Below are 144,179 nucleotides of genomic sequence, written 5' to 3'. Positions count from 1 at the left end.
CGTGCACTGTAAAATTACATAACGTAAAAGTTGTAGCCACGCGTTAAAACATTTACAGCTCCAACGCATGGTTACAACGAAACCCTTTTAGTGGATTTTGTTAACCCAACTTTTTATTCAATAGACGCAGTTTATATGATAATAAATTACGTAACGGACTCCCCGTGTGATATGTGCTTCTTATTTCATTAGGTAAAGTAACCGAGTTCTTTTTCTGTTTGTTAAATTGTTTTTAAACTTCTTTATGAAGGTCTTCCCATCGTTCTTATTAACAGCCTTAAACGATGTAAAAGTATGTAGTTTAAAATAAATTGATTTAATATTATACTAGATGTTGCTGACTAGAAATATATTTCATCGATACGATAAAATAAAATGAAAGTAATTTTAGAAAGGAGCCACTTCTTTTTCCGGTTCTAAATTTTTTTTAACGATAGACTATGACAGACTTTATTCCTAACAATCGATTTTCATTTGTTGCATATTTTGACAACTGCAACCAAGCAGTAAAGTTTGGAATAATTTATAAATTATTTTCGTCTTGTTTTTTATTAATTTTTTTTTTAGATATTTTGAAGCTCTCTTTGCAAATGAAAGATTTATTTTTGCCTTCATATACCTTCATATACTTCTTACCTATTAAGAAGTACCTATTTAGGGTCTTAATGCGGATCCTCTGTGGGTTGTAAAGGTTTCAAATGTAAAAAACCCAATACGATTTTTGAACCCAATCCTATCACTCACCCTTTAATAGTACCTTTGCACAAAATATAATCATAATGTCAAAATATTCTTTACTTTCTTTAGTGATTCAGGCATGCTGCGTTAGGAGTTCACATTTCCTCAAAATTACATTGACGTTATTTAATAACTGTTAGTACTTATATATTTAAAACTTATTTTATTGGACATGTTTCACAGTATAATATAAGACGTTTAGTTTAAACAGATCTGTAAATCAAATGTTTAGTTTTCTGCAGCAAAGTTCAGGATAAAGAAGTCAGCAACCATTAATTCTGAGACTCCGAGGGAGTTATTGATCCTTAGGGGAGGTTCCAGGATCTTTACATTATGCTCCTTAATACTTCCCATCACTTTGACAAACGTGTTTTGTTGAAAATAAATTACTTGAATCTTTATCTCTGAGATTTTAGTTCTGATAATTTTAGTCCATTGTTTTAAAAATTAACTTACATGTAGATGATAGGCTTCAAAAAATATAACTGTAATGTATTGAAGACGTGATAACTTGATTTTCACGTCTTAATCAAAAATTAATTTTTATCTATATAAGAGAAGATGAATAGAGGTTTATTTGTTAGTCCTAGCTCAATTAGTCGCATTGAAAAGCAATATATTTTAAACTGTCGTTTATAAACTAGTACTGATTACTCCGCTCAAAATGTGACAGACATAACAACAATAAAATAAATTTTACTAAAGAAAGGACGCCATTTGCAACAGTCCAATACAATCCCACACAGAGAAGATGTTAAAGCAACATTTACATGCGGTGGAGATTCCGTCAAATGGCACACGACTGGGTTGATGTTATGTGTGCTTGTTTTACATAACAATCTCCACAATATTACATTATACAAACAGCTGTATTATACCTAATGTTACTGAGAACTCTAAATGTGTAGAGTATTAAATTCATAATACGCGTTCTAAGCTTTAGTTTTAATATTAAGCTAATTTTGTTTCATTCCAAAAATAAAAGTTTTTTGTGGCAATCTAAAAGTTTTTGTAAAAAGCGTTTCACTAACTAAGTCGACTACTGTAGATTGTTATTTGTTAGAACTTTTCACAATTTCGCAAGATTCCTCTTTCACAAAATTTTATAAGCCATTTCTTCAGTTCCCTACATATCCCCATTCCATTTAGATTGATTCATTAAAAATAATAATGCAATCAATAAGCATTAGTGCAATCAATGATGCATCAATAATGCAATCAATAATACAGCATTAGTGTATAAGCATCTATTTAAATAAATAAGTGATAATAATTTATACACTCAAGTTTAAATTTATTAAGATATACACTCAAAGTAACATGGCCAGATCCAAAATAATTAAACTTTTCACTGATTCACTGGGATGCTGACACTAAATCCACTAAAATAAGCATACAACTACCATCACACTAACAATTTCATCGTTTTCGTTTGGTTTCAAACAATGTGGTTTTCTAGTAATGAATCAGTTAAATCACTCCAACGTCACTTAAAAGTTCTCTGTAAACTTTTAATAGATGTGTAACTAAAAGAGAAGTTATATAATTAGAGAAGTCTGGTTTACAGAGATACGCTTTCTACACAAGAAAGTTAACAGCCGCAAATTTGATTGTTTTACTCAATCAGATTGACAATTCATACAACTGTCGATTGGGAACTAATTAAAATAATTTAAAATTTTTTTTGTATAAAACAGTATTGTCTAACCTTAGGTATACTATTCAAAATGGCTCAAATTACAAGTTACATAGTTTCTACGAATAAGAAAATATCTTCGATTCTTAGTAAAACCTTAAAAAAAGATATCATTTACAGAAATACAAGTCATTTAGTAGCTATTATTTAAGTTTTATCATTTAGCTTTTTGCAAGCATTAATAAAAACTTTGATATTGAAATTACCTGTTAAAACACACGTTTAAAAATCTTTTACGGCTTCGAATTTTATTTAACAACACATAATGTAACAAGCTCAAAAAAGTTTTTTTCATTTGATAAGTGGTTCTAAAAATAACATAAATCGTGGCTTTTTTATTTGATATTTTCCTCTTTTGCTTTTTACCAGACTTCTTTAAGTGTATAAACATTAGTTTCTGTTTAAAAAAGAACAGTACATTTTCGATATTTCAAGTAACTGAACAGTTTAATTCCCATGATCATTGGAAAATGTTTGATTGTGTAATACAATACAAAATTATGCAAGTGCAGAAGGGCATGTTGACGATATGAGCCGTGTCCATATTTTAGCAAATTGATAGTCGTTTACAGCATCTGCATTAGATTTTTATTAATTTTTATGTAGAAATGTGTGAATGATTTAGAAAGATCAAGCTAGAAAATTGGATTTTACTGCAGACTTTTTAGAGAGGTTACTTCGATGTAATCATTCAGCTTAGTGGAAACATAATATGGATATACAAGCGCATATACAAATAATAATTAGTCTTATTTTACTTGCATAATAGTGTTTTTTTTATCGTAAATGTTGGTAATTGTTATTTAAATTAAAGATAATCCTTTATTTTGTTGTCTTTACAATTATTCTAAAAAAATTAACTTAAAGTTTTATTTACAAGCCTTTGTAAGGTACTGGTTCAAATTTAGTTATGTTTAAACTGTTGCTATTAGCTGGAAAAATCCGCCGATATGTAGCATGTAAAAAAACACTATAACTAATAAATTTCGTACATCGTATGTTTTGCAGATAGGCGAGTTGGCACGGGGAACATAGCATAAACTTGATTTGTGGAACAGCCTAGATTATATTGTTGGGTTTTTATCCTAGTCTATGAATTGTGTAAGACATATTGTCTTAATTTTTTTCTGAATGGGTAAATTCAGTACATTTTAATTTCTTTTGAATCTATATTTAAAATATGAACATGTGACATTGATTTTTTACAAATTATAAAAACAGCATAGGCTGGTTTCATATTTTAGAATCACATGAGAGTCGAGTCTATTTGTATGAAAGCTGCATGGATAGCTGAGTGGTTATATTGCTCGCACTGTAATCAGTAGCTCACCGGTTCGATCCTGAGAAAAATCAAAATATTTTTAATGATTTAAAACTAATTGTCCTTAATCATTGGGTTGTTAATAGTAATGCTGATAGTGACATAGTGTTGACATATACAGGGTGTCCATAAAAAACGTTTCAGGACTTTGGGAATTGAATCCTCATGCTAAAAGGAAGAAAGAGGTTTTTGTGAAGGCATGTCCAAAAATGCAAACTAATCCAGATATCCGCCATTTTGTTTTTTTATACAAAAATATTTGTATCTGTGAAGTTTTTCATTTGATAATTATGAATCTTAGCAAGCATACACAAGACCTACTATAGAAAGAATAATAAAGTTGGTCTGAATGTAAATATCAAAATGGTGGCCGTTTGAATTTTTATAACTTAAATAATGCAAAAACGGCTAATTGTATAAAAAACAGTAATTAATATTTATTTAAAAAAATTAATTCCATATAAAAAAACACCAATATCAAAAATATCAGACGACAAATAACTAAAATAAAAATTTATTTAGTTGTGAGATCAGGCAAAATTAAGTGTTCCCCAAACTAACTTTGCCTTATTTTTACACAAAAAAACGTTCTATTTCAGTCATGTGTCGTCCGATCTGTTTGAACTTGGTATTGTGTGTTAGGGAATTATAAATGCTAACAAAAAATATTCTTGAAACATTCTTGACATTTAATCATCGAAATAACCGTTTTCGAGTTATTTAAGTTATAAAGATTCAAATGGCCACCATTTTGAAATTTACAATCGGACAAAATTAATTATTTTTATATAGTATGTCTTGTGTATGTTAACATGCTTGCTAAATTTCATGATCATTGAATGGAAAACTTCACAGATACAAATATTTTTGTATAAAAAACAAAATGGCATATATCTGGGTAAATATGCATTTTTAGACATACATTTACATACACTTTTTTCTTCCTTTTATTATGATGATTTCCCATAGTCTTGAAAAGTTTTTTATGGACACCCTGTATACCAAATTGTACCAATTACCCAAAAATAAAAATATGTCATTGACAAATTCAGTTGTATCCACTGTTTCATATGGCGTGTACAACATGTAAAATATTACAATGAACATCCATATACACCTTTACCCAGACACTTCATGTGTTTGTACTCGATCTTTAGATTTCCTTTGGGAGCTATTCCCCTCCCATTCTAACGTACTTCACATTTCGATTATTTATTGGCATTTAGTGTTGCTAGAATTAAACATGACTTTTAAAAATAATAAAACTCGGTAAGGAGGTTCGTAGTGGTAAAACGTAACGTTATTAAGTATTGTGATCAAATCTTTAGTTATTTATAAATTATATTTCCTCAATGTAAAGTCAGTTAATAGTTTGATAAAACACTACCATTTGTTTTTTAAATGGCTAATACCACTTAAAGGATATGTACACTTTTTACCTGTTCAAAATCATATTCCAAAGTTTAATATGGGTTTAACATTTTGATAATGTTTAAATACCTTACAGTCATCCTTCATTATAATGGATAAAGTACAGATGTAAAGAAAATATATTTTGTAAGTAACTATATTTAGGATAATTGTTTATTATGATAAACATTTAATTGAATTCCAAAATCAATGTTCAAATCAATTTAATAAACCTTAGGTTATCAAAGAGTACAATTTTCTTCATAAAAAAAAAATGATTGAGAATCAAAAAAGTATAAGTAGTTCGCATAAATATATTGAGTACTAAACCGCTTAGATTATACATATAAAGTAACAAACTTCACTATTCATAATTTATACCATCAAATTTTTGTTAAACAAAATGTTATAACCAAAACCATTGTAGCTAACTACAGTAAGGATGAAAATGGCTGAGAGCTGCATTTGTATTCAGAACATGTTCTTATCATATGGAACACCGCCAAAAACCTTGCAAGTCCTGAAATATTTATTTATAACACCACAAATTGCAAAATAGCACATAAGAGAGTATCTGCCAATGTATATACACCGAAGATATTTTTAAGTAAGTATTTATTGCATGACCAAGCAGAATTGGAAATAAAATGTGAATATCCTATATATTAAAAAATAGTGGTCATTTAGTTCACGCAGATTGCGAGACAACCGCTTGACGGATTTTGATGATTTTTTTATTTGAAGGTCATTTTTTTAGAAGGTCATAACGGATTTTGATTTAGACCTCAGGGCTCTGACCAAGGGACTTCCAAGTTCCCATGTTATTCATATGAAGGTGATTTTTATTTTTTATTTGTGGTTTATCAATACCATATACAATATCTTAGAACATTTTTATTTAAAACATCTGTCTCAAAATGTTTCCTTTTGTTTATTATTTATTTACAATAATTTTCTAAAGGGTTGTGTGTGTGCTTGGCTACAATGGTTTTTACTACTTCTATTTGACACTACACAGCTTATTTGTGTGTGTAATTTTCTACTTTCTTTCTTTTACAAACATGTATCTCGGATTTTTACTTGATGAACAAAGTACATACACCTTTTTGGTGGCGTTTGGACGTCTCTTCATATGAACAAAGGTTCATGCCTTCTTTATGCAATCGGATATTTGATCTATGGAAGGTATATCAATGATTGTATCAAGTACGCCAGTCAACAGATTAAACAAAGTTTTTACAGATGTATCTCTAAATTATTTTTAGGCTAAAAATATTTCCCGAGCGATGAGCAGGCCAAACAGCTAATAATTATCAAAATTTAGCATAAATATTTTTGCGATGGATTTTATTTTAATTAATCACTCTATTGGAATTAGAACTTTTACACTACCTACTCTTACCAGGGGAGTAGTTGGTGTAGGGACAGGGCGAGGAACTTCGTTGCCCGAGGTCCCGGGTTCAAATCGCGCCAACCACCAATGGATTTTATATGTCCTAATATTGCAACCCTCTAGGACTAGCTTGAAACAAGATCTAAAACAGTTTTTGACTGGTTATAACGTCCTAGGATGTGAAGGTGAGACTTTAAAAACCACTGTGATCACCTCTGTCTTACAAGACTTAGAACACAATGTAACAACACAATGAAGATGTAGAACACAATGTATAACAATAAAAAATGAAAAATAACATTGTTTAATTTTACTACATTTAGCTTATAATTAACTACGAATGGCATGTTAAATAAGTTAGTTTATTCAGATTTATTATAGTTTGGCGTCGCAAACAATGTATGTATGTTTACAGTAAATACAATGTTTGGTTTGTAATTTTATAACATTAAACGTCCATAAGTAAAAAATGACAATTATAAAAATAAAAATGATTACATGGATATGTAAGACATTAAAGGCCATGTTTTATAAACGTCTACATATAAAACACAGACCTCTGCAATGCGGTGGGTAAAACGGCCGACAGTGTAATCGCTTTCATAATTTCACAGCCTCAACACTTTTGTGGATGCTAATATTTACCATTAATCTTTTTCATATGCTTCCTTGATGGTCGTAGCTTTAATAATTCATCTCTTAAAACATAAAAGAAATAGAGTGCTTTGAAAGTAAATATATAAACTATGATGTCTTATAAAAATGCCATTTTGTGCTTATCCAGATTAGGATAACTATGTCCTTGATAATTAAAAATAACATAAATATGGAAGCAGATTGATTCATTGGGTTCTTATATGCTTTAAACCTTATATTTACGTATATTTGAGTCTTCATACTATGTAACATTATACACGTTTTCAAGAACAACTACGGAATCAATTTATATAAAACATTGTATATTGTATTTAAATGGAGCCATACGTCAAATTGAAATATATTAATAATTAAATTAAATTGTAGATAACACTTAGATCAGTATGTATGTATGTTATATTTTTATCTTAAAGAAGGGAGACTAATTATCTGTCATAATATTTATGTTTGATGGCATGTAGTTGTTTATTTAATTCGGTTGATACTGTTTCAAATTAAGTTCAATAATCATATTGTTTCAACTGTGTATTGTGGAATAAAGTGGCATTTACATTTCATTATAGTATGCAAGAAATTAAATTATTATTTTGGTTCTCAGGAAAGTTCACTGAAATTAATAATTAACTAATCTGGCTTAAACGACGTGATGGGTGAAATTAAACCTTGGTCAGCCTCTCTATGAGTCTTAGCATTTATTTCATATTAATTTCTCTGCAGCAATTTCACTACACGCTAGGTGTTCTAACAAAAATCTATGTAGCGTAACGTTTTACAGGCTGCAATTCATACCTTAACTTCCAAACACCTCTAAACAGAACTGTAGATTTGTGTACTACTTAGCTTAAAAAACTTATAAAGTTCATACAAACTTAATTCTTCTGTTAATTATTGAGTTATACTTCATTTCCAACAAAAATAATTTATTTTGCATTTCATATTTTTTGTACAGTATGCTTTGTACCAGCACGTACAATAATTTTCTCCCCATTTAGTGTAACTGCAATAAAGATATTGCGCTTAAGCATTCGTATTGCGTGTTCTCCCCCTGCAATTCTTCATTGAAGACTATTCAGAATATAAAGGGTTGTGGAAGAGCGGGAAACGCGTAGATAAATTTCCACACCCATTAGCACATACAGAATAACATAGGACGTGTAACAAAACGTTTCACATTGGAGGATCTTCTCTATTGTAAGTTGGTTAGGCTATATTGGTTATATATGTAAGTTGGCTGGACACAAAAGAAAAAATTGCCTCAATATTTTTTCTTCTTACACAATTTGTTAAGTTTGTATGGGTGAAAGAATTGTACAGGTTTCAAGATTGATGTTTACACTGCATAAGTGTTCAACTAAAGTGCAATTACATTATTACTGTGGGCTACTTGTAATTTTATATGGTCGCTAATACTAAGCAAAGCATCTCGTGATTGCAACTTTTAACACGTGCGTGACTACCACGTGTAGCCTTGTAGTATAACTCATAATGTTACAACTACCTTGTTTGCTCAACCTTCTCAAGATTTCACATAGTTTTAAACATAGTGCAAGTTCTGTTTTAAGTATGTTTAAAATAGCCTCGGTGAAATATGTTTTGGTTGCAAGAACGAAGTAAGTTTGGTTAGTAAGAACAAGATTTTGTGTTACTGTAATTAATTTCGTGGACATGATTGACAATAAAAAGAAAAAGTGATGAATATATAGCTTAATGAAAAATGTGTTTTTTAAAGGTGGATGGTAGTTATTTCTAGTGACCTACAAGTGTAAGAAAACAATCACCTTCAAAAGTTATTTATGGTATAACTACTCATTTAGTACCAAATGTATAAGTGTCATCAACTTATAGTATTTATTATTACATAATTTTTGTATGTTTCAAATTTCAACAATTTACAAATTTTACAACAGGTTGAATGATGTAAAAATTATGTTTGATAATTACAAATTCATAGGATACTACTGTAGATATGACTTTAACTAAAAAAAGTTATTTCATAATTTTTTATTGACTACAACTAACTGTTTACGTTAATAAACTATATAACTTTTTAAAACAAGTTTTTAAGCTTGTTGATCCTTAAAATTATTTTTAATAAACCTTTACCAAAAAAGGTCTGTAAGGTAACACAAATTTACGTTTGAACCTCATTGGTCTTTTTATGAGCTTCGCAAAGGAACGGGCCAAACCCTATTTTTGTTTAAACTAATATTATTGACTATACACCTTTATTCCTAATGTTTTTATGTCTTTAAATAATATTTCAATAATCCTGGATGTAGTTAAAATTCAATTCAAATAACATGACCTTACACATAATATATTCTGAACAATATACAAAATTTTTACGAGCCTGGGTAAATAAAAAAAACTACAAACAGAGCGAATCTCGTAAGGTATCAAGTATACAAACAATTTTGGTCCTACAATGGTGAAATAACATTGTTTCTCACTAAACCAAACCTAAGGATCAATATATAAATGTGTGTAATGGATTTTTTTAATAGGATGTTCGAAAAATTAAGGTTTGGTAGTTTGAATAAAGTGTCTCATAGACGTTGTGTTATATTTTAATTAATTTTAAATCTTTATTAAAGAAAACAATTTGGTGAAATAGGAATTTGTTGGAAAAAAACAGTTATCTAAATGTTAATAAAAGTTCATAATCCTAACAAAATATTTCACAATAGTAAAAAAAATTACTTTTTAAAGTTACAAAGTCGTTTGAATTAAAATTTATAAGTTAATAAATTGAAATTATAACAAAAGCATAATATATAATAATTCCATATTATGATTCCAAAGGGGAGTCGCTACTCAAATTAGTGAAAAACCATCATAAATTCAAAAATGTTTTTTTGTTCCTAAATTATTATATATATCTTTTTACACCATAAAAACCACCCAAAATCATTTTTACATACATGTACTTATGGGAAAAAAATAAAACAAACTGTTTTACGGTGCGACAAAGACAAGTAGGCTAATGTAACCAAAGGCTTATAAAAAGGTATGTGCATATGTTATTCACAACTTAGCCCTAAATAAATTGTAGTTTATAGCTTTTTACATTCTTATTTGTTTGTTACCATGGCATTGTAAAAAAAAACATTACCAAAAATGGTTTTTTATTAACAAATGCTAATTATTTTGTATAGTAAAACACATCTGCCGGAAAACTTCTGTTTCCCGAAAGTTGTGTTTTTTCATGTTTCAGCCTAAAAACTTTTATATTCCAAAAAAACTACTTGAGCTACAGTTCTGAAATTTTGTACACACCTTTTGTAAATAAAAACCTAAAAGAACACGTATTTTGAATCAATTTGGTAAAATAGTTTTTTATATATAAATTAACAAAAAAATTTAAAAAATTTAAAAATAATCTTAAAATTTGCTGTTATTTAAAAAAAGTAAATGTTTCTGTAATACAATAAAAATACGTGATATTAAAGTAAATTTAATGCTGAAAAAAAGTATACAATTTCCATTTGTGTAAGGTTTATGGTTTTCTTTAAATATCAATTTTAAAAATGTTCCGAAAAAACAATAAAACCCACTTTTAGGGCACACAAAAAAAATTCTTTATTAATTTTTTTTAGTTTTTTGTTTTAGGTCTTTCTTAAGTATAAAAGCCTGATACAAAGTAAAAATTAGTTAAAATAACAATTTTAGCGATTTCAGTAGCGACTCCCCTTTGGAATATTCAAGTGACCAAGCCAACGTTCAATTACATAAACGTCTTGGATTTCAACATTCAAACCATTGACTAATATCCAAAATAAAACCCACTAGGGTTCGAACTTACAGCTTCCAAATTAGAATAACAAATTATGAACCCTCGGCTGCCCATATTAAAGTGTTTTAGGGTCAATAACCTCGTTAAGAGTGATTCTCTGTACACTAAACTTGACTAATAGGCCAACTTGTCTCTTAGTTAAAGCCATTATAAGTTTCAGCGAAGGCGAAACACTCAGATTTAACAACAGCTGTGGATTATACTGTATACACAGTTTACCCAGTACTACACAGTTTTTGTTGTAGATTTTCCTAGTGGATATACTGATTACGATTGTAAAAAATTTAACTATGTTTGTGTTTATAACGAGCAGTCTGGTACAAATTTTAAGTTTAAAGGTAAATAATGATAATGATACAAACAGTGAAAACTTCAGTATATTACATCAGTGCAAGTGTAAAAAGTATTAGTTTATTTCAGTTATGTATTTTTGAAAGCTTAGATTTGTCCAACTAAACTTGAGTTTAAACCAATTTTTTTGTAATCATTGGTGGATGGCTTTGGTGTACAACCAAGGTCAATGGTGGAGGAAGTAGTTACTTGTGCTAATACATAACACTCTGTTCTAATTCTTTTATAAGACGATAAGTGTTTGCAAATTAAACGATAAAATAGATAAAATATCAGTTAATAAAGGCATGGTAAGCTACCATAATTATTTTGGTTACAATATTCAAAAGATTATCATACACCATCATTGATGATGTCCTATTTATCAATTTACGTTGACTATTTGTAAACTTAAAATATTGTTGAAAGAACAGTTTATATCATAACACATGGTAATTTATGTTCATTTTTGTTGATTGTTTAAAATGGTAAATCAAGTTAGTTGAGTTTGAGTTATGGCATAGATTAAGTTTCAATGCAGGTTTTAATTTCAAGTCCTTGAACATTCAGATTTTAAGACATTTTCTAAAGTGTATGGCTTTAAGCATATAACAAGTAGCTTAACATCTCCCTAAAGAAACTGAGGCTGAGGTGGTACTAAAAATTTCCGAAATGATTCTAAAGAAAAAATTGGAAGATTCTTATTTAGCACTTCTAGCCTATCGAACGACACCTCTCAGCTTCACATGAGCAGACGATTACGGAGCACATTGCCTCAGACCGGACATTTACCTTTGAGGAAAACAAGATCTAAAGGATCTTAAAGAGAGAGAAAAACACAATTAACTTTTGTTTGTGTATATTTCTCTTTGGACGTTTTTATGGTTCTGTTCCCCATTTTCCTGGGGGCCATTTTGGGATGGATCGATTTCCCCTCAGATTTATTTTGTCGGTGTCAACAATATATGAACGGAGGATTTCCAGGATTTTTACAATTTTCCATTTCTTCAAAGGTTCACAGTCCAAACTGGGTCTCCCAACTGAAGAGGATGGAGAGTTTGCACTTTTTACGATATAAGAAAAAGTGCAAACTCTCCATCCTCTTCAGTTGGGAGACCCAGTTTGGACTGTGAACCTTTGAAGAAATGGAAAATTGTAAAAATCCTGGAAATCCTCCGTTCATATATTGTTGACACCGACAAAATAAATCTGAGGGGAAATCGATCCATCCCAAAATGGCCCCCAGGAAAATGGGGAACAGAACCATAAAAACGTCCAAAGAGAAATATACACAAACAAAAGTGGTTGAAGAACTAACTATCTTAAAAGGGAGGATGTTGTAAGAACAGCTTATGTCATAACACATGTTAATTTCTGTTAATTTATAATCATAGTTGTTGTTTGCTTAAAAATGAAAATAAAGTTAGTTGAGTTTGAGATATGACGTAAAACAGTTTATTCATTTAATTCCTTAGTAAAATTTTACAAATATTACATATAAAACGTTAATATAAATAGTTTGTTGTATACATATGGATCAGTGTTATTCCGTTCTATAAATTACTCATAAATAAATTAGAGTAAAAAGTATACATTAAATATAAATATACATTAATAATGTATTATTTAAATATATTATTATTAAGCACATAGTTTTACCACTAAACATATTTTACTTTAATACTTTAATAATGATTGCAAAATATAAATTATTAATAATGTTGCTAGTATATAAAAATGCAAATTCAGTACAAAAAAATACTAAATGTTTTATCATTTGGTTTTACTTTAATACTTAGTGATGATATTCACTTTTGAAACGTTTTTTGTTAACAAACAATAACCATTAAGCTTTTAAGGTCAATGTCAAAGCTTGTTAGCAACTAACATAAAACTTTAAAAGTTCTATCAAGAAGTAGTCTTGTTTGAAGCAGAGTATGTTCATGAATACAATTTGGTCGCTTGCCAAAAGCTGTGCTTAGGTTTGTTTTCATGTTTATTTAGGCGATTCAATGAAGTTTTCAATTACTGTATATTAAAAGTTTAGTATTATATTGGATAGGTGCCAGTCAATCATCAGTTTTCTCTATCAGCATATATTTAAAATAGTATTAAACTAAATTAGCTCATTAGGACAAAAAAGTACGAAAATATGCAATTTTCCCTCTTGTAGCTTAATTTTCACAAAACCTATATACTAAACGTACCAAGGATACAAATTCAACTACTAATAAGCCGATGGTGTTTTGAAACTTTTACTAAACTACTAAGACTTTAAAGAATACAGATATGTACTAGATACGCAAGCTATCTAAGATGACAGCAGTTAATACGCGCATAAAATTCAGCTTCGTCACAACATAAATTTAATGTACGATGATTCGTAAATATTAACCCTGACGAAAAAAAGGCAAAAACTCAAACCTTCGACTGATAAAATTGGCAACTTAACAGTGTATTAACAACAGTAATGTAATATACATGTAGAAAGCTTTCAAAAAATACTAAGGATTGCCGACTCATCTAGTTAAACCATGGACACATAGTGGAAACCATGACAGATTTTACGTGTTCATATAGACACAAGATAAAAGTGTAGTTTAAACTGTTGTAATATGTAGACAACTGCAGTGATAAACAAGGAAGCCTGTCGTGCTGTCTCCATGGAAACACAGTGGAACCAAGACAACTCCCGTTTGTATTTAGTTACACAAGGTTAAAATGTTGTAATATGTAAACAACTGCAGTGATAAACACCAAAGACTATCGTACGTAACAATGGGAACACAGTGGAACAAAGACAACTCCGCTTGTATTGAGATACACGAGGTTAAAATATTGTAATATGTAGACAACTGCAGTGATAAACAAGGAAGCCTGTCGTGCTGTGTCCATGGAAACACAGTGGAACCAAGACAACTTCCACTTGTATTGAGATACAACGAGATTAAACTGTTGTAATATGTAGACAACTGCAGTGATAAACAACAAAGACTATCGTACGTAACCATGGGAACACAGTGGAACAAAGACAACTTCCACTTGTATTGAGATACAACGAGATTTAACTGTTGTATGTAAACAACTGCAGTGATAAAGAAGACTATTGTTATATTTTCTAGGAATCCTTACTTTTCTAAAGCTTTAGGTTCTTTGTAGTATCAGCATAAGATATATGTTATGGTTATTTTTGTTGTTGTCACTAAGGCCACACACACCTCATATCGATCTATTAAAAAAAAATTATTGGCAAGTATTAATTAACTGCAACTTTTTCAACAAATATAAGAGGAACCCCTTATATTTGTATTATTCAAGCCAACGCTTGAATATCATAATAGGAAATGTTATAAGAAGTTTTATAGTAAACGTTGTATGTTTATTTATATTTTTATTAGTTCCAATGTAAATTTCCTTATTGATATCTCCTTCAAGTTTCCGTTTTCTGTATATTTCATCGCCATTAATCCTTTACAATATTTTATTTGCACCAATGGTGTTACTACTAATATTGCAAATGTGTTGACTGTATTTACCCACAAAACGTTTGAAGTAACTTTGGCAACATAACACAGTAGGACTTAGTCCAATGTGGTGTAACAGTTGGGCCAAACTGTTCCAAACCACATAAATCACAGTTACGGGATTAGTTCAGCAAATAATTTCAGTCACAACGGTTTTGCCAACAATTGAATTACCTTTATTTAACTAAGTGTGACTTCAATAAAGCAAAACGTATATTCAAACATTATTACCCATCTAGATATTATAATTTTTCGGTATATCTTTGACTTTGTTTTTGTAAAAGTGAATTATATTTTAAAGGGATAACCAGAGGAAATGTTTCTTCTATGATGGAAATGATTTGTTGAAATTTAATTAATTATTTGATTATTAGTATTTTTTTATTGTTAACATTATACAAATTTTTTGAACCATAATCCAAGTAAACTATGTCAAAAGTTTCATATATCAATCGCTTACAACACTTAAATCTTATTGTAACGATAAATAAACATTACTAATTCTAAAATTGCATTACATAGGTGTCTAATATCTTCCAAAACAATTAATTACCTTGTAAATAGAAACTTTATACAATCACAAATATAAAAGATAAAAATTTGGAGAATGACCACACTAAATAAATATATTTATAATACAAATATGAAACACAGTTTAATGTTTACGAATAACGGTATGTTAGGAATGAGACCATATAAATTAACCTAGAATAATTATCATTATCTACAAGCAGATAAGAACATAGATGGTTCTGAGATGAAAATGACCTTGTTTAGTGGTGCTAGTTCACAAATGTAATCAGTTGTTGTTAGTTTGGGGAATAAACGATTTTTAAAATGAACCACGCCTTTAGACAGCGAAGAGGGCTAGCCACTGTTCCCAAGGATGGATACATGGGACCTCCCCCGGGCATGCCATATGAGGAGCCCCAAGTTTATTTACAAGCAGGTAATAAACAATTTAACAACTTCCTAAACAGAGTAGATTTAATTTTACACTATAGGTTATTTAATGTTTAGTGAGTGTGTTTAAAGTGTTTATCTTAATTTGTTTCTCGCAAGTTTAATGAGCTTTTTTGAAAGGTTTCAATTACGATTCAATAAAGATACAATTATTTTAACTTGAATCTAGCTGAGTAAATTGACGTTGGTTAAACATAGTTATGAGGACTAGCATACGAAACACTATCAGTGAGAATTTTTTTATATAGCCGTTGACTTTGGATAGTAATAGACATTTTTAATGTTAATTGTGTTGCCGTTTTTATGGTAAAAATGAGAAAACTTTAATTTAATCACTGACGATATTAAAAACATATAATTATGCGTTGCTGTAGTATAAGTTAAGCCAAACTATTGACTAAAAACAACTGAAAAGACAGCTTAATGTAAACGATATCTTCTTTAATATTATATTTTCAATTATAGTCTTAGGACCTAAGAGTAACCATATTCATGATGCAGCCCTACTTTTAGGCGTCTGAATAATTTTTTACAATTAGAATTAAAAAAATGGGCTATATGTAGTCATAATAGAAGTTTTTTTCTAGTGTCTAATAGCCAATAGTGGAAGTAGTTTGACTTGATGGTTCCACGATTCTAGTTTTATAACTACCCGATTTTGTAGAACACCATAATTTTTTTACTGTAACTACCATGAAGAATTTGTAGAAACATACTTTTCATACAATTTCTATCATATTTTATAAAACATATTTTAGACTGTTGCAATAAAGGCTTTGAAAATTCCTATACTTTTTAACCCGTCACTGCCGTTCGACTTTTAAAAGACACCACAATTTTCAGGCTAATAACATAACGATTTCGCAACACACTAAACCTTTCAAACATATTACCTTAATCATTTTGTAACACAAACTTTTCAGACAATTACTACCATCAACCGATGGCCCAGAAGCCAGGAATCGACTTGGAGTCGACAATACCTAGGGAGGAGCTCTATCTACAGAAGGAGTGCCCCATCCCGTTCACCACTAGGGAACAGTGGGGGGCGAGACCACCACTGAGTGTGGAGAAGCACAAACTACCCTTGGTTCATCTCCGGTTCACAGACACTGATACCGAGCAGTGTGAAGGCCCTGAGGCGTGCCACAAACTACTTTGGGACCTCCAGAAACAACACATGGACGAGGGCTTTCCAGACATTAAATACAAGTAGGTAGAAATTAAGTCTGGTATTGACGCCAAAGACTAGTGAGGTTAGCTTTGTATAGCTGAAAAGTTGCATTAGAGATAACAACACTTAGAAGTGGTTAAAAAACTAGAATACCTTCCAGACATTTATTATGTAAAGGTAGGTCACTAATGAGGTAAGGTTAATAAGTCATAGTTCTGAAGACAAGCTTAATTTAAATTTGATATAATATAATTCAACATTGCGTTGCTTAAAAATACATCATAAGAATATGAGAGTAAAATTATGGGCTTTCAAGTGCAAGAACGTTTTACGAATTAGGTCGAAAGGCTTTTAATCAAAAAGAAAACATGTTGTGCGGACTAAGTCCAACTTTACCGAGTGCATAATTATATAAAAAACGATAATGTATATTTAGTATTAGAATAACTCAAATTTTCTTATCAGGTACATTAGTAAGTATCCCTAATGAGGTTATGTTTTGACTGAATTATACTATGGAATTAATACTATGGAAATCTGAATTAATACTACTGATTAATACTAGAGAATGAAGTGTAGACAAACACAACTTAACATTATCAAAAATTAGATAAAGAAGGTCCTAAGGAAATTGAAGTAGGCTAAGTATAGTTTAAATAACCTTGAATTAATCTTTACACGTATCTCTTATCCTGTTTTCATAAAACACAGTTGTGAAAAATCAGTGGAATAGTTTGAATAATATCGGTTTACCACCTTTACTTTAAGTTGAAAGTTAACAAGTTGAATAATTGAGAGTTGTACTAAGAGGGAGTTGCAATGCACTATAGAGTTGTCAGAGAAAATTAGGTAATCTTTTTCCTCTTCAAGTACAATGCTACAACTTTTTGGTGTTAGCCAAAACTTACAAAAAAAGAAAAACACCGCAGCCTGAAGACATTGCAGAAGCAACATATTGTAATTATAATAATTTACCTTGGAACAAGTATCGGAACACTATTTACCAAAAACTCCCTTGAAATATAAATATATTAGTTGGGCCTATCTGAAATCCACCCAGGCTCTGAGTATCAGAATTGCAGGTATTTTAAAATGTCAAATGAACAGGAAAGGAATAAAAGATTAAACTTATGTAATGTAAACATATTTTAGTGACTGTTAAAGATCTGTCCTTGTCGGTGAATGGCGGGGAAAGGATTTCCACAACTATTTTTACTTGAATAGCATACATTATTTTATATTGTTATATAACTCTCTTAAATCTTTCTTAAGTTTCCTGATAGGCTTGGATGGCATGATATACGAAGGACGAGGTTGGGAAGTGGAGGCTGACCGTCCTGATGAAGAATATGGATGGGACCTGAAACGTCTGAAGGGAGTCAGCGTGGACATTGCCTACATAGGCACATACGACAGAACCTGCAGTCAGTATAATCATTTTAAGCTATAGATATAATAATAACCAGCATGATAAAGAAATATGGTAAATTTTGTTTTTAATCATGTTTAAGTTATTTAACTCGGTCTACACGGGAGAATAGGAATGTTTAACAAACTATTAAAGGTGTGAATGACTTAAGCTTGTATGTTTATTTTAAGTTTGCATAAAATTAATAATACATTATTATCATTCCCTTTGAAACAGAGATTTGGCAACAAACTGGGTTTGGAACGTACAAAACACTTATAGGATACACAAAATCTATAAAGTAACTAGCTGACCCGGCGAACTTCGTATCGCCTAAGTTATAGGTTTCCCCTAAGACAGACCGATGGAAAGAAAGTACCGTTACGTTTAATTTCCAAGATGATCTCGTTCGCATCGCTCAATCACGTCCTGGTTGAAGTTCGTTCGCTACGCTCACTCACCTTTGGGTTGCAGCTCGTTCGCTACGCTCACTCACCTTTAGGTTGGAGCTCGTTCGCTGCGCTCACTTGCCTTCAGGTTAGCTCGTTCGCTACTTCGCATCGCTCAATCACGTCCTGGTTGAAGTTCGTTCGCTACGCTCACTCACCTTTGGGTTGGGGCTCGTTCACTACGCTCACTCACCTTTAGGTTGGAGCTCGTTCGCTGCGCTCACTTGCCTTCAGGTTAGCTCGTTCGCTACTTCGCATCGCTCAATCACGTCCTGGTTGAAGTTCGTTCGCTACGCTCACCCACCTTTGGGTTGGAGCTCGTTCGCTACGCTCACTCACCTTTAGGTTGGAGCTCGTTCGCTGCGCTCACTCACCTTTTGGTTGCAAATTAGCTGTTGTCATAAATGTAAAAGAAATAATAGTGCTGCACCCTGTTGGTAATCCTTGTAACTTTAATGCTATTGAACATCATAGAACAGATCCAACTTGTTTAATTGAAACAGCTGTTAAGATTCATTAATTCCATTACTCATAAGGTTAACATGGGAAACTCCAGAGCCACTGGGGCGGAGCCCTTTTAAGAATTTCGAAACGGGAAATAGTTTACGTCCGATTCGCATACCTACAGAATTTACACACCAAATTTCATAACGATCGATGAAGTCGTTCCGGAGGAGTTTGCAGACAAACACTGTGACACGAGAATTTTATATATTAGATGGTGTTATTTTCGTTTGGTCTCATTATGTGAATATTAAGGTAATTTTAAAAACATTGCTCTTCTCTTTTAAAATTGTATTGAGTTTTTAAAGCATTCACTTTTAATTAAGGAAAAGAAGATTTAAATTCTGTCTTGTTTAGAGAATAATTTTGTTTATTATGTTATTAAGATTGGGAACATTTATTTTGCTTGTTTCAATACCAATGGTTTTATTTTAACAGCTGTAGAATTGCCTTGGAAACAGATGTCAGCTGCATTCCACTTCACACACTGGGCGAGCAAGTGGAACCTCCTCGACGACATGTTTACAATCACCCAACTTAGGCCTCCCCCATCAGGGGACTGGTGAAGTTTTAAAATATTCTGGAGTGTTAAAATATAATTATTGTTTAAAAACTCTCAGAGCTGAAGGGAACATACGTTAATCACATGATTAAAGGCTTCTCTTGAAATAAGTCTTCCAGTTTATCAGAAGGGTATACAATAATGGAAAATATAAAATATTCACGTTTCGTTTTAGAAGTTAGGACCGACACAATAAAGTATTTTGAATCATGGCTTTATAGATGTTTATTAATTTTATAAATACTTTCCTTTTGTGTGAGTACACGAAAACACTTGTTGATATGTATATCTTGACCAGTCAGTAGATCAGTCAAAAGCATGATGTAGGCCTACTGTGAAACAAAGGCAGAGGTCGTAAGTTCAATCCCTGGTGCCCCAATTTAAAATTTAACAGTATAGTTTCTTGGACTGTAGTGGCTCATTTTTTGCTTAACTTAATACGTTTTAAGCACTACCTCTAATTTATATCTGGACGGTTAAATCTATGGTCAAAATACGCAACCAATCTCTAAAAAAGTTTGATTTGAGAAAAGATTAACAATCTTAAATGAAAGACAACAAAGTTTCATCTTTAGGAACTAGCTCTCTAGAAATACGCAGGACCACATTTAATGAATCAGACACATTTCAGCTTAAAAAATTCCTTATTCTTCTAACACTTCTAGTCCTGCATCTAGAAGTCAAAGTCAACAATAATTTTTAACAATTCAATTTTTTTATTCAAACATGTATGTATTTTTCTAGCTACAGTATGTAGAATGTCACCCAGCATATGTTTAAATATTACCAGCACAGAATATGTTAATCATTGATTAAGTGCTATACAAAGGAAATCATGAACACCCTCAGGAAATATAAATCAAAGAAGTTATAGATACAATGATAAGGTTGTTTTGCAATATCTTGGATTTCCAATACTGTAGTTTATAAATCGAGCTGGAAATTACAATGGCTCGGGGAAGGGGGTTGCCCTAGAAGTCTACATCTAAACTAGGTCATCACCGAAACAACGGTTTACTTGTCTTCTTCGGCTATATTACTTTTCAATAGTTAGTTTAATTATTATTTGTAAGATATTATTTAGGATATTTTTCATCAGTTTTCACGGACAGTGAACTTATTACAAAGACCAATATTTTTGTGTTTTCATGTATACTAATTTCATATCCGCTTTACTCGGATAATAATTTAAATGGAAAGATAAACATATTTACCTGAAAGACAGTGGAAACAGGAACGAAAAATATCAAAGTTAGAGCCTAGTATTTTTCAGAATGAAAATAGCGTAATACATCATCACTAGGGTCTCAGATTCAACGGCCGATGTCGGAAAATTAACTAGGGCCGTAAAGACACTTCTAGCCCTAGTGATAAACATTTTTCGTCATACAAGCAGAAATAAAAAATCCGTTGTTTGCTACCTAAATCACAACATGGTAATTTCTTACATTGCCTAAATTTGTAAGTTACCTCATAACAATTAATTTACATCTTGTTTTCCTATTGTACACCGTCAGCTGTTACAGATTTTGAAGCAAGACATATTACTCTGCCAAAACAACGACGAATACAAATTCGTCCAATTTGTATTATTGTCTATAAAGGGAAATTTTCAATGTTGTAGTGAAGTATACAAGTTACACTTTCCCGAACACAAAAAAATTATAACATTATAATTATACTTTTATCTATTGGGACAATCCTTAAAACAGCCAACCAATTTATAAGTAAGGAAATGTACAGCTGATTCATTTGAATCTAAATTTTTCTTTATAAACCTAGGTAAAAAACTGCTACTTTAAACACGTAACGCATTAACAACAGCCGTTTTCGCCACAGTACTGTATAATTAAAACTAAAGCTACACGTGAATAGTTCATCTAAGAATATTCAGCCTAAACTGAACCCTAACCAAAACAAAAAAATTCAGGGTCTATTACCTTTCGTGAACGGTTTGAATTATTGCTCACAACAAAATATTAATAAAAATCAATCAAATAACTCCAGACCTTATTCACTTAGGCTAGGTTGAAAAGCATAGGTTGTGTTTTTTACAATAAACCAAAGAAAATTCTTATGCATTTCTTTTGTACCTCTGTTACTAGAACTGTATAACTGGAAAGCTTTGAAGCTGATAGTCTCTCTCTATGTATTAGGGTTGTCGAGAGAGAAGAGGGAATCGTGGGGGGGGGGAGGGGGGAAGGGCAATATCCGATTCATCTCTGTAAAGCTTTCTCAAATCTTTATTTTGCCATGAAATGGAATCAGAGGTTTTATGTCGCATTGAAAGCCAGTTCATTCGTGTTATTTATGAAGTACTCAGTTTTTGATACTTTCAATACTATTACCTTAAATAGTACTGTAGAAAAAATATAAATATGGTTTTTACTGTATACATTGCTGTAGTTTGTGTTATAGGAAAAGTATTACCTAAAACCTATTATGAAAGAAGTAGAGTATAAATCTTAACTATAATTAAATATTAAGTGTAAAATACAATAAATATACAATAAAGTACAACCACGGACAATCTTGCATTTTGTAGGAAATTTACAGCACTAAATCTTTACGTGTTTTGTGGTTAGGGAATCATTTGAAATGTGTTAGGTCCAATGAATATCACTTATAAGTCTAGAATAATTTATTTACTCTGAAAAAATACTATTATTTAATACGAGAAACAAACCACCAGATTATATGGTGGGTGGTTAACATTTAATTTAATTTCAATAATATTGTGTTTAGTTCTTGTTTAAATATATTAGTTAATAAAGTATTATTAACAAAAGTTTGTTACTTATGGTGTATAAAAATTAATGTATCAATTAAAAAATATGTGTTTCTATAAATTTTGTTTATGTTTAATGTTTCCAAATTAAACATAAAATACCCCCGCCGCAGCAAACCTGCCGACTAAGCGAATTTCCATTTGTCTGAATTGGTTTTCAGTTAAATATATTTTAATAACATTAGGTTTAACGAGCACCTAGGTTTGCTGCTACAAGGAAACTAATAAAGTGTGTTTTTGAGTAAAATATTGATAGCTTAGTAAAAAATAAATAAATTTGCCAAGTTTCATCAAAATATAGCCATAGACAAGCAAACTAGAACATTTGACAATATTCTCCATAAGAATAACATGGGAATTTTAAATTTACAATTTTTTTAAATTTTCTCTGTTACTAATAATCGAACAAAAATACTTTTATATACTAAATTATTTGTTTTTTTAAGCTCTTTAAAAAAGTCTAAAGAGAAATCGGAAAATTTTGTGTTTTGAGGGTCAAAAGTGAGAAAAAACAATTTTTACCCCATAAAACCCCCCGTAAAGCCCCGTTCCCATGGTCCGATCGTGCTGGTTTGCGAACTCATTCAAGTTTATCCCGCTTTACACCTTCAATCCAAATTTCATCAAAATCGGACAAAAATTACTCAAGTTATCGCGTTCACGGACGTATATATATATATATATATAAGTCTATATATATATATATATATAAGTCTATATATATATATATATATATATACACATATATAAAATTTTGAACGAATGGTGTTTTTGGCCTCTGGGGACATCAAAATGAAAAAGTAAATCGGTCCCGGGTCTAGGTCTTACCGTGCCACCTACGGTAATAGCTACTTCCCCTATAGGGAAATTCGCTAAAATAAAACCCGATAACTTTACGGTTCTTGCAGGCTACAAGTATACTTTAAATATAAAAACAATCATTCATGTGAAACTACATTTATACGTTAAATTAATACACAGAAGTGTTTAGTTCCCCTGAACAATTTAGAACATGCTCGTTGTTAAACTAATCCATAACATAACTAAATGCATAACACTGTAACATTGTACGAACATAACATTGCAACTAATAGCAAAATAAACTTTGGATATTGTTTAATTATCAATATAAAACATATTAGTGTTCAACACATTAATTATCCATGTACAAATTATAGAATATTACCTACATTTATAATGTATGAAATTAATTTTTAGGACTGTAATTCCTTTGACACCGTAGGCCTAATCAGAAGACAATTATAATTTGCGACCAGCGACATAAAGAGTTTTGATTTAGAATTATTACAACACTTAAACTATTTTGAATTGTACTCTTTTCCACAAACAACATTCATTAGATAGTATTATTTCGCCCGTAGTACAGAAAAAAATATTCTTTGGCTTCATAAATAGTCAAAAACATTATAAAATAGCGATAAGTCTCAAAACCATTCTCATATGTTTCCAGCCTAAAAAACACATGTATACAATTGAATGTGACAAATAATACTATGTATTCAGGGACTGGTATGACGTAAAAGTGGCGGAAATGTTTGCAAGAAAAGTCACTGACATTCTGTTGTGGGCCTAAAGGGGGTGATCGGGGGAGGGGGGGAGTTACCATGACAACTGCTTTACTGTCACAGCTAAAGCCTTTGTAATTGGTGGTAGTGCTTTGTACAAGTAAATTACCTGTGGCCTCATAATAATCCATTAGCTTATCAATGTAACTAATTTATTCAAAATGCATGCTATACATATAATGGTTTAATTTATTATTTGAGTGTTCACCGTAATATCTACTCACTAATTACGTATTGATATAACAAATGATAATTACCTTTGAACATTTTAATTACGTTTTATAAAAAAAAATTGATAGTTTGGATGTTTTGATATTATTATTTGCGTATCAATGTATAAAACCGCATTATTAAATTAAATAAATATTTCAATGTTATATTACTAGCACACCATTCTCATTTATGTTATTTTGTTCATATTGAAGCTGACAAAAACTTAATGAATAATACATCTAAATCATGTAATTCCTTGTACATGGCAAGAATACGAGGTTTTTCCAATATCCTATTAAATAATTTATTTAGTCATTAAGTATTTGGTATTGAAGATGTTTATTATTTATTTTGCGTTAAAAAGGCAGACGACTACTTATTTTACTTTTTGAAGTTGGAACGTTTCCTTTAAGTAAGAATAGCATTAAAAGGTTAACTGTTGGAATTGACTATTTTGATGTGGTAATCGAATACCTTGAATCTAATAAATAAAAAAAAATGACTGATCTCCGTTACTATTCAGTCATATGTTTTTCTATATTTAAAAATAATACACCCAATCTTACAAGGACTACTCATTGTTGACTAAATAAGTAATTGATTGTATGCTTTCTAGTAAGTAGATCAACAACAAATTATAAGACTAACTTATTCTCCATAAACTATTAATAATTGCATATGATAGGAAAACTATCAATACACTTAACTATGCTAACCCATTCTAGATTATCAAGCCAGACGTAACGAATTGATTTCTTGTAAATAAATTAACAGTTACATCTTATGGAACAAATCAAAACAAGAAACATTTCGAAAAATGTTAAATCAATGCATGATCTGGAATTAAATCCATCGACCCAGCTTAAAATTACAATTCATTCAAAATTCCAAAAGTAATCATAAGGCATTCATATTTGGTAAATACATTCAATAATAACACTACCAACACATTAAATTGCAACAGAAATTGAACATCCCCAACTACATGAAATAAATTTACAATCTTAAAGTAAATCCTTAAACCCCCAAAATGGCCTCAATCCTAATAGTCAACGCATGAAATTGCCTTTTTTAGTCAAACAAATAAAACATTACATACAAAATTAAACAAAGGTATTTCAAGGTTTAATTTCGACTCCGCTTGGCAGTTCACATTAACATGCAGAGCAGGTCGGCACAGGATATTACACCTTCGTGTTTGAACCTAGCAGTGGCATTCCATTACATTGGAGCAATAAGTGCTACGTACATTTTCACTTATGTGTAACCATGGTTTATTAAATTGCAACAATTAATTGCATATGTTTATATTTTGGCTTAAAATGAATTAGTTTTCGTTTTTAGATAAGATGTTGCAGTTTATATGTGTTTATATATGTTTATTTAGTTTATATACTTGATGTTTTTCCCGCTCTTCGATAGGTTACACTTTTGAAAAGTAAATACATTTATCACGTTAAATACATAAGTAAAGGATGATTATCCTTAAACCGGATGATACAAAAGTTAAACTATAACAATTGAATGGAATATTTGTCCTACCAATCTAAAAACAGGCATAAGGCCACTTTAAAAAAATTACTGCTGTATAGCCTTGATTGGCTTAAACAAATTCACTCGAGAGTGGTTGATGACGTAGATGCTTTGTAGGGATTCGAGCCGCTTATCAAGGCGGTTAAGGCACTTCCCTGCTGTCACAACACAACCCTTTTGCTTCTTCATTATATTTTAAGGTATTCCATTGGTCACAAAAAAAAATTGGTTATGGACACTTTGAACCAACAGCCAAATAATGCAGAGGCTGCAATTATTTAGAATTTTGACCCTTATGTTGTCGGCGTGGACGTTTCTTACTACGAATTGTAGAGAAGTTATATCCTGTATCACTGAGAGTGTATGATATCAGTCTTTCAATAATGGTCAAAACTCTTTGTCTACTTCCTACAATTTTTGAGCTACCTTTCTTATCAAAATATAAAATAGCAAGAAAATAACTAACCTTTTCGATATGAGGCGGTGATAAATTGCCAACAAAAATATGGTGGTGCTTTCGTCATCAATTATTAATTTAGTATCCATTCATAAAAAGAAGATAAGTGTATAACCTACAAAGCTGTAGAAAAATATACGTAACACATATAATGTGTTAAGTCAACACACAATAAAATACAATATTATGTACAAAATATGCTATATATATATATTATGGATACTATATACAAAATATGTTAGCCTAAAGTAATGTGTAAAACATCTAATTTTTTTATTTATTCCAACGGGAAACCCTTTACATTGATACAATACAAAAAAATTACAATAAATAATCAAGGCAAGATGTGATACTACAAATATTCAACAACAACAGCAAAAGAGTATTATATAAGCTCATGCCTCTCCAACTCTTAACTAGCTCCTAAACTAGCGTCATAGGATGTGAAGGTAGGTGGGAAGTGTCAAATAGAAGCGATAAAAAACATAGTAGGCAAGCACAAAACCTGCAAAACAGGTTGACATAGAATATCTTAATCTTCATGTAAATAACCCAAAACAAACATTTTAAAACTAATTGTGCGTGTACAAATTTTCAAACAGACGGTATATGATAGACAAATACGCAAAAAATATAAATTACAATTTAAAATAAAAATTGTTTAACAGATAATATATGTCCACAAGGTTAACGTTGTAACATAATGGGGGTTTAGAACACACCTATACTAAATTTTCAAGTTTATTTTAATCAGTTATTTAAATATATAACGTAAATCCTAATTTATTTCTGAAATGAAGTTTATAAGCTAAAATTCAACTGATTATACATTCGTATTACACGTACAAAGCGTTAACAAAATGATGATTCCATTCGAGAAACAAAGTAGAGCTTGCTGGAATGTTATATTCAAGGGTCGAGGGGAGGGGGGTTACTGAGAAGCAAGTTCTCCATTACATCTGACATTTTGCTATTCGCTAAAGTGAGACAAACTACCCTTCTTTGAATGTGCAAATTTCTTTCATATTTTCATATCTAAAGTGTTTGCGAAATTTGAGTAAATTTACTGCATTTAGTTAATGTCTGTATTCATCACTACGTAGAGAAACTAATGTTATTAGAACACAAAATTATTCGTTTTACAACATTAATATATAACGATTCAATATGTCAGCGTGTGAAAAATTGAAACTAATAATGACTGCTATGTCCGATATTTTTTATGACGAAAAAATTATTTTAATTGCATAAATTTAGGGGGTTCTTCAATACATAGAAAAACCTCATCATTAGTGATAGCTTTTCTGTTTCTTTATTAGATCAACCCAAAGGCTCAAGATTGACTCTGATCCCATAATCACATGGTTAAAAGTTGTTTTGGTGATAGGTTGGAATTGAACCCAATATTCCTGTACAGAAATCTATGGACCAGCTACACATCACTAAAAGATAATGACATGCGTTGCATTCATATAAGAAATACTTGGCATGAAAATGTATAATATTTTTTGTTTTAGTTTCAACTTTGGGTTACCTAGAACTTATATCGTTGGCAATCTCTATGAAAATAAATCATTAGCCATTTAAAATTTGTCTTTTCATGGTACAAAATATCTTAAGAATACTCTTAAAATGTGTCTTTTCATGGTGCAAAAATACTCTTAACATATAACTTATACAAAAAACTTATTACAGTTATGCTTCCTAACTTACACTAACTAACATAAAACATTTCAAACTTAAACTAACTAGTTATAGTGAAAAATTGAATATCATAATTATATTCCAAGCAATAATTTATTTTATTTTACCAACCCATAGCATAAAAAACAAGCAGAGGTAATATAAATTGATCAAGCATATTATAAACTAATAATCACATGTGTAGGAATTTGAGCTCTAAAGGAGGGGTGGATTCCACCCCCCCCCCCCCAGGGATGACAACCCTGCTTCACTAATAACTGTAATTACCTCGATTACACAGTATCCATACCATTAAGCGTGTGTTGCAACAATATTGTAATAATTAATAATTACCTTTTAACCAAAAAGGTTATTTAGAATGTTAGAGTGAATGTTGTACAGTATTCTAGAAGAGAGAGGGACTTCTATTTTTTTATTTGGGGTTCAATTCTGCCAGTAATAAATTAATTTTGGTTATGTGTTAAAACTGTGAATCTGTGGTTTGGAGAATATCGAATGTACTAACCTAAGAAAATATAATACTGTAGGTCTCTAAGGCGGGAGAAGTTTTTCTGAACCCCATGTATATATAGTCCTCAGTGGTCCAGAAGCCATAAGTATTATCTATTGTTCTACCGATATAGAAAATAAACTATGGATCCCTCAATCAAAATTTAATATTCGACCACCATCCTTTTTTGGAACATAAAAAAACTAATACACCGGGTATCTTAAACGGCGTTTATAAAAAAACTGCTGTATAAAACCTGACGTTCAGGACCATAGACAAATTATTACCATGTTGTACATTTTTATGGCTTTTTTGTCGTAGGACGCTAGGCACGAGCCTGGGATTGTTTTTCAGTTGAACCTGGGACCATTTGGACCGAAGTCCCGCGCTCTAACCACAAAACCAGCTCGCTCCCCCCGTTTACATATTTATGGTAACCACTTGTAACCTTGAATAGCAGCATGTCGGCTTATTAGTTATTTTAATCATAAAATTAGTTATTAAATTTATGGTTAAATTAAACTTGTGAACTGTGCATATAACGAACTACTTTCAAGAGAATCATAGCTTGAGTCAGTACGGTCCAAGACCGGTCTGTACTGATGCAGTGGTGGCATCGAGAATCGGGACTCTAAACTACGTCATTGCTACCTAGATTCTTTCGTTCCATAGTGCTACCAACTGAGCCACCGACTCATACAAATATTTCAGAATGTTATTAAGGATATCACTTGCAACGTGCCAAGCCAACCATTAATGATCAGATTTATTGCTAAATTTTGTTTATGTTAACAAATAAGTAAGTGAAAAAAGAGTTTACTAGCTATTTTGACAAGTATTATCTAGATTTCAATTAACAGCGTTAAGTTATGCATAAACAAAACTGTAAGGTATTATGTTGCATAAACAATAAAACACGGATCCAGAGATTGTTCAATCACTCTTGCTAGAATCCCTCTGGACTGCTACAATCGTTTGTCACAATTTCCTTCTTTTGCCTCTTTCTTCTATTGATTTATTGAGAAAGTGTGTTTTCTTAGAATATCAATCATGCCTAACTAAAAGAGCTTTTGGGTACATTTTTTATGGATATTATGACGGCATTGGATGGGTTATTTGTGTTTGTATTATTACTTGTGGTTTTCAGCTAAGTTCATTATTTAGACAGAGATTTATTATTTAGAGAATTTTGCCTTATTTTGACCTCCCTAATTTTGACCCCTCTTGGGACAGTTGCAAAACTCAAACCCTCTCCAAACATGTTATTATCACATTAATTATTGATTCTGAAGCAAATGTATGTTCTAAAGTTTATTACTCTAATAGTGCTGTAATCGTAGATATACTTCTCTCAGCATTTTAAATTATATATTTAAGTTTTTTAAATGATGTAAACCTTGCTAAATTTCATAAGTGATCCCTTTCAGTTTGACTTGACAGAAGGCTGGTGAAGGAGTAAAGTAGTAGTTTTTTACAGTGCATTTCGCTAGTGGCTTAATTGAATCAATTGCTTAAATTTTACTATTTGCTACAACCTTTATATATAAATGAATTTTCTACTTTAACTTATAGTGTCTTTAATCACACTATATACACAATGAGAACTCTTTTGAAAAAGTTTGGGGACTATTACTAAGCTAAGCAGTTTTTGGGAATTTATACGGCCTAAAAAACATAACTGTAGAAAAATTATTTAACATATAATGAACCCATGTATTTTTAATCAATCAAATGTTTTCATTTCTAATAGGCCATTTCTTTTATTACCCCAAAGGTAATTGGACAAATCACATAAATCCAATTTCACTCACCAATGATAGTATTACTTCCATTTAACTTCATTTAACAGTTTTTACAAAGAAGATTAAATACAAACAATTTTATTTCTTGATTACTCGCCATAAAGAAATTAATGTTATACCAAAATAATTAAGATGTTTTGTCATAATCGAAGAACGATTTAATATACCATTGAGTTATAAAATCAATACATTAATTATTTGGCACGTATAATTTCTTATCCACAGAATACAGATTTTGTGATGATAATAGTCCAACAACATTGTCAGTAATATTAAAATACAGTACAAACATGGTGGATAAATACAAGATATTTTCACCAATGAGCAGTTTTTTATTAATCTTTTACAGGTTTTAAAAACTCGAATAACATTTAAAATCATCCCATCATATCACTTTTCCCTTTGCTAGTTTTTCCTAATAAAATAAGCTTTGCTGCCAAACTGTAGACAAAACAAATATAAATATTAATAGTTAGAGATAATACCGCAATCATACCCGAATTTAATTGTAAACCTTTCTATTGTTTCTTATAAAAGGTTTATCCCTGAAGACGCCATGACACTCTTACTTGTTTAGTATTCAATACCTTAATATCCTGGCTATGTCCCTTTTGAGACCTTTCTCTCCCTTCTCGGGAATGAGATTTATGACAAGGGTAAGTTTCCACATTGTAGGGTGAGAAGCGATAAATTTTGTTTCAGCTCTCTTCTTTTTCAGTTTTCAGTAATTCAGAAAATGACTGACATTGTTTAACCTAAATTATCTACAAAAAATTTATCAATGGTACTTAGGTTAATATTTTTAGACCATTTTGTATGGAGTTTTGATTTTAATGCATCAATATTTTAGAGATTTATAGTTTGTGATAGAAGTATCAATATTAGTTCTTAATTATGGGATTTGTTAGAATAATTTAATAATGTGGGTAAGATTTGAATAAATGAAATTTAAATGAAAAATATAAGATTTGGAAAAATTTAAATAATAAAGGATAAATATGTACTTAAAATTATTGTTAAAATAAAAGATTATACTGTACATTTACCAAAAAGATTTGCCAAAATAATTTAGGAAGAAAGATTTTTTAAATCAAATCGAAAGGATTTTAATTTTATTATTACCAAAATCCAAACATTAAATGTAAAAAACCTGAAAATACCAGTTAACTTATTTGACTTGTTATAAAAAAACCTTGTTCTAGAAATTTTTTTGGAAACGAGGAATTCTATATTGGAAATTGCATTTGTTCTTAGAATCCTTGTAGACAGTTTTGAAATAATCCGGACTTATTTATTGAGTATTTTATGTTTTTTAGTATAAAAATGATAAAAATTGAATTAAGAGGGAAAAATAGTTTTTTTTTTTTTAATTAATGAATAATTAGATATTGTTAACTTTCTAAACTTTTTGCTCCAGAACTCTCAGGTACTTACCTACTACCTCTTATCTATTTATTTGGTACACATATGTGTTTTAGTGAATGTTTGTAAAGATACAAACATGTTGTTATTCAAGACACGAGTCCACAGCCAGCACGTAGAGATCTTGTAATATTCACAATATTGGAGGTCTCTTGTAGAAGCCCCAAGAGATGTCAGATAATGTTTATCTAACTCAAAAACACGTTTTCTGTGTTTATAAATATGTATTTAGCTGAGTATTTTCTCAAGGTAATACCACATTTGGCAAGTATTGTAAGTTTGATTAATGTTAGTTTGTGATAAGTTTTAGTTTTACGTTTATTTTCATTTAGAGGAATTAAAAGTATGACTAGATACAACTATTTGTTGGGTTTTCATACAATAATAATGTTTCTGTTTAATCTTATGTGTAATAAGATTTTTAATATCTTTTTAAAAGTAACAGGTTCATGTAGCCCTCATCTAGTGCTTGTAGATTGTATTTTTATTTATTTGGATTTCTGATTGATTTTATTAATTTGCAAATAAAACCATCCTTTCCGATAACTGGTTCGTGACTGATACCTACTTTTGCTTCTCTTCCCCAATTGAGGTGTTTTGAAAGTAAATTTTTATATGGATGTACCCTATTTGACATTTATTTTTCAGTAGACAAAACACGCTTATGGTACTAAGTCTCATTGTGAACTCTGGAGCAATTACGTTACCACCAACGCTAAAAAAGAATTATCCATAAATGAATGTATCTACAAGGCACGATTAATATGAAGGCAAGGGATTAGCTTATTTATTCATCAATATTATAAACGAATTTTTTATAGTATAATAGGACCAAGATTTGAATTCGAATAGTTTAATGTGTTGGGGTAATAGGTTCTCCGTTAAAGCAGACTTGTTCACATACCGGACAGATTAAAGCTGAAAAAATCGGCATGAAAGTAAATGTAAAATTTATTAAGGTCAAAAATATGTGATTATTGGCAACATAAAAACATGATAATGGCAAAAACAGTGTTGCCATTTTTTATTAAATTCATTTTTGATGAAAAATGTACAGATGGTAAGTAGAATAATAGTATAATTAAACGATAATGATAAATAATTATACGATTGATGACTGTATCAGGAACTTTTAAGCCTTCTGGTTAAAAATTAGTTTAACAAACGGTTTTACTGGAACTGAAATGAAAATAAAGATTGTAGGCTCTCATCGCTGTAAACGATTTTCCTGACGAGGGTCATTTTGTTAAAAGCTTCTCGATGTGTAACACGATATTTCTTCCTGGATTATTGATTATAGGAAGTTTAAAACTGGGAAACTGATATGATAGTATTTCATTCAACAGAATCGAGGTTAGGCAATCTTTTAAACACCGTATTATATACAAAAGTTTTTTTTAGGATTATTTACGGATGTATAAATATCGTTTTAGGTAGAAACAAAAAAATATTCTTGTTTGGTTCGATACTATCTAAAATATTCAATATTCAAATACAGACAAAGACAAACAAACTAAAATAAAACACTAACAAATAATAAAATGTTTTTCAATTAATACTATAAAAGTATGTGCCCTCTGTTGTGGTATGTTCAGTAGAATTCAATGCAGTTTTTAAACCAAAGATTAGATTAATTATTATTTTGGATCGAATAAGAATTTCATAAATATAGGAGTTAAATTATCATCCATAGAATTAGTAAATCATGTATACATTTGAAAACAAAATTCGAGAAAAAAATATAAAAAAACACACAAAATACATTTTGCAATTAAGTGGATCAAAACTAATTAACAATTTTTTAATATGAAACATTATTTAACATTTGAATACAAAACCAACACTAAATATATTATCAAATCTTTAAAGCTTCAATATTTATAAACGCCATAGTGTACAATGTAATTATGTAATCAAGGGACACTATTACAGTGTAAAGGATCTTGGTGTAATAGGGTCAATTACAGTAGTTAGTGTTAGAACCGTGGTCTCCATGGAAACAACCCCCTCCCCATCTGAAACTCCCTTAAGCTGTGACTGCACCTTTAGTGTATCAGTGATTGTTTTTTGATAATCTCCTTTCAAAACAAGATTTGAACCAACAAAATCTGGCGGTTTATCACACTTCAACTTCAGCCAGGTTCGGTATAATGTGGATGATTTGCTATGGTGTATTAGTGGTTATGGTAAGGATTTTGAGTTATAATAAAAAATCCTTGTATATATAATTTTTATAGAAAGGAAAACTACTTCTTATTCCTTCAAAAGTATCATTTGTTTACATTTCTTGTTTCATCGATTGATTAACACATATGTTCCAATTAGTTCTTGCGTACTAATATTAACTTTAAATTCTAGAGTTTGGTACATTTTATTACTATAGTTGACCACTTGCTTGGTTAAGCTGTTCAATTTTTTTTATAACAAAGAAAAATCCATGATTCTGCCATCTTCAACTAAAATATATCATATAAATTAATAACCAGAATATACTTTTACGATATATTTATATTAATAGATACCACGGAATTAGGTACATACGAATTATTATAAGAGATATAATTGTTCATCTATTACATTATCTTTAGAGTTTCACCTAAAACTAACTTTAAAAAGGCAAGTGATAAAATAAATAACACTGTAAAATATTTGCATCTACAATGAGAATCTGGGCTATTCCTACAAACCAGATTATTTTGGTTTCAAGCTGTTCTAATGGTAGAAAGCATATTTTGGTCTCCATGTCCTGGGTTCAAATCCCACCCGTCACCAAAATATTTCATCAGAGTGATATTACCATGACCTCTCTAGGAAAGGCTGAAGTACTGTAATAAGTAAATCAGCTCCAGGGTTGAGTCTATCGTCCTAGTATGTGAAGGTGGGTTATACAAAATACCCATATAGTTTGTAGGCCTAATATTTTAATTTGAAATTAAACCTCACTATAAATAACAAATAGTTAATTAAAGCATTTAATATTGTTATTCAGACGGTGAGACTTCACAAGCCTTGCACAAGATTCACTTCTATCTTGGTTAGTTGTTTAACAGTAATCGTAGCCTTTGTTTCAGAAGCAGAAAGTTTGTGAAACGCAACACTAAGTTTCCACATTAAGGCAAGATCCTTAACCTGGTTTGAGTTTATAACAACTTCAACAAAATATTTACCCTCCCGGAGCTTTAAAGTAGCTTAACCATCCGCGTTTAAATATAAGATTACTTAATTTAATTTGCAAACTATGTTTTATTGTGTATTGACTTTACTTATTCACATATTTAAGGAGTTTTTTTTTTCAATGATTGTATGTAGCTTTCATACAAGGCATTGCCAATCGTTTGTGGTGTACAAGGGAATAGGTAGTAGGCATTTGAAGTTATTTTTAAATTAATTAATGTACTAATCTATATAATTAATACGCTACATGAAACTTTGTCGGTTGAACTCCTCCGCCATTTCTTAACCGATTTTATCCATTGACGTCTCATTGGAAAGAGCGTGTCGTGTAGATTTGCAAACTGACCTTACATTTTTGAAAAAAGTACCTTGAGCTCTGCCCCAGTCATCTCTGCTGTTAAAGTTCCCATGTTATCCTTATGAAGAACATAATTGTTTACGTATTGATCAGCTGTTTAATTGCTGTTATTTATTTTTCCTACAGTTACCTAACAATGTACATGTTCTCTAACTGATTTGATAAAGCAAAGTGGCCAATTCGCTCATCAGTGAGACAATGTTAACATTGTCTCACTCTAATTACTTTGTCTCACTCCAGATTTGCAACGTGAAGGCACGAAATAGTGAGCGCGTAACATGCAGACAACGTCGTCTGCGTGCGAAATACGTTGGCAGCACTGGCTGTAAATCAGCTGGTCAGCTGTTGTACTGTTGTATTTGTCACTTGTCACTTCACATTAAATGTTATATTAAAAGTTCACTTCTGTGTAAAAATAGGTTATGTTTCTTCACCAATTTATTTGTTTTATGGTAACTGTAGGAAAAGTATAATGTGCAACTCGAGTTCAAAGTACAATTGCCTCACTCGAGAAACCATTCCTCACTCGCCTACGGCTCGTGAGTAAGGATTTCTCTCGAGTGAGTCAATTGCTCACTTTTCTCACTAGTTGCACAAATAACTATTTTCAATTCGATGAAACACATTGGGTACAGTTACTGATTTTGTTGAAATTAAATATTTACTTTTTTAATTTAGATTCGTACATATTACAATGTAAGAAATCGAGAAAGCCTGGACAATTTGATATATTTTACCAAATAAGAAAAAAGAATGACATAGTACTGTATTTCTTGAGAAATTATTGAAAAAACCGATTTGTTAACCATGGAAACCATAGCAAAGTCATAGTACGCCACCCAGTAGAAGAAATAGAGATTTCAAAATAATTTACTATCGTTATCAACCTATATAATGAAGAACACCTACAGCTACAATATGAAGATTCCCACAAACAATGATCAAGGATGTTAGCCGAAGTGCTACTCGCAAACTGCAAACGATAAAAGTTAAAAAAAGTTGAGTTAAGTAACAAGAAAAATGAACCGTAGGCCTACTAGGCCTAATAGAGATCGCTTTCGATCCATACTTCTTGCATGGATACATTCCTTTCAAGAAGGGAAACAAACAAAAGCAACAACATTGTGGAACCCTAGCTTCCTTAAAAATACCATCACAGCAATATATAAATGCTGTAAGAAGCCAGACCCCTCCTATCAAACTCGTGACGTTTTAGCTGGGAATTTTATTAGTGAGTTCTTCCCCGAGATAATCAATGAGGGTAAATTCCATGTGAAAAATGGAGATGATAACCTTATTAATCTGAGGTGTAGGAAACATGGACTTAACTTTATGATGATTGGCAAAGGAAACCCCTCTAAGTATGAGTTAAACTGGTACGGCAAGGACAATAATCATTAAATATGTGTTTTCATAAAAGTCAAGTGATTTTAAAAGAATGTGACTACATCCAAGAAACCTTAATAATACTTTCATTGAAGGATTCGCATTATTCCCATTTAAGGGAAACAAAAAACCATCTAAACGACATTAGGCCTTTCAATTCTTCATTTTTTCAGGTAAATAAAATTTACGATATAACAAAGGCTGCATACAGACTGATCCGCGGTCAGAGGGTAGTTTTGGATCATTCAAACTGATCCGGGGGTCTGGTAGGTAGATAATAGGGTCGCTTGAAACATGGGATCTAACCCACGAGTCGTTGAGGGAGGACGGGAAATTCTCCAGGCTTCTACAAGATAAGTAAGTTGAGCAACAGACTAAGTATTTCCATATACAACCACTAATATAATTTAGCCTAATAGCTTATTTTAGCAATTTAGTTGATTTGGCTTAAATATTGCTATTGTATTTTAAAATCTTTCACTTAGTAATATCTAATTGTTATTTAGTACAAACCAACAGAAATACACCAATGATCTTATATTGTCATAGGGTTATATTGAATGGTTATAACTCACCCTATTTTTTTAACGAATTTTGAAGGTTTTTGTAATTTTAATAATTGTATGTTGTTTTAGCTGAGCTCAGTGTGTGGTGAGTGCTTCGCCCCAGGGTCAGGGCTATCAAAGTCAGGGGGGTCTATGTTAATCCTATAGAATGCTAACATTTACGTGAGATTTCACGTGTATTACTCTTTTTGTCACAGTGTTCTTTATACTATCCTAAAAATAATACATCGTTTAACACTTCCTAAACAAAAACATTCCAAATACTCCGCTATAATTTACTTGCCAACATTTTCCAAGATATTGGTTTTCATATCCTGTAAATTTGTATTAATTCAATCTGAATTTGAAGCAATCAACGCTTTGTTGGATTTTAGTTTGATAATGTTTACTATATAAAATAATTGTCGCGATTTATAATTTTAACTTTTTCCAGTGTTAGAAAATTGAAGAATATTTTATTTGTTGCTATAAAGTAAATTTTGCCTTAGCTAAGGATTATTTTTGTATAACGATATACGGAATTGCTCTATTCCGTTTATGGTAGCTTGTATTTGCTATTAACACCATATTTATAAAATTTCAATAGATGGAAATCAGCAATAAGTTTGTTTACAACACATTATTTGGTTAACAAGAAAATACGTTTTAATTTGTCGTATATTGTATAAATTAATATCATAGGATTTATTAGTTGTCAATACAAATAAAATAAATACTGCAGTATTGTATCGATTACAAATACAGTATTAAATAAAATAGCATCTCGTTATTTCTCTACAGATGTTTGACCAAAATAGACTTGATCAAAACCAGCAAACAAAACAAAAGCAGCCATTTAAATAGATAAAATACTAAACAAAATAAAAATAAAACACAAAATGGTATTGTATCGATTTAAGTTTATTACATTAAATTAAATAACATCCCTGTATTTTTATACGCAAAAGTTACCGAAAAAAACTATCAAAACAAGCAAACAAAACAAAAACACCCGTTTAAGTAGATAAAACAGTAAACAAATTTAATGCTCCATTTGCTGAATACATGTTAAACAAACATTCAAATATCCCCGTGGAGAGCTGGCTTTGCGAGGGGGTGTACGGAGGGGGGGGGGTTTCCATGACAACCTGTGTATTCAAAACACTCAAATGATTGACTCTTACACGTTTGTTATTGAAAGTGTACTCAATCTTTTTGCGATGCTTGTCTTTGATCTTACAAGGTTATGTCCTCAGCAAATTAATTAATAGGTCAGTTCTTTTTTTGAGAATGTTATATGTAAGAGAATGTGTTATGTAAGATGATGCGCTGTACTAGCGGTGAGAGCGCTAGACACCCATATTTTGGAGGCTCGGATTCGCGTACTATCATTCACTATGTATTTTAAAGTGGTAAAGCTACGACCTGGGTGTTCGAATCCATCAAGTGTTGTTGGTCCACTTACAAAAAAAGTAGCATAGGATTTTCAAGCGAAGAGAGCTTTCTTGTTGCTAGAGGTCTCTCTCCACCATTCGATCTAATTTGAAAGATAAGTCTTTAAATTGAAATGTTTATAATTTTCAGAACCAGTAAGTTTTGGTTTTGTTGAACATTGAAGTGTAAATTTAATTATCTCAAAAATTGTGATCAAGCAAATATTATAAAATATAAAATTATAGTATACTATTATAAGTGTAATTTGGTAACATAGACAGCGCATTTAACTAATTAATTTTATTTAACTCTCTTTGTTTTATGTACAACTTCAATGACATCTACTAAGTAGTATCAACTTTAAATATATAACTTAATTACAATTTTCAACAATACCAATATGTGCAATAATTTGTAAATTTACTTTTTGTACTAGCTTAAACACAGTCTTACAATGGAATCCTAATTTCCGAAAGCATATGTGAATAAAACAAATTATTATGTATTGGCCTTGTTGAACATTTAAATTTAGTTATACATTTCATTATTAATTGCCAATATCTTCAATATAAGTTATAGTATTAACTTTGTCAAATGCAAATCTAATATAAAAAAAATTATTATAAGAATGGTAAAACATTATTAATACCTTTAGCCCAGCAATTATCAGGTTGACTTTTACGTTTTTAAATATTAGTATCATAAAGTTTTGACATAATTTATTAATGCAATGTTTTTGGACAAATCAATAAGCTTTTCAATCTTTTCCCATCTACATGCACACAGGATTTTGTGGAGAACAACATACTAACAATTCTAGGTATAGAAGCACTTGGGATGAGCTTATTATACAAGGGTGTAAATTAGAGACACCCTTGCAAAAACACACGACAGGCCTGCCTTGGTTTTACAATAATTGCTTCAATCAGTTTGGCTACCGACATACGATTAAAAACAATTCATACTGTTGTCTACTCTGTTTTCTATTGGTAATGAAACACGCTTCAAAAACATGTTAAGATATATTACTGTAGAAACGCTCAAAATATACATTTGAAACTAACAATGCGAAAAAAAATTTTTGTACAAGTTTAACTTTGGATTTCACTTGGTTTTAAATTTACATTTTTATGTATTTTCACGAATTTTCACATCAGAGAGTATTTAATCACGTATTTAAATATAAAAAAATCAAAAATATTTTTAGATATGACATGTGGGTATGTTAATGTGTGGGTATGTCTTACCTTTATTGGTCTAACATTTTTACTCGTTTGAGATTATTTATATTTTTTTATTCCTTAAAACTTTTGCAAAAAGTAGTTTGACAAATTTATCGAAAAATTAGGTATATACGCTTATAATAAAACTAATTATAATGAATACTTTCTTTACTTTTCCTACAAAACCAAAGGAAATTGAAAACCTTGTGAACTGATTTAATGAATGACCCTCCGGATCAGAAACAGTATTTAGGTATCGCAAAGATAAATGTAATTTAGAGTTTTTTTTGTTGGCAGCCCTGGCAGAGTGATGGATTACGCTGAGGATGAAGCGTTTACGTTGGTAACACTGACAGCCTTCTGCAGGGAATAATTCATTTGTTATCAACCAAACCATTTAGCCATCATTAGTCTCTTTCCTTCTGGTTGATATAACATTAAAGCGTCCATAGAAGTGTAACACATTTGGTGGGTCATTGTAAGTTTTGTTTCGGAAAGAGTCTGGTTGTGTTAAGTTTAAAAGATTAACACAACATGGTTACGCTTTATCTTAAAGTTTTTATTTCAATGGTTATAAAATGTTTAAACGAAAGGAACTTGTTTCCAAAAAAATGCCTCCCCTGAACATTAACAAAAACAGCACCTGAACCTTTGCCTTTGGTTTTTGCTGAACCTTTCAGTTTTTGTTATACTAGTTTTAGATTTTACCTAAATATTAAATATAATTGTTTTATTGTTAGGGCAATCACGTGATGGTATTTGTTTTCTGCGTTGTTATGCCATTAGCATTTTTTTAAATTCTGTCCACGTCTTAATTTTGTCACCATCTAACGTCAGCCGGAAAGTAATTAACAATGGAATATCGATCCGGAAATGTCTTAAGGAATTGCACTAGTGACCTTTAGATTTAAAGGTGATAACTGTAACGACATAGCTACTCAATTAGAATAATTGAGATCCAGGGACCTCTTTAGTAGACAGCACTCCAGTACAAACTATGCGCAAAACTCCACTATGGTCCGCATCCAAAGACTAGGGAATGTAGTTGCACCACAAGTTGACATCTTCAATTCTAGTCATAAGTCTTTCAAAGTCACTGTAAATGAGCTGTTGTGGAAATCCTAGTCACTGGAGACATGTATTTAGTAAATGTCAGTCGCTTTATCAATGTTTTTCTCTTTTGTTTTGTTCAACATTATTGCATGTATCACTATGGCTGTGTTATTAGGTAATGTCATTGTTGTCAATTCTCGATTATTTTGTCTGTCTTGTTATATGTATTTTGCAATCATCAATTTGTTAAATTTTCTAATTGTAGCCATTAAGCAAATATATATCTTTTGTGTAGTTAAGCATGTACTACAATACTACATACATACTATTATCTATTGTAAAAATATGTGTTAGCCATCAAATTTTTCATATTTATTGTTTGGTTAGAATTTTTAGCACATTAGCATATTATTGTAAATGGTTGTTACCGTCAAATAAATAAATAAATGTAGCACAAACTCCCGAATAAAAAAAAGAACAACTCTACTCAAGACAAAAATATACACAGTATTTTAATATAAGCATTTTAATATAAGCAATTTTAAATAAGCACCTCGACAAAAATCATTTTAACAACCCAAACACCAATAACGCTCCTGCAGCTAACACCTCTCAAAATCATTCAGTAAATCCCTATTAGGACATCATTTACACATCATGTCCCTCCAGCTTGTAGTGTCTGTTAACATTGACCAACGAGAGTTGGAGTTTATCCTTAGTCCTGCAATCAGGATGCTTTTCTTCCGTCACAGTGGTGCGATGGCACAAGGACATTTCTACAGGACAAAACTTCCTCAGACAAAGAATACAGTGTAGTACTACCAGCACAACCCCCGTCAAAGCTAATACTAGCAGCGCGTACATAAGCAAAGGTAACATACAGTACCATACCGTATCTGCACTCTTTTCTTCTTTGTCCACTTCATAGTCTGAATCGTGAGAATCTTCCTTAGAATAACTTTCACCATCACTTGGAGGTTCCACTGTTGACTGTAATTCTGACGTTTTGTTGTATGCGAGTTGGTTTTCGATTTTGATTGCCTCGTAGTCGTAGACTTTGTGCTTTTTGTGAGGCATGCCACTGGTTGAAACAATGTAGAATAAGATACAAAACACCACGGAACAATTCATTTTGGTATTTAAACTTTTTCTGTTCAATTTAATGTTTTAAATATGGTGAGTTTTGGTTGCCATGGTTAGCATATTTCGAGTAGGGAATTTATCCCATCTTCACGATTTGTACAAAAGCAAGCTACCTTATCCCCCCTCCATCTCTTATAGTTTTGGTCTACTACAATTCTTATACAATAGCAAAACTGTTTACTAATAAAAATATAAGTTTTAACTCTCATCATACAAAAATATTATAAAATCAGCAGTTTTTCAGCTTATAACTTTATTACAACCTTAAAACCTATTTTGTTTAGTTCCATCGGTATACTTGTTAGAGAGGTTACTAAATGCTTTTAGGGGTCAAACACCAAAAATATTTGGGGATCGATAGAGGTTGAACCAACCCCACCGAAGTTTAGGATGCTATGCACTAAACGACTAGCAAATCCAGGTGGTGTAACGTAGAAATAATTAAAGATTATTACTAAGTAAAAAACACTTTTTAAAATAGTCTCACATTGTAACCATAAAAAGAATATAGATTTGAAAAGATCAGTTTTCAGACATACAAAGACTAATATGACGTGAATTGTCTACAATGACATATACAAATAAATTTATCCATATCAGTATAGATATTATACATACTATTTACAATGTATTGTATATTATAAATTAGTAATGAATGATATATTTATATATTATATATATATATAATAATATTATATATATATATAATATATAAATATATCATTCATTACTAATTATTTAATAACTGTTACACTTCACACAAAACACCGAGGTTGAAATATCACACTTTGTTACAGATAGATGAATAACATTGCAAATGAAAACCAATATAAAAATACCTCCAAGATGAGCAGATCAAGATGGGAGTGGCGCAGACATCGTGACAGACATCATCCCCTTGATTCCTCCTACTTTGACTCAATGAACATTTCAATGATACGCCGAAATGAACATCATTGTTACTTCTCTACTGTAATCTTGTCTGTTATATTGTTTCTCGAGATTCTTAGAAGTTTATCCGTTGCTTTGTTGGATCATTGTGTACACAATACGCTGTTTTGGGTGGAATTTCAACTCTAAAAGTTTATTTATATTGTAAAAAGTATTATGGGATGATATAAAACCCACTTTGATAAATTAAATTTACACGTTTATGGGCTATTATTGTAGAAAAGCTTTAAACTACTTCATGATGTTTTTGTCCAGTATATAAAGTGCGTTTTGATAATATTAACTAATTTCTTAAATTGTTATCGTTTTTTTATTTTATATTTTCTTATTTAATCTTTGGATCTATTTCATAATATATAATATGCTCTATAAATGATATTTTCCCTTGTTTTACTATAGAGTAAAACGTTACTGCAAAAATTACCCGAATTTTGTTATAACATTTTTATTCTACATACGCGCTCTCAACGTAAATGTACGTGATCGCGAATTCATAATGATTAAAATTTTACAAAACCGTTCAAATTTTACAATAAGATAAAATATCTAAGTACTGCGTAGTAGCCAAAGTATACGATACAATTTATGAATATTTCAAACTTAAATATTTATGACTCGTTATCATAATATTAAGACAATAATTAATTTATAAAGAAATATTAACTTTATAGACTTCATTCAATTTTTGATGATCAAAATGTTTTTACAATTGTATATTTTAATATATAAGATTTTAAAAATATCCTGAACACGATTATTGGAACAGAATCAATGTTTTACAACAGTATTTACGTATTTACATACTATTAAAGTATTTTTACATAATGTAATATGTAGGGTCAAGATTTAATTTAACACTAGTGACATGAAGAAAGAGATTTATTTAAGGATGCCAAATGGGACGCTGCGCTACTGGGGTCTCCTGAGATTTGTTCGGGAACTGTTTTGGCATCTAGAAAACAATCGAGTCAGTTGTTTCTTACTCAAATTTGCCCTGTGAAATACAAACTCTTTGTCTAAACAAAACCTTGATACATCAGAATATTGTAAAAATTACCTAAAAATTACTTCCGACTTATTTCAATGTTTTCCACACTTCTAGTGGAAAATTTGAAAGATGGTAATTAAAAATGTTATTTCGGTGATAAATTTCGATTATTCAATCAAATCATTATTGGACCCAATAGGAGACTGTCTAGTCCAGCATTGTTGTAATATGTGAACAAAAAAATGCTATATTCAGTAAGCTATTAACATGGTATTTTAGTTGCAAATTGTTGGGGGATGAAATGTTTTCTATTTTAATTTACATTCGTACATATTACAATGTAACAACTCGAGAAAGCCTGGACAATCTGATATGTTTAGCAAATAAGAAAAATAAATTGACGTATTACTGTATTTCTTGATCAATCATTAAAGAACCGATTTGTTATCCAAGGAAACATAGGTAAGTAATAGAACGCCACCAAGTAGAAGAAATCGAATTGTATTTAATTACCATCGTTATCATCCTATATACACCTACAGTATGAAGATTCCCACAAACAATGAACAAGGATGTTAGCCGAAGTGCCACTATTTTGTAGGAAACATGGACTTATCTTCTATGATGATTGGCAAAGGAAAACACTTTAAGGCTGAATTAAACAAACTGGTACGGCAAGGACATTAATATGTTTTCATAAAAGTCAAGTAATTTTAAAAGAATATGACTACATCCAAGAAAGCTTATTAAAACTTTCATTGAAGGATTCGCATTATTCACATTTATTTTACCTACACTATTAGTTATTTTAAGGAAAACAAAAATCATCTGAACTTCATTAGGCCTTTCAATTATGCATTGTATCAGGTTAATATAATTTACGTTATAGCAATACCTCCAGAACCTAGCCAAATCAATGTAAATTGAAGCAAATAAAATTAAAAAATAATAAATAAATTAAAATAAAATAAAGAAATGACAGAGAGGTTATGCAGAACATCAGGTAGTTCTTGTAATGCAAACAAAATTTTATCGCTACAAAAATGTTACAAAAACTAAATGTTATGTAGACGCACTGGCGACAATGGGGGGGGGGTCCCATGCAGACATTGACGAAGATCAACATGGACAACGTAATGCGGCTATGTGGGAAACATTTGCTTAATACACTAAAAAGCCCAGATCAGTTTTTGATTAATGGTAAAATTTTTAACAAGATATGTTGATTATATGGAACTGTTAGGTACGTAATCAATGAGTTAAGTCTTTTAAACTTATCTGAAACTATGACTATTATTCGTTTTTTAATAAGTTATTTGTTTTTAAATAACTACCTACTCGACTTCTTTTCAATTGCTCGATTTCGAGCAACGTGTACACTAGTATTTATTATTGTATGAGACAACGGGGTTGCTTAGATTTTACACGATAAGATAAGACACGTTTATTACTCGAAGAAAGAAATAAAACCTAATCTTTATTTCAAAGTCTTAGTCATAGCAAGACAATTTTATCACATGTTTAAAACTCAGATCCAACATAATATTGTAAAATCGTACATCATCATTCGGCGTGAAACCAATAAAAATAATAATAATAATTAATATAGGTATCAGAGTATAAAATAAGTACAATATTTAATAGTGTTACAATTACTAAAAAAATTCTTTTTTCTTTTTTGAAAACCGTGAATCGATTTTGCATTAAAATAATTTATATTTCTTGTCTTTAAATAAAGAGTTACCCCATAGTCAACAATACAAATCAAATGAATGCCAAGAGTCAAAATAATATTTCACTCGCGGGGAAAAAGAACGTGATTATTGTTAAGAGTTCTACTGCTTACTGAGACCCATTTCCTTCTTTTTCATCCCTCTCATTTTAATTGGTTGTTTTCCCCTTCAACAACTATTCTCTAGCTTTATACGATATATTTCTCTCTTTATTCTTGCCGAAGATTTCCTGTGCGGATCTATTTAATTGCCACGAATTTAACAAGCGCTTGTGAATATGTTTGACCTTATTACCAGACATTATTTTATTAGATTAACTGAACAGATTGTGTCAATTCTTTCCCATACTTTTCATTGCTAACGCACAAGAACATGATAGAATATTTATAAACGATTTGAAACTATAATACGGCCAGTAAAGACAATGCATGGATGTTATCAGCTCACGATTGGGACATAGATAAGCTATTTAGGATTTTATAACTGTATAATTCCTGTCATAAAGTTGAAAGATTGTTTAAGTGTGTTTTCATGATCAGTTTAGCCTAAATGTTTTGATGTCGTCTAAATGAGTTTCAGGAAAAATGACAGTGTTATTAAACATCAGAGAACAAGCTGTATTATGAAAACTATATATATATATTCATTTTAAATAATGATAGCTTGAATTACCTACAAATACGTTGCGGAAAAATGCGTTACTTATATTAACAATGACATGCAATTTTCTTTAGGTACTGCAATTGTCTAGTATTAAAATACTACATTTGTCTATGTCAACGGAATGTGTTCTCTTCAGTTGGTAAACAAGTATAATTAAAATAACAAAAATTGAGCCATACTGAGTGAATGTATTGTTATGTTTAGTCCTGATGGTTTCACTTTTTAGTAAAATAATATATGAATTTAGAAAGGGCCTAAACAAATTAAGCCACAATCGTGAACAATCACCTAAAATTAATTGTCTTCAGCTGATCCTTGGAGATGATAAATGAACGACGGAGCCCGTTAAATCTATGACATTACGTATTATGAATTATTGAATTTGACATTGAATGTTTTTTACGTATGGTTTTAAGTATCAATTACTTAGGTAATAGTTCCTTACCCCATGCATTGCTGTCACGTTATTTTTTACGCAATCTTTCAAAATGTAACATGATTTTTTTCTGCCATGTAAAAATATTTGTAATCTTTATCTACCCAAAATTGACTATTAAAACTTACTAGTGTCGACCTAAATTATTGTTATAGTAAATTCTTTGATAATCATTGGTCATACTTAAGTTACTGAAATGATCTTTATACGAATATTTATTTACGCAATCCACTTGTTTGGTATAATAAATGTCCCTACAGTATAACAGTAAATAATCGGTTAAAATGTATATTATCTTTCAGCTTTTTGATTTTTAAATATGGAAGTATTTGTTCATAAAAGTCAAAACAAAAGTTAATAACAATTCCTAGAGGTATGAAAAACCAAACTTTACTTTTAAAACCTTTCAAGAACAACTAAGAACAATCTTCAAACAGAATTTTGTTGATCACTTGGGTAATAACTTCCTACTTTTTAAAGAAAACCTCAGACCATAAAAGGTGCAATATCATCTTACTTATTAATAACCTAACTTTGTTGATTTACGAAAGGTTAGCTTAAATTGTGATAAATACCCCCACGGCAGCTAACCTGCAGGCTAAGCAAAATTCCAATCCCAATTGCCTTTTGAAGTAAATTAATAAATTAATTTAATTAAATTAATTTTGATAGTTAATTGTGTTTTAACTATGTTTTAAGTCCTTAAAATGTTGAATTTCTCCTATGGTAAATAACTGTAGGTTTGGCGAATACTTATGTTTGCTGCTACAGGATAGGTAATAAAGTCTGCTTATGGTAAAATGTTTCATTCTGCAAAATTGGTCACATAATATTAAAAACGTTTGTGTTGTCTGATAAAAGTTCCTATATATATTTTTATATAGTTATTGAAGAAGAATGGGTTGACTATTGGTTGAACTGCAAGACTTCTGTTTTGGGGTCTCAGGTTCAAATCCTACCATTCATCGAAAGATCTTAGCAAAGCTTTTGATCAGCAACCATTATAAAGTAACTCGACCATTCTTCCCAGAAAATGATACCAGGCGAGAAAAACTTTATCTATATCAAAGAACGCACCCGATCTAAAAAATAACACATATATTTACTTATCATAAACGACGTTCTTGCGACATCCAAAACAACTGTTAAAATAATAACTCAAATCAATTATTATTGACCTAAAATGGTTTTCATTCCACTAAACCATTCTAAAAATTATATCTTTGACAGTTTCCTAATGCATTTTTTACTTACTTTTAAATATAAAGTTTTCCATAACATTATTAGATGCATTTGCTGAAATACTAATAATGACGTACTCAAAATGACTAGCTTTAACTATTTAAGAGTTTAACGAATTTTAAGTCAACTTTTTTAATTAAAGATGTAGAGATTTCTCCAGCTGGGAAACTTAATATTCATCCCTCTAAAATATAAATAAACCTCCACCTTAACAGGAAGTTATAAATAACCATAAAACTAAATAAACTATATTCGAAAAAAAAAACATTTTTATGTGTACACTAACTTTATATTTTTATCCAAACAGTTAATAAACGAAACCCAATAGGAATACTAAAGCAATTAACCCACTAAAAATCACAAACAATTCTACAAAAATTTTGGCAAATAAATCTACAGAGAGTAATAATATTTCCGGTAACAAATACGATAAAGTGCCTTCGGCCTATTTCCGATCAGCTGGTAAATCAGGTTTATAATACTGTCAGTGACAGTGATGGTGAGGGGGGGGGGAAGTTTGGGGGAGGATCTCCATGACAACGAGAAACAGCACGTTGATGGATTGTTATGGACCTATTATTTGTAACATTTTGCGACCGCACTTTCAATAACATTTGTAGTGAATTCCCTCTCAAACTGATATATGACAGATCGTCTTTACATTAAATTGTTTGAATAGTAAGCTATTTATTATGCATAAATTGAATCAATGTTTAGTGTACTGTTAAGTGTTTCTATTATTCAGATGGATAAGTTAAGTAATTTTATGTTGGGTGTGTGCTAGCCTAGTGGTTAGCATCTTGGACTTCGGTGCGGGAGGGATCGGGTTCAATTCCTGTGCACATCCACAACATTTAATGTGGTTTTAGACCGCTTTCCCTTAAAAACATTTGATCTCACGTCGACTTCTAGTAAAATACCACTGGTGTAGGTAAAACAATAAATAAATAATATTTATTTTTGATTGATTATTATTTTATAAAAATAAAGAAACATGTCCTGAGATTTAGGACTAGACCGCAGTAATAGTGAAATATCTTAGATATTCATAGTTATTGAAGTATCAGATGATTTTGTAATTTTGTTTCCGTCTAGTGTAAAAACGATATATTTTTTTTTAATTTTCTTACTATTGGGTTTAGTTTTTGATTTTGCTTAGTAAGTCGTCATTAGATTTCATGTTGAAAAAGTTATTCAAATAAACGGTTTTAAGTGATTAATCTTACAACATGGAATAAATACTGAAAATATTAAGTAATAGAACAATTACAACATCAAATATGCATGAAAAATATATCTTTGTTTAGTATAACGACGGTAATGTGTGGGAAAAGCTTGTACAGGCTTAGTATGTTTGAACCACAATAAAAAAATTACAGACAGTTCAAAACGCAGGATAATTTTCTGTACAATAATTGGTAAGGGAACTGTATAAACAAGTGAAAACTCAAATTAATACAATTTATAAGAATCTGATGGTTTCTTTATCAATAATTAATCTCATCATCTTCTTTTTTAAGCCTGCTTTTTCCTCCAAAATGAAAAAAAGCTGAAACCAACGAATCATAAATCACGGTGCAAAACTATAATCCTATATTTAGTATATAGACATAATTCTAGGTTTACCAGTACATTTACCAGCATTAGTGTGTAGTACAGAATTATAAGGGTCAATTTCCTGTTGCATATTTTGTAAAAGAATATCAAGTTTAAAATGAAAATGCACAAATATTCCCTAGGGAAATCTTGCCGAGAAGTAATAATATCGCACATAATACTCACGCTGACAAATTAGTTTTCTCAAACCTTCTAGTGAATGTTAAACTCAAACACCGTCTTGAGGGAATTAAATAAATCTGTCCTATTAGTTTGAAAAAGTTGTTTTATTGAACAGAACTAATGGTTTAACCTTATATTTACATTTTGAATATGATATTTAGACACTGTGATTTATGGTTAGGAAATAATTTTAAGGTTGATTCAACAAGCCTAGAATATGCGTATAATAAAACAAACACGAAAAGCAGTTGAATGAAGTATGGTTGTTAAGTATATTTTAGTTATAACTAATTAAAATCAGCGGTTTTTTAAATCCAAAACCATTACTAAATGGAAAGTGATAAAGGGCATCGTTTATTACTTTGTTTTGTGTCTGATCATCAACATCTCTAAACTTGTCCGAGTATTGGAACGGAATATTCTAAGTGTTCTAATACGACCCTTAGAGAACAAAACAATCATTCCTGAAAACGAATTTGGATCATAATGTTCTTATTTTCCTTACTTCGAATTATTTTTCTAAAAATCAAATAAACAAATGAATTAGGTTAATTGTATGATTTGGAATCTTTGTTATGTTTTTCTTTTTGCTTGAAAAACATTATAGATTACTTTGAATTAAGGATAATTTACTTATAACTCAAGGTCGACGTACAGTTTACAACAATATAATAAGTATTAAATGCTCTAAAATGTTTTACTTTCACTCATTATCTGCATATAAGCTAGCATGTGACTATTAATTTTATTTAAGTCATATGTTTATGTTTTTATATTTTACTATCACCTTTGTGTTTTTCCTTGATTCAATTAAACACTAATTTTCTATTCTGTCTAAATTCAATTTGATATTCATGAAATTGTAGGGTCAATTCCACATTTAATATGCTCTCCCCTTTATAAAACACTACTTTTAGAATAGATTTTAGACCTTTTTTAGATTAACTTAAGCTGTAAAGTCATTTTATTTCTTATACAATACATCAGTTTAAAAATTAACTAACTACACTACCAAAGTACTTTCATTTCTTACAGAGATGCAAAAACTTATTAAGACATATACAATTTAAGAAAACAAGTCAAAGAGTTTGTAATAAATTAGATGGAAAGATATTTGGTCGTTTTCCAACTCAACGAGCAAAACACTTAAATTTTCTATCTTGAAAAGTCTTTGTAAAGACTGCTCTTTTGCCAAGATCCAACCATTAATACAACTCAAGTCACTCCATTCTCATGTATCTTTAACTTCTTTATCTTGGTTTCGTAAACAAAAGTCTCCAAGTAATAGTGTGCATATTTTATATCCATTTAGAAGTATTTCAAAACAACACTTACACAGAAGATCGAATAGTAATTATTTCCGTTAATATATAAAAACAGACTAAACTTATAATATATTGCTTACGTATATTCCTAATATATATGCTTAATATATTGCAGTGTTGGAAAAGAAAAAAAGGTGTAAATTTACATGAATGCAATGAATTAAATAAAAATAAAACATCAAACATTCTGATCAAACACACTAGACCAAATTGAATATTGTTGTAGGGTTCTTTAATATTTCCTGTATAACTTCAATTATTAATTTACACAATTTATGAAACAGTTTTCTATTATAACATACTTAACTCATATAGTAAGACTACGTCTGTATTTTATGTATAATTCTTTTAACAATATGATGCTAAAAATAACTGATATTTATTGGATTAAAACTGATCCCCACACGTTCTCATGTTATAAGAATATATCAAGCTTATCTTTTTTATTAGCGAATTTCCCCTATAGGGAGTAAGCTATTTTTGGGTTACAAACGTTTTATAATCAAGCGAATCTGTCTGGGGGTCCAAGTGGTTTTTAGTACTCGCCCGCAAACTGAAAGCGGCAGGTTCTATTCCAAGATAATTTCTAGACCCAGATGCCAATTATTATTTAGCTACTAAATTATGCTTTCTAACAAAAACTTAGTTAGGAACATAACTAGAGCTTTGGCTGTTCGTTTTTAAATCGTTAACAAAATGCGATTGGCGTAAAACATAAATTAGAATCATACCAATCAATTACTTTATACAATATAAACATTTTATAAAATTACAGCACAAATATGTTTAATAACATTCTAAATAATAGAAAAAATTTCATTTATGTACATAAAAAAGAGTTTACAATAACTTAATTACCTTTTGCAATTTTTGAAATGTTAAACAACCTTAACTAAGAACAATTACAAATTACCAAGCAAATCGAGTGATACATTCAATTGTCCTCATATCAACTCTCAGGGTTGAAATGGTTCTGTAGTCCAGTTTTAACACGGATTCCAATAATATCTGTGTTAGCTTTAATTTGATGAACGCATGAATAATATTTCACCCTTGAGTTTTTAAACCTCTTTAAACGTTTTCCTTTACAGTAACTATTCGCGTAATTGAAATAACACAAGTATTGTTCGAACACGATTAATAATTATGGTAAACATGGTGAATAAAATAATTTCTACTCTTGATTCTGACAGAGATATTACATTAAAACACCAGCGAATGATTTATAGTTCAGTTAATATTTTGTATTTTATTTTAAAGGAAATGGTTTTTTCCCATATTCTATTCATGAACCATACAGTACATTGCATAACCAATGCAACGTAATTTTGTAATCCCAGTAACAGGTTAACTTATAAATAGTTACATACTTAAAGGCTTAACAGTATTGTTGCAAAACAATTATTTAACGTTTTATATCCAAATAGGATTGGACATAATTTACTTGAATACATATAACATACATAATTCCTCACACAAGAGGAGCGAATGAACAATGTTGCCAACTTTAAACACCGCATTTTCTAGTGATTCATCATCCTGTCACCTGCAACACAATTCTGCCAACTTGGCAAACGAAAATTTATTTATTATTCGGTAATATATCTGTTTTGTAGTAATTTTTTTTTTTTTTATCTGAACCACAGTAATATTTTGAAAGGATTTTTATAGGAATAAGAAGTGTTCAAAATGCAAACTCTATTTACAGCACCTAATAACATTTTAACGTACTAAATGTTAACAGGTGAACAAATCTGATATACATATCCTTTCAATTTAAAAATATTTGTATGGTTTTGAAAATTTTGCAATTTAATTTCTAAAAACATATTTAAGGTAAGAATTCAAAATACATGTTAATTTATTTACCTTTAAGCCCTCATTTTTTTATTATGTTACACCAATTACTCTAATGAAGGTTACTTAAAGCGTTTAAGGTCAAAATCTTGAAAAAAATATATCTCCATGTTTAAAATGTTAATTAAGTAAACGAAGCTATTCTGCGGGGTTTTGATTCAAACTAAATTCAAGAGATTTAGTTACATGGCTAACAATTAATTGCAAATCAATATCGTTATATGTTTAAAGCTCTTATTTATTTACTTCGCGAAATATTTGCTTTAGTAAATACACATTTCTTCTTGAATCGGCACACTCATTTCTGATGGTCAATTATTTTGTAAGTGGTGATTATGACATAACTAATGAAAGCAGCAATAGAAATAGTGTTGGGGCAGTTATCGAGATAAATGCGTTGTCAGGCAGTAGCCTTTTTACTAATATTTTCAAGCCAAACAAATGTGCAAATTAGTAGCCTGTTGTTTAGAGCTTTGCGATACATTCGTCCGAAAAACAATTTTAAATGTTACGGAAGGAGTTACTTTAAACTTTTTGATTTTTTACACTGAAAAGCTTATACGAAGCCGGAATTTTTCTCGTCGGTTGTTTGCCGCTCTCAAAGAGCCTATACAGTTAGTTAATGCGTAGACAGAGATGAACTTGAAGGTTAAAGTGGACTCGAGCCTCATGGGTAAAAGTAGTAGTTATTCACCAAACTTGAACCCAGGTCTTAGCTGCCAAAATCCCGCACCTGTACCAAACCAGTACCACCATAAGAGCAAAAGAAGTAAGTAGTGTTAATTCAGAGACAGAAAAAGTTGCTAAATAAATATTAATCACAAAAATGTTTAGTGGTGATAGGTATGGAAATGATTAGCTATTAAAAATAGTAAAAGCTTAATGAATATATTGATAAATAATAACAGTCTATTCAAGCTGTGACAGCATGGATTGGATAACTGCATACTTTAGCATATGCTGTCTGCTGTGATTATAATGCAACATATGCTATTATTATCAGCTAACTAGGGATAATGTGATGACGGTTAGCACCGTGTGTTGGCAACAATCACCCTAATACTCCATCTACGCTTAACGTTATTTTTTCATATGGTAACAACTAAGTAGCCAATATTTTGAACATATCAACATGAACGCAAATTTATTAAACATGACATTTACATAGTTATTTAAACGGAATTATGTTTTTACTTTTTTGCATTTGAAATAGGCCTACACTTTACAATAATTAGATTCATTTGACTCAATTTCAAACTGGAAAACACAATGCAAAGCTAGTTTTTGTAACAAAATATTGATCAAACCTGTTCTAAAAAAATAAAAATATAACATACAATAACAAAATAGAACGCTCAATACAACGAAGGTAAATAACAGATTAAGAGTCCTTTGAGGCTGGCGTCCATTTTGGATCAATTTCAAACAAATGATGAAAGATTTTTTCAACCCAAAATATTTGTTGGTATTCCAAAGTGATTGTAATTTAAATATCTAGGGTGCTATGAAACCAAAAATTGTCTTTGTGGTTTTATAATCGTTTTCCAAGGGAGTCCTTGGAAGCTGACAGCCATCTTGGATTTTCCCGCCATAAGAGCAATGTTAATTTCAAACAGTTCCTAAAGGGCTATTTACCATCCTAAACTAATTTATGTCATAGAGATTGTAATTTAAATATCTAGGGCACTGTGAAATAAAATAATTGGTTTGTTTTGTTTTTGTTTTATGAGCTGAAACGGGTGGGATCCAAGGACTCTTAAAAACTAAACCATTAAAAATTTATTTAAGATACGTTAAACGATAAAGTTCCAATTTATAATATTATTGTAATTTGTACATAGTTCATGTATTTAATTAGTCAAATACCATGGAAATGTCTAAACTTTAAAATAAAATACACGATTCTCAGGTGGAGAATGTATCAATAGAGTTTAGAAATTGCTCAGTCTTGCTGGAATACATTAGCATATAAATTACTGCAGATAGGGCTTACGCGGTTGTTTATTGGAACATTCAGTCTCAACATTATCCACGAATATTCCTTTACTAGTAAAAAAAAAACAATTATTCAATTACATTTTGCAAAATAATGTTATAAATTATATTAGAAAAATTGCTTTGTGAGTGCAAATCATTGTTTTTTGTTTATTTGTAGTTTGGTAAGTTTTATGTTTTAACACAATCCAGTGTACTAGTCTGTGTCTAAAGACTTGCTTGAGTATAACCATGTTTTTTTTTCACAATGACGCATGAATTACACTATGGAATGTGACAACAATTAAAGATTATACATGATTTTAAAGCTATTTGAAAATAAAGTTTTTTAATGGTATTTTACACTTTCATTGGAACTCTGCAACATAGATATAATGATTTTTATATTTATTAAGTTTTTTGTCTTTGTTAAAAATGTTTACCTTTACGATGAAACTTAAGTAGAATCGCATTCAATGCACCAATGTTTATGTGTTATTCTCATTGTAAGTTTTGTGAGGATTTTGAAAGCTAAATTTATTTTAACAATACATGTATTTCTTACATAGTAATATCGGGTTTTTTCATAAATACTAAATAAATAAAATAAAATAAATAAGTAATAAAATAAAGTAATTTTTCATTGGTATTTAAATAATTAATTCCACTCAAAGTCTTCAATTAATTGTATTCGTTTATCCAAATATTTAATTTATTTAACAGCAGCAAGAATATAGGTTTAAGATAATCCAACTACCAAAACGGCAACAGGCACTTTTTAAATGTACTTTTTACTGTGTTCAAAGGTGGTTAAACAATAAAGTTTACCGCATCAATAAGCTGGCTATAGAAAGAGAAATGTGAAAGTAACTTTTCCCATTACAAACAGTTCCAGCCCGGTTGGCAGGTAGAGTCGATAGGTTGTGTTGATTTAATGCTCTCCTTCCTCCAAACTCCTTAGGGCAATGCTGTGTCTTTATAAAATAATTTAAAGTTAATTTTTGTTTCCAACACAATAAGGAATTAACTTTAACAAGAAAATGTCTATTTATTTATTCCTCGGTAGTATAAGGCCTATGCAGTTCGTAAATAAAATGACAAAATGTTGTAGCTGTGTAATAAACATAATATGACGCTCATATAGTACACAAAGTTAAAAAAATATAGTTTGATGAATTATTAATTCAATAGAATTATTTTGCACTTTGATAGGCATTTTGTATTTTAAATTTCAAACGAGTTACAAGTAACGTATTTAATTATTGGTACTGTGCTCACACAAGAAAAGGTTAGGTTAATATAAGCAATAGTGGAAGTTGTATACAACTAAATAAGTTAAATGTAAACTTGCAAATGTATATGAATGGGGGTTTACCTACAATTTACAATTATTACAGCACGATCTATTTCTATAAAAAAGTAGTTTTTACTAGCGTTACTTTTAAAATTTATTGGATTTTAAAATCGAAACAGCTTTAAGTTAATTGGTTAACAGTGAAACCTCAAAAAACAAGTCAACCTTAATAACAAGTCCTATTTAATAATCCCCATAAGAGTTTTTTTTTTTTTTTTATTGAAGTTCTTATGTATTAACTTTGACCATTAGAAATACAAATTTCGTAACAGGTACTTTTTAAACACCTGTAAGATAGTTTAATCAACTAAAATGCAACTTTTGCTACAGTTTGTTCCTTCGTTACGTGTCAATAAATCTACATTATAAAACAATCGATAACTAAACGTCAAAAATATAAATATGTGATAGCTTTGTACCATGAGAAAAACTAACTTAAGTTCTGTTTTTATTCACTTTTTCCAAATGATGCGAATCTTAAAACTATTTTATACTAGCATAGTGTACGGAGTTGTCGTATAAGTATAAAATGCTGATTTAGTATCTTGGTCATAAGGCAGTGTAAGCAGTGAACTTTGTCCTAAAGGCTTGGGTTTTATTTCCGCCAATCTCTATAATTCACATTTTACCCGATTAATATTAATCTTTTCAGGAAAATTGACCCATTCAAACTGTCATTCCGTCCATCATTGAGGAAAAGATATTTTTTTGACCTAAGGACGCTAGGAACGAGCCTGGAATTGTTTTTCACATTACTTCAGGCTAGACCTAGGGGTTGCGGCATTATCACTTAGATAAAATCCATTGGTGACTTGGCGGGGATCGAACCCGGAACCTCAGGGACTGAAGTCCCGCGCTCTAAACACTACGCCAGCTCGCTCCCCTAGGAAAAGATATTAAGGTTCATAGCGGAGTATAATTTATTTACCTTCCGTTCAAAGAGTTTTGGTATAGAAATGTGATTTGAAACAATACTAATTTTATAATACTTTTTATATTTGTTTACATTTAAAAAAATATGTTTAAAAAAAATAATGTCCTAGCTACAAATATGTTTGTAGAAATATTAAACCGTTCAGTTGAGACAAACATGAATAAACACGTTAAGGATATTGTATCGAATAATACATTTTTGAACAGAATCCAAACATGAATTGTTTAAGTTTTGCCGGATTCGCATTTTCAAACAACGCTTTTCATGACATGAGACGTGCGATAAAGAAAATTCGTTTGGAAAATATTGTTTGCTGCAAACTTTCTGTCCAGGTGCTCTGTATTGGGTTTATCTCATAAGCCGGTGACCTACATTCTGTTTGTATTGGGATTGAACGAGATTCTTGGAGTTATGTTTGTAATACGGGTGTTTTCAAATAGTAAACATAATAAGATTATACAATTTCATTGTACTGAATGTAATGCATTGTTAGTGTTACTTTACATTTTTCCCAGTGATCATTAGTATTAAAATATTTTTTTACTGAGTATGCACGTGTTTTATATAACTAGAAAATAAAATTTTTACTTCTTGATTAGTGACTATCAATTAAAGATGCTATCTATCATAGATTTGACAATATGTTGTAATAATAGCAGCGGTCCGACAGTTTCCTCACAAGAAAACATTAGAGATGTAAAAGGCGTAGATGTTATATGAAATAAAAATGAATTACGTCATGTTGTTTTGTGGTGTATTAGGATAAAAGTAGAAAATGAAATAAGTGCTCTACGAGGCAACTTGCCCGATCCGTAATTGACTTTGGATGCTCTATACTGTTATTCCTCAAATGTAAAGCCTATTGTAATGAGAGCTTCATGTACGTCTACGTTTTTTGAGCTGTTGTAAAACAAATGTTTTACTACTACTAGACTACTACATTTTGCTGTTGGGCGGTGTTTGGGTGTATCCGACCTTGTCTGAGTTGGTGGCTGTACTCGCAGTGAAATAAAATCCTCCACCTAGTAACCACGATTTCCATACTTTTCTGTCGAGCGGGGCGTTGCCGACCTTAACTGAGTTGGTGTCTGTACTCACTGTGCCCGAGAAATATAATCCTCAGCTTTGAAACTGCAATTGCTGTGTCCAGGGTCTCCTTTGCTAATGTAAATGAATTTGGAGACTTGTACATAGTGTACTGTCGGTCGGATCGTCAGATCCCAGCGCTGTCAAGATGGTCTCGTCTGGGTCTTTGGTGGTTTGAAGTTAGCGATACCAACCAACACTGCCTTTGGTATACCTTAAGAGACTTGGTTGGGTGTAAGTTTGACGCTTTAAGTGAGAATAGTATCAAGCGATTCAGAATCCCATCGCATGTGTAATCAAGGGACTATAGTAAAAAGGTTGCAAAATATGTTTTAAACATTGTGTTTATGAATGGAAACGTACCTATAGTTATTTTGATACGTAAGATAAAAACAGTGTGTTTTTTTTAGGAAGTTTGTAGAAGTAGTAAAAATGTCAACATTTTAATTTTTCGCATACAGTTTTAAAAGATGATCACTGTGTTTGCCTGTACCATGTTAGCAGAGGTGGGCAGCAAACTGGTGTAGTGTATGATAAACATTTGAGTCTCCTACAGTAATGTTTCTTGTATTACCAGCACGAGATGCTAATAATGAGCTTATGATTATGATTTCATCTTAACCTATTCTGTATTTAAATAGTGTTAAAACTATAGAGTTTATAACCGTTCAACGTTTTTTACAGCGGTAGATGGTGTCATGGTGTAAGCAGTTAGTGTGATTTCAAAACTACAACAGAGTTATCTTAGCTATAGGTACAATATAGCTTAGTGATTGATCCAAACTGCTTTAAAACAGTATATTAACTTAAAACCAGTGTTGAAAGAATTTTTGTACTATCAGTTCTGATGTACCCTGCCTAGGTGTGTATGAATAATATATAGTAGATGATAATATTATGTAAAATTTTTATTGTGTAACTTTGTAAAATATGCAGTAGCCGTGTCCGTTTTACATCTGAGTCCAGAACCAAAAGTAGATTTTCATAGCTTTGAGGTGGGAATATTTGTCATGCAGTTGTCAAATGACTTCAAAATAGACTTCTAGTGTCTGTCATAGTTTGATAAAACACACGTATTTCAACGTGTTAGCAATCTATTCTATCACAAGTAGCTTCATACTGATTGCTCAAAACAGATAATCACTAAGTGTTATGAAAGACACAAGTAGGTTACAGTGTTACCATAAAGTAGTAAAATGTTTTAACTTTAATTTTAGAGTACTCGAAAATAAGCAGGATTTGAAAATTGAATTATATAAAAGTAAATTAAAGGAATTGATAAAAAACAACTCAATCAAACAAACAAAGTGAAATAATGAATTATCGAATGTAGCCTATACCGTTAAACGATTTGTAAATATAAAATAGTATGTAAGAGTGAATAGCCAGTGAAGGGATGAACCGTAAGTGTTACAGAGAAAAATCAAATTAGATATTAGGTATCAGTGACAGTGAATTTAAAGTTAAACAGAAAAAAGACAGTTAAAATAAAATGAACCTACTTAAGACAGTGTTTATAGAATATAAGTATAGTTTTAAGTTTTTCAACCGCGCGTGTTTTACAACACATGGTTGAATATTTGTATAAAAAAATGTTTTTTATGTGAATAAAGATTTTTGAACTGAACTGAAGTGAACTAATAAGGAACAACTGAAATTATATTGGAATATGTAAATAAAGTTTAGATAAATAAACCATGTTGTGTTCAAGTTTGTGAGTTGGTTTTGTTAACGGAGGTAGTATTTTTGATTCTAAAGGCTCCCATGGTGTTTCAATGTCCGTTTATAGCAACGAGAAATAAAATGCATTATACGAAATGAGTTTTAAAATTTGAATTTAATAATTTTTGCTGTTGTAGCTGAACATCTTCAGTTTCTAGTAAATTGTTTTTATTGATAGTGATATTTTAGTATTGTATATTTATAAGCTGGTTCACATTTTGTCTGGTTTGCTCGTATCAAGCTAGTAGAGGTGGGCAGCGAACTGGTTCAGTGAGCGGGAAACACTGATACTCATATTATTATCACAACGCTAATTGTCTAAAAAAATAATCAAGCTTTCATCTTTTTTTCTATGTGTGATATAATCTCCTATTTTATACAACTTATTTACATCAGTTTATAACACTATTCCTATAGCGTGTAACCAAATTATTAACTATTTAATGGTTTAAGGGTGGAGATTTGGGTTCTGCTGCAACATACCCTAGTGATAAGTACATTAGACTTACACACGTATATAGCATGACTTGGTTTAGATATTGTGTGCAACCAATTTTATGCTAAACAGTCTTCAACTGTTGTGTTTAAAGAGCCATTTGTACAGTTTTGATACGCCGCCTCGGTAGGTATTTAAACCAAAATTTGAAGTGTAGAGTTATATTGCATAACTTAGACCTGTGTACCCAGTTCAGAATCAAACGTAGAACCATTTAGGTATACATGTATATCAAGTAATTTAAAATAGTCTGTTTGTTCCTGTTTGATTAAATACATTTATTTTCACATTTAATCTGTGGTTTCAGTTATTTTGTCAACGAATGTAGTATTTGTCATACTAAAGCTAATGTTCCAGTCCACGGCCTTGGTGTTTAAATGTAAGTTTATAGATATCCGAGGTCAAATCAAAAATCAAAAATAAAATCAAATCGTTTATTGCCAAAACAAAATACATTGCATAGCAACGTCAAAATGTACAAAATATCTACGGTATACGTTTAAAATTATTTTAATGAAATTAAATGATCTAAATATTCATCAACATTTATACAGCTAAACTACTCAATACTGATACTATGGTGTTCATGAAAGACTTAGTTTTCAGCCATTTTATATTACTTGGCAATAAGTTAAAAGATTTCTTTTTCAAACTCACAAAAACTCATGATTGTTGCCTTAAAATTACACTGATTTATTCAGAGAAAAGAGTGCTTCCTGGTATTGTAGTAATGTACAGATTCGTTTGGTAGGGCAATCATCCAAGTTATTTCTGATATACATTAAACAATCTAATATATACATAGACACAACAGTTAATATTTTATGTTTCTTAAACAAAAGCTGGTAGTGAGTTCTAGAATAAACATTAAACATTACTCTAACTGTTGTTTTCTGCAAGATTAGGAGTTTTTGTAAAGACTAGAGTGACCCCAAACAATAATACAATACTTAGGATGACTCTGAATACGACCAAAATATACAGCCTTTAATACTTCTACATTAACAAAAGATTTAAGTCTTCTTAACATAAAAAAACACCCCTTGCCGTTTTAATACAATGTGGGAGTTCCATTTGATGTTTGATTGAACACTTAATCCTAAAGGTTTTACTACATTATAATTAATACATTTATAACTAAATTCCAGATTCTGAGTCTTATGCAAACTGAGTTTTTAATACTTTATTTTGGTATTTGCTGTTGTAGTTGAACATCTCAAGTGTTTGGTAAATTGGTAAATTGTTTCAGAGATCTTCATAATAGGAATATTCGCAGGCATTGCGTCTAGTTTTCCTGTATCAGGTGAGCAGCAAACTGGTTCAGCAAAACACCAATGTTTGAGTGTTATCATTTCCCTTGCACTACCATTATCAATGCTAACCTTGAGCTAATAATCAAATAATAATCAAACTTTAAAAAAATTATAATAATCAAACGTTCATATCAACCTATTATTCCTATGTGTTTAAATAGCTTTAAAACAATACTGTAGAGCCTTTAACTACTGTTCACCGCTTTTACGGCGGTAGATGGTGTAACGGTGCAGCCTCAATAGTTAGTGCTATTTCAAAACTAAAGCAGTTACCATAGCTATAGGCAAAATATGGTTTAGTGTGGACAATGTTACCATAGTTTTATCATTATTAGAGACAAACAGTTTATTTATCGTCTTTGAGGTAGAGATTCTGATGGAGTTGTCAGTAAATATACTGCTTGTACCTGTTAGATAAAACACAAGTATTTGAACATGTTTCGGCTTATCATAAGGAATTATACACTGTTTAACTAGAACCGATGGGGCTCAGCTGATGTTATATTGAAAAGGGTTCCAGGGTTTAATACTTTACTTTGATACTTTACAATGAAATGGTGACCATACAAAGTAGTTCGAGTTACATGGTCAACGTATGTAGCGTTTCCAATAGGCAATGCTTATAAAAGTCCTTGATGTTTCAAGTTTAAGCGTTTATAGTAACAAGAAAATCGATTTTTCGATCAAACCCGAGGTTTAAACTATATTACAGGGGCTCTTTTTGATAAGGCTTAAGATTTGCATCCAGTTTTATCAAAACTCTGAGTTTTATGCTAACTCTAAATATTTAATTTAATTAAATCATGTGTGAAATTATTGAGAGTACATTTATGAGCTCTCAAAAAATCAACATTGTATTGTAAGCTTTAAAGTAAATAAATATATTATCTAATAGAATTTACATTATACTTCCAAAAGTGTTATTGTTGAAAAATCAATACGTTCTTTTTTACTGCTGAATACAGTTTAAGCCTGCTTTCCCTCGAGAGCTCGTGATCACATAGAGATAGTGGTATTTTCAAGCTATGATGCTAATTGTAAAAAAGAAACATTGTTAAGGTAAAAATTTGAAACCTTGTTTTTTCCTTAAACACTATTTGCATTGTTCAGTCCAAGTTGCCCTATGTGTTCCAAAGTAATTATCAAAAAACATGTGACATAAAGATGTGTTGTCCAAGTCTCGTCTAAAGAGATCAGAAGGAGGGTCATTGGGTAATAATCCCTGGGCGTTGATTGCCATTGTCGAGCGACTAGTCGAACAGAAGGTTACTGACTGTGCTTCTGTCTTTAGTGTATTTTTGAGACTTATTTGTTGACGTCTCTATTGAGGAAATAGAGACATTCTGGACGGGTGATTCTTAAATCCGTGAGCTCAAGAGCGTTTGGACTATGTTCTTGTAGTCGGTCTTTCACTACTTTCCGTTCTATTTTGTATTACACCCTTTTCGCTCACCATACTTAATGTTTTACTGATCTAAAGGTTTTGCATTTTCCATAAATGTACTGTCTCAAACTATCCTAGGTTAATAACTTGGATTAGCATAGTTTTTCTACAAAATCCAATTTCTTAACTAAAATTTTCAGAGTAAGTACTCTAGTTACTCATCTTTTCAGAGGGAAGGCTCTGTTGATTGTGGTAAGCTATATGGAAGGTATCCTAGAAATATCCATAAACATCTAAATTTGCTGTTTCATTTAGTTGATTAAAATAGATAGAAGGTATGTCAATGGAAGAAGCTTTACACGCCCAATTAAAATCAATACTGCATCATTTACTTAGTTTTTAGTTCTAACGTTTTGATCGAACACAAGAGGCCGTTCATGACTGTTGAGGTGAAATATCTTTAAAAAAAAACGGTTTAGTGGTCTAATGTGCAGGTCAAACTTGAAGCAGTCAAACAAAAACAAGATTAATCGTTGAACCTGGAGTTCAGCTATAATAACAAATATTCAATCGCGTTAGGTTTATAAGTATTGTATGTTACATTTTTTCTTCATGCTAGTCGTGTAAGTGTTTTATTTGTTTTTAACACTGAATGTTTTTTGTATAACACTCTCAATAAGTAAAATCAAATAAATTATATCTAACGATAGAAACAGGACATTAATGTGGGTACTTTACACTATGTGTGGAATATGTAATGACTCGGTTGATTATATTGCCATCAACTGGTATCCAACTTAGAAAAAAAATACATCTACATAAATATGATGCAATTTGCATAGATATCGTCATGTACGAAGTTTTCTATTTATTTCCTATACAAGATTGGCTAACTTATATCTCCATACTTCTAAGGAGACCATCGTCATTAACCGACATTGAAACATCAAAGGTCATATACTATTTTTTTGCAATGACGCAGTAAGCTAAAACGTCTTTGATAATTATGACGTTTTCCTAATTTTGTTTACTTATTATTTACAACTGATTAGTGTAAAATGTCTTGTGGTAGGCTGGATTAGATCTGAAACCCCTTAAACCTTGTTACAGTTAACCTCAACGTAAACATCTGGGAGCCAAAGGATGCATTATGTAGTGTTATATAGTTGTCAAATTATAATGAGTTGTCATTATATGGTTGTATGTTAGTTGACAACCTTTCAAACAAACATTTCTGTTGTTGAGACCAATAGTTTAACACATTTTAACATTGGCTTAAAGTAATTAACTATTTTCATGTTCTGGGATCTTAATATATCTCTTATACAGGCATCAGCTGTTGTGGTTAATTCAGACACCAACGATGTTAGAATGATACTAAAGATTTCGTTCAATTCAGGCTGCAACTGAGTATCCTAAAGTATAGAGTTACACTATCTCTGTATTTATTGACAAGACACTATGCTGAATATTAAAAACACCTAAAAGTATTATTACAAGTTTAGAGATAGCTGATCGTTCTAGTATTGAGAACGATGTGGTGCAAAGAAGATGAAATCTAAACCCAGTTACCAGTTTACTTCCTGCCTCTACTAGCCTAATAACGGAAATCTGGACGCAATGCTTGGGAATATCCCTATCGCGAAGCTCTATAAATAAAATTAAAAAAATCAACTTAGTAAAAAACTGAAGATGATCAGCTACAACAGTGTGACGGGTAGTCACCAAAACGCCCCCGGTCACAATTTCAATCGTGGCAACAGCGAATAGCAAATTCAGATTTTTTTTATTTAGTTTGCAGAAAACATCAGATTTTCATAAACGGTCATTGAAACCCTAAGCACTGTAAGGGGCCTTTAGCATTGGAAATACTACATACGTTGACAAAGTAGCTCAACAAACTAGAATACAACTTGATGTTGTTTGAGACATTTTTTTAAATATAACACAATTTATTCCATCTCAGTTGTTCTAAGTGTCTTAACATAAGTGTAATGCAGATTAAACCTATGTGTTTATTTAAGGGAAAGAAATCTGAGGAATAATATGATAAATACAGGCAAAAGCGGCCAAGAAGGCAGACACCAACCCGTACAATGGATATAGATATTATATCATTCAATACGAAATAATATTAAGATGTACTGTGGCATTAAGAGTTTCCAATGATTTCGTAATGGAACGTTATATTGCGAACCATGATTTGATGCAGAAGAAAATCAACGTTAAAATCAGAAAAGAACAGTTGCAAACACTTATTTTTGACTGATTCAGTAACTCCCTATGAACGTGTGTTGTTTAAAACACAATTCAAATATTAAACACTGTTTCATTAAAAAGTATTGAAAAAATTGTCCACATAGGCCATAATGTAAACAAATCTGAGAATGGAACTTTAAAGGTCACTGGTGCAGAGCCCCAAACGAATTTGTTTAGTTTTTCTTTTGATGGCTCATCTACAGACAAAGACCTTCAAACTTCTAAACCCAGCCGTTCTCTCAAATTAGTGGAGACAAAGTTTCCAAACAAATATTTAGATTCCCACATGTTAAAATTATGGGAGAAACCCCAAGTTTTATGTAAGATCCAACCCAAACTAAGAAAGATTTGAAAAATAAACAACAGTTTGCAAAACTACAAATTAGGGCCATTTATTTGACACTTTAATAATAAAAATCGGTCCAAAAATGAGGGAGGAGTTTTGTTCACAAAAATCAGCTAAGCGTATTATATAACTATAGAAGATTGTAACAGAAACGCTAAAAAACATGTTCAAACTGTTGAATATTCCGAGAATCTACAAATTATCACTAACTAGGAAACTATAAAAAGCTATTTTAACTAAACCTGAATGATGTTAGTTATTCAAATTCAACTTTAAGACTAACAAATCATCTGTTAATAAACAATAAATTAATATTAAACACAGACTGTTAGAAACATGATTAGAGATATTACTAAATCTCAACACTTTCCCTCATGTTTATAACTGCTTCAATAAAGTTTATTTCACAGGTATTAGTAATTTTTAATAATTATTTTAGAAATACAGTAATTCAAAAATTAATTACACATTATTTAGACCTATTTAACATTAAACGGCTATAGCCTACTTCGTTCACTGATGTTAAAGGTGATTTTAAGCCGATTGAGTTTGACACTGTCATAACGACAACAATAAGCCGCGAACACAGCCGTTTCCATTCCAGACAGCTGAGGAGCTGACAGCAGTAACGTTTGGACGGCGGCGCGGTGGTGGGGGAAGGTGCGGTGGCGGGTGGTGTTCCGAGCGAGACGGCTTCGTTGATTCAACCACTTACCGTGATCTTGTGCTGTAACTGTAGTGATTAAGTTAAATATATAGGTAGGTGTATGACTCTGGGGAGTGGGATTTTTTAAACGTTATTTATCCCTATTCAGGGAAATTTTTTCAAACTTTTATCCCTTTCAGGGATTTTCTCCAGTTTTGTATCTACAGCAGTATAAACCATGTAGCCCTACTATTTTTGGGGGCGAAGAATTCGATAGGACCATCGCCGTCCCCCTACGAGCCCCCCTTTCTAATTACAAGGCGTAGATAGATATTCTTTGAATAAAATTTAATTTTTTCCATTTGTATTTATTTATTATATTATCCTCCATACAAATAAACCCTTTTTGACACTTATACTGCCCCCTTGTCCTGTATGGGGAAAACCCTCCCCCCCTTTGACTAAATATATATAACTTTGGAGAATATGTAGGTAAAGCAGTACAAAAATAATGAATATCCCCTATTTTTGGGGTGAGGAATCCAATGGAACCATCGCCGACGCCCTAACCCCCCCTTCCCACTTACAAGGGGGGGAATTCCCCCCCCCCCAGCCAAAATAATTTGTTCCTCATTAGATTGATTTGTTATGTTTTCGTAAATACAAATATGCCCTTTTTAACACTTATATTGCCCTCCTTGACCTGTAAGGGGGCGATACCCCCCTTTTGCTAAATGTATATAGCTTTGGAGATTTTGTCAGTAAAAAAGTACAAAACCATGAATATCCCGTATTTTGGTGGTGAGAAATTCAATGGTGCAAACCCCGTCTCTCTGTCTGTCTTAGTTTTCGTTTTAGGGTGGGGGTATATGGATCTGGGCAGTGGGTACAAAATAGGTGTAGTTGGGGGTATGAGGGGTTGTGATATATGTTTTAACCCTATTTTCGGGGTGAGAAATTCAATGGTGCAAACCCCTGTCCCTCTGTCTGTCTTAGTTTTCGTTTTAGGGTGGGGGTATATAGATCTGGGGAGTGGGTACAAAATATATGTTGTTGGGGGTATGAGGGGTTGTGATATATGTTTTTACCCTATTTTTGGGGTGATACATTCAATGGTGCAAACCCCGTCCCTCTGTCTGTCTTAGTTTTCGTTTTAGGGTGGGGGTATATGGATCTGGGGAGTGGGTACAAAATAGGTGTTGTTGGGGGTATGAGGGATTGTGATATATGTTTTAAACATATTTTCGGGGTGAGAAATTCAATGGTTCAAACCCCGTCCCTCTGTCTGTCTTAGTTTTCGAGTTAGGGTGGGGGTATATGGATCTGGGGAGTGGTTACAAAATATATGTTGTTAAAGTTTTGAGGTGTTGTGATATATGTATTTACCCTATTTTGGGGGTGAGAAATTCAATGGTGCAAACCCCATCCCTCCAACATTCTTAGTTCTCGATTTAGGGTGGGGGTATATGGATCTGGGGAGTGGGTACAAAATAGGTGTTGTTGGGGGTATGAGGGATTGTGATATATGTTTTAAACCTATTTTCGGGGTGAGAAATTCAATGGTTCAAATCCCGTCCCTCTGTCTGTCTTAGTTTTCGAGTTAGGGTGGGGGTATATGGATCTGGGGAGTGGTTACAAAATATATGTTGTTAAAGTTTTGAGGGGTTGTGATATATGTATTTACCCTATTTTGGGGGTGAGAAATTCAATGGTGCAAACCCCATCCCTCCAACATTCTTAGTTCTCGATTTAGGGTGGGGGTATATGGATCTGGGGAGTGGGTACAAAATAGGTGTTGTTGGGGGTATGAGGGATTGTGATATATGTTTTAAACCTATTTTCGGGGTGAGAAATTCAATGGTTCAAACCCCGTCCCTCTGTCTGTCTTAGTTTTCGAGTTAGGGCGGGGGTATATGGATCTGGAGAGTGGTTACAAAATATATGTTGTTAAAGTTTTGAGGGGTTGTGATATATGTATTTACCCTATTTTGGGGGTGAGAAATTCAATGGTGCAAACCCCATCCCTCCAACATTCTTAGTTCTCGATTTAGGGTGGGGGTATATGGATCTGGGGAGTGGGTACAAAATATACTGCAATGGCGTAGGAGGCACTACTGTACAAAGAGCGAAGTCTCTAATAGTCTACAATTTACCATTGACAACCAAATTTTGAATGCTAAGGACGTTTAAAACTTTTGTTAAAAAAAACCTTAAGGTATTCAATACTTTTTTGTAGACAGTGAAGAAGTAGCAAAAAGTTGAATTAGAAGTTACATTTTGATTCAAAGAACGACTATCGATTCCCTGAACACAATCCTTTTACAGATTTGTACCTGTGGCAGACAACAAAGTAGAGTGTTTTAAAACATCAAAATGCTTAAAATCTATTATTAAAATATAACATTATAAAAAAAATACATTTATTGTGTATGATAATATAATATTATGATTTTTACGCTATTACACGTATAATGCTTATTTTAGTACTTTTCAATGTTTCATAACTTTAAAACCATTTTAGGACGCCATTTTCATTATGTAGGCCTACACGCCACATTACAAATGAATTGTAGTTTTAAAATCCTTAATTTTGCAAAAGACTAAACTTGAAGGAAATCCACTTTTAGTATTGACACTTAAATTTTTTTATTATATAATTTTGAACTTGAAAACTTGTATAACATTACTCCAAGAGGGTAAGGCGTGTCCATTGTTATGTGTCGCTATCCAACTGAAGGTGTCCGTTTGCCATTGGGCGTCGGTGTCCATCTATTGGTGTGCGTGCTATGTGTCCTTGAATAAGTAACGCTATCCAACTAAAGGTGTCCATTTGCCGTTGGGCGTTGGTGCCCATCTATTGGTGTGCGTGGTATGTGTCCTTGAATAAGTAACGCTATCCAACTGAAGGTGTCCATTTGCCGTTGGGCGTCGGTGTCCATCTATTGGTGTGCGTGGTATGTGTCCTTGAATAAGTAACGCTATCCGACTGAAGGTGTCCATTTGCCGTTGGGCGTCGGTGTCCATCTATTGGTGTGCGTGGTATGTGTCCTTGAATAAGTAACGCTATCCAACTGAAGGTGTCCATTTGCCGTTGGGCGTTGGTGTCCATCTATTGGTGTGCGTGGTATGTGTCCTTGAATAAGTAACGCTATCCAACTGAAGGTGTCCATTTGCCGTTGGGCGTCGGTGTCCATCTATTGGTGTGCGTGGTATGTGTCCTTGAATAAGTAACGCTATCCAACTGAAGGTGTCCGTTTGCCGTTGGGCGTCGGTGTCCATCTATTGGTGTGCGTGGTATGTGTCCTTGAATAAGTAACGCTATCCAACTGAAGGTGTCCATTGGCCGTCGGGCGTCGGTGTCCTTCCATTGGTGTGCGTATCTTCAATGTGTATGTGTGTCTTCAATTATGCCTCATCCTCCGGGAGCTCCAATTCACGAATTATACGAACATCTATTTTTATAGTAAAGTGTTGCACAGACAAAAATCCAAATACAAGTCCAAATGCAAAAGGAGCAATCATCTTCACTGGAATCATCTTCATGCCTGCCATTTGATGGGCAGCAGCGAACGTGTTAATTTTGAAATTTAAAATATTGTGATTATGATTTTTAATTTCCATAGTAACAGTTAAGGTTTACAAATAACATTTGTTTTGAATAAGATATACAGCTAAGAAGAATTACAATGGACATGCTGAGCTGTTGTCGATAGTTTTAGGTCTTCTATCAATCTATCTTTGGCATTTAGATGCTTATGATAAAGGGTAGAGAAAGAGCAAAGAGTTGAAATTTGACTTAAAATTTGGTATACAAATGTTTGGCCACTTCTAGACGTGCTAGGGAGCTGAAAATTTCGGTAGTTTGTATGTCTAGTGCCCAACCCCCCGGGAAAATTCTGAAAAGTCGAATTCTAATTTCAACCCCCCCCCCTAAATTAACAATTTCCCCCCCATGTTATTCTTAAGGGAAATAACATTGAAAAATACCGACTTTCGTACGCTCGTCTGAACGGTTTAGAATCGTGCTAGGAACTTGAAATTTGCGTAGTATTGTACTATGGGATCTTAAATTACCAGTGAAATTCGTAAAAACCCTATTTTCAAAATTCAACCCCCCCCCCAAAAAAATTCCATTAAAATCCCCGTTTTTGGAAAAACACGTTTTTTTTAACAGCTGTAGCTCGAAAACGGTAAGAGCTAGAATCGATTTGAGGAAAAATCGTAGGTTCGGAATAAAATTTTCTACAATACAAGAAGGTTACAATACACAATACAGTTTTGTCAAAGAAGGCGTTATATCGAAGTTCACACTCCTTCACCTTCAAAAAACGCTATACTTCCAAAAATTGTGAAAATTCTCAATTTGTTTACGTGTTTTAAATTTTTAAACGACTTTTCGTACATATATTTTTACTTTTTATGCTCCCAACGTTGAAAGGAATGTCCGTAAAGTGACCTTCTATAATTTTAACCGAAAAAAATTTAAATGGTGGATTTTCAATCAAAAGTATAGTTTTTAACGCATTTTGTTATGGAGAATTAGAATGCTTTGACAGGCAAACTACTACAGGCAAACTATGTCTCAGATTCGCACGCGCTCCCGCCCGGCTGGGAAATATCGTACAAACACCAGGCGGCCCACTGCCAGTCGCGGGAGAAATTTTTGTTAACAAATATAAATATAAATCTATATGTTTAATACACAGTTGTAACACTGTTTTCTCAGTAATTTCGCTACGAATTTGTAAATTGTAAATTAGAGGACAGAAATATATCCAGAGACATCTTTGTTATAGGAATATCAGATTCACGGGTTAAAAAGTCCTTGCTCGCTGAATCAGATTTGACTTTGAAAACTGTTATTTCGATAGCTAAGAAACAGTTAGAAGTTCATAAGGAGGTATCGTCGATGGCGTCTCAAATAAAGAGTACTTCATTGGAAAGTAATTTAGTAAAGTCGTCAAGAAATGTAATACACTGTAAGTTTTGTGGGGAACAACAAGTGTTTTATCTTTCTCGTAAAAACACGTTGGTAAACATTTTAGATTTTTCTTTTTAGTTTGAAAAACACTTTTAAAATCGTTTGAGGGACAATAATTTCTTTACATCTAATTATAGTTATAAATTTGTATAAGAACTCTGTATTGAAATAAGATTCACGTTAAGTTAATCCAAACAATAGTATGGCAAGTCAACTGTAATAATTACAAACAATTTTAATTACGTACCCAATGTTAATATGTGAAAATAATTACAACAATCATACAATGCTGGGTAAGTATTAGAGATTTTATACAGCAAAGCACTGTTGGTTTTGCAACCACAAAGAACCCTTATAAAAGGTTGCCTCCGGCGACCCGTGCAGTTTTCATTTTCCACACCAAAGTCGAGAGAACGATTCATTGGATGAAATATTTTGTTGAACAATATAACTCAATAACTGTAACTCAATTTATCTAACGTGGTGTATACAATTTCTAGTACATGATCAATCAATTTATATGTTTCAAACCCAGTTTTTATAAACACATTTAATCTTTTCTATATAGACATGCTGTGAATGAATAAACTACCCTTATAACTGGAGGCTGGGTATATAAAAAAACTAAACTAAAAAAATAAATAAATATATCTTATGATTTTTAAATATTTTCAAGTTATTTATAGTAATACCAGAGGACCAAGCTTTGCTCGGTGGTGTTTAATTTGTTTAGGAAGTAAGCAATATTAACCATAGGCCTACAAATTTATAATTTCCAACAGACAATGATATTCATTAAAACAATAATATCATCAGATACTGCCAAAAATTCAATAATACGAATTATTTTGAAAACATTTACTAATACTCAAGTATTGGTGCTATTTGTGCGACATTTTATTTCCATTTTTATTATCTTAAGCCTTTAAAACCAATGTAAATAAACGCTCATTACTCTCACAGTCAACTAAAACAAAAGTGTTCAGTTTATAGAGTTTTAAACTGCACGAAATACACGGTAAATATAAAGAACTGTCAAGTGAATTAGTAAAAGGTATGCTGTAACATTCATAGACTTAATAGAAACAAAATCTCTTACTTTAAATAGTCTTTACTTAAAAACAAAGTAAGAATAAAACGTTTCTTAAAAAACGAAAACATTTCAGAAACAGTAAACCGTAAGGATATTTTAAAGTATAAAAGGAGAAAATATATTTTATAGACATGATTTTTATTATGCAGATCCTATGTTAATCTAAATGCTTTAAAATGTTAACTACTATATGAATTATTATTTTACACAGGATAATACGTCCACATTAACCAAATATATCCTGACATAAGTATCGATTTACTGACAAGAACAGACTAAATGCTATTTCAGGACTACTTGTGCAGGAATATTGCTTTAGCCAGGAAGTTTGAAGTTCCCTCTAGAAAATAGTTTATCTTCTTTTGTAACTTAACTGGAAAATACCTTTCATTTTGATTTTATGTGAATTGTATTTTTAAACTGTTGAAAGTAAAATTTATTTTTATTATCTCATTATACATAGCCCAGAAAAACTGTTGAGAAATTTAAAAAAGGCTAATTACTGAGAAACACGTTAAACCTAAATCCCATGCCGCATTGACTTGGATACTGAAGTAAAAATCGAATTTATTTTGACTATTTATGAAACATATTTGGACTATTTGTTATCCATTCAGGCTACTAATGATTTAATTGAAATACCTCAAAAATATTTGGACTATTTATAATCAGTTTGGACTATTCCTAATCTATTTGGACTATTTATTGAATCTATTTATAGCCAGCTAAAAGATTCTGCGTACTATTTTGTATATTGTTTTTATCAATGAGTGGATAGTGAGTATGTAAAGTACTCATGTAGTGTATGAGTATTCAAATAACTTGTAATTTAATTATTAAATTACCTTTCGTTTTATACATTTTAACTAAAAATTTATATTTATGTATATATTATATACTAGTAAACGGACACAAAGCTTGGAGGTTTAAGTGTCTGGGAATGTATTTGATTTCAATTTTATTTTATAATACCAAGTATATGAAGTTTAAAATAGCTGAAGAAAGCATTTACCTATCCCAGTCAAGCCTCCCTTTCCTACAATATCTGAACGGTAAAACTGTCACGTTCCTTTCCATGCAATAATGCTCGAGCTCTATGTTATGTAGGTTATTGTGTGAGCAATTTGTGCTTAAGCTTTTAAACGAAATACAAAGATATTGCTATGTAAAATTTTGCATGTTTTTTTCTTAGGAGTAATAAGGTGGAAATTTTCAATTATTGACTCAACAATGCTTTTGCTTTAAGACTTTAAGTCATGTGTAGTGGATTTACTTGACAAAAGGATCAGTTTTACATTGACATCGTACGTAAACTATCAATTTAAATATGCTCCATTTAACAATCAATTTAAATATGCTCCATTTAACACTTCTCCGTGTTAACACATTACATACTTTTACAACTGTAGTGCGGTCTATACAATATTCTTAGTATTGTAGGCCTACTTAATTATTTAACTTATTTTAACATAAAAATTCATTAATGATTAAAAACAGTATACTGAAAAAAACAAATTAAACTTGAACATTGTAAATTTAATGTGAGAACATTATGCGCATTTCACTTTTATTCTGACTTCAAAATGCAGCCTATAGAATGATAGAAATATTTTGGAATTAATAGAAAATAGTATTTAAATAACGAAATAAAATTAAATAAGTAATATGGTAAACGCATTAAATCAACTCATACGGATAATGGATAGGTAATGTAACCATTGAAGTAAATTGCCTTTATGTATATTACCAAATAATACTTGACAGGTTATGGTAAGCAATGACTTGAGGTTTCAGTCACAAGCTTAACACGTTTATATTCAAATATCCTACCTCATCGAATAATTTGCATTAAATAATAATTTAAATGTGGTAAAACGAAAACATTTCAAAATATGACCGCAGATGATGTGATCAAAGAGCAGAATTTCCACAGAGAGATTGAATGTTGACGTTAAGAGTGGACCAGACAGTCTTTGACGGATTACTGCAGCAGATATCCAGAGATTCCCTTTACTCAGAGTCACTGATGCGCACATTGCTAACTGGATGATAAACGTACATTTATATTTTGACATAAAATATTATTGTGGTCATTTTACGTGATTCTAAATTCACTCGATACATTTACACATATTCTGTGATATATTATTAACATATTTTTATGGTCAATGAGTATAAAAAGATGAAACAATTGCTATCGGTTTCTATCCGTGGCCAGAACAGTATAAATTGGTTATTATGAACCCCAATATTATCACAATAGGAATGCTTATTTGATTTAATTAATCTGCTAATGAGTTATTTCATTTCATAGTAAAATAGCAAAGCACATACATTTAGTCTATTGTACTGGAATTTAGCTCTATTCTGTTCATCAGTTAGCCCAATATAAGTCAACTCTGGTGAAATTTAACTTTGGTTAATTTTATAATAGAGTTGTAATTTTTTTCAAAAAGATATTAAAAAACTTCTATTGTCGAAAGTGTTTGTAAAACAATATGAAGATACGATGATCAAAATAAAACTTAAACATTTATTTAAATGACTAAGAATTTATATATTTAAAAAATGTTGATGAAAAATATTTCTTTTAATGCGGCACATAAATGAAGTTTTATGGTCAACAGTATTCAGTGTAAACATCTTATTTACTTTTTACATTGTTGTTCAATAAAAGTTAATAATTAACTATGTTGGCTGATGCCGCCTTTATTGTAGACAGTTTCTTTGACATCTGTCTGTATATAAAGACGCCAAATGTAAACTTGTTTCTCTCTTTTCCCCAGGGAATCGTGACCTCTTAGCTTCAGGGTCTGAAAAATAACAAACTCTGATGTTTGATTTGGTACACTTTAGTTCTATCTAACTGTAACTCAAAACATTATATATTTCTTTGTTTATTTACTTTTACAGTTTTTATTCATCGCTTGAAACCAATTTGCCATCCTTTGAGTGGTACTACATCTATATATAATATAAGGTGTACTATTAAGTTCCTAAATTATTAGGCTACGTATTTGTTGTGGTTATAAAAGTGTTTATGCATATTAACTTGAGTGCATATTACTGTGCTCTGTCACCTCAACTAACAAATATAGATTTTACAATATAAAATCTAGTTTTCAAGCAAACAATATTTGGATTATAAAATATATGAGAATGTCGGTTTATTTATTAATATTGATGATACATGTTTTTTATTTAATTAATTATTAAAGCAAAATGCAACTGTAAACAAAATTCTGTATTTGCTCAAAACAATTACCTTCAAATATTTTGTTTCCATGTTATTACTTTGCAATTATACAATTATTGATAAGTAAACTGTAAAAATTAATACCACGTCTTATATTTCATTATCTCGAAATGTATATCAGACATTTTGTTTGAGAAGACTATTATTTAAATGAGACGAATTTTTAAATTAATATTTTTCTTTTTTTGTCTGTGTCAAATACCGTACAATAAAGAACTTGGAAAGTCACTTAGTTTAATGTTTGGCTCGAAATACGATATCATTCAATTTCCACAAATGTATTCAATATGAATGTCCAAAGTCAATGATTGCTGTTAAGAGGTAAACAGGTTGTCATGGCAACCAAATCTCCTCTCTTCACCAGCTCCCTTCCCCAAACACCTCTTTCCTCCCCCCCCCCCCCGCCAAACAATCATACCCCTCTCAACCTCTTTATAGAATATTGCTGTAGCTACATCTGTGTAATACAAAGCAAATCCCATTACTTTGATCTTACTTACACCATTTGTTACATATTTAATTAGTACAGGTATGACTTTTGTCATTTAGCCATCTTATTTCACTAATTTCTATGAAGTTAAATAAACTACTGTATAACTTTGAAACTAATTAGGTGTATTAAATGTGTAAACATTTAAAGTGAGTTTAATTACATACAGTCTTTCTACATACCTACATAAAATATTTAGAAAAATCTAAAACTCTGTTACTTTGTTTCCAATTTTTATAATGTCAAGAATGATTGAATATCTATGATACTAAATATCGAGATTTTTACAAACCGGCACTTTTCACGTGGGAAACCTTTATATATTGATAATAATTTACAAAAATTGGAATTATAATTTTTTTTTATTAGTGAATGATTTGGCTTACAAGCAATTAATTATTAAAACCCAAAATGAAAGTTCTTGTTACCTTGGATAGCTTCATCTTTCATTTTTGTACCTTTCGGTTAATAGTAGAGTTATATAATCGCTTTGCTTTCTGCTTTCTAGGATTACAGTTTCACGTAGTTTGTTACATAGAAATATAGTATAAATTTCCTTTATATTTTATTTTCTACATTCTCAAATTTATTTTCTCATTTAGGGTTGAAGATTAAGTTATTTAACAAGTATATAAGTCAACTATAACAGCATAAAAATTCAATATTCCTATTTAAATCTCAACTTCTAGCACATTAATCTATGATTCTATAAAAAAGGATTATATTATTGTAAAATTGGTATTTATTAAAAAGTTATTGAAATAAATTGGGACGTTGAAAGGAAATCCGAAGGATTATAATAAATATTGAAGCTGAATAGGAAGGTAAGAGGTACTAAAGAGACTTGAAAAGAAACAAGAGATAAGAAGAAGAGGTTACAGGAAAAAGTAAAGAGCAATGAAGGTAAGTTGGAGATGCTAAAGGGGTGATAGGAGGAGAGAGAAGAGTTTATGAGGGATTATGGGAAAGTAAAGTTACATAGGAATGTAGAGTGGAGACTATAACAGGAGGGGTGAGTTAAAGGTTTAAAATGAAAGTAAGAGAAATATAAAGGTAGGGCGGAGGTGAAGAGGGAATGCCAGGAGAGGTAAAAGAGGTGCAGAGGAGGGATAAAAGGGAAAGTAAAGAGGGGTTGGGAGGTTAAAGAGGAGGCAATGATGGAAGGGAACGGGCAGAGAGAAGGGGTTGTTGCCATGACAACCTGTTTACCTCTCTGTAATGATTGACTCTGGACATTCGTTTACAATCATTTGTGTTTGAATAAACCGTTATGAAAGCAAATGTTTTTTATCTTCTTGATACATATTTCTATTAAAAAACAAATTTCATAAGGAATTTACTTGTGTTTGTGTCCATTTCTCAATTAACAATTAATTTTAGTGGTTAATTAAATAGTAAAATAGTATATTCAGTATATTTTACAAACCTTTAAAAAAGTTCATTAAGATCCGAGTTGTTCATAGAGTATTTCATATAAGATTACAAAACAAATAAGATAATAAATGATTGTCGAACGCAATTTAATATTAACTTTGTGACTACCCTAGCTTTGTTTACAGAAGCTCCTCAATTTCCCTTAGGATATTATTTAAATGTTGAAATCTTATCATGTTAATATAAAAACCCTATTTTGTAAACCTCCATATGAGATTATTAGTACATAATTCCATTAAATCTATTTTATTTTAAGTATTCATACAAGTTGTATGAGCGACTCTCAAACTTGGTTATGATCGTATTTGTTTCTTTAGATCTTGTTTCATTTCATATTTATTACGGCATTCTATAGGCTTATATATTGTTCGTAGTAAAAATTAAATTTTACTGAAAATGACGCATTTTGATTAGAGCTAACCTTTTCAATTACTTAAGTAACTTTTTAATATTATAAAACGATGAAAAAAAATTTTAAGCTTTGTACATCTTAATAGTCGAAATAAAAAACCTATACAAACTAAACTATCCTAAATAACATTATTATTATTACTATAACAACTAAACAATAAAAAAAAACTATACCTAAGACGATAGATTACTTTAACAGAATATCTTTGCTTAAGCCCTAACGATTATGACCTCATTAACTTAAAAAGTGAAAGAGAATAACAATACACAAAGGGTATAGTTGATAACAAATGAATTATTCCCTGCAGAAGGCTGTCAGTGTTACCAACGTAAACGCTTCATCCTCCGCGTAATCCATCACTCTGTCAGGGCTGCCAACAAAAAACTCTAAAATACATTTATCTTTGCGATACCTAAATTCTGCGGATTCACCATTATTTATCATATTTTTGTTACTTGAATCTGAAAAGTGATAGAAATACATTTGTCATCTTGTGAATAGTAAATTTACAATTCAATTCAATGTTGGAGCGTTGAGTTCCATACTTATAACATAGAGTTATAAATTTGATAAAGTAAATTAGTACGATGTCATTGTCACTGTTTATCACAAGTATAGTTGTTTTAGTCTTTAAACTTCAAATACTATGATATGAATAATTAAATCTTTGTTTTACATAGATGAAGTTCCCTTGTGCAATATTTCCGGATTATGTACAATGAATTAGACAACATCAGATTCATAGATTCATGCATACAAGATATTTAAAATAATCAAAGCCAAAGACCAAGTTTTAACAATACCATAATTGTAAAAGGGTTGGGTAATAGGAAATTTCAGAAAAATTATTGATTCTCTATTATTAAAAAATATTAGTTTTTTTGTGTTTTATAGAGTTAATGTTTAAACTTATACATTACCTTTGTTTGACAAATCAAGGTTTAAGTTACTTTTATTCAATCAATCACTCTTTATTCCAATCCAACGATGTACAAAAATCATACAATGCTGTTTGATTATTTTGCTATTTGATTGAATATAATGGGTTTCATTGTTTGATTATACATCATATATTGCTGCTCTGGCAAACTATTGTAGTATTTGCTAAAATCTTAAATTTTTTTAAATCTGACATTATCAGTTTTTGAAAATGTTTAAACATCAATTCATGATGACAAATTATACTTAGTAGCATGATGACATGATGTCAAACTGCTTTTTCTTAGTATGTTGGCTTAGAAGCGTTACAAGTATTTACATGTTGGTAATCATTTCACCCGACCTCTGTTTGGTTATACAATAACTCGTTATAATTAACTCTACTAATTTTGAGTATAGCTTATTTATTTTAGCTATGGTAAATAATAGTGACAATTTGAACATGTATGAACTAAATTGTTCTGCCATATGTGTTTCAACGGTACATTAAGTTCGTTTATCAACCATATCAATCCTCTACTCCTATAAAAGGTTGTTTTAATATTTTTTTTACACTGATTTTCGGAAAAATAGAATCCTACGCAACGATAGCGTAAAGACAGTGTTGTTAACACTATTATTTACGCGAGTTGCGTACACTACTTCACCTACAACAGTGCTTTAACTTCTAAAAATCACTTCTCATAACTCCTAAGAGAAATTATGTTTTCGTTTATAACCTCTCACTGCCACTGACAAAGATGCAACGAAACATTGTACCAAACACTAATAGCACTACTCAACAATTAAATTGGCCTAAGCAGCTGATTAGTTGAAGTTCGAATAATTTTACTTTTTCTTTCTCAATCCTTGGACATCACTGGTCCGTTACCCCTTTTACTATGAGTAAAACAATGATGTTATGTGAAACTTTTCAATTCTAAGAACTGAACTGGGACGGCTACTTAAAAAAACGGTCGTATGTAAAATATATTTTACACTTAAATTAACCCAAGAAAATATTTGTTTCAAACTAAAATGTATTTACAATGGTGGCATTCACAATAATTGTATTTATACAATCTATTAAGTCATTCGTTAACATAAAACCAAATACACTGGAACTACATTAAATAGTCTTACAAATATCGAGGAATTTTATACAGATTTTGCTTTGAAACTTACTTTACAAAATCATAATTTACATACCTAAGCTGAAGGTTCAGATGGTCCAGTTAGTTAACATTGTCACAGCAAGTTGATACATCGCTCCGTGTTTTAGGGAATTGGCTCTTATCGTTGGCCTTGTTTTGTTTTCATCATCGTACAACGGCCACAAATAACTTTAACCGTAAAGAGACATAGTTTACAAATGTCCTGAATTATATCACGATTAATTTACCTTTATTTAACACTGGAACCTTCAAAACTATTAAATAGAGAGTACAGAGTACTAAACAGCTAACACTGTTTATTTGCATACAGTATACAATTTTTTTTTCCTAGGACGCTAGGCACGAGCCTGGGATTGTTTTTCACATTACTCCAGGCTAGACCTAGGTTTCGCGGCATTATCACTTAGATAAACTCCATTGGTGATTTGGTGGGATTTGAACCCGGGGTCTCTTGGACCGAAGTCCCGCGCTCTAACCACTAGACCAGCTTGCTCTCCTACATACAGTATATCATAGTAATATATAATATAAAACATACAAGTCGTTAGGCTCAAGGAAGCGATGTCGTAGGTTTGCGCCTAGGAGCCGCGACGAGGTTACCAGTACAATTCAATCTTGTACTTTTGTCTCAATGTTTGCTTTGCTTTTTACATTACACGCACTATGGACACGTAAAGTGAAGGTTAAGAGAGGCTATTAATCCCTTAAAGAATAATGATGATGCATTTTCTAGGGGTAAAACTATAGGAATTGAGTGTTGGAGGAGTAGGTTTAAATTCGACCAATTACCAATGTTTTTTTTAGGAATGTGATAATACCAGGTGGATTGAAACTTTCCTTAAAGTTTATTTTCAATCCAAAAACCTAAAAGGTCTCAGGATAAATTTCTCTTTCTTAAAAAAATACCATAAACTACAAGCCAAACGGTAATGATTCAAATAAACCCAGTAAAATCAGATTAGTATGTACAATACAAATTTCAATTCAATTTTATTGTATTAGATTGTAATCTCTATATTTGAAATTTTGTTTTGTACAGAGCGATAAAATTTTATGTCAGGAAAACATAAACTGGGTGATAATAGATTAATAATTTAACATGAATATTACCCCTAAACATTAAATATTAAAACTCTTTAAAATGTCTTATCTTATGAAGAACACATTTATAATTCCAGCCGATTGGCATTTCGTGGGAGAACCATTATTTAACTTGTAGAGCTTAGTATATTTTTCAAACTCTAAATAAGCAATGCAATGGCAAAACAAGTATTATTATATGTTGGTAATTTATATTTGTTGTCATTGAGGTACTATTCCTAAAGTTAATAAATAAATAATTTCCACTCTACTCATATGTTACAGTGTGTTTAAAATGTGATGCTTGGCGGAAACAATTTATCAAATGTGCCAATGCTTGGTTTCCCCCACATACGTTCACTCAAAACTTTAACCTAGCTGTCAGCTTTTACCCACACGACTGGCATTATGTTAAATGGGTTTTATTTATTTTCAAAATGCCTATAAATATTTACACTAGTTTAAGCTCTGTCTATGCTTAGTTTAGGGGTAAGACTATAAAATATGAAAATCTTTTTTTTGTAAAGTTTATTTTTAGTTTTAGTTAGTTTATATTTTTTTATGAAATCACTGTGGAAATTTACATCAGGCCTACAAACTAAAAAAAAAATAAAACCACAAACTGCTTTGGTTTTGGTGTTATATAATAGTGTTATAAATTATTTTATCCTTAGTATAAATCAGCGACGTGTAAAAGTCCAAGCAAAATGTCTTAGGTAAAATCCCTAGTATAAGTGGTATCCCCTCTTTTCTAATCTTCTGAATTTAACCCACAGTCTTATACCCTCGGTTTCTATGTTTGGGTGAAAATTCAGCCAATTTGGACCAATGGTTTTGCATGGTGGAGAACAGAAAAACACCAAAATGATAGTATGCAACTAATGGTATGGGTTATTGGATTTTATCTTTAAAAATACAACCATTGCTGTTCTTAGTTACAAATAAAAACGGGTTTGTTTAAATTCGATCCATAACAACACATTATTTGTTTCTCTAGTAGATTAAAATTGATTATTTGTTAATTACTAGTTTACCAAACACAGTAGCCCTTTGAGAAGTAGTACGAAACTAATCTTTAGTTTGAATGATTTATTAACGTCTTAGGCATTTCAGTAGAACAAATAACAAGTTTGATTAACTTTAGCGAAGTAGGAAGTTATTGCCTCAACGACCAGCTGTCTTTGTGAAGGTTATTTCAAGTTATTTTCCTTGTAAAGTGTTTAATGCCGTTTTCCTATTACCTGTCAAATGCAGAATGTTCAAGAAATCTACTTTTACTGAAAGATAGTAATAAGGAAAAGTTTTGACTCCAGCATTAGGGATGTTTTAATGGTGATGGATTTGAAGTTTAAAGCAAGAAGGCAACGTTTTTCTTTGTCGGTGTTTCCATTTATTATTTATGTACATATAAAATGTAAGGAAACGCAAATAACTATTTTTATTTAAAAACCAAATCTATTTTAGATAAAAAAGTGTTTGATATATTGTACTTTACAGTATTAAAGATTTTTAATAATCATGAATTAAATAATGTACAATTATTAATGTTGCTTATACAGGCAATTGAACTTCCACGATCACATTCACATTGACTGTGATTAAAATATTAAAAACTTGCAGCTTTATCCGTGCTTTTGACTACATTGAGTACTCGTAAGTAACGTAAGTACTCAGTAACAGATTTACTTTAACACCATTGATTACGCATTATATTACAATTTGATGTCTTACTTTTACAAAATATGTTTGAAAATATTGCCAAGTCAAAAATTCTTGTGTTTTAATTGTAATATGCATACTGGTTTAAAACAATAAGTACATAAATTATCAACAATACATACTCGCTAAAGTATATTTAGGTAATGTTACACCATACAGATATTCGCGTTCAGTTGCAAAATCAGGTTTATACGCTGTCACTGACAGAGGATGATCAAGATTAAGGTTAAAGAGGTTTATGGGGGGGGGGGGTTGATGGTGAAGGGGGGAACTGATGGTGGTGGGGAGGAGGTTCCATCACGGCAACAAAGTGATGTTACTCCTATAGATTAGAGGTTGGTAGTTGTCGATCGTTTGATATTTCAAACGTAAATAATCAGAACCTCTTAATCGTGGTCCAATTGATCATTTTTTTAATACTTATAATGTGTTACCATATTTATATTATAATGAATCTGCAAGATAGAACTTTTAGAGATACAAGGTTTCTTCTACACTATAGTTCCCAATGGATTAAAATACGCACATAATCTCATAATGATATTGATATTGATTTGATTAAGTTTTAGATGTGTGTTTAAATAGAAATAATTAAAAAGAAAAAATGCTTATATTTTATAGTGGTAGCTGAGTTGTAATAATGTTCTCCGGACAATCAAAAGGTAAGATTAATCCTGAGAATATTCAAAGCGTTTAAATTTTTCAAAGCTGGACCAAGGCCACACTAAAAAAACTGGACCCAGTTCTCGTTCTTCTTTTGCCTTCTGGTAATTGATAGCTAAATAACCATCTGATCTTAGTCAGTAGCTTAATTGATCATCTCACGATAATCTACACTACTAGTGGTTAGAGTGTGGGACTTCGGTCCAAGAGATCCCGGGTTTAAATCCCGCCAAATCACCAATGGATTTTATCCAAGTGATAATGCCGCAACCCCTAGTAATGTTTGTTAGTCTGAAGTAATGTGAAAGACAATCCCAGGCTAGGAAAAAAAAACAGACTCTACACTCATTCTTTACTCACATGTAGCTCAAAATACTAACCTGACGTTGTTCTCTCAGAATGAATATATTTAAATATTTGGCTAGGACTCCTTATCTTAGGAATTAGGTTTAAATATTCTTTCGTCAACTTAAAACTGCACAGGTTTTTCGCTCAGCGTACATGTACGCCTACTGACACAACTTCAGACCACGGAGAAACACACCATTTACTTGTGTACACATGCAATTGTTTTGATTTAAACAATCCTAAATTTGAAAGATCATTTACCATAAACTCCTTGAATGGCTCGAATTTAAATGTGATAGATCTTTCACAACAACAACCAACCAATTACTTCATTCAAGCAATTAAACGATTTTACGTTAACAGTAATCCGGACGACAAACAATTGTAAAAATCGGATATGTACTTACCATTACAAGTAGTAATAGTAATGAAAGGATATTGCATTGAAAATATCACAGAGTTAGTTGAGAGGGTGATAAATTGCCAGTAACAGGTTCAGCTGACATCCGAGTAGTTTATCTTCTGTCAGTACACCCCCCCTCAACCCCCCTACAACCCCCCCTACATCCCCATTTTCTCTACCATCCTTTCATACTTTTGTTTAATTCATTTGTTATTTAGATTTTGATTGTTTCATTATTATCTGTTCCACATCTAAACTAGGAGGCAAGTACTGTTCACAACATTAAGAACTGGTACTTGAAGATTTTTAATGGGTTTGTGACAGAATAGCGCAATTTCTCAACTGTTCTCGTAGGAATAGTTTAAGTGGTGGTTCATTCAATTCTACAATTTTTGTACTAGGACGCTAGGCACTGGCACGGGGTCATTTTGGACATTACTTCAGGATAGATCTAGAGGCTGTTGCATTATGAGATTAGACTGGGACCGTGGCATCATCCTGTTATCCAGCTACTTGGTGGTCACGAATTGTGGATATTTATAGGAATTATCTGTGGATGAGATACTCCCTGGTGTGGTTTAACATCCCCCCTGGTGAGTACATCGACTATTAGTAGTACTATCCTTATAATTAGACCAATTCTTAAATTACAAAGCAAAATGGGGTTCGTATTCCACTAAAAACCGTAGGTCCCTTAGTTGTAATTGGCTGTATGAGCTAGTAAATTAACAGTCCTGTCTGGAGGGACATGTCGGCTTTAGTCAGTAACATACTACAAGATAGCGCCACTCATCCTACACTCATACATAAAATACCTTTCGTATTGTCACCATTTCAGTTAAAAGTTTTAACACCATTGATGCATTTTCAGGATTTGAGCCCGGGACCATAGGGTCCGAAGTCCCGTGCTCTACCATTAGATCAGCTTGCTCCCCCAATACAAAACACGCTGAGAATTAAGGGACCATAATGCTGGAGTTTGAACCCGTAACTCTTACAGTAAGTCCAAAATGTTAACTACTAGATTAGCAACAGCCTCAATAGTGGTTACGGTAGCCAATCTATCATGGTCTACATCTTACAATATGTTCAAGACACTCTCCTCAACCTGTATATCCAACCATAGCATTATATCGACCAGACTCAGCGTTTGTTTGTTAACTTTAATTAGCCTCGTAGTACCTAAGGCTGTTTATACCCTATCAAACTTTGCACTGTCTCCCTGCCGTGCATCCAAATGGCTGCATTAATCTTGATTACGCCTCACTAGCTTTGTTCAACAGTGATTATGTTCCGACACAGTTTTTAACATTACGAATATTAATTTTTCTTTGTAAATCTAACATATTTTTAAGAGTTTTCCCAAAAACATGTTGTTACAAAACATTCCTTATTTTAAAACGGTAATTATTTACAATAACGTGACCATTTGAACCTATATTAATTTATATATACCACTAGAAACACATTTTTAATTTATATTAGTCTGTTAAATAATGGATAAGCTATGAAATAAGTTATCTTTAAAAGTTTTTTGTGTTTCATTTCGAGTTCAAGTAAAAACATTCTGTCGTTAAATACCATCAAATAATTTTTTTTATTTGACTCAGGATGTAAACCTTTGATAAAAAAAAAAACAGTTGAAAATCTTTTCTTGAATTAATTAATAACCTTGATATAAAATTTTGGCCCAACGCGTTAGCCTGGTTTCAGAATTATGTTACTAAAAACAGTTATAACATACAATCTTACCATAATAACAGTTTTCACCACAAAAGAAAACCTGTTTTCATTACTATGCAAAAGTAATGTTTACTATCTTTTTGGATTTTGCAAACGTAAACAAACCAAATATTTGTTATGGTTTTGCCAAAAGTGTTAATTTTCAACAACCAAAACTGTACAACCAAAGTAAATATTTTTGGTTTAATATTGATGCTATAACCTGAAAAATGCTATGAGTTGTTTAGTGTTTAAGATAATAATTAGTCTTTGTCGTGTAGTGAAAAGTAACGTTCAAAACACTAGTGAAAGTGGGTCTATACATATTCTCGACCAAAGTGTTTGATAAATCTTGCACTTTAAACATGGTCTCAAATAATGACTCAATTTCTACTCTTGTTATAAAATATAATATTTACATTACATTTTACGTATCCGGTAGTTAAATTACAACACGTTGTAACAGGAATATGAAGAGAGATTTCGTTAAGCGAGCAAAGTAAGACAGCCAACTCGCTGATTTTCCGCCTCTAAGATGGAAATTTGTTCCCCTCGAATTCCCCTGCAAACTTTTAGATTGAGAAGTTGTAATTATTCCGACACGACGGTGTATTACCAAACGCGGCTTGTTTTAATCCGTAAAACTTCTACTATATTGTCTGTATAATATATTTACTACATATAATGCGTCTATAATCTATATTTTTAATTGGAATTATCAAAAGAATGCAGTTTGGAAATTTTATTGCATGAAATTGTTGTAGCAATGAGAAGAATGAAAAATATGCCAGATGTGTATTCACGATTGAAAAGAAAAGTTTCAGTTGAACAAGGGTTTTTAAGTAAAAACTCAATAATTATTTCCCAGAACTATTCGGTCCAAACTATTTATTTACTATCCCACAAATAAGCTACAAAATAGTTAAACAAATTCTAAAGTGGTACTCGGTTTGATATTTATCATATTTTGACTCAATTTTTCTGTTAAAATACAAAACATGCTAAATAATAATACTGGTATAAATATTAGTATTTTAACATTATGATACAACCATCTGGTTTGAACAATAATACCCCCAGATGTAGTTAACTCCATCACTAAGCGAATTTATATGTTCTGTGACTTTATATAAGATGAGATGTAAAATATTCATCGGGCGAAATTGATTATGATCTTTATAGTTATGAAAACAACAAGTTTGACATAAGCTGCAAATTAGATTTACTGTAAAAAATAAGACCTTGGTTTTAACTTTGGCCGGATGCCAAATTATTTTCATTTTTCTCAAGCCAGATCTGAAATGAAAACCAATCCGTATTTGCATTTGTATTGCAATATTTAGCCAAATATTATTGTAATTCTAAGAAATCTTTTCCTTTTTGTTTGCTCATAAGCCATTGGAATTCCACGGATAAAACCTGGGCTCTTATTTTTTCATGTAAAATATAGTTTACAAAATGTCGTAATTTACTAAACTTATTAGATTCATAGTTACGTCACTCTGTTTTTAGTATTTATTTTTATCAATTGCTGTTTATTAATATCACCAAAAACAACATATAATTAAAATAAACAACCATGTTAAACATTTTAAGTAGCAACCTCACAACATAAACAATAAATAATACAACAATGTGACAACTTGATTTTAAGCAACATCTAAGAGAAAAAGATTTAAGTAAGTTGATAATTTCTTCTCATCATAATTACAAGTAGTATGAAATATCTACTAACAAGTAATTGTGTTCAGTATTCAAATAACATTGAATGCTCGATTCCAAGCGAGAACATTCCAGATCCTGATGCTATTTGGCATTGAGCTATGCATTAATGATGCTTACAAAATAGGTTTTAGGTTAGATAGTAAAAAGAAAAGGTCTTGGACCGTCAACTTAAAAAAATTAAAAACGTGTTAATGGCTTAGAAACACTAAATGTAATTTGAACACGTTGTGTTTAAATAACATTAAAGCTGAAAAAGTCTTAACTAAACATTTATTTGTCCAATTACAGTTTACAAAAATGCCCTCCAGAACATTGTATTGATGAATAAGTATAAAAGATCCATACATAGGAGTCAGTTTTTAACTCCGTTATTCTGAATTCGTCCAAGTTACAATAGAGGAGATGAAATATAAAATCACTAGTAAGATACAACGATCAAGGTAAAAGTATTTAAATCACTTCGTCCAAAGTTAGTTGGCATCTAGATCCTAGACAGATATTTGGGGGAATTTAGAGACACTTATTGAAGAGGTAGGTACCAATTGATACTAAGTAACTTCATCAATAACAGAAGTCATTGCGAGTTGGGTCCGAGGGCACAGCCACACAGATATAAGGTACAGAGGGAATTCGCTTATGGGACGATCATGCGCTTTCAGCTCTAGTATGTTGTGGCTGGTAATATACTTTTAATGAACAGGGAAGAGTCCGAGAGGTAGTTTAGGTACGGAAATTCCTATCGTAAAGGTCACAGGGTCTTCCTCCACCGTGAGCGTTGTAGTACATGAGGGTGTGGAATGCGGTGTTAAGCTAAGCCCTAGACACCAGCCACTAATGCTAGACACCACTTAAGTGTGCTATTCGCGGTTTCCTCTGTACCTTACGGCTGATTAACCTTAAACCAGTCACGTACTTACCAATTGCTTACAAAACCTCCGCATAGCAACAGGTAGTTATACCATTGAAAGATATCAGATGTAGCTTTAAGAGTATGTTGTGATACCATATGACAAGGTCACATAAAAGGTTCAATCACAGCTATGTACGGCTGACTGTCGCAAAGGTTGCCATGGTAACCATCTCTCTCTCTCTTTCTCTCCCTGTCTCTCAAGGTAGATTAACATTGGCTAAAAACCTTGAGGAATAAGGAAACAGTTGAGCGTGGAATAATCACAGTCGTCATGACGGTTTTGTTTACCTCTGTTATTTTTATATTTAAGCTTTAACATTTAAAACCAAAACATGGAATGCACGAGTAGTTCATAATTAGTACTAAATAAATATTCCTTCAAGGAGACAAAGAAAAATATAACATAGTGAGTCATTACTCGCTATTTACTTTGCTCTCTGAGCATATAATACAGAGAGAATCGAGAGTCTACCATGCGTGATTTATTATATGCACATACTATAGTCGGTATAATAGAACCTATGCCCTATCCTCTGTCTACCTGGGACTGGGGCAAGTCCCAGGTAGGGTCACGAGATAGGTTCCATCATACGAACTATAGTAGTGTTACCCAAGCTTTGTAAAGGTGAGATAAAGAAAAAGTATATCGGAAAAGCTTCAGTACAGCCATTTTGTTTCACTTGGTGGTAAAGAGTTAAGTATACTAGCTAATTACCGGTAGTAATCTTGTGTGTTCAAGGAAGTAAGTGCCTGTTAGTGTTGGTAGGCAATATGTTTGCACAAATGAGTTTAGTCAGTTTGCACATTATGGAAGGCACTGAGAGTGCTCTTATCAAACTACGTTCTGTTCCAAAGCATGTTTAGTTTGTAATACATTACAATGTTATTATTTATAGGATTATTGTAAGGTCACTATTAGGTGTATCATATCTTCAAGATGTTCTGTCTATCACACAAACATCAAAGGAACAATACGGTTGAGAATGTATTCATAGATATTTACTTTACTGAAAAGAGTAAAATGCGCTGTCATAATTATAATTTGTCTCGTCTCCAACGCTTTATTACAATATTGTGTGTGTCTTGTTTCTGATTGTAAATTATTTCCATTAAGAGATCCGCTGGTCAACGATAGTCTATTGCAAGTCACGTATGTCTTATGTCTGCGTTTTAGTGAAATATCGTTCTCAACAAGGTAATAATCAGTAAGATTGAGTAATGCGAGGTTTCATGTTTCTCAGCAAGTTAAGACGAGAGATTGTCGGTCGTGATAAGCTGTCACGCCAAGTCAAGTTGCTTAGTTTCTCATTGTTGATTTCGTTATGAAATCAGTAATCATTGAATAAATATACACGATAAAACCTTTGTAAAGTAAAGTGGTTTGTCTTCCCACTTGTTGTTTAATCACTCAAATACTAATTTACCGTATCGATATAAAGTTTTTTTTTTCAAACCCTTCATGAACCAGAGATAAACATTTGGGAATTAAGTTAAATTTTGATTGGTTTACAAAGCGTTTAACAAGAAAATCATAGCATTAAAATTTCCTTTTTTATCAAAGTTTTTCTTGTTTACATTTGGAGTTATTAAATTATATACAAATTTTTCCAAGCAGTAAGAAAAATGTGTTTGGTGTAGTTTAAAAGAGAATTGAAAACCAGTTTATATTGTGACTCCAAAAGTCATTGCATAAGTTAATAGTATCCAAACACTATATCTATTGGAAGAGTGTTTTTTTTTTTACTACTGTATCTATTCGCTATGGAAGTTTAGATCCATGTAAATCCATGATGCACATCAATTAAAGCAAACGGTGTTCCAGTATTAAGTTTATTTTTCTTGTAAAAGATACAGTTATATGTTACTAAACCCATTCCATCGAGCATTCCGTGTGTGTGTTTTTTTTAGATTGTAAAAGAAAAAGAACAAAAGTAAACCAAACATTTCAACAACACTGCGCTAAACTCATACAATTAACTATTTCCTTATTCCTTCTAACAATCTACTGTGAGATAAGAAGAGGGAGAGTACGGGTTATAGAGAGATGGTTACCATGGCAACCTTTGCGACAGTCAGCTGTAAACATAGCTGTGATTGAGCCTCTTATGGCCTTGTCATCTGTTATCACAACATGCTTCTTAAGCTACACCTGAGCTCATGTTGATAGAATTAGAAGATGGTCTCGTAAACCACCTCGTTCATTGATTTGGTGAATGATTTTACATTATTTTCGTAACTTTCCCACCCTACCTACCCCTTGTCTAACAGCCCTTGTCTAACTTAGAAGCGATTATGTTATTCTACTCTCTTATTTTGCAACAAAATAAAAGACAATAGTCGTGAGGCCTACTGTCTGTTTCGTGTTTAATGCCTTTTGATATTTACCTTGTTTTTTTTTATAATTTACTGAATTAAAAACTATTTTGAACAAGTGTCATCCTGTCCAGAGAGTGAACATTTTAGCGTTTTCTACATGATCAAATACTTCCTTAAGAACTAAACTTACCTCTTGCCTGTAGATATGTGTTTAGTAGTTCTACGACTATTTTAGAGAATTTTAGTGGTTTTAAAAACTATATTTAGCAATCTGTTAAAGTTTTATGTGACGTACGTGTTAATTTGCTTACTACTAACACACTTTTTCAGGCAAGATTAGTTTTTATTTGAGGAAATAATAATGGCAGAAGTGCCGAATTGCGCATATGAAAACTGATATTATAACCTTTTCATTTAAGGATGTTTTATTTTAACACTATTATCTCACGTACCATTACAAAGAATAAAACTATTATATTGGAACAACAAAATACAAAATTTATTCGACGCTCCAGCATTTTAAACCTTAAATACAAACACAAATCAAAACAGGTTATCGAATTAACACCTAAACATGGAGTCTTCTTGCTAAATCCAACGTAAATTGTTTTAGTGAAGCAAATTCCTAATTAGTTCTCTACATAATATTAACTTTATGTTTTTCCTGTGCCTTTGCCTTGTCTTCCTCCTTTCTCTGCACAATTTGCCTTTCTAGAAAGTTTGGTTTGACAAAGTCCAAATCGACAGCAAAGTTCATGATTCTTTCTGTGGTAACGATCATGTCATGTCCAGGGATATTATCTGGAATTAATAGCATATCATTAGTATGTGGTTAAATAAATACCAACTAAGCCTAGTCCACACATGGAGACTAATCTCAATGAGAGCTTAGGGCTAACGGAAGAAAACATGTATCTGCTCTGGGACGTAAAAACCCCTTCATCATAGACAAATAGGATTATTATTTAATTCTAATTGTCCATTTCTTCATCGTCCATACGACAGGGCATACGTGGAATGGTTTTAGTTGAGAGTTTAGGAAAGATAGGGGACAAGGAAAGTTAGGGACACGGAAAGTTAGGGACAAATAGGGGTTCAACCGGGGGGGAGGGAGAGATTAGCTAAACTAGGCTCTAAAACGACTCTTTTAGAACGAATCGTTCTCCTGTTTCAGTTCACAGAGAACTACAGTAACGGGATTGACTTCAAAATCATAATTTGAATATTTCCAAACAGTAAACCTAAAAATGTTAGAAGTCAGTCAAGTACTGATTGATCCAGGCCTAATCGCCTAGGTTTGCTAGCTTCTTTTTTACACATTTTGGGTAAGTTAAATATATATTACAGAAAATATAAACACATTCTATGCAATAATATTACTGAATATAATGTAGTGACACATTGCTAAGATATGCTGACGTAATTAGATTAAAATTCAAAAAAATTTGTGATTGTGTAGGCTTACGACAAACGTTATATGAAATTGCGTGGATCATGGTGTATTTGGTTACTTTTATGTCTGATGGACATTTTATCTCTGATTTTCTGATCCGCTGTCATTTTTGTCGGAAACGCATGCGGCCTACTCTGGGAAAATTACAGGACTGCATGGTCAAGATTGAATATTTTGACATATATTTTCAACGAAAATTTAGTGAATTTTTTAAGGGGTTCAAATTGGTTTACAAGGCTTTGTAAAAATAAAGCGAAATACGTTAGGCCCTATATGATATTACCCGATGGTTAAAGATTTTCTGGCCAAGAGATCCTTGGCTGGATCCGCCACGGGATTAAACTCTTTTTTTCTTATATTCACTAAATTGGTGATTATGGCCCAATGTATTTTGAAATATAATTACGTACGTTCGTTACAATGGTTTACAATGCATTTTATATTTAATTTGTATTTTTATTAAAGTTATGAGTAATTTTTTTCGTTTGTAACACTTTTAAAATAAAACTTGATATATAAACCTAGAAATTTTTGTATACCTCGTCTGCAAAACGTCACTTGTTTACAATTTTTGCTAAATTACCATTTGTTACTTTTCTTTGTTTGTTTGTCTGGAATAATTTTTCACACTATTCAATATTTATTTTTATCGGTTTTAATTGCTCATAATTAACAGATAATTAAAGGAATCTATTAGGAAATATGTTTCAATTATGTCATGTAAAAATGTAACTTAAAGATTGTGAAAATTGAAGTGATTCACCCAGTAACTGAGTTCCTAACCTGCGTTTTATCACGCTTGGTTAGAATGTTATGGTTCTACTAGTGGCTTGTCGGGACATAAGTCCCTAAAAAGCTCAATAATATAAAACAAATCATCTAATATTTAAACAAAATAAGAAATATATTATCTATGTGTCAGAATATACATCCCTATAAGCCATATCTTTTGTATAAAAAATAGTTTGTTGTTTGTCTTTGTTAGCCTTTGTTAAAGTTATTTTCAATAAATCGTTCGAATCCCTACATAGGCTTAACCCTGCTAAAGGCAGCAAACATATAATTTTTTGTGAATGAATACTGGTTTATTAGGGTAGCTTTGGTCTTGTGGGTGATAATAAAAAGACTTCCCTGATTTTAATTTTGGAAATTGTCTTCGCCAAATATGAAAAGGAAAAATATTGATGAAACACTACAATAAATATCAAATCTATATATATAAAAACCAATGTATGTTTGTTTGTATGTTTGTTTGTATGTTTGTTTGTTTGTTTGTTTGTCCTTTATGGACTCCAAAACCGCTCGACAGATTGTAATGAAACTTTCAGGTATTATTAAGCATTATTCAAGGATGGTTTGTGTGAAGTTTGGTGCAGATCCGTCAAAAGTGCTCCGCCCCAGTGGCTCTGGAGTTTCCTATGTTAACCCTATGAGTACTCATATTTAAATGGAATTAAAGAATCTTAACAACTGGTTCAACTAAACAATTTGATTCTGTAATGTTCAATAGCATTAAAAAGTTAATAGGTTTACCAACAGGGTGCAGCACTATCATTTATTTAAATTTATGACAACAGCTAATTTGCAACCAAAAGGTGAGTGAGCGTAGCGAACGAACTTCAACCTGGACGCGAGTTAGCCTAGCGAACGAGCTAACCTGAAGGCAAGTGAGCGCAGCGAACGAACTTCAACCAGGACGTGATTGAGCCATGCGAACGAGCTCATCTTGAAAATGAACGAGCATTTGACATAAAACTACATTAGGACAGGACGACGTCTGTCGGGCCAGCTAGTTTAAAATAAAGAAAGTGTAGAATAAATCTAAAACATATGTTTTGAAATGAAAACAAAGCAGAAGTTTTCCATTTAATCTTCAATCGGTAATTATTTAGACCCGAGTGACCTGACACCCCAATAACTGGCCTGTTTGAAAGGAAAATCTAAGAAATTGCAAATGAAGTCGATTCGGAGATACGTACGAGGGGATTAACGGGACATCGCTTTATTCTGTTCACTCATATTTCCTTTACCTTTCCAAGTACTGAATGTTTATGGGTTTGCTTAGATTGAACAATAGGTGGAATACTTTGTACCAGATGCCTACGACTACATTTTACAACAGGTATTTCTTTAATCTTTCTCAGTAATAGCTTCTATTAATAGTCACGGGATGTTCCTGAATTATATTGTATTATTGTTCTAATACAAACGAGATAAATTCGCCCATGTTCACGGTCATATAACATCCTCATGCTTGACAAGTTGAAGCTATTATTTTGGAAATATTCAAGTGTTTTTTTTTATTTAAAAAATGTATGCTTGAATACCGTAATCATTATAATTCGAGTTTACTCCGTGATTAATAAAATAACCCTACAAAAACACTTCAATATACTAAATCTGTTGTCCCAAAAGTAACCATTTAATCAAGGTGAAAAATTTAAGGGGAGATACAACTAGATATAAATACAACAAGTCGTAGTTACAACTAGACCTAGGTACAATAACAATAGAGAACTAGTCGATTTAAAGAGTCGTTCTCAGAGCTTAGTCAGCCTCCGTATGCCTCCCCCTCGGCTCAAAACCCGATTTGTCCCCAAGTTTCCGTGTCCCTAAGTTTCCTTGTCCCCATCTTTCCGGACACCTTAGTTGATATAACAGGCTACTGGCTTAAATCTCAGAAACTAAAAATAATTCGCTGTTTGATGGTTAGAAACTATAACCAGTTCTGCCCTTGATAATTTAATTACGATGTATTGTTTTGAATTAACAGCTGGTCTTGGTTCAAGAACACTACTAATTAATGGGAGTCAATAACTACTCTAGGAATCTTGCTCATCAAACACACTGTGACCGTTAATATTTTGAATTCAAATGAGCCAAGTTAAGACTTTTTCTTCTAAAAATATTCAGATAGTATTGCTTGTGGTCAACCAAATTGTAAAGACCACGCTGTTGAATTCTGTCTTTGGTAAGAGAGAAAAATGCTTACGCTGTCAACCTCCTTTAAACCTTTCATTAAACCCATCAAATCGAGTTTCGGATTTAACAATATGAGAAGTCTAGTTATCAAATTCAGTCACTCGAAAGTTTGGTATAGTAATACCAGAAACAAAAGAACCCTGGGCCGTTTCGAGCCGCGCAGGTTTGAATGGTGCGCCACACCTACCAGCGCGAACCACATGATCTTTTGATCCGTCACAAAACACTAGTCAACCCGGCACAGGTGAGCAATGCGGCACAGACACTTGTGACTTGATCACAAGTGCGCGCAGTCCACGTGCGGGACTGCACTGCCCTGCCCTGCGCTGCGCCATAATATGCGCGTGTCCTAGCAAATACATGGTTTACAAAACACTGCCCTGCGCTGCACTACGCTACGCTGCTCCGACTGCGTCTCAATATGCGCCGGGCTTTTCGTTTCTGCGCAGATGTTTTGTTCGTGATATGTCTATAATTTCCCTTTTATAAATTGTTCAAAAAAGAAACAATTAATTACGTCGATTATCACTACCCATTCTAATTGCAATCAATAATTTATTTTTTATGCCATACAATTAATTTTTCTTTGTACTGTATAGATTATGTATTTTTTGTGCTGATTATAACGTTATAACATCACATTTTCAGCTGGTTTTTGTTTGTTTATTTATATTTTGCAAACAAATTTCAATTACTTTTAGTTTTTCATCCAAACTGGAATTTCTCTCTTCCATTTTGTTTTTCAAATATATTTTTCAAACTATACAATTAGCAAACAACCGTCATAATATTTATTATTACAACATAATGTCATCCTCCTGTACGAAAAAAACTCCTGTAGTGTAGGGAAAACTGGTTACTGTATTGCAGTAATTTGTGGTTGCGAACCACCGTTGTCACACTATAAAAAATTTCATCTTCCATTCATTGACTTAAGCGCGTGTCACTTATTTAGCTGTAGTTAGTAATTTAATTTGTAAATTCTATAGATGGTTGACAAATTAACAATCTCTAATATATCTTTAAATAAAATATCTCTCAAATATCTTGTCTTTTCTTGACAAATCTCTAAAATATCTATTCAACGTATTTTTATGCATAACCATCACCTAATTGGTACTTTTACTAATTTAATTATGAGGATTGTGGTTGGTGGTCTGGACTCATGCCTTGGGGCTTTGGGTTCAAATCCAGTAGATCAATGACGTTTATCTACGTAATACGTATACGTGGGGTGACCCATTGGTTCGGAACCCACAATCAAGTTCTACATTTTGAGTAATACAACAGGTTTCTAAGGAAAGGAGATCTCTTTGCCATTAGAGATCTCGCTACAAGAAATTCCATAATATTTTTAATTTCGTTAATACATTTCTTAGTGTTTTGTCTCGCGAATCCTATATATTAATAGACAAGCATGTTTGTAAAAAAAATATCAAAGCTCGTGTACATCGCAGGGAAAATCTACGCATACTACTAGACAGATAATTTCCTGTAGATGTGAAGAATCTTTTTATAAATAAAAAAAGGTTTAAAAATAAGCACAAAAATTAATTTAAAATTACAAAGAAACTAACATGAGCCTTATGGGTTGCCATGCTGGTAACAAAATAAAAACTAAATACAAACATAAAATAAAAAAATTGAAGAAATTCCAATCACATGTTTTATTTACAGCGTGGGGTGAAAATAGAGCTGTCTGTACATTTAATATTTTTGGCCGAGTTTTCGACCGATGGACAACCTCTAGTTTATGTTACTAGCCACTAGGAGTTTTAAATGTATTTATTGGACACGCCTTCTTCAACTAAATTCACTTCCTTTGAAGAAGAGAATGAGAAAGGAAACTTTAGAGTAGTCCCACTTTTGATTAACAAGAAGGTAAAATAAAAGGAAAAAACTTTATGGATTAAACACACGTACTAGGCGGGTCCTTATGCCTTATAGGTTAGCTTTAGCAATATAAAGGGATGTTTCATGTCAGGCAACGATGGAGTGTGCTAATTTCTACTAAGAGTGAGTACAGGGTATAATCAGTGTAAATTTACCTTAAAATATTCATTTTAGGCTAGGCCTATTCTACAAATGTTTAAAGTTAATAAGTTAACAAAGATATGGATTACAATATGTGTTTTATTTAAACAAATGAACAATTAACATGCAATGAGAAAAGGCTTGACGTTACAATGAAAGGATTGACAATGGTGTATGGGGTTGAAATTAAATTGAAATAAAAATAAATTTGAATAATAACTTAAAGGTTCAAATAATTTAGATGTGACATCTCTCAGGGTAGGGTGTCGTGCTGGCTTGAATGCTGATAATTAATAAATTTAATAGCGTCCAAATAGGCCTAATTAAAGTGTTAAATTTACACAATCTCAACAATGGAAAATCTAATTTTGGTGTTGTCCAAAAGGTAAGTCCAATTAGTACAAAATTTAAAAGAGTTTAAAGAAAAGGTTATACTTAATTTTGAAGATAATGATTGAGTTGAGTCCTCTTGAGGTTTAGGCTAAAAAAAACTGTGATATAACTTGAAACTGGTCTTCTTGATGAATGAATTTGATTTAGGTAAAATTTTGAGTCCTTCTTCTAACAATTTCAACTTCTCAATGGCTTCCTTCTCTCTCAATTTCAATGTTCACATCACTGATTGTTGAACACATGGGATCACTTTCACTGCTTCTTAAATTTTGATTCCTTAAGGACTAATTTTGAAATGATATTATAAGAAATTTGGATGTATTGCAATTCTCTTACATATTTAATAAATAATTAGGTTGTGGGTGTTGTAAAAAAAAATAGGCTATGGAATGAATATTATTAATGATTAATTGAACATATTAATGAAATTATATAAATTAGGAAAATGAATATTAGGACAGTCTTTCTGAGGAGTGATTATTAGGTGTATGAATAGAAGTTAACATAAAAAAAACTTAATACTAAATAATGAATGAAATGAAATGAAATATTACAATTTATCTCCTCAGAAATTTGTATGATATGGAATGAAGTACAAATTTCGAACGAATGTGAAATGGAATTCATGAATCATTTAGTATGAATTATATTTAAAGCTAGTTATGGGTCACATTAAATGATTGATATTTTTGGATGATGATGATGATGATTAGAAACTTCTTAATCTAAATTTACATAAACACAGGAACAAACATAAATGGGGAAATTAGTGAGGGTTAAGATAGTTCATGACCTGACACAGGGGAATAGCAATAGAAGCAATGTTAAGGATATGTTCTCACAATTTTCACTTGGGAAATGGGGAAAGGGTACACGCACTCGCGATTAAGGTTCATGACGATCTCCTCTAATATAATTTGTGACACTCGATGATCATGGATTGAATAGAGGATTTTATTTACACAATATTTTGAGAGTTTATGCCGCTGAGATCTTCTTCACCATTTGACATCTCCTCTTCTATAATTGGTTCTATGTATCGTTTTAAAGCAGATATGTGATATGGTCCGAGTAAAATATCTTCATTCTCTCTTGTTACATGATACGTGGATTTTCCTAATATTTGCTTGATAAAGAACGGTCCTTCATAAACTTCGAAAAGTTTTGCTGTTTCTCCATAGATGGCTCTGGAGAGGGGATGTGTTTTTATTAATACTTTGTCATTTATATTTAATGTTTGAGGTTTTCGATTTTGATTTAATTTTGCTGATCTCTTGAGTCTTTTGGTATCCAACCTGCGATTAGCAATCAGAAGTTTTTGTTCTATAGGGGTTTCGGTGTTGAATGGATTTTCAGATAAATATTTCTCCCAAAATCGGCGATCTCTAACACCAAATTGTAATTCATTGGGTGTGAATCCGGTTGATTCATGGTAAAGCTCATTGAGACCTGCATTAATGTCAGGGATATATTTTGCCCACTTCTTGTGTTGATTGGAGCAATATGTGCGCAAACATCGCTTTATTTCACGAATCGGTCTTTCGGCAAGATTATAACATGGATGGTACACTGGATTAAAGATTAATTCAATATTATTTTGTTCCATCTTATGAATATATTCTCCGCTCTTAAATTGGGTTCCATTATCTGACTGGATTCTTTTTGGATATCCATAACTTGGGAAGTGCAATGTAAATAACTTGTTTAATATTGTCTTAGTATTAGCTTTTTGCATGGGATATAATTTTACAAATTTTGTGAATATATCGATGACTATAAGAATATATTTAACGTTTGACACACTGGTAGGAAGAGGTCCGATGATATCAACGGCAAGTTGTTCATTCTTTCCTGTACATAGCACTCCTTTCGCTGTAGCCATCAACGGTTGGTTACTGATCTTACATTTCTGACAAGTATCGCATGTAGATAGGTATTTCCTTATAGTTCGATTTATGTTACGAAATATGAAAGTTTCTTGTAATAACTGAAAACATTTTTTGGCTCCGCAGTGTAGGTAAAACAGATGACATTCCCATACTAGATCTTTAATAATGCAATTAGGAACAACAATCAACCATTTGTCCCTTAACTTTTGATAAAGAGTATTTTTATAGATGCGGAAATTATTGGATAATTTTTGTGCGAAATCTGAATTTGGTTGTTCTTCAAGTATTTCAATTATAGGTTGTAGTTTAATATCTTCTCTCTGTAGTAGTGGTAGATTTCGTAATGCACTCTTCAGTTGTTGATCGGGGATGTTTTCAATGCAGTGAATTGTTAATTCCTTTGGATTGTTATATGAAATAGTGGATTGGTCGATTGAAAGGCGACTTAGTGTGTCAGCAGTAATGTTATCTATACCTTTGCAATGAACAATTTTGAAGTTATATTCTTGTATAGTGAGTATCCATCTGGCTAATCGGTTATTTAATAGGCGGCAAGATTTTAAGAAAGTAAGTGCGTGGTTGTCTGTGATAATAGTTAATTTTGTTCCAAGGATGATATATCGAGACTTCTGTAGACAATAAATTATGGCAAGGAGTTCCTTTTCAGTCGTAGTGTACCTCTGTTCGAATGGTTGAAGTGTTCTTGATATAAACATGATGGCAGCTTTCTCTCCATTTTCTCGTAACTGATATAAATGTCCACCTATTGCATAGTCGGAAGCATCAGTCTGTAAGAAGAACTCTTTAGATGGGTCAGGATGTGTTAAGGTATTAGTTTTTAGAAATAGTTCTTTAATCTTCATAAAGGTGACGTCATCTTCTTTGGTCCAAACAAATTTGTTTTTCTTTGAAGTTAGTCGCATCAAGGGTTGTGTGGTTGCGGTAAATTTATCTATGAACTTGTTGTAATAATTTATACTACCAAGGAAAGCTTTAAGTTGAGTTCTGTTTTTAGGGGTAGGGAAATTCAATATGGGTTCCACTTTGCTCTGATCCATTTGAAGTCCATCATTTGTTAACGTGTACCCTAGAAATGGTACAGAATTTTGGCAAAACTTTGATTTATTGAATCGAACTGTCATGTTGGCTTCTTCTAATTTCTTAAATATATATTCTAGATGTTTTATGTGCGACTCAAAATCTGGTGAAATTATACAGATATCATCTACATAAATTGCAGTAAAATCTTCAGCTTCTGAATCAAATACATTGTCTAGTGCTCGAACCAAGGCGGCTTGTGAGGTAGAGATACCAAATGGTGTTACAGTGTATTGGTAGGTTTTGCCTCTGAATTGAAATGCTGTATATTGTTTGGAATTTTCAGTAAGTGGTATTTGCCAATATGATGCGGTAAGATCAATACTACTTATGAACTTTGCATTTTTACATTTCCCAAGAATTTCATTTACACTTCTGTTGCATTCAAAATCAGGAATAATAATCTCATTTGCTTTTCGGGCATCAAGACATAATCTGATTTCTCCAGTTTTCTTAATGACTGGAATTATCGGGTTAATAAATGTACTTTTACTCCTTTCAATTACTCCTAAGGATTCCATCCTATCAATTTCTTTTTGTACTGCATCTTGATATTGTTGTGGTACGGGATAAGTTGCGCTTTTAAAGTGTTGCGGATTATCTACTCGCAAATCATGAGAATATTTATTGCATATGCCTGGTTGTTCAGAGAAAATGTGTTTGTAATTATTTAATAATTGACTTAGAATTGTTTGTTCTTCCTGAGTAATACATGTGTTTGGTGCTAATGATGTACTAATCTCTTCAAATGTTAATGTGGTGTCCTTTGATGAATTACTTTGTTGATCATTGAAGTTGTGTGTTGTACTGTCATACTCATTATATATTACGTTATTGTGGTACACATCGTACATCATATTATCAAAATTATCATCTATATTATTATTTTGCCTATGGCTATTATTATTAACTACTATTTGACATATTAGTCCTTCATGATGACACAAATTAAACTTCACTGTAACATTATTATTGTTGATTTGCATATTGATTTCATTTGTATTAAAATTCAAATCCATTTTAAGGGCGGATAGTACATCGACTCCAAGGATGACTGGCTTTATTAAGTTTGGCACTATCAAATATTCAGTAAGCACGGTATGTTTATTAATTGTGGTTGGGACATATATTGTTCGGGAAACACGCTTACTCTTCAAATGGTTGTAGGTTTATTCTGTTTTCTTGAAACCATGATTCGGCTATACATGTAACTGACGAACCTGAATCAATTAAGGCATTTGTGTTGATGTTATTTAATTTTATGTTAATTTCTGGGCAGTTAATTTGAATGTAATTTTTGTTGACATTAGCTTCGGATTCATCTTCTAAGAGAAAGTTTTTATCACATAATATATTATTTGTCTGAATATGGTTAAGTATATGATTCCTAGATTGACCGAGGATTTCGTATTTTGGCGCTGTATTCAATGAAGAATCAGTTGACATAATTCTTTTCCTACAGTCACCCGACAAAGTTTGCTTCCCTGTACTGTTTATAGTACAGAAAGCTGCTAATTGCTGCATATTTATACTTTGCCGTACGGTTTATACTTTGCCGCACGGTTTATACTTTGCCGCACATCAGGATTCCAACCAAACAACACAAAACAGCGTGGTTTTATTATGCACGTAATCCGTGTACGCTTGGAAATAGGTTGGCAACACTTAAAGATAATAATACTATGAACAGCTGATTGACTATTATAACTACGATTTAACCTGTCATTTCGTGTTTATAGTTTTGGTATTTCTGAACTTTCTGGACTTTTCTTTTAAACGTTTTTAAAACATTCCTACGGTCTTAATAAACAAGAAAATACCTTTAAAGCATTTTTTTTAGGCGCGGAAACCACTTCAAATTACAAAAACATACGGAACTATATTCTCAAAAGACGGAGCACATTTCTTGCCGAGGAAAAATAGCGGAGTGATACGGACCACGGGTACTACTTTCTCCAGGGCACCATTTGTGTAATTGTGTTGCTAGCTGAACCTAAAAACGTGTTGTATAGTGTTTGAAAGACTAATTATTTATGTTTTATAGTGACTGTAGGAAAAATATAATGTGTAACACGAGTGAAAAAGGCCTTTGCTGCACTCGAGATCATTCCGCACTCGCCTGCGGCTCGTGCGTAAACATTGCTCTCGTGTGCAGCAAAGTGCCACTTTCACCACTAGTTACACAAATAACTATTCTCGGCCGTAATCTACAGCGCCGAGTGGTTTTCCGACCTCTGTGGAGATAGTGAAACACGAGAACTTGAATGGTGGCTGTTTAGTTGTGGATCCATGGGTGGAGTACTCGGGTTATTAGGCGGGTTGGAATTTTGCCTATACATCGCACATAGTTGGTTCTGTTCCTTGGTAGGGTGATTCTGATTATATTTGTAGTTTTGGCCATAGTTCCGGTCTGGGTAGTGGTCACGCTGATATGGTTTGTAATCTCGGTGCACCCGTTGGTACTGTTGGGACTCATTACCATTGTTTCTGTTGTATCGATAATTTTGTTGATTCCTATGATGTTGGTTGTTCTGTGCATAGTTATCGCTGTGTTGGAAGTTCTGGCGGTTCATCTTAGGCACGTAAGCTTGTTGGTTACTAGATCGATCATGGTAACGTTGCTGGTTCTGTATGTTAGGGCTAGACGGTCTGCTGTTCTGGTGACTGTTGTTGTAGCTCTTAACTTTCTTCGGTCCGTCTCGAATGTCATCCTTCTGTAGAAGTCGTTCCATGGCTCTTATTGTGGTGATATTTTGCACATTAACACTGTCCTGGATGATTGGATCGAATCGCTCTGCCAATAATGATACGATCTCCTCTTCACTTAAACTAGGGGAGATGGATTGCAATAAAAGTACTCGTTCTGTTAAATATTCCGTACGGCTCAAGGTTCCATTAGCTCGATATTTTTCAGACTCAATCTTGGCTTTTATTCCTCTTAGGACGGCTTGACTCCAATATTTGCACTCAAATTCCTTAGCAAAATGGTCCCAATCAAGAATGTCTGATCTGATTAGTTGCAACCATCGGGATGCGGGTCCTTCAAATGACGTTTCCAATAGGTCTTTAAGGTATTCGGTTTGATCGCAGTTCATATTCTTTTCGATCCCTCTCTCGTAATATCGCTTAAGTTTGCGCAGATATTCCATTGGGTTACCGCTTCGTCCATTAAATTTCGGCAATTGACGATCATTGTTCTCATTACCGCTACAGATTACTTGAATCGCACCTGTTTGTCCATTTATTGGGTTATCTTGCTTTAAGTTGTTTACTACAGACTCACATTTGATTAAATTTTGGTTAAGAGTTTGAATTTCGAGCTGTTGTGTTTCAATTAATCTAGTTTGTAGGGTGATTTTAGGCAATACTTCATTTTGTAGGGCAGTTAAATTTATTTTTGAGTTACGTTCATTGTCAAGTTGTGTTTTAACTGTGATTTCTTCTATTTTCTGCTCAAAATTAGATTTATGTTCTTCTAACTGTGATATTACGGTAGAGATTATTTGTTCTTGGAATTTGTTCTGCTCTATTTCTGAATTAGATTGTTGTTTTGATATGCTATTAACAACAAATTGCTTCAACTGATTTTGAGAGTCTTCGATTTTTAACATTAGCCGATCGTTTAATTTAGCTGTTTCTTCAGTTAAAATACTTTGTGTTAATTTTATGGCATTTATTTCTGACTTTATTTCAATTTGACTTTCTCTAGTTTCACGTTTTGTGATTCAAATGCGTTTCTACAAGCTTGGATTTCTTGGTAGGTTTCGTTTATTTTATTGTTAAATGTTTGAATTAGTTTAGCTTCAGTTTGATTAATTTGCAGTTTTGTTATTTCTTGGATTTCCGATTTAGTTTCACGGATTTCTGACTTTAATTCTGACTTTAGTTCAGCACTGGTTTGTTCAAACTTATTACTCAAGTTGGTCATAAGGTTAACTAACATGTTCATATCGATTGTGGGTGTCTGTACTGGAGGATTTGTGACGTTTAATTCATCAGTTGAAGTGTCGGAATGAGTAAGGAGCTCGTGATTCACATTATGAACGGACTGAGACTGTGTTTGAATTATATCAGCTGTTCGACGGCTGTCTGCAATATCGTATATCACATTTGTCGAGGTTCGGGAAACGTCGTTTATAAGTCCGGCTGCATTCGGCACGACGGCACATTTGTGTTTTTGGTCGGTGGCGTTTCGGCTAGAAGAGGCAGTTCGTTTCGGCTAGAAGAGGCAGTTCGGGTGGCGGAACAAAGCCGGTTAAAGTCGAATGATCAACGCTGTCTGATTGGTCAATGGATCCGGTGAACGGTTGGTGGTCGTTGCAACTTGAGGCTTCTTCTCGGGTTTGTTGTTGTTCTGCTCGTTGCTCAAAATGGCTGCCGTGTGTTCTGTCATTTATGTCATCGTCGGCGTCGTCACTTGAACTCGACATTCTATTCAGAGACGGGTAGTTTCGTTTAGGCCGTAAATTATATTTATTTTCCGACATTTTAATGTAAAATGTGTTAGGTCATGCGTGGTTATTAAATATGCGATGTTGTTGTGTTGATTATTTTGGGAAACAGGGGCAATTACGGGACAAATTAACAATGCAAACTCTTAAATCTAACAAACTTATAGGCTAGTTATGGTGAGAATTGCAATAAAGTTAATGAGCTATTCAAGCCAACACATTGGTGCGCCAATTTGTAAACTTACCTTAAAATATTCATTTTAGGCTAGGCCTATTCTACAAATGTTTAAAGTTAATAAGTTAACAAAGATATGGATTACAATATGTGTTTTATTTAAACAAATGAACAATTAACATGCAATGAGAAAAGGCTTGACGTTACAATGAAAAGATTGACAATGGTGTATGGGGTTGAAATTAAATTGAAATAAAAATAAATTTGAATAATAACTTAAAGGTTCAAATAATTTAGATGTGACATCTCTCAGGGTAGGGTGTCGTGCTGGCTTGAATGCTGATAATTAATAAATTTAATAGCGTCCAAATAGGCCTAATTAAAGTGTTAAATTTACACAATCTCAACAATGGAAAATCTAATTTTGGTGTTGTCCAAAAGGTAAGTCCAATTAGTACAAAATTTAAAAGAGTTTAAAGAAAAGGTTATACTTAATTTTGAAGATAATGATTGAGTTGAGTCCTCTTGAGGTTTAGGCTAAAAAAAAAACTGTGATATAACTTGAAACTGGTCTTCTTGATGAATGAATTTGATTTAGGTAAAATTTTGAGTCCTTCTTCTAACAATTTCAACTTCTCAATGGCTTCCTTCTCTCTCAATTTCAATGTTCACATCACTGATTGTTGAACACATGGGATCACTTTCACTGCTTCTTAAATTTTGATTCCTTAAGGACTAATTTTGAAATGATATTATAAGAAATTTTGATGTATTGCAATTCTCTTACATATTTAATAAATAATTAGGTTGTGGGTATTGTAAAAAAAAAAATATAGGCTATGGAATGAATATTATTAATGATTAATTGAACATATTAATGAAATTATATAAATTAGGAAAATGAATATTAGGACAGTCTTTCTGAGGAGTGATTATTAGGTGTATGAATAGCAGTTAACATAAAAAAAAACTTAATACCAAATAATGAATGAAATGAAATGAAATATTACATCAGTGCAATCAAACACTAACAGAAATTAAATATTTTTAACATTATGGTGTAGCAGAGTAATATATGTACGTAGAGCTCATAGTAATGTAATGCAATAATACAAATACAGGCCTACCTTAACTTTTTACCAACCTTAAACTGTCTGTATTAATTTGTTTTTAGCGAATTTCCCGTATAGGGAAAAAGCTATTACCGTAGGTCTCATTGTAAGACCTGTACCCGGGACCGATTTACTTTTTCACTCTGAGGTCCCCTTGGACAAAAACACCATCCGTTAAAATTCTTACGGTATGTATATATTTTTATTTATTTATTTATGTGTCCGTTAACTCGAGCAAAAATGGTCCGATTTTGATCAAATTTGGTATAAACGTGTAAGCCTACATTTATTTGAGAGAGTTTATAGGGGGGAAAAGGGGTTTTCCACCCTGAAAAGATAAAATTTTGCAATTTATTTTCAAAACATTTTGTAGAGCTCAAACAAGCAAATAATTTAGTATATTTAAGCATTGTTGTATGCCTATCAGTTACGGAAAAATCCCAAAAAAGTGTAAATTTAAATTGCCATGTTATTCTTATGGAGAATAAATAAACTGTTTTAGCTTGCTTGTCTATGGACATGTTTTAATGAAATTTGGTCATTTTGTTGACTTTATGCTAAGCTATCAATATTCTTTTAATCCCTGTTTTCTTCCTTGTATCAGCACACCTAAGTACTCATTAAAATTTATAATATTTAAATATGAAATAAATCTGACAAATTTAAGGAAACAATTTAGAGGAATTTCAGGAATGTAGATGGTATTTCGTTTAATTTGCAGGTTTGCATGCGGTTGGCGTATTTTACTTTAAAATGGTTTTAAAAATTAACAAATGTGTCTGTAAGTAATACCCTTACCACGGCAAACCTACAGAATAAGCTAATTTTTAATTTTCTTGTCAGATTTGAACTTAAATATTTCCTTTAACTTATCAGATTTTCCCTAAATAATTTTAGTTTTAACGAGTACTTAGGTTTGCAGCCATAGTAAAGGTCATAAAGTCTAATTTTCGTGAAATATAGGTTTTTTTATAAAATAAATAAATGTTCTATATCCATATACAAACAAACTAATACAGTTTAATTGTTCTCCATAAGAATAACGATAACATATTAATTTTCAGTACAACAACGCATCAATATACTAAACGATTGAATTTTTAAGCTCAAAAATTTGTTTGAAAATAAATTGCAAATGTTATGATGTTTAGATGGTAAAATATGGAGAACACCTATTTTTACCTCCATTAATTTCCTATTTCTGATCATGCTGGTTCGTGAACTCGTCGGAATAAACGTAGGCTTACACGTTTCAACCAATTTTCATCTAAATCTTATATAATCAAGGACTTAACAATATTTTAAAACAGGGTAATAAGAAGGTTTGTTGTGAGTTGAAAGCCAGTTGTTTCTTAGAATACGACACAATGGATATGCTAAATACAAGACTCATCAGTAAAACATGGCAAATGCATTTATTATTTATTTAACTTTTAAATATCTCCAATGATACTGTGAGGCTTTAATCCAATTGCTTTTTATTTCAGTAGTATGATGACTACCTCGAGCACAATCAAAATCTATGTTAAGCTTTTACTTGTTAAAACTCAATGTATCACAATCATTGTAATTGGCAGTACTGTAACTGTTATTTATATAAACGAAGTTTTATTTAACAATCTGTCTTTGCACGTGGGCTTCAAAACTAGTTCAAAGTCTTTTCAAGCCATCCCACAATACTTGTCCGGAATCCCATTGTAAGTGTTGGTCAAATACATCATATCCACTCCTAGCTCTGCCAATTTTATCCCCATATACTGTAGCTTCGCCGGCGTTTGTTGAGGTGCTGCAACAATAAAACTCGGTTAGTCCAAACTCGTTTAATTTGTACTACAAAAGTTCTATTTTAAATTAGAATGTTCAATGTACATGGTCGTTGTACTCTCGAGAAACAAGGTCTTCGGAAATACTCCACAAGACGAACTCCGACGCGTGAGTCCACATTATTAGAGACGGTGGTGTTTCTAAAACAAAATATGACCAATTACAAATGTTTACGGTAATTTTACTAGTTTCTGATAAGGTGTTTTAGAGGTTGTTAGTTTTGGAGAAGTTCCACTTAACGTGATTAATTTATTTTGTTATACATCGTACATAATAAATTTTTCTCTAAATATATACCACTTATTTTTTTTACATGTTATACCACATCATATAGTATTGAAATCGGCCAGTATCCTTTTCAAATGTAACTATGGTTCAGAAGAAATATTTATACAATTAAAAGCCTGATAAATACCTTTTTATGTCGAATATGTTAAAACTATTATATTGCTATTTTAAAATGTAACATTTGTTCTGTCACACTTGAGCTATACAAATTTCAATGCGGTTCATTTTTTAAAATATTTTTTCATGGTTAATGCTCTATATGCCAAAAGACGATTTCACTAGGCTATATTTCATTTGTGTAGAGGTATGATTGAGGCTTTGACTATGAGTCTTGTAGGGGACATTAGGTTATCTGTACTTTTAATCTGGATGAAGCAGAGCTAAGTAACCTTGAAAGGATAGGAGGCAGTGTAACGTTTCAATGATTTTGCAAATTATTTTAGTTTCCACCGGACTTAAAAGAATTTAACCAGCCTACTTGAATCTCGCTACTCATTTACCCTCCCTTTGGTAACTCCGTACTCATTAAATATATTAAATCATTGAAATAAAAATTAAATCTGGAAAAGTTTACTTACATTTCGTAAGTTATTCTCATCGAAGAACATCCGAGTGATTCCAAAAGAAGAACACATTAACAGTTTAACTTGTATGAAATTACGATAATGTTTTAATCCACGTATTATGGGAGATTTTAAACATAAAAGTCGTCGTGCAGCATATTTTATATTTATCACCGGTCCAGTTCTTGTGACAGCAAAAATATGTCAAGGGGCAAAAATGTGAGGATTACTGTAGTGTAGAATGTTTGCCAACGTGACAAAATCCAGGAAAATCTTTTAATAACCTTGGGAAAAATTCATCTATATCTATTGTCATTGTATCAGGTGATTGCTGTGGAAATTGAAACATCAGCTGTTCATTACATTTTTACAATATTTACAACATCTGTTTGATTGAATTAGGTAAAGAATCCCCGTTTGTTCACTATACTTGTTATAACGAAAGGTAAATACTTAAATTACCATTTATAAATCATCTTTCCATATAGATTAATCACAGATCTTTATAGTTATGGTTCATCTTAGATTTATGGAAAGTATGCGTCCAATACAGCTTGAGAGAAACCATGTATACATATTTGTTTACTGATAAAAAATTCTAAATAAACCTTTTCTTCTCTACTTTTGAAATTAAAATATGAAAGAATCATTTAACCTAGATTAGTGGCACGTAACACACTCCAAAACGATCTTAAAGTTTGAAAATAGAATGAGAATTCAACTCACCAAAGTCAATACTGATTTCATAAACAGAAGTTACAATGTATTTTGACTCATTGACTTTAAAAACCAAAATAGGTGAACGTGCTTATTATCGCAAACACAATAGTCCATTACTTCTTAAAACCCTGCGTCATTTGAGATGAACATATGGAAAGTTTAATGACTAGTTCCGGGTACTGTTTCATTACTGATGTTCAGTACAATGACATGACTACGTAATATACCATAGGTCATTGACAACACATTGTAAGCGTTTGGAAGTCGGGAAGCATGTTCTTATTTGATAACTTGCTTAGTTTTACTTTAATTTGATATTAAAGATGGAAATTATTACAATACCTGTATTTAAAAAGAATGACGAAGTTAAAAAGAACTTACTTAAAAAAATATCTTTAAACAAAGGCATGAGTGTATCTGTCTTATTCATTCGAATGAAAATGCATATGATACAATTATGATCTTGTTATTGTTTGCTTCGCTGGCAAATTTTACCAGCTATTCGACAACATATAACGATTCCACGTTATTATACTTTCCAAACAGGTTCATTGTTTGTTTTACTTTGCAAGATTTGCCAGTTTGTACCAAAATTATGTCTAATAAAGACTTTAAGCCACTATACGTAATGTTTTAGTAAAATTTAGCCTCACTCGCTTAACTTCAATAATAGGTAATTGTTATCTGAAATTAAATAAAAAAATACATCGAACAACGTTAAACTGATTATGAATGCCACTTTTTATTTTATAGCTTACAATAAAAGACATAAGGTATTTCGAATTATTAATCGAAATAACTATCTTATCCTTAAATTACCTGGGCAAATTTATGTTTGAACTAATTTACACTGGGGTAATTATTTTAATCTTATATTTTAATGTTTTTTTTTATGATCAAGACTTAAATAACTAATTTAAACTTAGGGGTTTTTTAAAGAGTCGTTCAAAACAAAATAAATATCCAAAGTAATGACCATTAAAAAATTCAGTAATCCTTATACAATAAATCTAGAAACAAAACAGTTATATAATAGGAAATGTTCTTACTTGTGAAGTTGCCGATGTATGCGATATCTATGCGATTTCCGTTATACTCGGGGTACATGTGAACATCTGATTGGTTATACCAACCCCGCCCTTCGTAGACTTTGCCGTTGCCTCCGATCAAGAAACTAAAAAATATGTAGGATAATGGTTATTTACTTATTCATAGAGAAAGAATGATTTCATCACTTATTCACGCATCAATCCCATAATACAAAAGAGTGCAATATTGTGCGGAATACCACCACTGATTTTAGCTTCCAAGGCTTTTAGCCCCGGCTTCCAATGGCTTCACCCTTTAATCATTGGGGTTGGGACTCCGGTTACACTGGTTGACTATGATTGCTGGATTTCTCAAAAACGTATACTCTAATATGATAGCGTACATACTGTACAGTGTACACCCTTGTAGATGGTGTCTGGCTTCCCCTGTTTTTAAGTTTTTCCTGCACCTATAGAACACTGCCTTATGGTTTTTGGTAGATGGCGGTCTTTAATGGATGTCTCAACAACAAAAACTTAAATGATAGCCTACATACTGTACTTACTTGTGGATTATGGCTTTCTGGTTTTTCCCTGATCTTAGTTCTTTTATGCAGGTCTGGAACACCTCACAGTTTAGATGTGCCTTGTTTCTAGTAGATGATGTTACTTATGTTACTTACTGTGGATGCCTACTCTGATTTTGTTATTTACTGCCTACTGAGAGTGTTATTTTCTACTCTCTCAGTCAACTTTACTTACTTGTAGATAATGTCTGGTTTTCCTTCCTCCATGTCCTTTTTCTGCATATCCTGCACAGCCTTCGTACACTCCTGGTCAGATTCACAGACAGGGACGTCCAAGCTGTGCTGGTAGATGACGTTTTCTACAGGGTGTGTCACCAAAGGGATGTCAGCGAGCGGAGGCAGCGCGCGCCATTCGTCCCTCGATACCATAGATAGAAACATCTTTCACGAGCCTGAAATAAGTTGATTTTCTCATGATATTGCAAGTGGTATAGGTACCTAATGGTAATGTGGATGCAAATTCAATTTGTTTTCGTGTTAATTATCTTTGCAGGGTATCAATGTATTTAGGCCTACGTATTTTATTAATTTCAAACCTTTTTTCTAAAATTCTCAAGAATATTATCCGTACAAACAATGTTTAGGTTTTTAGACTCAACTAATGTATAGAGAGAGATAGGTAGCCGATCCAACATTGGGACAGTTTGAGTTCTTTTTTAATACTATGTATACTAGAGTGTTGTTAATAACAGAGTGTTGTCGATTTATATGCTTCAGTTCAATTGCATGGAGAATTCAACGACGTTAAGGTGATTTCTCTTAAAAAAATTACATTTTTACACCAGAGAAAATGTTATTGTTGTCAATTTATTTCTTATGATGACATCTTAACGTCTTTGTATGCATAATCAACATAGTGTATTCTTCATCATCAAAATCTGAAAACCACGCTATACCCATGATACGTAATACACTTAAATAGTGTACAAATATTCATTATTAACCGTTTCATATTTTAAAAATTAATACGATAAATAAGGCTCTGTACTTCTATCAACCAAAACCTCCGTCTGAAACCATCTATAATTGTAATAAAATACAAAAACTGCAGTATTGTGCAGTAAAACTGTTGGTTTGATATTTCTACTAAAGGTTTTACCTTGTCCAAATGTTTTTGTTCAATGAAGAACGTATGTTTGGTCATAATTCCTTGGCAAACCATTGATTTTACAAACTGCGCTATGTTCCCTATGATATTTAATATCTAGAACTTAAGGAATTAAGTTTTCATTCTGTGGCCATGACTACTTTGCGAAACACAGTTAATTTTAATACTTGTATCTAAATATGCAGCTTAACTCACCAAAATCAACTAAAAAAAGCAAATCTTATCTACTAAACGTTTTTAAACACATTTTATACAATTATGACAACCACAAAGATGTATCCCTATGTTGTAACATCCTTATGCAACGATATCTTCACTCGCATTGATAGTATTTCGATTATCTTATCACTGACTGAGTTATCTTCATTATTAAGATCACTATTATACAACACTAGATAAAATTCAAATTTTGATTATCATTTTGTGGTTGTACTATGAACTACTCGATTTATAAGTTATACAGTAGTAAAGATACTACGGTATTTAAAACTCATTTTATACAGCAAATGAACAATTTATGTCCTATTTGTTGAAGTTTTTTGGCCGAATCCTATACTAATAGCATTAACATATGATTTAGTCAGTTCCATTTAAGAATGGTTAATAGCTATTTACCTTACAAGTGTAGTAAGAGCGTTTTTACATCACGCAGGTGAATGTTGTGCAACGAGCGGAAGCGAGTTGCATAATTTACCGAAGTGATGTAAACACGCTCTTGCGTAACGTGTAACGTACAAGATTTTACCTGACCCGACAATATTCAGGAGGTTACGAGCAATATGCTTCATTATCAATTTCACTCATCTTCTAACAGTAACGTTCATTTACAAACAAAAGCTAGGTTAGGAAAATTCTTCAAAGCATAACAATAAAATTCAAACACACAGCTGATTTCTAGCGTTGAACGTCGTTGGCTCCATAGAGGTATATTTTTTTAAGTTATCCACTCAATGTTATTTAAATGGGTTTCATTACATCACCGAGTGAGTTTTTTCCAACTTTACATCACTCGAGAAGTAAGGAAGTTGTATACATCACGCTTGGGATAGGGAAGTTTAACATGGCGGGTTAGGTAAATAATGTTTATTTTCTGGCAAAAATCTTTATTTGCGTAACTAGTGGACGAGGTGGCACTTTGCTGCTAACATGAGAAATGTTTATGCAAGAGCCGTAGGCGATTGTAGAAAGTTTCTCGAGTGCAGCATAGGCATTTTGCGCTCGTGTTACACATTATATTTTTCCTACAGTTACTATAAATCATAATTAGTCATTAATTAGTCATTCAAACACTGTAAAACACGTTTTTAGGTTAGGCTAAATCCAAACATTGAACTAAAAGGGGAATGTTGCACCAGCTGATCGTAGTCATAATATCTTAAAGTGTTGCCAACTTATTTTCAAGTGTACACGGATAGTAGTGCAGTATGCGTAGTGTTCGCTGTTTTGTGTTGTTTGTTTGGAATACTGGTGTGCGCCAAAGTAAAAACTGTACGCCAAAGTAAGGCTTTCTGTACTATAATCTGTGTAAGATAGCCCACTTTGTCGGGTGCCTATAAGAAAACGCCATTTGTTTATGTTTATGATCCATATCGGTTCTTTTTTAAGTATTTGTGATAGTAACTGTAGGAAAAATATGCAAAGAGCCTTTGCTGAACTCGAGAGACTTTCCACACTCGCCTGCTGCAAAGTGCCACTTTGCACACTAGTAACACAAATTACTGTAGTGCAAACTCCAACTAAATAGCATATTACATTCAGCGCAGAACTATTGTAGTAGTTTTTATTATGACAATCTAAAGTATTAACTTAAACAAGTTTAACGTCATGCCAATTCAAAAATTGTATCAAGTATAACCGTACTTTTCGACATGAAAAGGAAACGTTTTCATCACCAAGAAAAGAAGTGTGCTATAACACAGAAAATAAAGTGGGAATCCAGCATTATTTGGGGCCATGCCAGTTGAGATCGTTTCATTAATAACAAACCCAATCTCTCTAAACAATATTGGCAACGGAATCAATACATTTTACTCCAGCGTCCGTTCCAGAATTGACTATAAATAGCTAAATCTTATTAAGTGTAGTGTGTTTTTTTTTACAAATTGTAAAATTACATATGGATAAAATAACATTTATCATGAATTTACTAAAAATTAATTATTGTTTCTTGACGTCGTTTCAAAAATTGTTCATTATTTTACTTGGCATAACACATAAGGTAAATAAAGGTAAAATAGTAAGGTTAAAATAACAGAATAAGTTAAGATTGGACCCAACTAAAAAAAGCTTAAAACCTTTTTTCATACAAAGTTTGATGTTAGCTCTTAAATGCTTGGAATGTTTCTCTAAGTCTAAGTAATTAAAAACAACCAAATACTAGTTTATTACTATTGCAATCATTTATTTATTGTATTAATGTACAATTTAAGTACTTCAAGTCTTTTCTTAGGTAAATTTTGAGTTATTAGTCCAATTTAAGAAGTTTCAGCATTTGCTTTCGTCGTCGGAGACTTGGAATTGAATTGATCGCTTGAGTGTTTCCCACAGAATCCCATCGATCCATTTCCGTATTTTAACCTTTTGTTGGTAATTATTGTATCGATTAGCTTGGAAAAGTGTCTTTGTAAGTTGAGTGGAAAATGCCAAAGACTCCCGCAAGAAGAGTCTCGTACCAGTATACTTCGCAATAGCAATTTTGACTGTGGCAAATACTTGCTTTGACCATGGTGAAGAGTAGAAATACAAGTAGTGCCTTGAGTAAATAGTCTCCGAATATCTTCACCTTGCTGAAACAAAAGTAACTCTTTACGATTGTGTTCTGTGGTTGTATTTACAAAAGGTTGCCAGATAAATCCTGAGAAAGGTAAGTAGCTTTTAATGGTTCGAAATTGGAAACAGCTGTCCTTGATCATTGGGCTTTAAATAAACTAGTTGTTACCATTGACTAATGGATACTCAAAGCTGTTGCCAACGGGCTTCACCCCGTTTGACTTCATAAGTTTAATAAAACTATTGATTGGTTAAGTTAAGAAATGAACTAAACAGAGTACAGTAATACAAACAAATAATCACACCTGATTTTAATAAGGTAATAAATTGAAAGAATAACATAGAAATATGTACAGTTGAGGTATTTTTAACAGGTGCCGTATATGGAAAGTTAACTTTATAAACGAATTACGACCTTAAAGGGTTAGGGTTGTGCTAGGTTTCTCGTCGTGACGAACATTTTAAGTATATGGTTTATGGGGGTGTGACTTGTAGTTTTCTCAAAATTTCATGGGTACCTACTTTGGGATTTTTATGGTTTATCCTGGCTAATAAAACAGCTGGTCATAGTCAAAACATCCATGCTTCACTCATATTTGGATTGAATAACGTTTGAATATTCCTCTTGAAGAGTTGATAAAAACTGCAGATAAATTTGCTGGACAAGTTAAGCCAAAGTTATCATTGTCATGTTTTGACTATCAACTGTAGTTTAAACATAGTTTTAAAAACCCTATGGTAGTAAATTGGAATGAGGAATTATTTTTTATATTCAGAATACTCAATGACTTATTGATGCGATGCGAATCTATTCCAATTAATAATATGTCTAAATCTGTAACATTGATTTAAAATTGTGTGATATGGTCTTATTTGATTGTTCTTAGATTGTCAATTTACGAAATCTGTGATTAACTTGTGCAAATAATTACAAAATCACAAAGTACAATAACTTCAAGTAGGAACAGAACGCAAAGGAGCAATCAATTCAGACCCCCTTGACATAAAACTTTAAAACTTGACATTGGAACTTTTTATCTAGTCTTAGTTACAGAAAATGAATACATGTCTTAGTTGGCACAGTTACATCTTTAATACCAACTGACTACCATATTATTGCTTACCTCACCTGGGCAAAGAAGCATTTTTAAGATCGATAAATTCCTCTTTCCTTTTCTCAATTTGCATTACAATGAGTTCATCCACTTTTAACCTCAATTCCCTTATTTTCTTCTCACAAACGTACGCTGTGGGCTCAACTATCGTTACTGACTTTTCGGTTTTTGGCTTTTCTGGATTCGTGTTCAAGATACTCTTCTTTCCAGAACCTTCTGAACGCATGGAATCACCACCACAAATCAGTGAACAATCATCAATACTCATTTTAAAATTTAAATTTTAAATTGGAGATGTTTGAAAAGAACATTATTTTTAACGTTCAAGTAAAAAATAAACATTGCAGATCCATCAGCTGTTTATAATAACACATTATGGAAAGGTGGAATGAAATTAATCAAGTGACTTGATTTGGTCGCGATGACTCTAAATAACTAAGGGTTAAAATGTAGCATTGAATATTGGTTGTTGTATTAATAGTCAAAGATTGTAGTTATTTTGAATAATCAAAGCACCAAGAAAACATAAAAGTTCTTGAAAAACATAGAGGAATGTCTCAATAAGTTTTGCTGAATATTTTGTGTTTCTTTACTTATACTTTAAAAAGCGTTAAGAATATATATGTAATCTAATTGCCGTTGATTAAAATACCAAATGTTTATTGTTATACAAAACTGAACAATTTATGCAACTCCCTAATGCCTATAGTTCTCAGTAATACTCGATTGCCATTGTTATTTCCCGATTGAAAGCTAAGCAGTTCCTGGAGCCCAATAAAAAGTATTCCGTATACCTAACTCTATATGAGTAAGTAAATGTATTAAGTCACTTTGCATCAGAATAGGAGTTTTTTTATTTGACTTTGATTCTTTCGAGTAGACGTTCCATTCTACCATACAGTTTGAAGCTTTTGAAGAGCATTTTATGTCGTCTTAAAGTGTTTTCCTTTTTTCAAAATCATTACTCGTAGTAGGCAGTAGTTTACAAATAAACTGTCTAAATAACAGAACACAACAACATATACAACATTCTGTTCTTCAGCCAATCCACAAAGAGTGTAGAATATAACAATGTAATAGACGAATCAATTCAAAATCCATTTTACACCGGATCCATAAACTAGTGAAACAGATTTGTTTAATATCTTAGGACTTATTTTGCTCTATTCCAGTTGTTACTTTTGTTTACATTAAAGATCACAGGACTATAGTAATTAAGTAATAGTTGTATAACGAAATATTTATCTCTTAAATTTACAAAAAAATTCTTCTTTAACCCTAAGCATTTTTACATATAAAATGTTAAGTGTCCTATCTTGGTGTTTTCTTTTTGAGGGTTGTATCTGGGATTGAAGGATCTTGAAAACTGTTATTTTATTTTATTAATTACAAAAGAATTTTCATGAGTTTATATTTTAACTTTTCCTTTTATAAATTTCCCAGATGAATCCTTACAGAGAATATATAAGTATTTCCTCAACAACCTTGATAAAAGTCAATGTTGTGCAATTGAATGAATTGTGCAAGTAAAGCATAGATAGACATGTGATGTTATATGACAAGAAAGTTGATATCTTTTTAGTTGCAACAGATGCAACTTCTTTTTGTCACTTAAAAACCTGCATTGGTCTGTTGCATGGGCTCAATGTTTTTTGTTTAACAACATAATACCCAAGCACTACTCTTATTTGTTCGTGGCATCGGTATCATCCTTTCGGTGATGAAACTGAAATTACATTGGACACAGAGTTCGCTAGGACACAAGAGTAGGGGTGGTTTGCTAACTTATGTTGATCCTGATTCCAAAACGGTTAGGACCGTTCCCTTTCAAAACGTCAAAATGCCACTGGCGTGGAAGCACACGAAATAAAAAATACCCCCGCCACAGCAAACCTGCAGACTAAGCGGATTTCCATTTACCTGATTTATTTGTCAATTAACCTAGGTACTCGTAAAATCTTATATTATCTAAATAGATTTACTGAGATCATATAAGATTTTACGAGCACCTAGGTTTGCTGTTACGGGAAGGGTATTAAAGTGTGTGTTTTTTTTATTTTTTTTTCAAATATGAATAGCTTAGTATGAAATAAATTAATTTTCAAAGTTTGACCAAAATATATCCATATACAAGGAAACTACTACAGTTAATTACTCTCTACAATAACAACATAGGATCTTTAAATTTACAATGTTTTGAATTTTCTCCGTAACCAATAATCGTACAAAAACGCTTAAATATACTAAACTATTTGTTTTTTAAGCTCTTCAAAATAGTTTGGAGAAAAGTTGGGAAATTTTATGTTTTGGGTCAAAATGGATAAACCGTATTTTTGCCCCATACACCCCTCCATCAAACCCCGTTCCTGATAACGCTGGTTTACGAACTCCTTAGAATAAATTTAGAATCAGGTAATTAGGTTTACACGTTTTTACCAAGTTTGATTGAAATAGGATCATTTTTGCACCGGGCATAGCACAGGTCTTACCATAAGACGTACCTACGTTAAAAGCATATTCCATACATGGGAAATTCGCTAATAACGGCAAATAAATACGCTATTTGGGGTTGGGAAGGCTTAAAAAAGTTAGTGGCGAAAACGGGACTTCTTTTTGGGCATGATCACGCCAATGAATGGTTTTGCTATTAGTTAGCATTGACCTTTTATGAAATAATATTATTACTAATAGAGATCCTAATGACAAGTAACATCTAGGTCCTCAATGGTCTCTGCTTAGAATTGAACCAGTGACCTTCAGATTAGGCCTTGCCACTCGGATCCAGACAACTACTAGACTGTTAAGTAGCATATCAAACGGTTTACTGTTTTAAAACTCAGTCCTAATCCAAAACACGATACCAACCATTGTCTGCATATGACAACACTTTCCTTATAAAACCCCGAAAATCGGATGTGTTCCAGGAAGTGTGACTGGGATCACTACCACCGACGCACGGACACGTAATCGGATAAAGAGTGGAACAGATCCGAAGCTACTTTCTACCGGCCGAAAGCGATATGGTAGCTATATAACCCTATTGTAGAGGCCGCGCGTCCAATACCGCTCAGTACCATGGAGGCTGCGCAACCTGCACTATGGTGAGTCGAGAATCTCTAAGTCGTCAAAGTAGTTAAAGGGACAATAGTTTATCGTTAGCTATCTATGATAACTATCATACCTTTACATTTTGTATTGAAACTTAAAAAAAATTGGATTGTTAAAAAATTTTAGTTTTGGAGGAAATATTTTAGAAGATTTTTTTGTCTCACTGCTTTTTACACTTTTGTTAAACGCTTTGTTGTACTTTATTGGTGATCTTTTGCAAGTCTTCTTCATAGTTACTGTGAATGAGTAGCTTATACCATCCATTGAACACTCTACATTCTTAATTCCTTTGAGCAAGTCTGACATAATATACTGGAACACTTCAGGGGCCGATACCAAACCAAAGGGCATGCGTACACAAAAGTGGCGTCCCAAGGTGTTGAAAAAGTTAGTAGTTTGGATGTTCTCTTCGTAACTTTTATCTGCCAGAACCCTTTCTTACAGTCTAGGATGGTGAATAAAGTAGAACCATTCAATCTAGCTGAGATGTCCTCTAATGTAGCCAATGGGTAATGTCTACGCTTTACATTTTTGTTAAGATCAGTTGGGTCAATGCAAAGACGTATTTTGCCTCTTTGTTGGACTATGACCATAGGAGACACACAATGAGTAGGCTCACTTACTGGAGTAATTATCTTGTCTTTTACTATCTGGTCAAGTTCTGCTTTCCCTGCTTCACGTATTGGATAAGGTATTCGCCTGGGTGAGTGTATTTTGAAACTAGGATGTTTACAAGATCATAATCAAATGACTTTAAACACCCTATTCCATCATATACGCCACTAGACTGATCAATTATACCAGCAATCCGTTTCACGAACCCTAGTGTTTCACATGATACTCTTCCTAATATTGATTGATGCCCATTTGGAACTATTAGAAAAAATACAGTGTCTTTATGAGACTTTTTGGTTACAACTGGACAACTGGCTTCACCAAAAACTGGCGTTTTTGGTCTTTAAAAGAAACAAGGCATTTAGTTGCAAAAGGTTCAATGTTAAGATTACAAGCTAGCGCCAAATTTTGTAAAATAACATTGCACTGAGCCCCAGTATATAATTTAAACAGCACAGTTTTGTTATTTGGCAAATTTAAGGGTTCTGTCTAATCTTGATTCTTGACTGGGTTAGAGATGCAATGGATAATCAGAATCTTTATTCTCTAAAACATCAATATTTTTACTCTTACTAAGGAGATTCATTCCAGTTTTACACATCTTAGCAAAATGACCTTCAGTCAAGCATTGATTGCACGTTCGATTAAAAGCTGGACATTGGCCTCTAGAGTGTTCTAAACCACAACGTTTACAGTCAAAAAGTGAATTTTGAAACGTAGGCCTGGATAATGAATCGTCCCTTTTAACGACATAAACATTTTTAGGGCTGTCAGAGGATATTTCTGCTAGTTGTTTCTAAGCGTGTTCATGTGCCTTTAGATGTGGCTGTGGCCTTACACTTACTAATTGCATCATGTAGGGAAAGGTTATCAGTAGAAAGCAATTTTTCTTTAAGCTAGAATCTGATATGCTAATTACTATACCATATCTAATCAAACAGATTTTTTAGTTGCTCAAAAATTACAAAAATTAGCTAGGTTAACCAATTTAGTACAAAAATCTTCAAAACTTTGATGGGTTTCTTGGGTATTTTGTTGAACAAAAGTCGCTCAAATAATTCATTAGATTTACTAACAAAAAAATTATCAAAACGTTGAACAACTTCATCTAATTCAATACCTTCATCATCCATGAAACCAAAACTGTTATATATTATATCTGGGCCTAAACTAGACATAAATGATGCTACCTGGGGCCCATTTCATAATAAACTACAAGTTACAAGTTACAACTTGTAACTTGTAATTTCCATTAAATTTGCATTGGGCGATCAGCTGATTTCCTAATAATATTAGTTTGTACTTTATTATGAAATAGGCCCCTGTACTGCATTGGATTTCCTATCAAGGCCAGAAGCTGTGTAGTACCAGTTCCACTGTTGCTTCCATTTCTTCCAAGAAGGAGCCATCTGAGTACTTGAAACCACAAGACATTATAGTGGTTTTACATTATTATCCTTGTCTTCTGTATGGTTTGTATGGATATCGTCATCTTCCTTAAAGTCGTACCTTTTATTTCTATTCCGTGTGGGTTTCGGCACCATGTATTGTACTGAATCATGAAAAGTTGTGTATTTATATAAACAAAAACTCAATCAAAATATAAAACAATAACACAAAACATATGTTATTAACCTATTAACTACTATTAACAACTTTAAGTAGCGATGATTTAGTATTCTTTTTCCATATCTTTTAAAGATAAATTTAATCAAAACAATTTTTTTATTTAAATCAATTTGCCTATAAATAAAAATAATTAACCCGGATCATTAAATAAAAGCAAAGTTTAAATTTAATTTTTGCAGGGTAAACCATTATATTGTTTGGGTGATAAGTCAAACAGTAAATGATTTGACTAAATTGTATAAATATTATTTATTGCTTTATCTATATTCTACATTCACAAAATATAATGTAATATTTATTAATACCTCGTGGAATATTGTTAGTAATCTGACATCGTTTTTACGTCTACTAAATGTTTCCTTTATATTTGTTGTTGTAATATTTAAAATGTCAGTAATAATATTTTAGCTGTCAATTGGTTAGCCTTGCAAAGGTGATTTCTGATTTTAAAATCTGTTCCGTTACACTCTAACTTACACAAATTACTTTTACCAATGAAAAATATTATCATGAATTTAAAACATAAACATTTCTTGAATATCGTATATATATATATATGAGTGGATTGAACGATGCAATGGTTGTGTTCTGGAGTAGGAATAACGTTGTATCCTTTCATCAAAATTTTGTTGACAAGAGTAAGTTCTGAACAGAAAGAGAAAGGAGACGTAATAATTACGTGGAGAGTTTTTCGAACGACGAGCGTAATCATTAAAACAAGTTTCTCCTTGACAGCCAATCAATTTCAATTAGCAAATGCGTATTTAAATTACACCGTACCACTTTGCCAAATTTGGGTTCGCCATATTTTGGTATTCAAATTTTGACCCCAATTAACGTTACCAACTTGTTCAATTTGGTTTTTGCACACACGTATACATTAAGTAACACTCGATGGCATTTGTTTTTTTTTTTTTTTACCTATGTTATTTGATACTTCATAGGGTTCTTTTAATATGATACTCCAAATTGTATTTATCGGTTAAACACTATAGTTTTGTCATACTAAATGATCAGCTGATGATATAGGTATGTTTTAGACCGGCATGTATAGTTCTGATTTTTGAGTCTACAGTCTGCTGTTGTTTTACAATTCCATTATTGTTTAGCTCAAAAAACTATTTTAAATATTTTACTTGTGTAGTTTGATGTACTTGATGTGTACTTTCAGGTAGGGTACTAGCTGTTACCCTACACCCCTTGGCTGTTACGGGGCTTCACCCCGTTTGATTTGATAAGTATTAATAACATTATTGATTGGTTAGATTGGGCTGAAATAAACCAAACAGAATACAGTAATACAATAGTTATTTGTGCAATGTGCAACTAGTGAGAAAAGTGAGCAATTGACTCACTCGAGAGAAATCCTTACTCACGAGCCGTAGGCGAGTGAGGAATGGTTTCTCGAGTGAGGCAATTGTACTTTGAACTCGAGTTGCACATTATACTTTTCCTACAGTTACCATAAAACAAATAAATTTCTGAAGAAACATAACCTATTTTTACACAGAAGTGAACTTTTAATATAACATTTAATGTGAAGTGACAAATACAACAGTACAACAGCTGACCAGCTGATTTACAGCCAGTGCTGCCAACGTATTTCGCGCGCATACGACGTTGCCTGCATGTTACGCGCTCACTATTTCGTGCCTTCACGTTGCAAATCTGGAGTGAGACAAAGTAATTAGAGTGAGACAATGTTAACATTGTCTCACTGATGAGCGAATTGGCCACTTTGCTTTCTCAAATCAGTGAGAGGACATTGTTAGGTAACTGTAGGAAAACAAATAATAACACCTGATTTTAAGGTAATCAATTGAAAGAATAACATACAAATAAGTACAGCTGAGTTATTTTTAACATTACTGTAGGTATATGGAAAGTTCGTTTTGGAAAGCAATTACGACCTTAATTTATGAAATTAAATTACGGGTAATTTATGAAATAAAAGTTTCTCGTCATGAAGAACATTTTAAGTATATGGTTTATTGGGGTGTGACTTGTGACTGTAGTTTTCTCAAAAGTTCATGGGTACTTTGGGATTTATATATGGATAATAATATGCTATGTTAGGTTTGCCATTATAAGAAAAAAATGATTTAGTCGACATCAGCTCACTCAAACATGAAATAAAGTCCATAGTTTAGAATGGCAAGGTAAATCCGCTTGTAGGTTCCTTAATACAACAATACTTAACCAATCTAAATGTCAGAAAGTAATTTATCTAGTTTCATTCTGAATTTAATTTCACCGTAGCGAGAATGCAAAATTATGTACATGGCCCTTCTGTATAAATAAATACCGTGTCAATACATTTTTACTAATCGGCTGTTTCGAAAAATTATTTAATGACTTTTTTCTATACATAGACTGAATAATTCAAATCATCAATTAGCCTAAGGCACTGCAAAGTGACTGCTTTTCAAAATTTTTATCAAATGGGCACACGCGTTTACAGGGAGACCTACCTCTGTTTTAATAGTAAAGATTATTAAATGTTTTATTTTATAAAACAATGTCTAACCCTTCCGTGAAACTCAAAATCCAATTCGACGAAAGATATTACGGGTCTATGACTATGCATACTTTCTCCGCCGTAATCTAACTCCTGACGGAAGATACTATCATTGACTAAGGAAACAAAACTCTTTGTTTCCCTTGTCTGTGATACTATCATTGACTTTACTACTATGTACCTATTGAAACAACTCTGAAATTGGCTTGCAATAAATGATGACGTCATTGTTCTAGGCTGAAGCACTGGGCTTCTGTTTAGGATTAAAACTAAATATAACAAATAAACCCCTAACATTTTATACAACAAACTATTGCTAATCAATATTCTCACAAAATAAACTAAAAATTAACGAAATCAAGAACAACTCAGTGGGTCTTGTTCTGCGATGAGTCGAGTCAGCTCATTGTTCTCTCGTTCTTTGTTCAATTTAAACGTCATATTATATTGTGTATAGATTGTTGATGTTTTATCATTAATAGTTTAAGGTGTTTGTTTAATTGTTGTGTTGTTTAATTGATCCAATGATACTTTAATACTTTTAATACTTTAATACTTTTTTTTAAATGGCGACCATACATAGTAGGTATTTTAAGCCAAGTATGAATATAGATGAGTGTAGGATGAGTGGCGCAATCTTGTAGTCTTGTTAGTGACTAAGACCGACATTCTTTAGACACAGCTGTTAATTAATAGCCCATACAGCCAATGAAAACTAAGGGACCTACAGTTTATAGTGGAATCCGAACCAAATCTTTTTGCCTTGGTATATACGAACTGGTCTAATTATCAGGACAGCACTGCGGGTAGTCGTAGTACTCACTCGTGCGGACGTTAATCCACACCAGGCAGTATCGCATCCACAGTGCATGCCTATAAATATCCACAATTCGTGATCTCCTAGTAGCTGGATTACAGGACGACGCCACCCGTCCCAGTCATAATTAGTTTGAGACAATTACTTATTAGGTGAAAATCCAATAGCTGATCCATAACTGCTTCAATACGAATTAGATCAGGTCATAATAGTTAAATCACGCATATGCACGTTTAAAAAATAAACATAAATTTGTGTGAGGAAATTATCTAAATGTAATGCTTGTTTTAACATAACCTGACTCAAATTGCATGGGGAACGATAAGTTGACTTGTGGATTTAAAAAATATGGAACATTTTCAATACGGACCGACACACACTGATTTGTTAGTATTTTGTAGTGGGGAGGCAAATGTAGTAAAATATGTCAAATTCCAAAGTTGGCTCACCCCGAAAGGTAACCGGTGAACACTATGCTAGATGATATTGTATAATAGTAGAGATGATATTTTGACCGGTGTTCACTCTGTATGAGTGGGACTCTCTTTTCTGGACGCCATTTTCCAAAATGGCGGATGTCAACGTTTGATCTTTGAATAACTCGAGCAAAAATGATCCGATTTTGATGAAATTTGGTATTAACGTTTAAACTTACATTTATTTGAATGAGTTCGAGAACCAACATGATCGGACCATGGGAGTGGGGGTTTATGGGGGGTTTTATGGGGTAAAAATGGGATTTTCTTATTTTTTGCCCCCAAAGCACAACATTTTCCAATTTCTCTCTAAACCATTTTAATGAACTTAAAAAGAGAAATAATTTAGTATATTAACGTTTTTTGTACCCTTATTGGTTACGGAGAAAATAAAAAAAAGTGTTATTTAAAATTCCCATGTTATTCTTATGGAGGATATTGTCAACTCTTGTAGTTTGCTTGTTTATGGATATATTTTGATCAAACTTGGTAAACTTATTTATTTATACTAAACTATTAATATTAATATTCTACTAACATTCACACTTTATTAGCCTCCCTGTGGCAGCAAACCTAGGTACTCGTTAAACCTAATTTTATTTAAATTGAATTGATTTAAATACAAATCAGGCAAATGGAAATTTACTTAGTCTGCAGGTTTGCTGTGACGGGGTTATTTCATTCTTGACATTTCTTCCTAACCCTAGTGGTTCAGGAGATATAAGCAGTTAAAGTTGGGGTTTCCTCCATGATAAATACATTGATCAGTTTTAACTGTCACCCTAATGCATTTTCTGTGCTATTCCGTTGCATTTCTTAAGAAGTGCATAAACTTTTGAATTGGCATATAATAACAAAGCTAGATTATCAGGCACATCTCAGATTCGCACGATGCGTTAAAATATTAAAAGTATCGTTTTATTTTAGTTTTTTCTCCATGAATTGTATTTTGGCGGCCATTTTGTGGGATCAAATCAAATTTTAAGTTGCAGATTTAGTTTCCCCACCCTTTTAAACATTAAAAAAAAACATACTACACACTATATCTAGCAAAAATGTTTTTAACTATTTTTCTCTGGGAGCGATTATTATTTTAATTTAAATACCATTATATCAGGTACTTTACCAAGTCGGATTTTGGTAGACTTTTTTTGTTGTTGTGTGGAGGTATAAAAGTAATGAAATCCGCCAAAAAACCGAAAAATTTTGTTGAACCTCCACTATATATTTCTCTTTAATGGCCGGACTACAACTCCACAGACTTTTCATGCCGTAGTTTATGTTTATCAATATTGCTCTTATTACAAAAACTGGCATAGCAACTTGTTTATGCAATTTCAGATCTTTTAGCTCTAGTATTTCTATGTCTGGCTTGAGACGCTTCAATACATCCAAATTATTTACATCACTGTAAGACAAACGTTTATAGTAGCATTCCAACGCGATTTATTCCATCTTTGCCACCATTTATGAGATTTTCATTAAATACAACAACTTTGTAAAATATGCATAAATCCCAGTTTGTTAGCTCAGAAACTTTACGCTTCACTGGCAATCTGGCAACAGGTATCAATGTCTGATCCATTTAAGAGATGTTTCATGTAATATTTGTTTTGTATAATTATCTACTGTATATTGAAATACCACCACTGAAATAATACACTAAACTGAAATACACAAAACTGAAATAAACTAACTGAACAACCAAACTGAATCATTTTTATCACATAATTAAACAGATACAAAAATGAAACAACCATCTTCAATAATCATATGTCAACGGAAATGCATTAGGGTGACAGTTAAAACGGATCAATGTATTTATCATGGAGGAAACCCCAACTTTAACTGCTTATATCTCCTGAACCACTAGGGTTAGGAAGAAATGTCAAGAATGAAATAACCCCGTCACAGCAAACCTGCAGACTAAGTAAATTTCCATTTGCCTGATTTGTATTTAAATCAATTCAATTTAAATAAAATTAGGTTTAACGAGTACCTAGGTTTGCTGCCACAGGGAGGCTAATAAAGTGTGAATGTTAGTAGAATATTAATATTAATAGTTTAGTATAAATAAATAAGTTTACCAAGTTTGATCAAAATATATCCATAAACAAGCAAACTACAAGAGTTGACAATATCCTCCATAAGAATAACATGGGAATTTTAAATAACACTTTTTTTTTAATTTTCTCCGTAACCAATAAGGGTACAAAAAACGTTAATATACTAAATTATTTCTCTTTTTAAGTTCATTAAAATGGTTTAGAGAGAAATTGGAAAATGTTGTGCTTTGGGGGCAAAAAATAAGAAAATCCCATTTTTACCCCATAAAACCCCCCATAAACCCCCACTCCCATGGTCCGATCATGCTGGTTCTCGAACTCATTCAAATAAATGTAAGTTTAAACGTTTATACAAAATTTTATCAAAATCGGATCATTTTTGCTCGAGTTATTCAAAGATCAAACGTTGACATCCGCCATTTTGGAAAATGGCGTCCAGAAAAGAGAGTCCCACTCATACAGAGTGAACACCGGTCAAAATATCATCTCTACTATTATACAATATCATCTAGCATAGTGTTCACCGGTTACCTTTCGGGGTGAGCCAACTTTGGAATTTTGGCCATTTGCCTCCCCACTATTGTGCACGCTCAAATTATTTCATATTGTCTTCATTTTAACACTGTCTTTGTTTGTCATTTTCTATTCTTTAGCATGCTCATATTTTCCAGGCTCTCAATGTGGCCAACTGTTTACCGTGTTCTGCGCGCTCTGGTAGGTCTGCCACCCCTGCTGCTGGTACTAGCCTTATGTTGGTACCACTGGAAGTTTCGCCGCGTTTTGGATGCTGCCCGTAAGTTACCCACCGAAGTGAGGACTTTGCCTCTGTTGGGGCATGCGCACTACGTTCTATATGGATCTACAGGTGAGAAATGATGTGTAAAATACTTTTATAATTACGTGTGGAATGGATGGAATTAATGTTTGGATGCATGTATTTCAGGAGTTATTAAGGATGTGTTCATGGTGAGTAAAAAGTTAAACAACGTTTTGGGATCTGGAATCTGATCTTCTCAGGTGAAAGAATGCATGAAAGATAACAAGATCCTAATACAAACCAGTTCAAATCTGGGGAATTACAAAAGAAAAAAAAACACCTTATGACAAAATTATATTAAAATATGCAAATCCTCAATTCCCTTAATTTCGCTTGAATTCCTCACACCCAATCACAATAATTTGTTTTCTCTTCAGTGCAGTATTTTAACGGATATAATTAACTAGCTGTACCCGCGGGCTTTGCCCCGTTTAACTTCTTAATTTTCAAGATGAGCTCGTTCGCATGGCTCAATCACGTCCTGGTTGAAGTTCGTTCGCTACGCTCACTCACCTTTAGGCTGCGCTCACTTGCCTTCAGGTTAGCTCGTTCGGTACGCTAACTCGCCTCCAGGTTGAAATTCGTTCGCTACGCTCACTCACCTTTTGGTTGCAAATTAGCTGTTATCATGAATTAAACAAAAATAATAGTGCTGCACCCTGTTGGTAATCCTTGCAAATTTAATGCTATTGAACATCAAAGAACAGAACCAACTTGTTAAGCTGTTAACAACAGCTGTTAAGATTCATTAATTCCTTTTAAATATGAAAAATCATAAGGTTAACATGGGAAACTCCAGAGCCACTAGGGCGGAGCCCGAATGCCCGATCAGAATAAAAGCTACTTAGTTTTCCTATTTAATGCCCAAAGAATCGGTGTACCGAATTTCAGCCTCCTAGGTAAATGGGAAGTGGGAGAATTAGTGATGAGCGAGTGAGTAAATGTGTCAGTGAGTCAGTGAGGGCTTTGCCTTTTATAAGTATAGATTTACACTTTTCTAAACAATTTATTTCCTTAGATACTGTGACTAGATTATTTTTCCGTATTTTTTTAAATATTTATGCTGAAGTAGACGTTTTCGTTTTCCGAACGTAAGATTTTTCTGTATTATTCTTTTGCTTAGTTGTGATCGAAACGCAGCCGTTCTGCATTATTTACTACTGATCCTAGATTCGATTGGTTTAGTTTTATAGAGGTGAAAAGTTCAAAGTAGTTGTCGAATATAATAGGGTGCATTATCATGCAGATGTTTTCATGTTTGCATTTACCGTTTTGAATGTTGTTTGCAGTATCAAATCAACTGAGGTTACGAAACTGATGGTTTCGTTTATCAATAATTAAAGTAACACAACTTCCATTCTTAAAAAAGTGATTTTTTTAGAAATGGTGATGACAATCGTCAACGCTGCAAAAAGCTCGTTGGCTAAAGGAAGCAAAACGTTATGCCTCTGGCTGGGGCCGTACCCGGTGGTTTTCGTCCAAAGAAATGAAGATGTGCACGTAAGTTTCATAAAATATTATTTATATGATTCTTTACTAAGACAAATGTATTTAAACATTAAGTACCGGGGGGGGGGGGCTTGGTTGTAATTAATTGGGTTTTATCTTTGAATGAATATCGTAAACAGACATCTTACTAAGTTTACGATAAACATTTTTATGGAAAATCATAGACGATCACTGAAATAATATCTCAGTAATGTAAAAGTATGCAAAAACGAAAATAGCATACACTTGTATAATCTTGCTTCAGTTTAAGTGCTACTTGCAACGAATTTGTCCCCATTTAGTGATTAAAACCCGTTATTTTACACTCACCAATGGCAGCAGATAGAAATATTATATAAACAAAATCATATTTGCTTCAAAATGGCGTGTGACAAAACTTTTTTCGTTTTTTTGCTACTACTTCTAAAGAAATTGAGATTCTATCAGATTTTTATTGGGATTTAGCATACGGTAATAGTTTTATGCCGAATTTAACCCAGATGTTTCCTTGGAATGTCTCAGTACTTCGGGAATTAAGTTTTAGTTGGAGAGGGCTAAGTAAAATAATCAGTATTTGATTGGCAATATTTTCTCCTATATCGAGTATTCTTAAATGTAATCTTTGCTCAATAGTCAGTCACAAGGGATGTTTTCTTTCCTTTGTACTGTATTTTGTAATTTGCTAGTATACTGTGGGTGGCTTGTTAAAATGGGACAAGTCTTTTGTTTACATTTCCCTTGTTATTTTGTTTCAACCAACATAGTTACTTGTAAACCCATAGTGACAATGTTAAATGTGTTGTTAAAGAGAAATGCGAATTTTCCTGAGGTAGTGGCTGTCACCAACTACGTTTTAGGGCTATAAGTCTCTAATTCTAAAGTTTAGTCAAAGTCTTTCCGCTTGACTTTGAGGTACATATTACAGATAGACAGACAAACAGACATAGGTCGTATTAGAGAATAGGATATCTATTCTTTTTAATAATATTTTTGTCTTTCTCAGACAGTCCTCACGAGCTCCAAAACATCTGAAAAGAGCAATGAATACAATTTTCTCAGATTCGCTCTTGGAAACGGTCTTTTAATAGCCCCAGGTAAGAACTAATACAGCGTACACTGTATTGCTTGTATAGATATAATTTATTGATATTCTGATTAGTGTACACTTCAGGTTTTCTTCATACTTAATTCATAAAGTTGCATGCTGGCATCAGCAGGGTGTTAGTTTAATGCGAACATCAAAAAATGTAAAGTACAAATTCATTTCGTGAAAAAGATGTGACTAACAGAAATCATTCGTTTGTGTGTTTAATCTACGCATAGAATACGCGTGTAATTTAATTTATTTATTTTAATTTAAAGAAGGTTGGTTCTTTAACCAAGTTTCTTTAACCAGTAATCATTTAGCTTAAAAGGTAGGGCGATCAAGGACAGCAGGGTCCAGTTCAAGAAGTCTAAAAGTGTTAAACTTTTCCTTGGGGCGAACGGCAACCTTTTGCGTTATCAGGTTGCCCTTTTACGAAACTAGCTGTATGTCTCTGTTTCAGAAGCAGCTGGTTTTAAAACAGCTTTTTAATTTTTATAAATATATTTTCCTACAGTCACCTTACAAAGTCGGCTTGCTTGCACAGATTATAGTACAGAAAGCCTACTTTAGAGCACAGTTTTTACTTTGGCGCACACCAGTATTCCAACCAAACAACACAAAACAGCCTGCTTTTATCATGCACGTAATCCGTAGAAGCTTGAAAATAAGTTGGCAACACGATATTACGACTACGATCAGCTGGTGCAGCGTTTCCCATTTAATTCAATGTTTTGATTTAACCAAACCTAAAAAACGTGTTGTAAAGTGTTTGAAAGACTAATTATTTATATGATTTATAGTAACTGTAGCCCACTAGTTAAACAAATAGCTATTCCTCTTTATTTTGTAACAAATAGATGAGGTGCTGACACAACAACAATTATTAAACCCTACTATTCAAAAACAATAGCTTCATTCATTCAAAAAGTGTTTCCAGCTAGGAGAGTGGGGGGACACACTGTAGGGGTTTTTTCTTTAAAAAGTAAAAATGAACATATTTCCTACAAGGACAAGGATTACAGAGTGGCCAAAAGTGGTTCTTATTTTTTTAAAAGCTTATTCAATGTTGTCAATGTGGCTAGTTTGATGATAGTATGATGATAGTCATTCAAAAGGTCGCCGGTTCGATCTTGAGAAAAGTCTTTTTGATGGTTAGAAACGAAACCCTGCTGTCCCTGATTAGGGTCGTTAGGGTTAAAATACGAACATAGATGGCATTCCTATCTCATAATGATAATGATAATAATAGTATTTCTGTCAGCACTTAGAAAAGTCATTGTACAAATATTCAGGTCTATATAAACATCTTGAGTTCAAATCAGGCAGATCTTAAACCTGGTACCCATGAGAAAGCACTGATACAAAATCGTTCTAAAATGTTAAACACCATCCATTCAGAATCGAATACCCACATAAGTGATTCACAGTTTACCAAGTTTAAAGCAAATATTAATAAAGAACATATTAATAAAGAAAATTGTAATAATGGGAGGAGGTATTACGAAACGTACAGTTTGAAATGAGATAACCTTTCCATGTTTAGCATTTCACTCAGCCTAGAAGACAAGCTTTCTAAACTGGAATGATAATTGTGGCCAAGGACAAATGCGTGTAGGTTATTGAATTCAACTAGTTTTCAACCCGTTCACATGCCGGCCGGTCGTGTGACTAAGTAATACCAACCAGCATTTCTTTTAAATGGATTAATTTAATAAGACTTTTTCTTCGCTATATTTTTTGAGTTTTTAGCCTCTCGTATATGGTTTAGTGTTTTTATGCTAATGATTTTACACTCGAACTCTGAAGAAAGACATTCTTCTGTGGATCATAACCGCTTCTATAAAAGTGTTACACTTCCAGAAGTTATTATAGAAACGAATATAAATTAATTGTGGCTCATATTTTCACGAAATATATTCAACCTATTTGACAGAATGTTAATTATTTCTTAATGAGAACATAGCAATTGTAAATTGAGCAAATATGAACATATAAGTTTTTTATAAACCCCCCACCCCCTGCTAAAATGTTTTACACCAATCAATACAACTTTAGACATCGTGTATTCCGAGGAAAATGTTTAGGACCTCAAATATTTGTTGTGGTTAGGTCTATGCTAAAGAAACAGCCTAAATAATTCATGATACCCTTACAAATGTTAAAAGAATGTTTAGACTTCTTCAGTAACAAATAATTTGCACAACGCACCTTACTCTGTCCTACACTTTATCGTTCACTAATAGCTGGGTGAAATACGTCTAGTTACGTCCCATCTCAATTACTAATATGGTACAGTATGGACATATGATATCCGTTTGAGTGAAACCTTCCAGTTTAGTAGCCTTTCCTGCGGCTAAAACAGAGAGAGAGAGACAGAAACTACACATTATTTTTTTAATATCTGAGTCAACTAAGGACGTCCTCAGGATGAAAGAGGATCGGAGGAAATAATTTTGACATGCCCAACGATATATTAATAGGCAAGCATGTTTCTTTAAAACCTTTTTTCTCAGCCCGTGTGCATTGCAGGGAAAATCTACGCATACTGTTAGAAAGATATTTTCTAGTAGATGTTCATACTCCCCTTATAGTTTCAAATATGCTCAAAAATAAGCACAACAAATTAATTTAAAGTTTATATAAAATTAACATGAGCCTCATGGGTTGCCATGCTGGTGACGAAATAACAACAAAATATAAACAGGAAATCAAAACAAATGGAATAAATTGCAATCACATGTTTTATTTACAGCGTAGCTTGAAAATGGAGAAGTCTGTACATTACATATTTTTAGTAGAGTTTTCGACCACTGGACAACCTCTAGTTTTTATTAAATATGGGAATGACACATTTTTAGAGCCATCACGACTGATGCGAACTTAGGTACTTGGCTGATTAGAACTACCCTTTTGAGGACTATGAGTAAACGCGCAACTCCTAGCTGCTAGGTTCTAAAACATTCTTTGGATCTCTACCAATACTATAACATATGTTACTACAAACATATAATTTACCCTTCCTATTTTCCCCAGGCCATATTCACAGAATCACCAGACGCTACGTGAACCCGATGTTTCAACCTCGGAACCTGGAGAAACTCATCTCTGTCTTCAACGAATCAGGACAGTATCTCGTCCAGAAACTATCGAGTCGCGTGGGCAAAGGACAGTTTGATGTTCTGCCTATGGTCACCTCCACTTCACTCAGGAGCGTTTCTTGTGAGTATACTGGCTAAACTCGTGGTAACCATGGTAACATGGTAATTGTTATAGGGAATCTGACTGATTTCCAAATATTTGTGGTGGGGTTAGAGCTGCCAATTCCATCCCTTGGGTAAAACAGAATCAGATGGAGTCTAGGACGTTACCTGTACATTTTTCTCACTTTAAACTCTCCATAATCCATTGCGGAGTCGTATGAACGACCTTTTGGCAAGTAACGTATAGGGTGAATAAAAACGGGAAAATATTGGTTATTAATTTTTATGTTTTTTGTGTAGTTAGCTCAAATTATCAACCCCTCTAACATGAAATAGCTATTTGTAAAAGTTATTGCCACTTGAGAACTATGGTACGAAGCTTTAGCTGAGTGTGGCCATATATATTTCGAGATTAGCAATATCTGTGCTCGTAATACACTCACAATCTTTTCGACCACACAGATTAGCTTTTTAGTTCTTTGTCAAATGTAACTTTAGTTATGTTCACTTTCAGGTTATATCATTCGCTTACCGGATGTTGTTTTTAAGAAACGTCAACAGTAAATTCAGCTGATTTAGCGTGCACGAAGAATAAAGCGGAGACGAGCTATTTTGCGTATCGTTTACAGGCGTGGCAATGTGATCATGTCCATGCATGGGTAGGAAAAAAATCTCGCAAAAAGTCTCACAATTGTTATGATTCCCTGAACATAAGTGGACAGTTGTAGATTATTTACGTAACTGTCTTTCCAGTTGATTGATAATTTAAGATAGTTTTCTCGGGCTAAACCTTTTCGCAGTGTTGCAGGTACATTGTTTGGCCCAGATATCAAGATTGACACAGAGTCTGAAGAGTTCAGAGGACTCTCCTGGGCAGTGAACATGTAAGTGCTTAAAAATACATCTAATAGATGAAGATCATAAAATTTGTTCACACCAATCGCTCACGTAAGTTTATCGATGTTTATAACGTACGGACAACAGATCTTAAAATAGTTTATACGAGTAGTTATCCTAGAAGCTTGATTTACGTTTTTTTCGTGAATATCGTGAATATATTTAATCTATGAGGGGTTTGATAAATTCCTGGTTACATCCACCAGTATTATTGCTTTATTCACTTTATTTGAATGATAAGATTTTGAATTGTTACTTTCTATTAGCTATACTTTGATACTTTAATACTTTACATTAAAATGGCAACTATACAAAGTAGGTATTTTAAACCAAGTATGAATATAGATGAGTGGTGCGATCTTGTAGTCTTATTAGTGACTAAGGCTGACATACTCCTTAGACACAGCTGTTAAAATATAAAACGGGGTTTGAACCGTGAATCGGTCAATGTGTGAGCCACTAAATATGTGATCGTAAATAAAAGAAATGTTTTGTGTTTGAATTATACCATTGCACTTTTAAAGATATTTGTACACTTTTCAAAGTATTTTCACTGTATACATGCTGCACTTGATCCATCGGCTTTATGGAACAGGAATCAAACACAGATCTCTAAGTTCAAATAAAAAAACATCTGAGAAAATACATGTTGCACTTGTTTTTTACTACGGCATAGTATTGCTAACATTCTTTCCGTGTAAATAAATAAATTAATTAAATCTTATTGACAAATGTTACAGCAATATTGAATTAGTTCTCCAAAGTTCCACACTATATCTACTTGAACTTTACCCTAAATTAGCCCCTAAAAACCCTAATTTACCCTAAAGTGGCCCTTCTGCTCCTTGCATACTCATCCATTTAATTTGTCTACAGGGTTGCACTAGTGGAGTTAAACAGATTCTTCAAGATTTGGCTGTGGCCAGAACCTGTGTTCAGACTGTTGTGGAACAAAGAGATAAATGACATCCAAGACTGTTGGCGCAAGTTTGCCAAGGGGCCGTTAGAGGTAATATATTACATGTGTAACTGATTAATGGTCAAGAGAGTTAGGTAGTTTCATCTTATTTCCCACACTTTTAAATTGACATGCTAAAATACATTTCTTCTTAGAATAAAAATCAAACGTTATCTTAGGTAGTTGAATGACAACAAATATTACAAATGTGTCACTTTTCTTGCTTTTCAATAAGGTTTCGGGGCATTATAAGTTAAATTTAAAACAATTTCTATGTTACAGGAATTGGAAAGAAAAAGAAACTCTCAGAACAAAGAGATTGACACAAATGAAAACGTGCTTCAAGATAAAAAAGGTTAAGTAGTTACAATATGTTTTACTTTACCATAAGTTAACATTTTAATCACTTCCTAAGTTATACATTTTCGACTTGTAAGACTTTTATGCCAAGGCTATTCACTATTTCACTACAATCTAGCGCGCTCTAGGATTCATTTAAATGCTAATGAATTCAAAAGCAATAGTATTCCATGTATAGAACTGGCCTAGTTCAACAGGTGATTGCGAAGTGGAATGAATTAAGAATCAATTGACGAGGAAATAATCAATCTTGGTCCGCAGATTCTTCTTCTCCCCTGAATCTCCCAGACACCTATCGAACACTGAGGGAAAACCATCCGGAGTTTCAGGAGAAAGAACTTCATGATGAACTTCTGACTCTAGTCGTTACGGTAATTATGCTTGGTTTAACAGCAAAAAGTTGTTTAGAAAACGTTAAGGTTAAGATTTTGAGACGTCCTGGGGAAAGTAGGTTTTAGATAGTGGTTTGTTTTTATTGGTTTTAGTTGTCCTCACTCATTACTAGATCAAGAATGTTGAAGCGTGGCTGATCTAGTGGTTACGGCCTGGAGGGGTCACGAGTTCAAATCCTGCTATCCATTCACAACTGGAAATTAGTTATATTTTGATGTTATCAAGATTTGTTTAGTAGTCCCGAAAATGCATTGTTCATGGTTATTAGTTAATGTGTATAAACTACAAATTAACCATATAAAATATATGGTTTTTCATTACCTTTTATCAGTTGCAAAAGTAACCTTCGTCAACGTGTTACATGTTTCGGCGAGCTGCCAATGTCAAACACTTCATTACAGGAATATATAAATCCGCTTGAATAGCTTCCTTCTCACAACATTTTACACGACAAACAACATTTTACACGGCAAACAACATTTACACACGACACGTACGACATTAAAACAAATACTTTTAGTTTGATAGGGCTATCACGAGCATACAACATGATTTATATATTCCTGTAATGAAGAGTTTGACAATGACAGCTCGCCGAAACAATTAACACGTTGGCGAAGGTTATTTTGGAGCCGATAAAAGGTAATGAAAAACCAACTATTTTATATACTACAGTTCCGGGGCTACAACAATGAATTTTTACAAATTAACCAGTTTAGGTGTTTTTAAAGGTGTTGTTCTTGTATGGTAAAAGTCTTGGTAAACCTTCTTTGTTCAATATAAATAAAATATATTCTCGTATAAATAAAATAATAGTTTTTTTACTTATAAGTTAAATCAAGCAATAACTATTTTGGTTTGTATAAAAGTGTAAACAAATTTAATGGGTGGAGATTAATGTTATACAGTAGGTGTAGCTAGAATCGTGATTTTAAATATACAGAGTCCACAACAATTATTCTGCGCTCGGCATTTTACTTGTTGAACCATTCATAACAGATAACGCGGCAAAGTTTTGCACATAAATAGGCCTACGATACCTAAATATATACTTTTTTGAGCAAATACAAATATTTTCTATCATACTGAGGACGATCTACAATGAGTCGAAGGTCTTAATAACCTGTTATCTAAATTTTTAATATTTTATCACTCCTTATAATCTTCCTGGGATGATGTCACAGGAATGCTTCCTCTGGGATACAGGTCCCTGATATGATGGAAAACAACATATATTTTATTCAAAAGGTAGATGCTTAAAAGTACTAACGTCAAAACCTCTGGTCCATTCTCTAAAATGGTTCTAAAAACCCCGTTCTCAAAAGTCTAAATACTGTATATTAAATAGTTGTCTTTGAAAGCTAAATTGTTATAAGCTTAATTAATGAAGAACATTTATATAGTACAATAGTTGGAGTTATATTAGTCCATGGTTGTTGGGATATGATGTAAACGGTGTCATTGGCATTTACAGTCATGATTCCTCCTGTTTATCCGCGTCATAACGTTTGTGTAATTTCAGGGCGTTGACAGCACCAAATCCGCAATATCATCATGTCTTCTATCGCTTGCTGCTCTTCCCGAAATCCAGGTAAAACAAAGCAATATTTTATTTAGGCCTGTATTTCGATTACATTTCGTAGAGGCTTAACAACTGTGCAAGATATTTCTGTAATCCAGCTACTAGGAGGTCACGAATTGTGGATATTTATAGGGATGAACAGTGGATGTGATGCTCCCTGGTGTGGATTAACGTCCACACTAGTGAGTACTACGACTATCCGCAGTACTATCATGATAATTAGACCAATTCGTAAATTACAAGGGAAAAAATGTGGTTCGGATTCCACTATAAACTGTAGGTCCCTTAGTTGCCATTAGCTGTATGGGCTATTAATTAACAGCTGTGTCTAAGGAACATGTCGGCCTTAGTCACTAACAAGACTACAAGATCGCGCCACTCATCCTACACTCATCCTTCACTCATATTTGGGTTAAAATACGCACATAGTGGCGTCCCCATCTTAAATAATTGATTGATTGATTGATGGTGGATTTTTATGATTTGAAATATTCATAAACTAAAATCGATTCCCAGAAGCATTCTAAGAATGGTTTTTTATAACAGATAAAACTAAAATAATCTAATGTTTTTACCATCACAATCTGATGTGTACTTAAACTATACACATTTTTAGCTAAACATAATCTTCTCAGTAACTAAAAATAAAGGATTAAATACAATTGAAGACTCTACAAGTCAGTCTCTAACTAGCCAATTGCCTTTCCCTATCTGAACAAACAATTCTACAACAGCTGGCCCGTATGGATTCGATTTATACGATGCCCACACCCTAAGTTAGGTAGCTTAACGCGGAGTGCTAGATTTGCATCTAGAGGAGTTTTTATTGGATTAGATAAGTGCTTTGTTACTTACTAACTCCAGCTGTTAGGCAAGAACATTGATTTATAAGCCCAAGAATTGCCAAGAGCCAGTAGGTATGTTTACGAACCACTAAAAAGCTACTGGCCTTCCTCAGGGTCAAATCAAATCAAATCAAATCAAAATAGCATTTATTCCATACAGAAATGTTTACAATATTGTTTGGTTTTTTTAATAATATAAAATTTAATATAAACATAAAAATATAAAAAAGCTTTTTAAATTAGCGAAATATCTTCCACAAGAGAAGGAATACCTCTGTGTGTGGAAGAGAGTCGTATTGTATATATTTATAAATTGTTTAAACTAAGTGATGATGGAAAAAAGGATTGACTCAGAAACCTTCTGGTTATAAAAAGAGCACTATACCCAGGAAATAGATTAACCCACTACTTTCCTTCCTCATCGTTTTGTTTCCAGGAGCTGTTGTATGAAGAGGTAGTGTCCGTGGTAGGTGCTGGGGATTCTGAAGTGACGATGGAGGACCTGAACAGAATGCCTTACCTCGACATGATAATGAAGGAGACTCTAAGGAAATATTCCATCATTCCCATCATCCTAAGAACCGTGAAGGAGGACCTCGTTTTGAGTAAGGAATAACATAGAACAGAGTTTAGATTATGAAATTATATTTTGGTCTCTTGATATTGTGCAAACTAAGCAGCCTAGCAAATATTGTTTGGACTGAAAATGACAGAAGTTCAGGAACAGTCTCAGTGAGCTTAACCCCAACGTAACTTTGGGGAGTGAGCTGGTCTAGTGATAGAGCGATGGTCCCGGGCTCAATTCCCACCAATCACCAATGGATTGTATACATGCGATAATGCCGCAACCCACTAGGACTAGCCTGAAGTAAGGAGTAAAACAGTTCCGGGCTAGAACTAGCGTCCTAAGGATGTGAAGGTGGGACATAAAAACCCCAATGGGAACTTAACGATCTTTTGACATAATCATATTTTTCACAACTCGAGTCCTTAAAATGTGTGGACAGTTACTCTTATACAAAGTTTTTACAACGTTTTGTCATTGTTGATGTTTTTCCCCCTTTTTTGTTACTTTTTTTTGCTGCTCTATTGCCAAACTGTATGGCTAGACAACATCAATCATCAACCATTTTTGACAACGGGCAACAGAATGCAAGTAACCACATGGCTCCTAGTAATTGATACGGACTCTAATAACTTCTTAAAAAGAATATCACCTTTTTTCAGCTTTTGATGTACAAAAGTGCCTTTATGGAAATTATAATCGGTATAGTAAAATAAAATATGTTTTCGGAGTATTTAATTAATTTATAGCTTACTTGTAGAATATATCTAAGATACACAATGTATCTACTGTATTCTCAACCCGTTCAACCCAGTGACTCGTAGAATTTACGCCAAAGCTGGTGGCAGCTGAGGGATTAGGACCGCCAGGTAGGACTACATAGGTCGGACCTGCTCACCGACCTGGCCGTCCTAATCCCTCAGCCGCCACCAGCTTTGGCGCGGAGTTAAGTATTTAGTATGAACTAGCTGTAACCCGCGGGCTTTGCCCCGTTTAACTTCTTAATTTTCAAGATGATCTCGTTCGCATGGCTCAATCACGTCCTGGTTGAAGTTCGTTCGCTACGCTCACTCACCTTTGGGTTGTAGCTCGTTCGCTACGCTCACTCAACTTTAGGTTGGAGCTCGTTCGCTGCGCTCACTTGCCTTCGGGTTAGCTCGTTCGCTACGCTCACTTGCCTTCAGGTTAGCTCGTTCGCTACGCTAACTCGCCTCCAGGTTGAAGTTAGTTCGCTACGCTCACTCACCTTTTGGTTGCAAATTAGCTGTTGTCATGAATGTAAAAGAAATAATAGTGCTGCACCCTGTTGGTAATCCTTTTAACTTTAATGCTATTGAACATCATAGAACAGAACCAACTTGTTTAATTGAAACAGCTGTTAAGATTCATTCATTCCACTTCTCATAAGGTTAACATGGGAAACTCCAGAGCCACTGGGGCGGCGCCGATTGGACGGATCACGAAATTGATGGTGTATAAACCTATTCCATGACATTCTACACGTATGTAGCAAGTTTCGTGACAATCGGTTCAGCGGTGTCTGAGTTTATCACTGCCAAACAAACAAATATATATATATATATATATATATACAAACATCCTCTTTTATACTTATAGATAAATAAACTTATTCAGTGTTTCGATTGTACTTTTTCATGCCTATTGGTAATCATGACGATTTTGTTGATTCAGGCGACTGTACACTACCAGCAGGGGCCACCGTGTCTGCTTCCTTCTACAGCCTTCATCACGATCCTGAGGTTTTCCCTGATCCGGAAAAGTTTGATCCTGAACGGTTCTCTCCTGAAAATATGGCCAAGTTGAAGAAATACTCTTACACGCCGTTCAGTAGTGGTTCTAGAAACTGTATAGGTATTTAATTGTGCTTATTGGAAACATCTCGTAATTTAATTAGTTTTTTATCTATATTTATTGGCTAGCTTAATATCATTCATGTGTTCTGCATATTAATCAAACTTTTAATCCCAGTTTATGCACTGAAACAATGAAAGATGATAGCATGGATTGTTGGTTTCAATATAGTATGAATCGAGCTAATAACCGTCTTCAATTCCGTTACGGATTGGTAGCTCGTAAACAAGACTAAATAAGTAGTTTTCAATTCCCCAAAAAAATATTTTAATTTCAGAAAGTCTTATTTCATGGGTCTGCATACCGATGCATTTTACTAAGTTGTTTTAGTACATGCTACTCTTGTACTGTAGCGGCTATGCTAGAAACGCTCAACATGCAGAGCCGATTCCTACGTGTACGGGCAAATACAAGGGTAGAAAAAACTGCAAACTTCAATTTTTTTTATTAATAACAAAATAAATAAGACACAAAAGAGTGTGTCAGTAGTCAAGGGACGTGTTAACACATTCACTATTAACTCTCTTTGGCCCTTAGTTATAAAAGAGAATGATGAATAGTACAAAACGAGTTATTTGTAATTCTTTTTCTGTTTACTTGAGTTATCCCATACAACGTCATAAAGTGAAGAATATGTCAAATGAATGTCCTTTTGTTTCATTCCAGGTAAAACCTACGCATACATGCTGACAAAGATTGCCGTAATCCACGTCATCAGACGCTACAAACTTTCTACAGATTTTGACATTAGAAAGATGCGGTACTCCATGGCTCTAGCCTTGGTGTCCGACGACGGCTACCCCCTTAAACTGGAGGGAAGATGACTGAAAACCGCGGGAAAACGTCCTCTTGAGCCAATATTTTTGCCACTATTGTGAAATAGCCATTTATCTATACTTCAACACCGATCTCAATAGTACAAATGGTCCCTTGATAGTGTTATAATATGGCGATGTATTAAACTTTTATTATGTAATTAAATTTATATTATTATTAAATATATTTTGTCTCCATTTAAAGTTGTCTTTTCTTTTTAAATGCATTATGGTGGTGTTTAGGATATTTCAAAACAAAATTAAAATTTAACCTTTTTATCAATAAATAATTTGAGTTAATCGATGGCTTAGGGCAAAGTCTCGGTTTTACATTTGAGATGGCTTAACAATTTACTTGGCGGCGGAATATAATTCCTTGCCTGTCTTTAATCCCAATTAATCTATGAGATTCCAAACAAAGTGATAATTCTGTTTCCTCTATTGTGATTTTGTGGCATCGAACAGTTATTCGTGATATCACTATTAGTAATTTTATCATAATTATTCTACACCCAGATTTAGATTTGTTAATACATCAATTTAGCTAATTCCAGCATCACTAACAATAATCTTCAAATAACCACACATTTATTGTAAATCAAATCTCAAACAACAACACTGCACCAATGAGTAATTCATAGATTAATGCAAAACAATAAACTACTCAAAACTGAATTATAATTTTATTTAAGCACAAAAAGATCTTACTGAGAAATAAATGTACCTCACATTTCAAGAGTTAATAGAAAACGTTATGAGGAGTAAAGTTGTCTAAGACTGGAGAGTTGGGGAAGAGTTTTCAGCTATCAGGCTGAAGATCAGTGAAGCCGGGTGTTTAATAATCATTGCTGCATAGTGCATAGGCCGCTCCACTTTTGGCGGCGTTTTATTTTGGCAGCTCTTTTCATTTCAGTAGAAAATTTAATATTTCTTCTTTTTAGTTTTCTGTAACATAACTGCAAGTGGTACTAGAAATGCGTATAAATGTAATGATGTTTGCGTAGATGGATTTTAAAAATCTATTTCTTAAAAGTTGTCAAGTGTTTAAATCGTAAATTACAACGTCATGTGTAAAAACTACTAACTTTTTGAATGTATACTTTAACTTCTATTATT

At 32.3% G+C, this 144,179-nt stretch overlaps 4 protein-coding genes across 7 annotated transcripts; 2 read left to right on the top strand and 2 right to left on the bottom strand.

The window, feature by feature from the left end:
* Positions 1-15,630: 15,630 nt before the first annotated feature.
* On the top strand, positions 15,631-20,134 carry LOC128987984 (peptidoglycan-recognition protein 1-like). Its single transcript, XM_054409145.1, has 4 exons — positions 15,631-15,811; positions 16,749-17,037; positions 18,272-18,423; positions 19,799-20,134. Exons 1-4 carry the CDS (start codon positions 15,700-15,702, stop codon positions 19,924-19,926), a joined length of 681 nt encoding a protein of 226 aa, XP_054265120.1. The 5' UTR covers positions 15,631-15,699; the 3' UTR covers positions 19,927-20,134.
* Positions 20,135-91,853: 71,719 nt separating this feature from the next.
* LOC128987376 (peptidoglycan recognition protein-like) lies at positions 91,854-113,379 on the bottom strand. 4 transcript variants are annotated; one of them, XM_054408193.1, is made up of 4 exons: positions 113,063-113,236; positions 112,139-112,355; positions 111,398-111,522; positions 91,854-92,167 (listed from the first exon to the last, which is right to left on the bottom strand). In XM_054408193.1, the coding sequence occupies exons 2-4, from the start codon at positions 112,342-112,344 to the stop codon at positions 92,004-92,006; spliced, it is 495 nt and encodes a 164-aa protein (XP_054264168.1). In that variant the 5' UTR covers positions 112,345-112,355; positions 113,063-113,236; the 3' UTR covers positions 91,854-92,003. The 4 variants fall into 4 exon arrangements, with proteins under 4 accessions (XP_054264168.1, XP_054264167.1, XP_054264169.1 ...); XM_054408192.1 differs by lacking the exon at positions 113,063-113,236 and adding an exon at positions 113,267-113,379 and having other exon boundaries at positions 91,855-92,167; XM_054408194.1 differs by lacking the exons at positions 91,854-92,167; positions 113,063-113,236 and adding exons at positions 108,350-108,739; positions 113,267-113,379.
* A 2,077-nt stretch (positions 113,380-115,456) lies between these two features.
* Positions 115,457-117,282, bottom strand: LOC128987996 (uncharacterized). Its single transcript, XM_054409159.1, has 2 exons — positions 116,970-117,282; positions 115,457-115,857 (listed from the first exon to the last, which is right to left on the bottom strand). Exons 1-2 carry the CDS (start codon positions 117,221-117,223, stop codon positions 115,674-115,676), a joined length of 438 nt encoding a protein of 145 aa, XP_054265134.1. The 5' UTR covers positions 117,224-117,282; the 3' UTR covers positions 115,457-115,673.
* A 2,748-nt stretch (positions 117,283-120,030) lies between these two features.
* On the top strand, positions 120,031-143,513 carry LOC128986453 (cytochrome P450 4V2-like). The gene is made up of 13 exons (XM_054406830.1): positions 120,031-120,056; positions 128,856-129,049; positions 130,383-130,501; positions 131,493-131,583; positions 134,610-134,795; positions 135,585-135,660; positions 136,550-136,682; positions 136,914-136,986; positions 137,253-137,362; positions 138,907-138,975; positions 140,248-140,416; positions 142,069-142,248; positions 142,915-143,513. The coding sequence occupies exons 1-13, from the start codon at positions 120,031-120,033 to the stop codon at positions 143,070-143,072; spliced, it is 1,584 nt and encodes a 527-aa protein (XP_054262805.1). The 3' UTR covers positions 143,073-143,513.
* Positions 143,514-144,179: the final 666 nt, after the last annotated feature.

This window comes from Macrosteles quadrilineatus, unplaced genomic scaffold (genome assembly GCF_028750875.1).
Source record: "Macrosteles quadrilineatus isolate MER2022 unplaced genomic scaffold, UCM_ALF_1.0 Scaffold_2__2_contigs__length_208266976, whole genome shotgun sequence".
NCBI classification, from domain to species: Eukaryota; Metazoa; Arthropoda; class Insecta; order Hemiptera; family Cicadellidae; genus Macrosteles; species Macrosteles quadrilineatus.
This window is presented reverse-complemented; position numbering and strand designations above follow the sequence as displayed.

Coding starts and splice junctions, on each gene's coding strand:
- LOC128987376 (XM_054408192.1), bottom strand. CDS start 112,344: ATGTTTCTATCTATGGTATCGAGGGACGAATGGCGCGCGCTGCCTCCG. Junction 111,523..112,138: donor AAACCAGACATTATCTACAA/GTAAGTAAAGTT, acceptor CATATTTTTTAG/TTTCTTGATCGGAGGCAACG. Junction 92,168..111,397: donor ATACATCGGCAACTTCACAA/GTAAGAACATTT, acceptor TATTAATTCCAG/ATAATATCCCTGGACATGAC.
- LOC128987984 (XM_054409145.1), top strand. CDS start 15,700: ATGAACCACGCCTTTAGACAGCGAAGAGGGCTAGCCACTGTTCCCAAG. Junction 15,812..16,748: donor CCAAGTTTATTTACAAGCAG/GTAATAAACAAT, acceptor CAAACTTTTCAG/ACAATTACTACCATCAACCG. Junction 18,424..19,798: donor CACATACGACAGAACCTGCA/GTCAGTATAATC, acceptor TTATTTTAACAG/CTGTAGAATTGCCTTGGAAA.
- LOC128987996 (XM_054409159.1), bottom strand. CDS start 117,223: ATGAGTATTGATGATTGTTCACTGATTTGTGGTGGTGATTCCATGCGT. Junction 115,858..116,969: donor AAAAATGCTTCTTTGCCCAG/GTGAGGTAAGCA, acceptor CTTTTGTTTCAG/CAAGGTGAAGATATTCGGAG.
- LOC128986453 (XM_054406830.1), top strand. CDS start 120,031: ATGGAGGCTGCGCAACCTGCACTATG. Junction 137,363..138,906: donor TTCTGACTCTAGTCGTTACG/GTAATTATGCTT, acceptor GTGTAATTTCAG/GGCGTTGACAGCACCAAATC. Junction 140,417..142,068: donor GAAGGAGGACCTCGTTTTGA/GTAAGGAATAAC, acceptor TTGTTGATTCAG/GCGACTGTACACTACCAGCA.